The sequence below is a fragment of the Coregonus clupeaformis genome, chromosome 20 (genome assembly GCF_020615455.1).
Source record: "Coregonus clupeaformis isolate EN_2021a chromosome 20, ASM2061545v1, whole genome shotgun sequence".
Taxonomy (NCBI): domain Eukaryota; kingdom Metazoa; phylum Chordata; class Actinopteri; order Salmoniformes; family Salmonidae; genus Coregonus; species Coregonus clupeaformis.
This window is the reverse complement of record NC_059211.1, coordinates 26665156-26809334: the sequence shown is the minus strand read 5'-3', so window position 1 is coordinate 26809334 and position 144179 is coordinate 26665156. Positions and strand designations below refer to the sequence as shown.

The following is a 144179-nucleotide window of genomic DNA, read 5'->3' as shown; positions in this document are numbered from 1 at the left end:
TAGTGGGCAGAACAAGCAAGGAGGTGGGCAGAGCTAAGCACGAGATAGCGAGATCCTATTGGCGCGTTCTAAAATAATTTGCATATTTCCGTTAGGGGACGTCTACTCTGAAGTGCGCGTGTACAGTAACTCAATTCGCCTTTGCGCTCCTTCTAAACAACACCAGTTTGGCAAAGGGTAAAGTCAAATAAACATAGTCCACTCTGTTCATAACCGATTCTAATTTTGGGAACAGAAAACTGTATTGAGATCAAAAGTTTCATAGATGAGACAATTTGCAGAATATCGTTCAAAATCCATCTCGTTCTATTTTCTCCCACTGCCGGTCAATGGGCTTCCTCTCACCTTTTTTTTTTTACCCTTTTTTTCTTCCCTAATTCAAATCTGTCATTCAGTCATTGGTTAATTTGTGGGACGCGCGGCGTGAAGAACGTTTAGTTGTAGGTGTAGTAATCTTAATAATAATTTGGGAAGTACAATCACGTTCGGAGGGAGGACTAACCCATTTATCAGGGTAAGTATGATTAAAATCGTATTGTAAGACTATCCATATAGAACATATTATGGGAAGAAGAAGGCTGTGTTGGACGAAAATATCACCTCGTAAATTCCGTGATGTGGAACCTTCACACGCACACGGTTGTAGTCCACTTGACAGACGGATAATCAATGATTTGCTCAAGTGTTTTATGAGGAAGGGGACGGGATACTTGAGTAAAAAAGTAAAGATACCATAATAGAAAATGACTCAAGTAAAAGTGAAAGTCACCCAGTAATATACTACTTGAGTAAAAGTCGAAGTATTTGGTTGTAGATACACTTAAGTATCAAACGTGAATGTAATTGCTAAAATATACTTAAGTATCAATAGTAAAAGTATGAATCATTTCAAATACCTTACATATAGCAAACCAGGCTGCACCCTTTTTTTTTGCCAGGGGCACACTCCAACACTCAGACATCATTTAAAACGAAGCATGTGTGTTTAGTGAGTGCCAGATCAGAGGCAGTAGGGATTACCAGGGATGTTCTCTTGATAAATGCGTTAATTGGACCATTTTCCTGTCCTGTTAAACATTCAAAATGTAACTAGTACTTTTGGGTATCAGGGGAAATGTATGGCATAAAAAGTACATAATTTTATTTAGGAATGTAGTGAAGTAAAAGTTGGCAAAAATATAAAAAGTAAAGTACAGATACCCCAAAATACGACGTAAAATCACATTGTATTTGTCACCTGCACCAAATACCTTACAGTGAAACGCTTACTTACAAGCCCTTAACCAACAATAAAGCTTTAAGAAAATAGTTAAGAAAATATTTACTAAATAAACTAAAGTAAAACATACAATAAAATAACAATAATGAGACTATACAGTGAGGGAAAAAAGTATTTGATCCCCTGCTGATTTTGTACGTTTGCCCACTGACAAAGAAATGATCAGTCTATAATTTTAAAGGTAGGTTTATTTGAACAGTGAGAGACAGAATAACAACAACAAAAATCCATGTCAAAAATGTTATGAATTGATTTGCATTTTAATGAGTGTGGGGATCTATTTTCTTATAACTAGATGTGATGCCTAGCTTAGAAATAATACATTAATGATTAAACATAATAGGTTTGTGCTGTACTGATATAGATTGGTCAACATAACAAGCTGTGATTCATGTGAGGAGCTGTTAGGGAGTAGGGGGAGATAAGGCTTGTGATTCTCACATACACAAACACTGCCTCTTTGTTAGACCCCTCAAGGACATGTGTACTGCAAAAGTGCTGACTCTCTGGACAAGTTGCAAAGCAACTTACACCTGGCAACAGTGAAGCGCCAAGGGGCTGGGACCAGCCTGTGCGCCAACGATAGGCTGAGTAAGTCTAAACCACGCTCAGTCTCTACTCTCTACTCAGGGAGCGGGAACTATCTCTGTCAGAGTATTTAAAGAAGAACTTATAACAATGGACCAGTTCTCTGACGGCCCTGCGTGGTTTTTCAGTGAGCCCGTATACGAACTTTCATACATATCATATATACATTTGCATATAATAAATGTAGCTTGAATTGAATACCTCTTGATCATGTTTTCTCTTATTCCAATACCAGATTTGAACTAACGCTATTCTAACATGAGGGAAATAAGTATTTGACCCCTCTGCAAAACATGACTTAGTACTTGGTGGCATAACCCTTGTTGGCAATCACAGAGGTCAGACGTTTCTTGTAGTTGGCCACCAGGTTTGCACACATCTCAGGAGGGATTTTGTTCCACTCCTCTTTGCAGATCTTCTCCAAGTCATTAAGGTTTCGAGGCTGACGTTTGGAAACTCGAACCTTCAGCTCCCTCCACAGATTTTCTATGGGATTACGGTCTGGAGACTGGCTAGGCCACTCCAGGACCTTAATGTGCTTCTTCTTGAGCCACTCCTTTGTTGCCTTGGCCGTGTGTTTTGGGTCATTGTCATGCTGGAATACCCATCCACGACCCATTTTCAATGCCCTGGCTGAGGGAAGGAGGTTCTCACCCAAGATTTGACGGTACATGGCCCCGTCCATCGTCCCTTTGATGCAGTGAAGTTGTCATGTCCCCTTAGCAGAAAAACACCCCCAAAGCATAATGTTTCCACCTCCATGTTTGACGGTGGGGATGGTGTTCTTGGGGTCATAGGCAGCATTCCCCCTCCTCCAAACATGGCGAGTTGAGTTGATGCCAAAGAGCTCCATTTTGGTCTCATCCACAACACTTTCACCCAGTTCTCCTCTGAATCATTCAGATGTTCATTGGCAAACTTCAGACGGGCATGTATATGTGCTTTCTTGAGCAGGGGGACCTTGCGGGCGCTGCAGGATTTCAGTCCTTCACGGCGTAGTGTTTTACCAATTGTTTTCTATGGTCCCAGCTGCCTTGAGGTCATTGACAAGATCCTCCCGTGTAGTTCTAGAACATTTGTGGGCAGAACTGAAAAAGCGTGTGCGAGCAAGGAGGCCTACAAACCTGACTCAGTTACACCAGCTCTATAAGGAGGAATGGGCCAAAATTCACCCAACTTATTGTGGGAAGCTTGTGGAAGGCTACCCGAAATGTTTGACCCAAGTTAAACAATTTAAAGGCAATGCTACCAAATACTAATTGAGTGTATTACTTCTGACCCACTGGGAATGTGATGAAAGAAATAAAAGCTGAAAGAAATCATTCTCTCTACTATTATTCTGACATTTCACATTCTTAAAATAAAGTGGTGATCCTAACTGACCTAAAACAGGGCATTTTTACTAGGATTAAATGTCAGGAATTGTGAAAAGCTGAGTTTAAATGTATTTGGCTAAGGTGTTTGTAAACTTCTGACTTCAACTGTACATTTACAAATTACCTTGACTAACCTGTACTCCCGCACATTGACTCGGTACCGGTACCCCCTGTGAGGGAAAAAAGTATTTGATCCCCTGCTGATTTTGTATGTTTGCCCACTGACAAAGAAATGATCAGTCTATAATTTTATTGGTAGGTTTATTTGAACAGTTAGATACAGAAAAACAACAACAAAATTAAGAAAAATGCATGTCAAAAATGTTATAAATTGATTTGCATTTTAACGAGGGAAATAAGTATTTGACCCCCTCTCAATCAGAAAGATTTCTGGCTCCCAGGTGTATTTTATACAGGTAACGAGCTGAGATTAGGAGCACACTCTTAAAGGGAGTGCTCCTAATCTCAGTTTGTTACCTGTATAAAAGACACCTGTCCACAGAAGCAATCAATCAATCAGATTCCAAACTCTCCACCATGGCCAAGACCAAAGAGCTCTCCAAGGATGTCAGGGACAAGATTGTAGACATACACAAGGCTGGAATGGGCTACAAGACCATTGCCAAGCAGCTTGGTGAGAAGGTGACAACAGTTGGTGTGATTATTCGCAAATGGAAGAAACATAAAAGAACTGTCAATCTCCCTCGGCCCGGGGGCTCCATGCAAGATCTCACCTCGTGGAGTTGCAATGATCATGAGAACGGTGAGGAATCAGCCCAGAACTACACGGGAGGATCTTGTCAATGATCTCAAGGCAGCTGGGACCATAGTCACCAAGAAAACAATTGGTAACACACTACGCCTTGAAGGACTGAAATCCTGCAGCGCCCGCAAGGTCCCCCTGCTCAAGAAAGCACATATACATGCCCGTCTGAAGTTTGCCAATGAACATCTGAACGATTCAGAGGAGAACTGGGTGAAAGTGTTGTGGTGAGATGAGACCAAAATGGAGCTCTTTGGCATCAACTCAATTCGCCGTGTTTGGAGGAGGAGGAATGCTGCCTATGACCCCAAGAACACCATCCCCACCGTCAAACATGGAGGTGGAAACATTATGCTTTGGGGGTGTTTTTCTGCTAAGGGGACAGGACAACTTCACCGCATCAAAGGGGCGATGGACGGGGCCATGTACCGTCAAATCTTGGGTGAGAACCTCCTTGTCACGATCGTTCAAGGAAGTGACGGACCAAGGCGCAGCGTGATATGCGTACATTCTTTATTTTCAGTACACAACACGAACCAAAACAACAAAACAAACGATACGTGAAGTCCTGGGTTGAACACAAACCTTCCGGAACAAGATCCCACAATAAACAGTGCCAAACAGGCTGCCTAAGTATGGTCCCCAATCAGAGACAACAAGCTACAGCTGCCTCTGATTGGGAACCACCCTGGCCAACATAGAAATACACGAACTAGAACAAAACATAGAAAATAACACATAGAAAATCCACACCCTGGCTCAACATATGAGTCCCCAGAGCCAGGGCGTGACAGTACCCCCCAAAGGCGCGGACTGCGAGTGCGCCAACCAAACACAAGAGTGTAGGGGCCGGGTGGGCATTCCGCCTCGGAGGCGGATCCGGCTCCGGGCGTGACCACCACTCTCTCTCTACCCCCCCGTAGCGCCCCTGGTCTGGTCTGGCCCCGCTGGCCGGAGCTGGACTGGACATCGGTGGAGCGGATTGCTCTGGCTCCGGTGTGGAGCAGCTGACCGGTGCCGGACCAGGCTGGCGACGCGCACCACTGGCTTGGTGCGGGGAGCAGGAACGGGCCGGACCAGGCTGACGACGCGCACCACTGGCTTGGTGCGGGGAGCAGGAACGGGCCGGACCGGGCTGGCGACACGCACCACTGGCTTGGTGCGGGGAGCAGGAACAGGCCCGACCGGGCTGGCGACGCGCACCACTGTCTTGGTGCGGGGAGAAGGAACAGGCCGGACCGGGCTGGCGACGCGCACCACAGGCTTGGTGCGAGGGACAGGAACAGGCCGGACCGGGCTGGCGACGCGCACCACTGGCTTGGTGCGGGGAGCAGGAACGGGCCGGACCGGGCTGACGACGCGCACCACAGGCTTGGTGCGAGGGACAGGAACGGGCCGGACCGGGCTGACGACGCGCACCACTGGCTTGGGGAGCAGGAACGGGCCGGGACTGGCGGCGACGCGCACCACAGGCTTGGTGCGAGGGACAGGAACAGGCCGGGCTGGACTGTGGAGACGGACTGGAGGTCTGGAACGGAGAGCTGACACAACCCGTCCCGGCTGAATGCCTATTTCCACACACTCTGTGTGAGGCATCAGCACAGGACGTACAGGGCTGTGCACTCGTACTGACACTACAGCACGTGGCACTGGCGCAGGATATCCGGGACCGAGGAGGGGTACTGGAGGCCACGAGCGTTGAGCCGGCACACTCCGTCCTGGCTGCAAGCCCACCGGAACACTCGCGGCACAGTACGTAGCTCCGCATAACTCGGAACCTGCCCAGTCTCACGCTGCCTAGCCTGAGTACGGGGAGTTGGCTCTGCTCTACCTCTAGGCTCCGCCAACCACCCTTCCAGCCCCCCAAACCTGGTGGCCTCCTCTCCTAAATCGCCGATGCGCCCTGTAGCTGCCTCCAGCAGCCCCGTCGTCCATGCCGTGTGCCCCCCCAAAAACATTTCTTGGGGTTGCCTCTCGCGTGTCCGTCGTCGGCACGGTTGGTGCCGTTTCTCCTCTCTTGCCAGGGCCTGTACCTTTGCCCAGGGCCCTCTGCCCGCGAATATGTCCTCCCAAGACCACCATTCGCCCACCTGGGACATCGCCAACTCCTCCTGCTTGGCACGCTGCTTGGTCCTTTTATGGTGGGATCTTCTGTCACGATCGTTCAAGGAAGTGACGGACCAAGGCGCAGCGTGATATGCGTACATTCTTTATTTTCAGTACACAACACTAACCAAAACAACAAAACAAACGATACGTGAAGTCCTGGGTTGAACACAAACCTTCCGGAACAAGATCCCACAATAAACAGTGCCAAACAGGCTGCCTAAGTATGGTCCCCAATCAGAGACAACAAGCTACAGCTGCCTCTGATTGGGAACCACCCTGGCCAACATAGAAATAGACGAACTAGAACAAAACATAGAAAATAACACATAGAAAATCCACATCCTGGCTCAACATATAAGAGTCCCCAGAGCCAGGGCGTGACACTCCTTCCCTCAGCCAGGGCATTGAAAATGGGTCATGGATGGGTATTCCAGCATGACAATGACCCAAAACACACGGCCAAGGCAACAAAGGAGTGGCTCAAGAAGAAGCACATTAAGATCCTGGAGTGGCCTAGCCAGTCTCCATACCTTAATCCCATAGAAAATCTGTGGAGGGAGCTAAAGGTTCAAGTTGCAAAACGTCAGCCTCGAAACCTTAATGACTTGGAGAAGATCTGCAAAGAGGAGTGGGACAAAATCCCTCCTGAGATGTGTGCAAAACTGGTGGCCAACTACAAGAAACGTCTGACCTCTGTGATTGCCAACAAGCGTTTTGCCACCAAGTACTAAGTCATGTTTTGCAGAGGAGTCAAATACTTATTTCCCTCATTAAAATGCAAATCAATTTATAAAATTTTTGACATGCGTTTTTCTGTTTTTTTTTTTCTTTCCATTTTTGTTGTTAATCTGTCTCTCACTGTTCAAATAAACCTACCATTAAAATTATAGACTGATCATTTCTTTGTCAGTGGGCAAACGTACAAAATCAGCAGGGGATCAAATACTTTTTTCCCTCACTGTATGTATATGTATGTATTTGTATGTATGTATATATATATTTATATGTGTGTATATATATATATATATATATATATATATATATATATATATATATATATATATATATATATATATATATATATATATATATATATATATATATATATATGAGGATCTTCAGATCTTCTGCTCCAATGTGCTTTGAGAGGAAGACGATGAGGGTGGACGTGAGGAATCAGGTAAATACAATTGAGATGCACCTATAGGATCATGTGCCTAGTTCAGGGGAATGTAATGTATTTCCAGTTCATTTTGGGTTGTAGCAAAACAAATGCACATAATACTACGTGAGGGTCCTGCTCATCAGAAGCCACTAAATCATGACACAAAGATACAATAACTTACTAAAATGTCTGTGCTGTGGGTGGTTTGTTTGCACTTCAAGATCTAATATATAGACTTAAAGGTTATGTTATTGTTCATTTGGTTACTTTTCCTAACAGTCTCTGGACTCATAGCCACATGTTTTGTCTCTAAACCAGCATGATGACCTCTCCTGTGGGCCTCAGTGGACTGGGTTTTATTTCAGAGCACACAATAAAAGTTGTTCATTAATTTTTTTAAGGAATGATCATGTCATCACATACCACTACACATGACACCACAGCACTGGTATGACTTGTACATCGACTTAACATTAGTATGGTCTCTACAGTTAACATAAAGTACCCACAATAAGGGAGGATATTATATTTTAATCATAATATTGTTTTTGATCATAATGGTAGGTAGGTTTAATCATATTTTAACAATACGTCTGAAACCCCTTCATGAATCTACTCTGACTTCCTCCCTGTCTTTGTGATCAGTGTTTGTCATTACTGAGTGGTCTCTGGGGTTGAGAATAGTGTGTTACTCAGGGAGAGAGGGCATGGCTGTGGGGACCCTCGCTCCCTCTCAAGGGCTCTCTACTGTTCCAATCATCACACTGTTGCATGGCAACCAACCCCACTGATTGCCGTGGTGATTCCAGCGTGGAGCTTCTTATTAACGGGCGCCAAAACAGATGTCTCAGGGGGGCTTTGATAGCATACTGTATCATTCATACAGACACGCAGGCACACACATACAGACAAAGACACTAGAACACACACCAATGCCTGTACACAAACAAATCCATCCACATATATTAATTGTACATAGATATGTATAGTGATTTTAAGCTGTTAAGTCATTCTAAGCTTACTACAACCCTACACACACAGAAAACTCCACTTCCTGTCCATATAGACTATATACATATACAGCGCATTCGGAAACTATTCAGAGCCCTTCACTTTTTCCACATTTTGTTACGTTACAGCCTTATTCTAAAAATGGATAAAATTATTTTTCCCCCTCATCAATCTACACACAATACCCCATAATGACAAAGTGAATACAGATCATCCTTGATATGTTTCTACAACTTGATTGGAGTCCACCTGTGGTAAATTCAATTGATTGAAAATTATTTGGAAAGGCACACACCTGTCTATATAAGGTCCCACAGTTGACAGTGCATGTCAGAGCAAAATCCAAGCCAAGAGGTCGAAGGAATTTTCCGTAGAGCTCCGAGACAGGATTGTGTCGAGGCACAGATCTGGGGAAGGGTACCAAAACAATTCTGCAGCATTGAAGGTCCCCAAGAACACAGTGGCTTCCATCATTCTTAAATGGAAGAAGTTTGTAACCACCAAGACTCTTCCTAGAGCTGGCCGCACGGCCAAACTGAGCAATCGGGGGAGAAGGGCCTTGGTCAGGGAGGTGACCAAGAACCCGATGGTCACTCTGACAGAGCTCCAGCATTCCTCTGTGGAGATGGGAGAACCTTCCAGAAGGACAACCATCTCTGCAGCACTCCACCAATCAGGCCATTATGGTAGAGTGGCCAGACGGAAGCCACTCCTCAGTAAAAGGTACGACAGCCCGCTTGGAGTTTGCCAAAAGGCACCTAAAGGACTCAGACCATGAAAAACAAGATTGTCTGGTCTGATGAAACCAAAATTGAACTCTTTGGCCTTAATGCCAAGCATCACGTCTGGAGGAAACCTGGCACCAGTGGCATGGACTGGGAGTGGCAGGGTCTGGGAGACTAGTCATGATCGAGGGAAAGATGACCGGAGCGAAGTACAGAGAGCTCTTTGATGAAAACCTGCTCCAGAGCGCTCAGGACCTCAGACTGGGGTGAAGGTTCACCTTCCAACAGGACAATGATCCTAAGCACACAGCCAAGACAACGCAGGAGTGGCTTCGGTACAAGTCTCTGAATGTCCTTGAGTGGCCCAGCCAGATTCTGGACTTGAACCTGATCGAACAACTCTGGAGAGACCTGAAAATAGCTGTGCAGCGACGCTCCCCATCCAACCTGCCAGAGCTTGAGAGGATTTGTAGAGAAGAATGGGAGAAACTCCCCAAATACAGGTGTGCCAAGCTTGTAGCATCATACCCAAGAAGACTCGAGGCTGTAATCGCTGCCAAAGGTGCTTCAACAAAGTACTGAGTAAAGGGTCTGAATACTTATGTAAATGTGATATTTCAGTTTTTTATTTCTAATACATTTGCAAAAGATTCTATAAACCTATTTTTGCTTCGTCATTATGGGGTATTGTGTGTAGATTGATGAGTGGAAAAAAACAATTGAATCAATTTTAGAATAAGGCTTTAATGTAACAAAATGTGGAAAAAGTCAAGGGGTCTGAATACTTTCCGAATGCACTGTATATGTACGGCCACATCCTGTGTGCATCCTCAGGTGACCCAAGCCCAGATACAGTAGATGACTTACCGCAGTCAGCCTCGTCAGATTTGTCCTTGCAGTCGGCGTCGCCGTCACACTTCCAGTTGAGGTGGACACACTCTCCACTTCCACACTGGAACTCCCCCGCCATGCACCGGGGCTTCTGGGGCTCTGTCCAGTGACTACAGCGCTCCATAGACTCGTCAGACTTATCCCCGCAGTCTGGGTCCCCATCGCAGCTCCACAGGGCCGGGATGCACTCAGAGTCGTTACAGCGGAACTCGTGAGAGCCACAGGTGGAAATGGAACATGTCACCATCGCACACAAAGATGGGAGCCACACACTTCCTGTTATGGCACTGGAACTCCTTGGCGGGGCAGGCCTTGGCGTCTGTAGAGGGAAGAGCGAGACGTGGAGGGAGGGAGGGAGAGAGAGGTCTAAACATGGGAGAGTGATGAAGAGAAACCATGAGCTGTCATGTAAGAGATCATAGACAAAATACAACAGTAAGAAAGAGGAACTTCTTCTAACAGATTGCCTAACAGAATGACAGTGGGCGCTAAAAAGGGATGAGATTAGGGATGAGAAACGCAATTACACTCCAGGCCCTGCTCTGAACTACACATCCAGCCATGGAGCCTCCAGGGCCCAGAGCCACAGGTGCCTGGCCCTGCTCTGAACTACACATCCAGCCATGGAGCCTCCAGGGCCCAGAGCCACAGGCGCCTGGGCCTGCTCTGAACTACACATCCAGCCATGGAGCCTCCAGGGCCCAGAGCCACAGCCATGCTAAAAACACTTGGCTTCTGTACTGTATGTGTCTGAGACTGAGAGAGATGCTCTGAGACAGGCTCTGACAGGCTCCTCTATAACCTCTCTGTGTCTCCCTCTAACCTCATTGATTTCCTGGCTGCCCAAATAGCCCCAGGCCTGGCCCTGGCTCTGTGTAGTGGCAGCACAGGCTAAATGACTGTTAGTATGCAGTGATAAGCATCTGGCCCTGCCTTAATAGGGTCAGCTGAACCAAAGGGATAACTGTGGAGGTATTGAGTTTTATGGCCTTTTTATGTACAGGATTGCTATAACACTGTGCAGACACACTGCAGAGAGGGAATTCACAGGCTCATTTAAACACACAAAGACACGGACAAGCGGGCTGTCATGTGCCTTTTACTGAGGAGTGGCTTCCATCTGGCCACTCTACCATAAAGGCCTGATTGGTGGAGTGCTGCGGAGATGGTTGTCCTTCTGGAAGGTTCTCCCAACTCCACAGAGGGACTCTGGAGCTCTGTCAGAGTGACCATCGGGTTCTTGGTCACCTCCCTGACCAAGGCCCTTCTCCCCCGATTGCTCAGTTTGGCCGGGCGGCCAGCTCTAGGAAGAGTGTTGGTAGTCCCAAACTTCTTCCATTTAAGAATGATGGAGGCCACTGTGTTCTTGGGGACCTTCAATGCTGCAGAAATGTTTTGGTACCCTTCCCTAGATCTGTGCTTTGACACAATCATGTCTCGGCGCTCTACAGACAATTCCTTCGACCTCATGGCTTGGTTTTTGCTCTGACCTGCACTGTCAACTGTGGAACCTTATATAGACAGGCGTGTGCTTTACCAAATCATGTCCAATCAATTGAATTAGCCACAGGTGGACTCCAATCAAGTTGTAGAAACATCTCAAGGATGATCAATGGAAACAGGATGCACCTTAGCTCAATTTCGAGTCTCATAGCAAAGGGTGTGAATACTAATATATTTGTCCTTTTGCTCAGTTGTGCACCGGGGCCTCCCACTCCTCTTTCCATTCTGGTTAGAGCCAGTTTGCGCTGTTCTGTGAAGGGAGTAGTACACAGCGTTGTATGAGATCTTTAGTTTCTTGGCAATTTCTCGCATGGAATAGCCCTAATTTAGCCCTAAAATAGACTGACGGGGCTCAGGAGAAAGTTATTTGTTTCTAGCCATTTTGAGCCTGTAATCGAACCCACAATTGCTGATGCTCCAGATACTCAACAAGTCTCAAGAAGGCCAGTTTTATTGCTTCTTTAATCAGCACATCAGTTTTCAGCTGTGCTAACATAATTGCAAAAGGGTTTTCTAATGATCAATTAGCCTTTTAAAATGATAATGTGGTCCTCTGTAGCTCAATTGGTAAAGCATGGCGCTTGTAACGCCAGGGTAGTGGGTTTGATCCCCGGGACCACCCATACGTAAAAATGTATGCACACATGACTAAGTCGCTTTGGATAAAAGCGTCTGCTAAATGGCATATTATTATTATTATTATTATTATTATTATTATTATTATTATTATTATTATAAACTTGGATTAGCAAACACAACGTGCCATTGGAACACAGGACTGATGGTTGCTGATAATGGGCCTCTGTCTGGGCCTAATGGGCCTCTGTCTATGTAGATATTCCATTAAAAATCTGCCGTTTCCAGCTACAATAGCCATTTACAAGATTAACAATGTCTACACTGTATTTCTGATCAATTTGATGTTATTTTAATGAACAAAAAAATATATATATATACAGTATCTCACAAAAGTGAGTACACCCCTCACATTTTTGTAAATATTTGAGTATATCTTTTCATGTGACAACACTGAAGAAATGACACTTTGCTACAATGTATAGTAGTGAGTGTACATCTTGTATAACAGTGTACATTTGCTGTCCCCTCAAAATAACACAACACACAGCCATTAATGTCTAAACTCTCTGAGGATCTGAAAAAAAGAATTGTTGCTCTACATAAAGATGGCCTGGGCTATAAGAAGATTGCCAAGACCCTGAAACTGAGCTGCAGCACGGTGGCAAAGACCATACAGCGGTTTAACAGGACAGGTTCCACTCAGAACAGGCCTCGCCATGGTCGACCAAAGAAGTTGAGTGCACGTGCTCAGCGTCATATCCAGAGGTTGTCTTTGGGAAATAGACGTATGAGTGCTGCCAGCATTGCTGCGGAGGTTGAAGGGGTGGGGGGTCAGCCTGTCAGTGCTCAGACCATACGCCGCACACTGCATCAAATTGGTCTGCATGGCTGTCGTCCCAGAAGGAAGCCTCTTCTAAAGATGATGCACAAGAAAGCCCGCAAACAGTTTGCTGAAGACAAGCAAACTAAGGACATGGATTACTAGAACCATGTCCTGTGGTCTGATGAGACCAAGATAAACTTATTTGGTTCAGATGGTGTCAAGCGTGTGTGGCGGCAACCAGGTGAGGAGTACAAAGACAAGTGTGTCATGCCTACAGTCAAGCATGGTGGTGGGAGTGTCATGGTCTGGGGCTGCATGAGTGCTGCCAGCACTGGGGAGCTACAGTTCAATGAGGAAACCATGAATGCCAACATGTACTGTGACATACTGAAGCAGAGCATGATCCCCTCCCTTCGGAGACTGGGCCGCAGGGCAGTATTCCAACATGATAACGACCCCAAACACACCTCCAAGACGACCACTGCCTTGCTAAAGAAGCTGAGGGTAAAGGTGATGGACTGGCCAAGCATGTCTCCAGACCTAAACCCTATTGAGCATATGTGGGGCATCCTCAAGCGGAAGGTGGAGGAGTACAAGGTCTCTAACATCCACCAGCTCCGTGATGTCGTCATGGAGGAGTGGAAGAGGACTCCAGTGGCAACTTGTGAAGCTCTGGTGAACTCCATGCCCAAGAGGGTTAAGGCAGTGCTGGAAAATGATGGTGGCCACACAAAATATTGACACTTTGGGCCCAATTTGGACATTTTCACTTAGGGGTGTACTCACTTTTGTTGCCAGTGGTTTAGACATTAATGGCTGTGTGTTGTGTTATTTTGAGGGGACAGCAAATGTACACTGTTATACAAGCTGTACACTCACTACTTTACATTGTAGCAAAGTGTCATTTCTTCAGTGTTGTCACATGAAAAGATATATTCAAATATTTACAAAAATGTGAGGGGTGTACTCACTTTTGTGAGATACTGTGTGTGTGTGTGTGTGTGTGTGTGTGTATATATATATATATATATTCAGGACTTTTTTACAGTTTCATTGTAGCCTAGACGCAATATGAACTGATTGTATTTTGCAATTTAATCAACAATACAATTGATATAGGAATACATGTATTGTTTACGTATCAATACATTGACCCAGCATTCCTTGTCTTTTCAGTTTTGTTTCTGACCAGTTGTCGGGCACCTCAGTGGTCTGAAACATTTACCCTACACAGTCAACGAGGATCATCATTTGAGGTGTAAGGACGTTTCCCTGGCTGACCTTCAAGAAAACAAGGAGGTGATGAACGTTTCAATTTAGTTATTCAACATGATCATTTGACAATTGATAGTTCAGTACAATGAGATACTTAATGTACTTGAGGCTTTGGAATATGTGTATGATACCAACTGTGAATGAAAGTAAATGTTACTGGTTTATCGCTCATGTCTTTATTTTATCTCTCCTTTTGGGTAAGAGTATTTGTATTTTTCTTCCTTTGTAGGTGAATATTACCCTTTATGTGATTCGGAAGCTGAATGAGGGCAAGGGTAAAACACGTGCTGGGACAGACATGCAGAAGGTGGAGTATCGTGTTGCTGATTTGAACGCACTTGCTGAGCTAACCGTGTGGGGGCCGGAGAAGGTTGAAGAGGGGCGATAGTACAGAATCACCAAAGTCTCTGCGGGTCAGTTTGGGGGCAGGATCACGCTGGGTACAACACCATCCAGTGAAATTTACAGTGTGGCTAGTCGTAGGAGATGTGAGAAGTTTAAGGGAAAAATCTGTGGAGCCAGTTTGTCCCAAGTGGAAAGGAAAACCAGTGGATTGATCTTCATAGACAAGACAGACAAGCTTCTGAAGGTAGATGACGCTGTCATCAGGGATGCCCGAAATGGAGAGTGTATTGAGAGTATGTCTACAGCTGATCTGGAGGTGGCGCTAAATTAAGTACTGGTCGAAGTCACAGTGCTTAATGAACTTGTTGAATCAATTACCCCTCAACCAGTCTAATCAATTTTTGTTTTTCTCACCCATTCACACACAATACCCCATAATGTCAAAGTGAAAACAGGTTTTTAGAAATGTTTGCAAATGTATTGAAAATGAAATACATAAACATCTAATTTACATAGGTATTCGCACTCCTGAGTCAATACATGTAAGAATGACCTTTGGCAGTGATTACAGCTGTGAGTCTCTAAGAGCTTTGCACACCTGGGTTGTACAATATAACTCTAAGGGTTGTACAATATTTGCGTTTTTTTTTTTTTAAAGTTCTTCAAGCTCTGTCAAGTTTGTTGTTGATCATTGCTAGACAGCCATTTTCTAGTCTTGCCATAGATTTTCAAGCCGATTTAAGTCAAAACTGTAAATAGGCCATTGTCGCGCTGAAAGGTTAATTTGTCTCCCTGTGTCTGTTGGAAAGCACACTGAACCAGGTTTTCCTCTAGGATTTTGCCTGTGCTTAGCTCTATTTCGTTTATTTTTTATCCTAAAAAACTCCCCAGTCCTTGCCGATGTCAAGCATACCCATAACATGATGCAGCCACCACCGTGCTTGAAATATGAAGAGTTGTACTCCGTGATGTGTTGTTGGATTTGCCCCAAATAAGGCTTTGTGTTCAGAACATAAAGTTAATTTCTTTGCCATTTTTTTACAGTTTTACTTCAGTACCTTATTGCAAACAGGATGCATGTTTTGGAATATTTGTGTGTTTAAAATGCACTGCTCGACTGAGGGACCTTACAGATAATTGTATGTGTGGGGTACAGAGATGAGGTAGTCATTCAAAAATCATGTGAAACACCATTATTGAGTCCATGCAACTTATTATGCGACTTGAATATGAAGTTGAACATTTTTTACATTTCCATTTAAGTCCACTGGATGAGAAGGGCTGCACTTGACTTCCCTGCCCTTCTCCCTCCTAGGCCAGCCATTTCAGGGATTTATGGATACATTTATGTCTCTTGGGACGTTTTTCTGTTTTGGAATGTATTAATGTCTTATTTATAATATTTTTTGTATTTATGTATCTTACGAAGTGAAAAAACACATTCTTTCTTGAAAATACAACTGGCCCTCAGCAAATCTTTCTATTTAATTGTGTAATGTACTACTGTATTATTGAGCATAATTACCTGACCAAATCAGTTTATTTTTCATATGCACAGGATACAGCAGGCCAGGTATACGGTACAGTGAAATGCTTGCTTGGGAGCTCTCCTCTCAAACAGTGTAGTAACAATATACACTACCGTTCAAAAGTTTGGGGTCACTTAGAAATGTCCTTGTTTTCGAAAGAAAAGCAATTTTTTTGGCCGATTTTTAATGGATTATCTACATAGGCGTACAGAGGCCCATTATCAGCAACCATCAGTCCTGTGTTCCAATGGCACGTTGTGTTTGCTAATCCAAGTTTATCATTTTAAAAGGCTAATTGATCATTAGAAAACCCTTTTGCAATTATGTTAGCACAGCTGAAAACTGTTGTGCTGAATAAAGAAGCAATAAAACTGGCCTTGAGACTTGTTGAGTATCTGGAGCATCAGCAATTGTGGGTTTGATTACAGGCTCAAAATGGCTAGAAACAAATAACTTTCTTCTGAAACTCATCAGTCTATTCTTGTTCTGAGAAATGAAGGCTATTCCATGCGAGAAATTGCCAAGAAACTGAAGATCTCGTAAAACGCTGTGTACTACTCCCTTCACAGAACAACGCAAACTGGCTCTAACCAGAATAGAAAGAGGAGTGGGAGGCCCCAGTGCACAACATTTTACATTTTACATTTTAGTCATTTAGCAGACGCTCTTATCCAGAGCGACTTACAGGAGCAATTAGGGTTAAGTGCCTTGCTCAAGGGCACATTAACGTCATTTAGCAGACGCTCTTAGCCAGAGCGACTCACAAATTGGTGCGTTCACCCTATAGCCAGTGGGATAACCACTTTACAATTTGGGGGGGGTTAGAAGGAATACTTTATCCTATCCCAGGTATTCCTTAAAGAGGTGGGGTTTCAAATGTCTCCGGAAGGTGGTGAGTGACTCCGCTGTCCTGGCGTCGTGAGGGAGCTTGTTCCACCATTGGGGTGCCAGAGCAGCGAACAGTTTTGACTGGGCTGAGCGGGAGCTATGCTTCCGCAGAGGAAGGGAGCCAGCAGGCCAGAGGTGGATGAACGCAATGCCCTCGTTTGGGTGTAGGGACTGATCAGAGCCTGAAGGTACAGAGGTGCCGTTCCCCTCACTGCTCCATAGGCAAGCACCATGGTCTTGTAGCGGATGCGAGCTTCAACTGGAAGCCAGTGGAGTGTGCGGAGGAGGGGGTGACGGAGAGAACTTGGGAAGGTTGAACACCAGACGGGCTGCGGCATTCTGGATGAGTTGTAGGGGTTTAATGGCACAGGCAGGGAGGCCAGCCAACAGCGAGTTGCAGTAGTCCAGACGGGAGATGACAAGTGCCTGGACCAGGACCTGCGCCGCTTCCTGTGTAAGGCAGGGTCGCACTCTCCGAATGTTGTAGAGCATGAACCTGCAGGAGCGGGTCACCGCCTTGATGTTGGCGGAGAACGACAGGGTGTTGTCCAGGGTCACGCCTAGGCTCTTCGCACTCTGGGAGGAGGACACAGCGGAGTTGTCAACCGTGATGGCGAGATCATGGAACGGGCAGTCCTTCCCCGGGAGGAAGAGCAGCTCCGTCTTGCCAGGGTTCAGCTTGAGGTGGTGATCCGTCATCCATACTGATATGTCTGCCAGACATGCAGAGATGCGATTCGCCACCTGGTTATCAGAAGGGGGAAAGGAGAAGATTAGTTGTGTATCGTCAGCGTAGCAATGATAGGAAAGGCCATGTGAGGATATGACAGAGCCAAGTGACTTGGTGTATAGGGAGAAAAGGAGAGGGCCTAGAACCGAGCCCTGGGGACACCAGTGGTGAGAGCACGTGGTGCGGAGACAGCTTCCCGCCACGCCACTTGGTAGGAGCGACCGGTCAGGTAGGACGCAATCCAGGAGTGAGCCGCGCCGGAGATGCCCAGCTCGGAGAGGGTGGAGAGGAGGATCTGATGGTTCACAGTATCAAAGGCAGCAGACAGGTCTAGAAGGACAAGAGCAGAGGAGAGAGAGTTAGCTTTAGCAGTGCGGAGAGTCTCCGTGACACAGAGAAGAGCAGTCTCAGTTGAATGACCAGTCCTGAAACCTGATTGGTTTGGATCAAGAAGGTCATTCTGAGAGAGATAGCAAGAGAGTTGGCTAAAGACGGCACGCTCAATAGTTTTGGCACGCTCAATAGTTTTGGCAAGAGGACAAATACATTAGAGTGTCTAGTTTGAGAAACAGACGCCTCACAGATCCTCAACTGGCAGCTTCATTAAATAGTACCCGCAAAACACCAGTCTCAACGTCAACAGTGAAGAGGCGACTCCGGGATGCTGACCTTCTAGGCAGAGTTGCAAAGAAAAAGCCATATCTCAGACTGTCATATAAAAAGAAACGATTAAGATGGGCAGTCTGAGATATGTATTTTTCTTTGCAACTCTGCCTAGAAGGTCAGCATCCCGGCGTCGCCTCCCGGAGTTGTATTGCTTCTTTAATAAGCACAACAGTTTTCAGCTGTGCTAACATAATTGCAAAAGGGTTTTCTAATGATCAATTAGCCTTTTTAAATGATAAACTTGGTTTAGCAAACACAACGTGCCATTTGAACACAGGACTGATGGTTGCTGATAATGGCCCTATGTACGCCTATGTAGATATTCCATAAAAAATCAGCCATTTCCAGCTACAATAGCCATTTACAACATTAACAATGTCTACACTGTATTTCTGATCATTTTGATGTTATTTTAATGGACCAAAAAATTGCTTTTCTTTCGAAAACAAGGACATTTCCAAGTGACCCCAAACTTTTGAACGGTAGTGTACACTGAACAAAAATATAAATGCAACATGTAAAGTGTTGGTCCTATGTTTCATGAGCTGAAATAAAAGATCCCAGAGATGTTCCATATGCACAAAAAGCTTATCTCTCAAATGTTGTGCACAAATTTGTTTACATCCCTGTTAGTTAGCATTTCTCCTTTGCCAAATAATCCATCCAGCTGACAGGTGTGGCATATCAAGAAGTTGATTAAACAGCATTGTCATTACACAGGTGCACCTTGTGCTGGGGACAATAAAAGGCCACTCTGACATGTGCAGTTTTGTCACACAACACAATGCCACAGATGTCTCAAGTTTTGAGAGAGCGTGCAATTGGCATGCTGACTGCAGGAATGTCCACCAGAGATGTTGCCAGAGAATTTAATGTTAATTTCTCTACCATAAGCCGCCTCAGTACGTCCAACCGGCCTCACAACTGCAGACCATGTGTAATCACACCAGTCCAGGACCTCCACATTCGGCTTCTTCACCTGTGGGATCGTCTGACCAGCCACCTGGAGAGCTGATGAAACTGGGTTAGTACAACTGAAGAATTTCTGCACAAATTGTTAGAAACCGTCTCAGGGAAGCTCATCTGTGTGCTCGTTGTCCTCACCAGGGTCTTGACCTAAATGCAGTTTGTCGTTGTAACAGACTTAAGCAGGAAAATGCTAATCTTCGATGGCCACTGGCACGCCAGAGAAGTGTGCTCTTCACGGATGAATCCCGGTTACAACTGTACCGGGCAGATGGCAGACAGCGTGTATGGCGTCGTCCGGGTGCGCGGTTTGCTGATGTCAACGTTGTGAACAGAGTGTCCCATGGTGGCGGTGGGGTTATGGTATGGGCAGGCATAAGCTACGGACAATGAACGAAATTTGAATGTACATAGATACCGTGACGAGATCCTGACGCCAATTGTCGTGCCATTCATCCACCGCCATCACCTCATGTTTCAGCATGATAATGCACGGCCCCATGTCGCAAGGATCTGTACACAATTCCTGTAAGCTGAAAATGTCCCAGTTCTTCCGTGGCCTGCATACTCACCGAACATGTCACCCATTGAGCATGTTTGGGATGCTCTGGATCGACGTGTACGACAGCGTGTTCCAGTTCCCGGCAATATCCAGCATCTTCGCACAGCCATTGAAGAGGAGTTGGACAACATTCCACAGCCTGATCAACTCTATGCCAAGGATATGTCGCGCTGCATGAGGCAAATGGTCGTGACACCAGATCCTGGTTTTCTGATCCACGCCCCTACTTTATTTTTATTTTTTTATCTTTATTCTCAGTTATGTGAAATCCATAGATAAGGGCCTAATGAATTTATTAAAATGGACTGATTTCCTTATATGGACTGTAACTCAGTAAAATCTTTGAAATTGTTGCATGTTGCGTTTTATATTTTTGTTCAGTGTGTATGTGTATGTGTATATATGTATACAGTACCAGTCCAAAGTTTGGACACACCTACTCATTCCAGGGTTTTTCTTTATTTTTACTATTTTCTACATTGTAGAATAAAAGTGAAGATAAAAACTATGAAATAACACATATGGAATCATGTAGTAACCAAAAAAGTGTTAAACAAATCAAAATATATTTTATATTTGAGATTCTTCAAAGTAGCCACCCTTTGCCTTGATGACAGCTTTGCACACACACAGTGTATTCGTAAAGTATTCAGACCCCTTAACTTTTTCCACATTTTGTTACGTTACGGCCTTATTCTAAAATTGATTAAATTGTTTTTTCCCATCAATCTACACACAATACCCTATAATGACGCAGCAAAAAACAGTTTTAAGAATTTTTAGCAAATGTATTCAAAATAAAAAATATTTCATTTACATAAGTGTTCAGACCCTTTACTCAGTACTTTGTTGAAGCACCTTTGGCAGCGATTACAGCCTTGAGGCTTCTTGGGTATGACGCTACAAGCTTGGCACACATGTATTTGGGGAGTTTCTCCCATTCTCTGCAGATCCTCTCAAGCTCTGTCAGGTTGGATGGGGAGCGTCGCTGCACAGCTATTTTCAGGTCTCTCCAGAGATGTTTGATCAGGATCAAATCCGGTCTCTGGCTGCGCCACTCAAGGACATTCAGAGACTTGTCCCGAAGCCACTCCTGCATTGTCTTGGCTGTGTGCTTTGGGTCGTTGTCCTGTTGGAAGGTGAACCTTCGCCCCAGTCAGGTCCTGAGCGCTCTGGAGCAGGTTTTCATCAAGGATCTCTCTGTACTTTGCTCCGTTCATCTTTCCCTCGATCCTGACTAGTCTCCCAGTCCCTGCCGCTGAAAAACATCCCCACAGCATGATGCTGCCACCACCGTGCTTCACTGTAGGGATGGTGCCAGGTTTCCTCCAGACGTGACTCTTGGCATTCAGGCCAAAGAGTTCAATCTTGGTTTCTTCAGACCAGAGAATCTTGTTTCTCATGGTCTGAGTCCTTTAGGTGCCTTTTGGCAAACTCCAAGCGGGCTGTCATGTGCCTTTTACTGAGGAGTGGCTTCCGTCTGGCCACTCTACCATAAAGGCCTGATTTAGTGGAGTGCTGTAGAGATGGTTATCCTACTGGAAGGTTCTCCCATCTCCACAGAGGACTCTGGAGCTCTGTCAGAGTGACCATCGGTGACCAAGGCCCTTCTCCCCCGATTGCTCAGTTTGGCCGGGCGGCCAGCTCTAGGAAGAGTCTTGGTGGTTCCAAATATCTTCCATTTAAAAATGATGGAGGACACTGTGTTCTTCGGGACAAGTTGTAGAAACATCTCAACGGTGATCAATGGAAACAGGATGCGCCTGAGCTCAATTTCGAGTCTCATAGCAAAGCGTCAGAATACTTATGTAAATAAGGTAGTTCTGTTTTCTATTTTTAATACATTTGCAAACATTTCTCCCCTATGGACTCGGGAGAGGCGAAGGTCAAGAGCCATGCGTCCATCGAAACACGACCCTACCAAGCCGCAGTGCTTCTTGACAAGCTGCTCGCTTAACCCGGAAGCCAGCCACACTGTGTCGGAGGAACACCGTCCAGCTGGCGACCGGCCCGCCACAAGGAGTCGCTAGAGCGCGATGGGACAAGAAAATCCCAGCCGGCCAAACCCTCCCCTAAACCGGACGACGCTGGGCCAATTGTGCGCTGCCTTATGGGTCTCCCGGTCACGGCCGGCTATTACAGCCTGAGATGCAGTGCCTTAGACCGCTGCGCCACTCGGGAGGCCCAAACGAATCAAAGTTAACAAGACTGACCAAAAGTTTTGTATTTATGCTACACATTTTATACAATATAAAAATCTGGACATTTCTTGGTTTCATTGTAGCCTAGACTAACAATATCAACTGATTTTGCTATTTTTATCAACAATGCAATTGATATAGGAATACATGTATTGTTTACCTATCAATACATTGACCCAGCATTCCTTGTCTTTTCAGTTTTGTTTCTGACCAGTCAATTTAGGCCATTAGAAAACCCAACTACCGACCATCCAGTGATGGGATTTATAAATAAATGATCTGGGCTCCCAAAAGGACTGATCTCTATAATATATTAACTTTTGTAAAACTATTATTCTAAGCTAGCTTTTAAAAAAGTATGGTCCACAGATCTAAGTGAATCTGAACAACCCTTTAACGGGAACAGAATATGGAAAAATATGACCTTGGGATCCCATAATCCAAATGATCAATTTATACATTTTAAGTGTGTTCAGACTAACACCAGGGAAACGTTTCATGAAATTGGCCCCAACTCCCAATTGTTCAGTCCCCCTAAATCAGGTAGGCACATTCCTTCATATGACGTGGGAGTGCCCTGCAGTTAAATGCATTGATTACTGTTGGAAGGCAGCACTGTCACAAAAAAAAAGATGTTGGCTCTTACTTACAGTATATGGCAATCACCTCACTCTTTCCCAATTCACCAGTGGATACAGTTACTATTAGAAGTTATAACCAAATTATCAACAGCGATAATGAATGGTGCTAGTCAAGGAACAAGTGAGGCCTGGACAAATATATTTGACTCTAAATAATAATCCTCCTCTCTGAGTGACAAAATGAATACAAATTCCCCCCTCAAAAAGGTACTGGTGTGTTTACTTGGTAATCCATTAAATGTATAAATAAACCATTGTGGTCTGTTAAACTGGCCATGGTCACGCGTTTGACAATCACCTTGTAGATTTGCAAGTATTAGTTAAATAACATTTGGAAACTCACAAAGTGCTTTGCATATGCTGGTGTTTTATTACATGTACAAGAGAATCTACAAATTAAAGCAGGAGAGAGAAGTAGATCAATAGTGGGAATTATTCGCATGAAAAAGGTAATTTAGTCTACTTTCCTGGTTTCAAACCCAAACCATTTCTTTTAAATCTATAATACTTCACAGCAGGGAAAGGATTAATAGAAATTCAGTTTTACATGAAAGTTCAAACTTTATTGCTTGTATAGTACGTTATGATCTTCCACAGGGCCCGTGAGTCAAACAGTATGGCCACACAGCCCCTTTTCACTGGAACGAGGTACTGCCGTTGAACAGAGCTGTACAACTTCAGGAGAAAACAACCAAGGCTTAGAGGAAAAGACCTACACTAGGGGCACTATTCAATCTGTAAAACTGAAGCGTTAGATTCCGCAATGTAAATTTAAAGGTAATTTCCCCATTGAGCAGACATACGCAGCGTTTACCGTGAATGCAGTCTCCACTAAAGCGGGAACATTACATTTAAATCACACTGTAAAGCTGAACTTCTGCGTTACAGATTGAATAGAGCCCTAGGGTAGACAAACATTCTTCTTCCCCCTCCATACATATCAAATCTGAGACTAACAGCTATGCAATGTTGTACTAGCATTTTGTAAAGTGATTGTCTATCTTACTGGCTAGGTATTTCATCACTGGTTTCACTCACTTATAAAACATTGTACAAAATGATATCAACCAAGATAAGTTATTTATTTTTCTCCACGTGCAAAAGTTCTTCCACCAAGAACTAGACCAAGATGGCCGTCTTATCTGAATGTAACTGAATTTAAACATTATGGACAAAACTAGTCCTCTTACTTCTGACAGTCCAACAGTATTAACACTAATCAACAGACATCTCTCTCCTGGGTAGAAGGCATGGAGCCAGGGCAGGATAAAGATGTACAATAATAAAATGTGCTCTTTATTTAAAAAAATAATCTGAAACCAAAAAAAGTGGCAGGGAGAAACATTCTACTTTCCATTCAGACCACTTACAAGAGGGAAGGAAAATCAAAGGGCAGGTTGCTTGATGTCATAAGTGCCAAGGTGCATTTTTGTAGACTTTGCAAATGTTATATTCCCAGCATAAAAAAGGATGAACTGAATATTAAACATTTAAAAGGACCTATACAGGTTATAAACATCAGTGACAGGAGTATCAAAATCCAGCATACCAACCAGGCTGACTCTCAAGTCAACTCGTTCTCAAAACCTCAGGTGATCTTTTACAATGCTCTCCTCACTTCCCTATGATATTTGAGAAAGAGTTAAGGAGAGAGGACTTGAGGAATCAAGGAAAATACTTAATTCACCCACAAACATACAGAGGTTTCAGACCCTCCTATAGAACAGAAGATATGGGGTAGATGTGGAGCAGGTTTCTGGAGAACAGGCTCTCAGGAAGTCCTCCTCCTCAAACAGACGCACCTCAGAGTCGTCAAACAGCATCCACTTCCCTTCATACTGCAGCAGGCTGCTTAGGGCCTGCTCCGTAGCCACCCCAGCCCCCTCACACCCAGCCACAGAGGCCTCCTCGCCCCCCTCACCCTCCTTCTTAACCCCTCCACTACCGCTGTGTCCCGGGGCACTGGAGGTCCGTCTGGATGATCTGGTGGCAGTGCTCTCTGCCCCAGTAGAGGCAGCTTTGTCTGGGTTGGTTGTCTGCTTGTTGCCCCCTAGGTCATAGCTGGACAGGCTCCTTTGGCCCCCCAGGAGTCCCACCCCCTCTGAAGCCTTCTTGGAGCCCATCTTACTGGTGTTGGTGGTGCTAGCGGAGTTAGTATTCACAGCACCACTCTTTCCTGTTTTACCATGGAGACTGAAGGACACTTCCCCATCATCATAATCCAGCACCTCTTCTTTGGGTTGCGGACCGTGCACTTTCTCACCACACTCCTCTTCTACCTGCTTCTCATCCCCCTCGGGCAGGCAGACCTTGGTGTCCTTAAGGTCCATCATCCTGACGTAAGTGGTGTAGTGTCCGCTGGAGATGGTGACCCCGCTGTGCATGACCACAGCAAACAGCTGGTAGTGCTTCCCGCCGGTGGCAGTGGCTGAGGGGTGAGTGCACCACTCCTCCAGGGAGAGCTTCAGAGGGGTCTGTAGGGGGGTGTTCACCTTTGAGAGGCCACCGTACGGGTCCATCCTGAACAACAGAGGGAGTCAGTTTACACGTGCTGAGTAACATGATGGAGAGGTCCCTAATTTTCCTGAGATCTGCTTACCATGTGCCATTGTATTAATACGGTATTACATTCATGTGTTGTATCGGATTGTGTGGATTTTGATGTTGTGACAGACAGGCTCTGAGGAAACTATTACTAAAGACTCACTCTAACCCGTTGGCTGAGAAGCACTTGAGATGGATGGTGACGACCTCTGGGGTTTTATCAAACAGGAGACTCCTCTCAGCCTCTGTGTAGTGGTGGCAGGTCTCACAGAAGTACTTGTCCTCTCCTACAATCCTCTCCACTGAGGCAAACTGGGAGATGGCCCACTTCAGAGTCTTCAGCGCCGGTTTGGGATCAGGGGAGACTGGGGGGTGGAGAGAGGGGTTTGGGTGAGGTAGTTGGAACAGGAGAGGATAGACATTTGTGAGACAGCGTTGTGCTTCGGCTGATCTTTGACAGCTTGTTTGTGTGGTGACTGTTCATGTATGTGCCTTGTGTGTATAGTTCAGTCTAGCGCTACAGAACTTGCCCTTTTATACAAGAACACCGTGTGAGTGTGTACACAACTCTCCTTACCCTCTGAGCTGCTGTCTGGGCTGCAGGGTTCTTCCTCCTGCACTGGGACACTGATGTCCTGGAAGTCTTCTCTCCTCTCAGTGTAACACTCACACTCCAGACAGCGTGTCCTCAACACCAGTCGGCCCTGGAACAGACGCTCCATCAAGTCCACACCCAGGCACTCTGGACAGGAGAGAGGGAGAGGGGACAGTCAGCGTTCAACATAATAACAGACAAAACAATGGCTAAAGCAAGGGCACAAAACCTGTGACAGACAGGACATGATCGATGACCAAGTTTGTTTCCAACAGCATGATTCAACAACTATAAACTCACCTTCACTTTTAGCTTTCTCCTCCCCAGGCACTTTTGTTACCTTCTCCTGAGGGTTCATCCCGCGTTCCCCACAATCATTCTCCTGAGGTTGGCTAGGACCTGTCTCCTCCTGGCCAGGTTTGGCCGTCTCCGTCTTCCCCCCTGTGTGGCAGCTGATCCGTCCCATGGTCATGAACTTAGAGAAGATACTGGGCTGCTTCCCTGAGGGCCTCAGCCAGCTCAGCTTGGGCCTCTTCTTCCTCTTCACCTCCGCCTCTTTAGGGGCCACCTCTACCTCTCCTTTCCCCTCCACGTCGCTTTCCTCCTTCTCTCCCTTCTCTTCCTGCTTTTTCTCCCCCTCTTCTTCACCTTTGTCTTTTGGCGCTACAGTGATGCCACCGGAGAACTTCCTCTTGGAGCGGGTGAGGGGTTTGCCATCGTCGGCCACAACAGCATTCTTGGATTTGGGCTTCTTCTTGGCGTTGCCTGCCTCTGTATCGCTCTTCCTCTTACCACTGGTTTGGCCGTCATCGTCAAGGGATGTTTCTGAAGTTTTGGCCTGCTCCTCTGTTGAAGCGCCGTTGGTGCCCACAGGAGAGGCACTGTCTGGCTTGACCTCTATGACATCATTGTCCTGGTCACCCTCCTGTTCCTTCCTGATGGTCTCTGAGGCCTCCTGGATGTATCCCAGGATGCACTGCAGCACCTCCTGGGCATCATGCTGTAGGTAGCCCTCGTACATGGGGTTCAGCTGTCTGTAAACACACAACCATCAGTCAGTCAAATACAATACCAAACATCTTGTTCAAGGATGTTGAAACCCTGATTTGAGGAAGTTTTCTGTAAAGCTAAAACCCTGGTGTTCTGTATCATCGCTCCACCCATAAACCACCATAATATCAGAATATTCTGCCTAATGAATGTGACCCAGTATTGCAGGGCCTTGCTGTAGTGCTGGGGTCTGACCTGAGTGTGTTTAGTAGTTTGCGTGGAGGTGTGGCCAGCTCCCCATCACTGTACTTGTCAGGGTTGTGCAGGTAGCTGGACTGGAGCTGCTCCACTGAGGTGATCAGACTGTGGAAACTACCCAGCAGTTCCATGTGCACCGGCACCGCCTCCTCTGGACTCTCCGTCTGCTGAGGAAGAAAGAGTGATTACTGTTATTATAGTATTCATATGCTCTACGTTCAAAAGATTTAAACACGCTAGTACAGGCAGCAATGACGACAGTGTAACTGAAGCACATGGTGACTGTAGTCTTAAAAACGCATCTCTATATTGGAAACATCATAGGGAACCTACAGTCTTGCTGGATTATAATAACCAGACACTATTTACGAAAAGCTCATGTATTTATTTAATATTCTGAGGGGTTAGCACCTTTATTGAGATGTGTGCTGGTATAAATGTATGCATGATTATGACCTTTAATCTCTGGATTGTAATTTGTGCATTGTAAGGTTAATTGCGTTTACTGATGTGAAACTGACTCATTGGCTATTGCATGATGGGTAGTCCGATCTACTCCTAAGATTCAGTATTTTTGCAACGGAGGAAACTAGTTGCCGTAAGTTACTTCCGAGAACAAACTCTTGCATCTTTCACAGCTAACGAGAGAGAGGGCACAGCCAGGCAGGCATGTCAGCCACCAGGCAGACATTCAGAACCATGCATCGGTAATCAAAAGATGTATAGGCTATCGCAATGCTGTACCTAGGCAATTTCATGGCTTGCAATGTCTCGCGCAAGTTCACTAAAGTAGGGACTATAAATGAGTAGGATGAGCTATTCTACACGCAGCAGACTGAAGACCAGACACACACTAGTGTTTTTCATAGCAAAGAGAAAGAGCAGGCGAGCCAGCGAGGAACGGGGCAGACAGACTGTTGGAACCGTGCACATAGGCTATAGCTTGGTAATCTGTATCTCGCAATGCCTTGTAAATTCACCAAAAGTATGTATGTATATATACAGTACCAGTCAAAAGTCTGGACACACCTACTCATTCAAGGGTTTTTCTTTATTTTTACTATTTTCTACATTGTTAGAATAATAGTGAAGACATCAGCTGTGAAGGGGTAGGCCACACAAGCTCACAGAACGGGAAAGCCGAGTGCTGAAGAGCATAGCGCGTAAAAATTGTCTGTCCCCGGTTGCAACACTCACTACACAGTTCCAAACTGCCTCTGGAAGTAACGTCAGCACAATAACGGTTTGTCGGGAGCTTCATGAAATGGGTTTCCATGGCCGAGCAGCCGCACACAAGCCTAAGATCACCATGCGCAATGCCAAGTGTCAGCTGGAGTGGTATAAAGCTCAGCGCCATTGGACTCTGGAGCAGTGGAAATGTGTTCTCTGGAGTGATGAATCACGCTTCACCATCTGGCAGTCCGACGGACAAATCAGGGTTTGGCGGATGCCAGGAGAACGCTACCTGCCCCAATACATAGTGCCAACTGTAAAGTTTGGTGGAGGAGGAATAATAGTCTGGGGCTGTTTCAAGTCCCCGCAGCAATGTTCCAACATCTAGTGGAAAGCCTTCCCAGAAGAGTGGAGGCTGTTATAGCAGCAAAGGTAGGACCAACTCCATATTAATGCCCATGATTTTGGAATGAGATGTTCGACGAGCAGGTGTCCACATACACTACATGACCAAAAGTATCTTGATTTCCTTGCGTTTTTTTCTCCTCTCCATTATCGGCCTGTCTGCTCCTCCCCCCTCTTATCTGAGCAGAGCAGGCAGGCACGTTGCCCTAGCGACTCAACACAGACACAGCATGTACACATTCTGCTCCAGAGCCAGTACTATCCTTCCTTCAGACAAGCAAGCATCAAAACTTTGTTCATTTGCACAACGGCTCATTCACATTTGCTTGTAAATGTCCAAACTCACCAAAAATGACATTCGGTAGCTCCTACCTATATATGTATAACTTTATGAGCTGGATTGGCTATCTTTGCAATTTGTTTATTTTTGTTTGCGCTCCTTAGCATATTTAGCTAGCAGCCTCCATGGAAATTCGCTATTACTTGTGCTAATTTCGTTAGAATTCTGGTAACTGATGCCCAATGGGCCTTTTTGCGGGGGTTTTTTATGCCCCCTTGTGTACTAAACCAGTAAATCTTGGGATGAGAGAAGGACGGTATGACAATATGAAAATCTGGACCCTGCCCAATCCTAGTTCAGTGGTCTATTATTATCATCTAGACATGACGTTGAAATATCTTCACGCCTAGAATCAAAACCTCCTAGTTTTCGTCATGAGTCAATTTAATTTGAAAAAATTACGAATTACAGGGGGCAGTTTGGAAAAAACGAATCCTGTGTGAATCCTCTGGAATAACGCACATGCTTGGATAATAATTACATAACCAACGTCTTGTAATACCTGTCCGAATAGGGCTAAAACATGGCAAAGAATAGGCTTATCAAAGTAGAGTGCACCGCATCATCCCATTGGATCCGTCAAGGCTGCTGCGCACCGCAGAAATATCACTGAAATATTTGAGTTCCTACACATCACCTTCTTTATTCTAACAAAATAGGCCTTTTATTGGCTAAATTGATGAGCAAATGGGCAGCATCATGCTCATGTCGGTCTTCTTAAACGGAAATGTCGTCTTCCTAGTAGGACTGCAATAATTAGATGGTGTGCACATCCGTTTCAGAGTGTTTTGGGAGTCGAGCAAGAGTTAACTACTTCGACTCCAACCACAGGAGTAGACTCCAAAAATCCTGGAGTCGTCCACCATTAGTTTTAGGGAGACAGACAGGGAACAGGTCGACATGCTGCCGAATTTTTCAGGCATGATTGAATCTTGGGTTCTCTCTTGAACAAGCTAATATGATTCAGTTTGTTCTTTGTTGCTCTTTGACCAGTTTGTTATTTCTGTAAATATTGGGCGCCTGTTTATTCCTCACCTTTAATAAAAGCCTCACTGTGCAAGAAAAGTAAAGAACTGCTGTCTCCTCCTCACTGTTAAAATCCAACCGCATGGTCAACCTCACATTGTTGTACATAGGTAACATACCTCATCACTATTAGCAGCCTCTTCCTTTTGCTTGTCCCTTGTTTTGGACAAATTGTAGAGGTTCTTGATGCCATCTCTGAGCCCAGGACAGTAGTACAATACCTGGGTTGGTGATAAAGAAAAGTTTCATTTCTAAACTATTTAGTATGATAATAATGAGCCTACCTATACTGTTATCAAAATGTTGATGGCATGATGCAGCTGTTGAGAATGAAATACCACACCTGTAGAATACTGTTCAGGTAACAGGTGTTTCCCAGGTTATTGAGCCCAACAAAGGGCACCAGAGTCTCCTCTCCATTATCACTGGGGCGGATGGGAGAGGTTGGACACGGGGCATGTCCAGGCAGTGGGATTGGCACAACCTGGTCACAGCTAGAAAATAATGAATACAATGAAAGGTTCTCAAAACCATATTCCTAAGAACATCTGAGGAGATATTTAAAATAGTTGCCAATTCACACAGTACTTTAAATTGAGTGGGCGGTGCGAACAAGATGCTACCTCAGAAGGGATTTCCACAAAACATGATCATTAGAATAGCCACTCTAACTTCGCCCTCATGTGGGTGCTAGCAAGCAGGCTAGGTATCAACAGCCAATCCTGTATTGTCTGGAAGCTATAGTGAGCTTTGATTGCTCAATAGCGTAGCATTATTGGAACATTTGCTTAAAGTTCTGTTTCGGTCCCACACTGTTCAGCTCCCATCGCACACTTCACTTTCCTCCATTGAAATCGAACTGGGCTACGTTGTTTGATCACCCCCATCGTGTTGTGGAAATGCATTGTCAGCCTTTATTTTATCATTAGTTACCTGGTCAAAACTGTTACTCACCTTGCAGGATCCTCAGGTTCAACTGGGGCTGGTTTTGGTTCCTCTACTTGAGGTTCAGAGAAGTCCAATGCTCGCTTCGTCTCCTTCTTCTGGAAAAACTTCAGAGATAGTTTGCTCTTTTTGATGGGGCTCCCAAGAGCCGCGCCATCGCCCTGTAGGCCGGGCATCTTCGACCGTCTTTAGTAATTTATGATACACAGCCAACACAACAGCGCTCCACACTGGCAACAGAGCGAAAGTGAGACTGGGTGAATTTCGTTATCAAGTTTGTGCTCCCTCCCTCCCAGATAGTTAACTGGCAAAAAGAAAAGTGAACAACGCTGATACTAAATTGTTTGTTGACTAGATAGACTACAGGACTAACTTCGTGGCAAATGCATTCAGTTCATCTAGCTAACTAACTAGCTCGCTGCTAGCACCAGATGGGTTGCCTAGCAGGCTAACTTAAGATAACCAAAATACAAAAGCTGAGCTGGTTGTCAGTAACGTCGAGCTAACGAAGTAACGTTAGCTATTTACCAACACATGCCGTTTACAAAATTTGGTCATATGTAATTTCTAAGTTATAATTATCTAACTAACTACCATCATGTTAGCGTGCCAGCTAGCTAGCTAGCCATCTTGCTACGCAGTGAGTGAGGGGGGGGAAAAAGCGACAACACCGGGCGGTTTAGTTGTTAGCAAGGCCAGTTAACCAAAATATATCCAACCACTTTAGTTTACTCACCTTATTGAGTCATGTTATACTTTATTTTCGCTTTCTTCGATAGCTTATTCAATTTCATAGTCTATTTGGAAAACAATTTGATAAACCACGCAATGTGCGCAGAACTTGGCGCTTTTTCCGACCGCAAGACCCCAGCTGCACCCGCGCCTGCACGAGATCGTTACTATCAATAAAAAAAATACAATACTGTTAGTAAAACGTTGCCTATATATATTTTTAAACTTCCATCACTGATTTTAATTTTAGAAAGTGAAAACGAAGGACTGCAACAGGCATTTCTTGAGACAACATAGCACTAACCCATCAGTACCCGTGGGAGAAACACGGTCTTGGCTTCTTCTTCAGTGGGGTTTATCGGCGGTTGGCATCCAACGTTATGGTGCATTACCGCCACCTACTGTACTGGAGTGTGGGCCAGAGACAGGGAGAAATTAAATCCTACCTGTCAACCCCGTTTCTCTTAAAAAAAGATAACAAAATATTTGAGACTATATCTAATGACGTTCTACTCAATATACTCTTTAAACTAATTTCCCGTATCCCCTTCTCCCTCATACTAGATCTCATCCTCTCTCTTTCCCTCTGATACTGCCCACACTGTAGCAATACATGCTCCACGGTCTCTATTTCCTGACAATAATCACACTTTCCTGATGGATCCTTTCCTATCACATTTACTGTTTTATTCAACTGGCTGTGTCCCACCCTTAATCTTGTAAAAATAGCCTCCTCTCTTCTGTCCCTTCCTGCCGTCCTCCCCTCCCCGACTTTCCTCTGTACTTGAAATAAATGCCTTCCCTTATTATCTCTATTCCACTGCTCCTGCCATTTCTGCGCCATTACTGTATATATCAGTCTTTTTGCCTCTGCCTTGCTCATTGAAACTTCAACATCCCCACTACTAAGTGCTTGTTTAGCCTGTTCATCTACTGCCTCGTTCCCCTCCACCCCAACATGGGCTGGGACCCAAGTAAATCTTATCTGAATACCCATCTGTTTAATCCTGCCATGGGTTTGTAGCACCTCATAAAGCAGGTCTTGTCTGCTACGTGAGCTAAAGGACTGGAGACTCATTAACACTCAACATGAATCAGAGCAAATAACTACACTGTCTTGTTTGACTTCCTCCACCCACTGCAAGGCCAACAGTATGGCCATCAGCTCCGCCATATTTACAGCCAGATGATCCGTAATACGTTTCCTGACTTCCACCCCACATTCCTGCACTACAAATGCTGACCCAGTACGTCCTGTCCTTGGATCTTTTAAACCATCTGCGTAAATGGCCACAAAATCCTGACAAACAGTTTCCAGGCGTCTCTTAAAGAAATCAGCTGGATCAACACCCTCCCTATCTTTCTGTAGTCTCTCCAACACTTCTAGATCAACTACTGGAGGCGGGAGTAGCCATGGTGGATTTACAGGAATAACTACCGTTGGACTAAACTCCCTTTCATACAGTCCCATCTCCGTCACACTGTCTTGGCTAGAAGGGATCCAGCTTTTGTCAAAAGTTGTTTTTTTGTGTGCATTTTAGCTAACCCTAACCCCTTTTCTAATCTTAACCTAAGTATCTTAACCTGCTACGAAAAGTCAAATCTGACGTTAATTTGACAAAAGCTAGATCCCTTCTAGCCAAGACCGTGAAACACCGTGTGCACACGGTGGTCATCATGGAGCAGCCATCTTTGGAGGGTCATCTAATGTTTTTTTATCATGCATGAACATTTTCTGGCTTTGTTGGTCTAAAAACAGTTGCTACATCAAAAATGTATACAACATAATTACATTACTTCCCCCTAAATCTATCAATATAATTGAAAGACTGGAGAGTGATGATCAGTGATCTCTGATCTATGGTGATGATTCCAGATCGAGGTACACTCCAGTACAAGATTTTAGCCAGCAGAGGGAAACCTTGGACATGTAAATAATATATCGCTCGTTTACCCTGAGAAATAGCCGTGCATCTCTTGCATCTTTGGAGCATATTTACCTTGTATCTTCCTTATGCAAATGCAATAATTAACGGTAAGACATATATCATATTTGTACCCGTTTTGTTGCAGTGGTTTTTCATGTAATAGAAAGTGGCTGAAATGTTTCGCTATGTCAGATTGCTTTACGTAGGCTATAGGGAATATCCTCTATCATTTGATGTGATGGTGTAACCTATATCCCATCCATTGTAGGAAAGGGGATCCGTATGGTATTGCATCCATTCAATAATCCGTGACTATATGCTTTTCTATCTTGCACATTTATGTATCCCATGAAGATCCATGCGTTCAGTAGACTTTCAGACGATTATATGGTTATTATTGGCGAGCGCCAAAATAAATGACAGGTGTATATTCTGGTACCCTACTACAGATATCGAGCCCATTAGCACAAAACGGCTTGCGGATACTACCGAGCCAGTGTATTTGTCAATACAGAGCGGATAATGCATGCAGGGCATTGAGCTGCTGATGCGGTTCTTTGCCTGGTCAGCAGCCCGACGTCTTGATGGATGCTGAGCTGTGTGCGTCTTGGATAATCCATTCTGGTCGAGGCTGAGCGCGACAGAGTGATGTGATGCTCCAGCTCCAGAGCATACATGGGCTACTGCAGCCCCAGGCTCTGGTACGAAACCTGAGAGATGAGATTATTCATGCATTTATTTACCCAGTATAGCCTGGGCTACTGTAGCCTACATAACATTACTGGATATGTTCAATCAAATATAAAGGCATTAATGCTATCAAGCAGATGATTGTGCAATAAATGTACCTCGATATGAGAGTATTTAATCTAATGCATGATGTTGTATACTAAATATAATTATTCTATTTATTCTATTTCTATGGTTGTAGAACTAGTCTGATAGTGGGCTAGGTATGCTATTGAAGGAGGTATAGCCTGCCTGGCCTGCTGATTCCAAGTCAGGTCTGTGGGTGGTATAGCAGCTAGAGTGGGATCATTAGGGGAAATGCATGGAGAGGGAGACATGGATAGAGGGATAGGGTAGTGCACTCCAAGAATGACAAGTATGTCCTGGAGCTGCCGAAATGAAACCCCCAGTGCTGTTTTTTCTAATTACAGTGGGGCTTAGCATTACATCCCCCTCCCCAGTCAAACACACACACACACACACACACACACACACACTACAGTGAGTGCTCAGTCATACCCTCACAGACATTAGGAGCCGTGTAGGCTACATGCTCAGACTGTCCTGGTTTTTAAATCCCCCTTATTGTTTTGCTTTTTAAATCCCCCTCATTGTTTAGCATTTTCATCAGTGGGTTTATTTTCCTCTCAGTCTTTAAGCAGCCACGCTGGCTTTCCTCAGTCCAGCTGCCTGCCCACTGTGTGTGTGTGTGTGTGTGTGTGTGATCTGACCCCCAGCACTCTCATTGGACCAGTGCTGAGGAAAGTGGGTGTGTCCCCACCAGCTAGTCCGGCCCCCTCAGTGTTGTGAAGTACTTTGCCGTCCCGTATGTTAAGTCCTCTACATTCAACTCAATCGTTCCTGTTCCTCTGCTCCAGATGCTGAGTGTGAGGGAGAGATAGAACACACACACACACACACACACACACACACACACACACACACACACACACACACACACACACAGAGGACACTGACAGAGGACTGAGGCAGCACACTGGACTTCCATCAACACCTCTGAAGACAAAGAAAATAAGAGCCTTGATTAGAGGTGAGAAGATATGATAAAGATTACACTCTTCACTCATTTCTTTCTCTCAACCCTTTTCTTATCTCTGTGTGTTTTCTCAACTGGGATTCTTTCTCATTCTCCCTCATTCCTTCACTCTTCTTTTCTCCTCTGTTTTGTTACTATCTCCGGTCCCGCCACTCTCCTTTCTTCCTGTCCTCCGATATCTTGTTTTATTCTCTCCTCTGTTCCTTGGGGGTTTTCAGACTTTCAGAATGTGGTTATAGGATGCCACACACACACACACACACACACACACACACACACACACACACACACACACACACACACACACACACACACACACACACACACACACACACACACACAGCGAGAGAGAGAGAGTACACTCAGTGTAACCACTATGGTCTGTCTTCATGGGTCTATTAGAGCTCTTTACTGTCGCTGTATTCCATATTCTATCCCATTTGACGGTTGGCCGTGCCATGTTTTAGTTTAGAGTTCTGCTGGTCTGGCTAATATCTTACAGCTGGGGGTTCAGTCAGCCAACCAGGACAAGCATACAGGGGAATGGGGATGGATAGGAAGAGAGAGAGAGAGAAAGAGAGAGACAGAAGTGGATATCGATCGAGAGAGAGAGATCATTGCACTAGGCTGGGCTTTAACGTGAGTGTATATTCGCTTGGCTGCTCTTCTGTGGCCTGCATGTACACACACAGCATTGCTCCTGACTCCTGCCTGGTCAGTGAGTCTGTGAGTGAGTGAGTGCATCGTCCATTGTTGGCTTCTCAGAGAGGGAACATTAAAGGCAAGGCGTTTACTTTGATCTGATCTCTGCCTAGCTGCCTCTGCTCTGTGGAGCCTGCCTGGAGCAGGGGGGCTGGCAGAGTGGAGCAGGGAATGGCAGAGAGTCTGCCTCTGCTCTGTGGAGCCTGCCTGGAGCAGGGGGGCTGGCAGAGTGGAGCAGGGAATGGCAGAGAGTCTGCCTCTGCTCTGTGGAGCCTGCCTGGAGCAGGGGGGCTGGCAGAGTGGAGCAGGGAATGGCAGAGAGTCTGCCTCTGCTCTGTGGAGCCTGCCTGGAGCAGGGGGCTGGCAGAGTGGAGCAGGGAATGGCAGAGAGTCTGCCTCTGCTCTGTGGAGCCTGCCTGGAGCAGGGGGGCTGGCAGAGTGGAGCAGGGAATGGCAGAGAGTCTGCCTCTGCTCTGTGGAGCCTGCCTGGAGCAGGGGGGCTGGCAGAGTGGAGCAGGGAATGGCAGAGAGTCTGCCTCTGCTCTGTGGAGCCTGCCTGGAGCAGGGGGGCTGGCAGAGTGGAGCAGGGAATGGCAGAGAGTCTGCCTCTTTGGAGAGCCGGTGTGTGTACTGTTGTTGTTTCTGTGTGTGTGGCTATTTTGGTCCTCGTGTGCAGTGTTTGTTTTTCCTTTGAGTTCACCAGCAGGAGAGCTCTGTTAGTAGAGCTCACTGCTCTTAGTTAACTCCCCTCCCCAGGTCATGAAAAGGAGTGTGTTGTGTTGTTGGATTCTGCACAAACATCACACGGCTGCTACCCACCGTTGGCCAATGCCCTAGTCATTGTGTGTGTTTTAGGGTGATTCCCTTGGAGGTAGTGAGTCATCTGAACTGAAGCTGAGTCACAGTGCTTGAGACTGTAAATAGGTTAATTGGTTCACAGTACAAGCAGGTTCAACACTTAAACACTGTACCGTGTGTGTGGGGTGCAGAGGAACTAACTACCTGTTGGAAGTATGGACTTAGAAGTAGGGCTGGGCGGTATACCCTATTCTACTATATACCGTTATTGATGCACGGTCCTGTTTAGGTTTTTACTTTACCTTCTATAACGGTATTTTAATGTTTGGTTTGTTAATGTGATATGCTGTGTGTAACGTCCATTTTTATAGTTTACACGCTACTTCAGTCATCCCTCTCAGCTCTCTCTCTCCATGCCGCTTTCCACACAGACCTAGTCTCGCCCCCTGTCACTCAAGGAGAGCATTTGTTGTTGCTTGACCAGGAGACTCTTGTGTTCAGTCTGCATGGTCAATGCAGCACATGTAACAATGTTGATGACAATGATGTTGTTTCCACTTTCCTTCTTAATATAAATCCACATGCATTCTATAATTACACTATTAGGTTGTGTTTCTTACATCTGAAAACAGCTAGTTTGTCTTTTCTTAGCAATTTGTCTTTTCTTGTTAGCTCCTAATGCTAATCACTAGTTAACTGGCTACCTAGCTAGCTAATAAATGTACTGAGTCAGAGCAAACCATTTTAGCTAGCTAATACAGCCTGATAACAGCGCTGGTGTAGGCTTAAATCACCATGTTGTTTGTGCAACAGTATCTTCTAAATCAAAGAGGAATATGTGAAGCACAAATAGGTTGGCTACCTGAAGAAACATTTAATGTAGCCAAAGATTACAGGGTCCACTAGGAAACACTGACCATCACTTTGGTTCCTACCATGTCACAATAACTCTTCCCTGGCATTTTCATTCGTTGTCATGTCAAACAACACTGTGTTCAAAGTGACCACTGTTATTTATATTCTAACTATAGAATTAGATAAACATTCTATTTCCATGATTCCAACAGTTCACCCAAGTGTTTTGATCTAAATCGCAAGTCAAATAGCAATTGCAACATTTGGTTAAAAATAAGGAGTCTTTGTTTCTTTTTAGGTTGAAGTTGAATTGAACAGTATAAAACAATCAGAATGGGGAAAGACCAATTGCAATCACTTAGAATGTATGTGTTGCCAACGTAGGGTCACGCACTAGTCATGAACCAAATGAAGAACTTTTATTATTCAAAAACATAAAATACCATAAAATACTGTCCTACCATCACATTTTTTACAAATACCGTGAAATGATATTTTGGCCATATCGCTCAGCCCAAGCAGTAAAGAATGGGGGGTCCAGTGTGTTTGGTAGATGTGATATCCATTTGCTCTGTATGGTGTGTCCCTATCTTCATAACTTACATTTCATTTGTTTTTAAGATTGAACCACATTTGAAGTATTTTGGAGATTGTGATCAAGTCTGCAGTCCTTTCAGTTTAGTATCATTCAACCCTTCCTCGATCCACAGTTGTTATCAACTTTATTCTGGGGTTTAATCCCCTTTGCCCTTTATGCCCCAAATGGGTCACTTTGTCATGTCAGCAGGCTGACCTGGGTATAGGAAGGGCTTCGTAAAGTAATAATGAGGCGTTCATACCCGGGTCCACCCTGGAGCTGTGGACACTACTGAACACAGAGCTTCATAGAGCTCCCAGAGTGCATTTAGTCAACCAAACATATTCCAAGCATTCTAGCCATACACTTACTGCACGAAATAACAGGCCTAGCCTACACAGACATGAATCTGTGGAGATACTGATGCATGGGTCCTGTGTGAACCCTGTGAAAGGCTTTAGCTTACACAGGCCTGGTGGGGATATGCATAGGGCCTGTGTGAACCCTGTGAAAGGCTATAGCTTACACAGGCCTGGTGGGGAGATGCATAGGGCCTGTGTGAACCCTGTGAAAGGCTATAGCTTACACAGGCCTGATTGGGAGATGCATAGGGCCTGTGTGTGCCCTGGCTCACACACACCTAGACACAGCGATGCCGGAAAACATGTGGCGAGTGTCACAAGCCGGGCTAGAAACTCCGGTCTCAGATGTGGAGAGCTGGGGGTACTACCCCTTAGCCACAGAGGAGGTGTTGTAGGACCCAAATGAAACACCCAAGGCAATACTCCAGGCAAGTAGATTTAATGTTCCAAAACAGGAGGCAAAACAAAACAACTCCACGAGGGGAGAAAAACAAACTAAAGATAACTTTGAACAACTTACTAGGACAGACACGGTGGGACAAAGCAGGAGACACATAGTCAGGACGCAATGACCAAGTGAGAAACAAGGGGAAAACACACAGCTAAAATACACAAGGGGAAACAAGGCACAGGTGACCTGGATCAAGCTAATTAGGACACATGAGGAAGAACTAAGGCAGAGGGGAACACAGATGACCTCTAGAGGCCCGGAGACAAACAGGAGGCAGGAAGCTGACACACACGAGGAAGAACTAAGGCAGAGGGGGAACACAGATGACCTCTAGAGGCCCGGAGACAAACAGGAGGCAGGAAGCTGACAGGACCCCCTCCTCTAGGAACGACTCCTGACGTTCCTTCCAGAACACCCTGGCCCCAGGGTGCGAAAATCTCGGATCAAACCTGGGTCCAGGATGTCCCTGGCTGGAACCCAGGAGCGCTCCTCCGGCCCGTAGCCCTCCCAGTCCACCAGATACTGCAGAGAGTTCTGGACCCTCCGGGAGTCCAGTATCCGGCGGACTGTGTAGGCTGGCTGGCCGTCAATGATCCTGGGAGGTGGCGGGGTCTGCGTGGGGGGCAAAGGGAGAAGACAAGACAGGTTTAAGGAGTGAAACATGGAAAGTGGGGTTAACTCTAAGGGAGCGAGGGAGAACCAAACGATACGACACAGGGTTAACCTTTCTAGCAATGCGGAAAGGCCCGATGTATCTCTGGGAAAGCTTCCTGGATTCGACCCGGAGGGGCAGGTTCTTAGTGGCCAACCAAACTCTCTGACCAGCTCGGAAACTAGGGGGCCGTCCGGCGGTGGCGATTAGCCTGACTTTGGTATCTCTGGGAGGTCCGAAGGAGGGCACGCCTGGCCTTCTTCCAGGTCCGCCTACAGCGTTGGACAAAGCGCTGGGCCGAGGGAACACCAACTTGCGCCTCCTCCTCTGGAAACAATGGAGGGTTGTAACCGAACTGGCATTCGAAGGGGGACAATCCGGTGGCTGAGGACTGGAGGGTGTTGTGGGCATATTCAGCCCAAATGATATAGGTGGCCCAAGACGTGGGATTACTGGCCGCCATACACCGCAGGGTGGTCTCCAGATCCTGATTAATCCGTTCCGTTTGGCCATTAGACTCTGGATGGAACCCCGACGATAGGCTGGCTGTGGCCCCAACAAGCCTGCAGAAGGCCCCCCAAAACCGGGACGAGAATTGGGGACCTCGGTCAGAGACCACGTCCAGGGGAATACCAAATATCCGGAAGACATGGTTCATGAGGAGCTCAGCAGTCTCCTTAGCCGAGGGCAGCTTGGGCAGGGGAATAAACCGGGCAGCCTTAGAGAACCGGTCTACCACCACTAGGATGACGGTGTTGCCCTGGGATAGAGGAAGTCCCGTAACAAAGTCCAGAGAAAGGTGTGACCATGGCCTTCGAGGAACAGGTAAGGGATGGAGCAGTCCCTGGGGTCGCTGGCGTGTCGACTTTCCCTGGTTGCACACAGGGCAGGCCTCAACATAGACCTGCACGTCCTTCTTGATGGACGGCCACCAAAACCGCCGTCGGAGGAACTCCAGTGTGCGAGCACTGCCTGGATGGCATGTCAAGGGCGACTCATGACCCCACTGCAAGACGCGGCCCCGAACAGAGAGAGGCATGACAGGCGACCGGCAGGACCACCGCCTGGATCGGGCTCCTGGACAAGAGCTTCTCGTACCCCTCTTTCTAGTTCCCACTGAAGAGGTGCGACGATCCTAGACCTCGGAATAATCGATGCCAAGGGCTTCTCTTGTAACTCGGGAGAATAGACTCGAGACAGAGCATCCGGCTTGACGTTCTTGGTGCCAGGTCGGTAAGTCAGGAGGAACTGGAATCGATTAAAGAAAAGGGACCATCGTGCTTGCCGAGGGTTCATCCGCTTAGCCTGTTGGAGATATTCCAGGTTCTTGTGGTCTGTGAGAACCTGGAAAGGGTGCTGAGCCCCCTCAAGCCAATGGCGCCACTCTTCCAATGCCAGTTTTACCGCAAGCAACTCTAGATCCCCCACGTGGTAGTTGCGCTCGGCCTCAGACAGGCGGCGAGACATGAAGGCACAAGGGTGTAATCTCCCATCCGCACCCCTCTGTGACAGGACGGCTCCCACCCCCACCTCTGAGGCGTCCACCTCCACCACGAAAGGTCTCTCTGGGTCAGGGGTCACCAGAATCGGAGCAGACGTGAAGCGGCGCTTGAGATCCTCGAAGGCCCCTGCTGCTTCCGGACCCCAGTGAATCTTGGTCCCTCCTCCCTTGGTAAGCGTCGTCAAGGGGGCTACCACCGAGCTGAAATTCTTAATGAACTTCCGATAGAAGTTAGAAAAGCCAATGAACCGTTGAACCTCCTTGACCGTGGCAGGTGTGGGCCAATCGTGGACCGCCTTGACCTTCTTGGGATCCATCTCTAGGTGCCCGGGAGTGACAATAAACCCGAGAAACTGAGTCTGAGAAACATGAAATTCACACTTCTCAGGCTTAACGTAGAGGTGATTGTCAAGGAGCCTCTGGAGAACCCTGCTAACATGCCCCTCATGCTCCTTCAGTGACCTCGAGAAGATGAGGATATCGTCCAGGTACACGAAGACGAACAGATTAAGCATATCCCGGAGAACATCATTAATCAGGGCTTGGAATACTGCGGGGTCATTGGTGAGCCCGAACGGCATCACCCGATATTCATAGTGCCCCGTGGGCGTGTTGAACGCCGTCTTCCATTCGTCTCCTTGCCGGATCCGCACGAGATGGTAAGCATTGCGGAGATCCAGCTTAGTAAAAATGGAAGCCCCTTGAAGCAGCTCAAAAGCAGTGGCCATGAGAGGAAGGGGGTATCGATTCCGAACCGTGATTTTGTTGAGTCCCCGGTAATCAATACAAGGCCTAAGACCCCCGTCTTTCTTTTCAACAAAAAGAAGCCCGCCCCAGCCGGGAAGTAGAGGCATAGATGAGGCCGGCTGCCAAGGACTCCTTAATGTAGGTGTCCATAGCTGCGTGCTCGGGGGAGGACAAGGAAAAGATCCGACCTCTAGGAGGGCAGCACCCAGGGAGTAGATCAATGGCACAGTCATACGTGCGATGAGGCGGTAAGGAAGTAGCCCGGGCCTTGCTGAACACTGCCTTGAACCGATGGTAAACACTGGGGACTCGGGAGACGTCAACAGACTCTTGAAACTGGGTACTAGGGGCTGAGGGACTCTGAAGCATGCAGGTGAGTTGGCAGGCGGGACCCCAGCTTAGAATGGTGCCCGTAGGCCAGTCGATCTGGGGATTATGTCTGCATAGCCAAGGGTGACCCAGGATAATAGGATACTCGGGAGAGTCAATGAGATAGAAGGTCTCCTCCTGCTGGTGTTGAGAGATGGTAAGTCGCAGGGACTGAGTCGCCTCGGTAACCTTTCCTGGTTCCAGAGGTCTGCCATCTAAGGCTGTAACTGCCTGGGGTTGAGGGAAGTAGTTGGGTAGGGATCTTAAGTTCCTTAGCCAAGGTTACATCCAGGAAATCACCTGCGGCACCGGAATCGATCATAGCCTGGACCCGATGCTGGTGGCCCCCCAGGACAGAGTGGCTGGAATAGCCAGGACAGCGTTAGTAGGAGGCGCTCTAACTCTCCCCATCACAGCCCTCCTGTAGCTGGGCGGGGACAGGCGTTTCCAAGCTCGGGGCAAGTGGAGCGGAAGTGGCCGGCAACCCCGCAGTAGAGGCACCGACGTTCCCTCATGCGACGTTCCCTTTCGTTGGGAGAAAGCCTGGAACGGCCTAACTGCATGCTCTCCGGGGAATCCTGGAGCAGTTCAGGAGCCGGGGAAGCTCTGAATGACGGAGTCCAAACAGGAGAAACAGAGCCGCTCAGAGGAACTTGGGAATGAGACACCTGACGGCGAGCCGTTCTCCGCTCTCTTAGACGATTGTCCAGGCGGATGGCCAAGGCTATGAGGGACTCGAGATCACCAGCTGGTTCTCGGGTGGCTAACTCATCTTGAAGGGGCTCAGATAACCCTCCCCTGAAAGCAGACCCTCAGCGCTTCATCATTCCATCCGCTCCTTGCTGCTATGGTCCGGAAATCAATGGCAAAATCTGCCGTGCTTCGGGGCCCCTGACGGAGAGACAGTAGGCGCTTGGAAGCCTCCCGCCCACTGACAGGATGATCGAACACCCGCTTGAACTCTTCTACAAATGCAGCGTGGGAGTCACAACAGGCCTCCTGGGACTGCCACACCGCAGAAGCCCAGGCGAGCGCCTTGTCTGAAAGAAGGGTAATGATGTAGGCAATCTTGGAACGGTCTGTGGGAAAACTTGAGGGTTGGAGCTCGAAGGTGAGGGAGCATTGGGTGAGGAAACCCTGGCAAGAGCTTGGATCCCCAGAAAAGGGCTTGGGAGGTGGTAGTCGGGGCTCCGCCAACCGAGACGACCTGTCGTCACTGGGGGTGACCTGGGGGAAGGGAGAGGACCAGGGAGGCGTTCAAAGAGCTGGCGGAGGGAACTCATCATTTCGGCCAGGAGTTGAGAATGACTAGCCATCAGCTCCTCTTGTCGGCTGAGAACGGCTTCATGGCGCTGGAAAGAAGCCTCATGTCGAGTGATCACCGCCAACAGGTCCGGGGAACTGAGTGTTTCTGGGTCCATGATTGTCTTGGTCATTCTGTCACAAGCCGGGCTAGAAACTCCGGTCTCAGATGTGGAGAGCTGGGGGTACTACCCCTTAGCCACAGAGGAGGTGTTGTAGGACCCAAATGAAACACCCAAGGCAATACTCCAGGCAAGTAGATTTAATGTTCCAAAACAGGAGGCAAAACAAAACAACTCCACGAGGGGAGAAAAACAAACTAAAGATAACTTTGAACAACTTACTAGGACAGACACGGTGGGACAAAGCAGGAGACACATAGTCAGGACGCAATGACCAAGTGAGAAACAAGGGGAAAACACACAGCTAAAATACACAAGGGGAAACAAGGCACAGGTGACCTGGATCAAGCTAATTAGGACACATGAGGAAGAACTAAGGCAGAGGGGAACACAGATGACCTCTAGAGGCCCGGAGACAAACAGGAGGCAGGAAGCTGACACACACGAGGAAGAACTAAGGCAGAGGGGAACACAGATGACCTCTAGAGGCCCGGAGACAAACAGGAGGCAGGAAGCTGACAGCGAGGCGGCATTTGCCATAGCACTTTTCAATCCTTTTAATTTAGTTTAATGAAATATATCGACGCAAAACGTTAAAAAGAGGGGCAAAGTGCTGTTTTGTAGATCGATTTGCCTCAATTCGCGCACAGATTCTCTGTCCTTCACATCGCAGTGCTGCTGCAGGCTCTTTGCGTGTCTTGACCAATCAGATTCACGGAAATCGCAGGTCGTGCGGGCCAGGCACAACGCACAAAGCTCAAGGCGCGCTTTCCACTTTCCTCCGGTATTTACTTAGCAAGCGGGATAACACATCACTCCCGACAGACACAAACAAAAACTCTTACATAAATGTCTAGCAGCCTGTACACACTCTAAATATAAAAGATTCCTGGAGTATCCTTAGGGGTTCTTCAAATTGAAACTGTGGGGGAACCCCTATAAGTTCTTTGAAGAACCCTTTAGAATGGTTATTCAAAGAACCCCTTTTAATGGATCCTCAAATAACCATTTGAAGAACCTTTTGGGGTACATTTTTGCACTAATAATAATATAATAATATGCCATTTAGCAGACGCTTTTATCCAAAGTGACTTACAGTCATGTGTGCATACATTTTTACGTATGGGTGGTCCCAGGGATGGAACCCACTACCCTGGCGTTACAAGCGCCATGCTCTACCAGCTGAGCTACAGAGGACCACAAACTACCCCCCCTCCCCTATTATTATGAATATTATGAATAATACGCCTAACAATAACACCATATTTTAGTTGTCAGTGGTTATTATGATTTTAGTGGCATAGCAGAATCAAATATCCAAATATGAGGTAAACCCTATGACACAGCCTTTGATCGAACGCGGGTCTGTAGTGACGCTTCAAGCAGTACGATGCAGTGCCTTAGACCGCTGCGCCACTCAGGAGGCCCCATACCTTGGTTTTTGTGGTTAATGTGAATTTAAAAAACTGTTTTGATAATGGTTTTCATACACATACAGTGAGGGAAAAAAGTATTTGATCCCCTGCATATTTTGTACGTTTTCCCACTGACAAAGAAATGATCAGTCCATAATTTTACTGGTAGGTTTATTTGAACAGTGAGAGACAGAATAACAACAAAAAAATCCAGAAAAACGCATGTCAAAAATGTTATAAATTGATTTGCATTTTAATGAGGGAAATAAGTATTTGACCCCTCTGCAAAACATGACTTGGCAATCACAGAGGTCAGACGTTTCTTGTAGTTGGCCACCAGGTTTGCACACATCTCAGGAGGGATTTTGTCCCACTCCTCTTTGCAGATCTTCTCCAAGTCATTAAGGTTTTGAGGCTGACGTTTGGCAACTCAAACCTTCAGCTCCCTCCACAGATTTTCTATGGGATTAAGGTCTGGAGATTGGCTAGGCCACTCCAGGACCTTAATGTGCTTCTTCATGAGCCACTACTTTGTTGCCTTGGCCGTGTGTTTTGGGTCATTGTCATGCTGGAATACCCATCCACGAACCATTTTCAATGCCCTGGCTGAGGGAAGGAGGTTCTCACCCAAGATTTGACGGTACATGGCCCGTCCTTCGTCCCTTTGATGCGGTGAAGTTGTCCTGTCCCCTTAGCCGAAAAACATCCCCAAAGCATAATGTTTCCACCTCCATGTTTGACGGTGGGGATGGTGTTCTTGGGGTCATAGGCAGCATTCCTCCTCCTCCAAACACGGCGAGTTGAGTTGATGCCAAAGACCTCGATTTTGGTCTCATCTGACCACAACACTTTCACCCAGTTCTCCTTCAGATGTTCATTGGCAAACCTTCAGACGGGCCTGTTGTCACGGGTGCTGTAGGTGGGTGTGGTGCAGGAATCAAGCGCAGGACGCAGAAACTAAGTCCAAAAGACTTTAGTGAAAAATTCACGTAGTACACGAGCTCAACAAGCCCGGAGGCAAAAATAAAGCCTCACACAGGCGTCAAACAAAAGGCGCACTAACATGTGCGAAAAACCCTCTCCAAAACAACGGAGGGAAACACGTAGCACAGAACACCAAACAGAAGCGCAATCACACACAACACCTGACACACACAACGAGAACTAAATAGGACACTAATGAACACTAACTGGAAACAGGTGTACAACATCAAGACAAAACCAAACGAACATGAAACATACAACGGTGGCAGCTAGTACTCCGGGGACGACGACCGCCGAAGCCTGCCCGAGCAAGGAGGAGGAGCAGCCTCGGCCGAAACCGTGACACCTGTATATGTGCTTTCTTGAGCAGGGGGACCTTGCGGGCGCTGCAGGATTTCAGTCCTTCACGGTGTAGTGTGTTACCAATTGTTTTCTTGGTGACTATGGTCCCAGCTGCCTTGAGATCATTGACAAGATCCTCCCTTGTAGTTCTGGGCTGATTCCTCACCGTTCTCATGATCATTGCAATTCCACAAGGTGACCAACTGTTGTCACCTTCTCACCAAGCTGCTTGGCGATGGTCTTGTAGCCCATTCCAGCCTTGTGTAGGTCTACAATCTTGTCCCTGACATCCTTGGAGAGCTCTTTGGTCTTGGCCATGGTGGAGAGTTTGGAATTTGATTGATTGATTGCTTCTGTGGACAGGTGTCTTTTAAACAGGTAACAAACCGAGATTAGGAGCACTCCCTTTAAGAGTGTGCTCCTAATCTCAGCTCGTTACCTGTATAAAAGACACCTGGGAGCCAGAAATCTTTCTGATTGAGAGGGGGTCAAATACTTATTTCCCTCATTAAAATGCAAATCAATTTATAACATTTATGACATGCGTTTTTCTGGATTTTTTTGTTGTTATTCTGTCTCTCACTGTTCAAATAAAGCTACCATTAAAATTATAGACTGATAATTTCTTTGTCAGTGGGCAAACGTACAAAATCAGCAGGGGATCAAATACTTTTATCCCTCACTGTACCTTGTCTATCGGATTTTAATTGAAGAGGTAAGGGAGGAGGATGGTACATATGATCTGCATAACATACCAATACCAATTGACATACCTATGTATGCCTCCTCATCTGTATACCTGACACAGACACAAAAGTGAGCAGTTCAGTCATCTGCACCCAATACAGCTAGCCTTCAACATATTCTTATAGCATACATATTCTTACCTCTTTGTTGATTGATATCCATTGAATTGTGTCCATTTTCTGTTTTAGAAAGATTTGCACAAATATGAAAAGATAGATGGTATCATCATTAAACAATATTAATGTTTCAGTTGGGCAGTTAGGTTCCTGCAAGAACCCCCACCAACTAAGGAGGTTCCTCGATTAACCCCACCTCCTATGGGGTTCTTGGAATAACCTTTTGGGGGCAATTTTCAGTGCCAAGAACCCTAAGGTTCTTCAAATAACTTTGAGGATCTTCGAAGAACCCTTGTTGAACCCCTAATTTTTTGAGTGCACCTAAACATTAGCGATCTGACATGCTGTAATGCGTGGAAACAAGACTATTTTTCAGTCTGATCAACTGTAGGCTACTAACAGCAGCAGCTGCATAGTCTAGCCTACTATGCGCCCTGTCCCTCTGGCCAGGGTAAATGAAGTGGGAATGTTATGTATTTATATCCCATTTGTTTGTGCGAAAAAGTGAATGGGATCAAATTTGGTTTATATTAAAACTTGGGCAGACTAGGCTACCTAGACTTTTTCAATACAAAATTATTATCTGGAATTAATCAATAAAACAATAGCTGACATAGACTGTGGGTACATGTCATGTGAATTTCTATCTCTAATTCAACCTAATCTTGAATCATTACCAGAGGTTGTAAGGCTCTGGTTTTAATCATCAATGATTCAAGGTCCACAACCACGAAGAAGGATTTTTTGTATGTTTATTCATGGAGAGCTCTCCCGCCAAAGACACAAACAGACGATTTTATACCTCCTGGACTTGACTCCTCCCACCTTTAGGTGACTTTTCTAAACAGTTTCCGCCTTCCCCCTTGAATGTTTAGTACCGCCCCCTCTGTTAGTGGGTTGACACTACATGATAATTCTAACATTTATACTGTGTTTGGGGTGAAATCCTTTAGTCATTATTCTTAAAATCCAAATTAATCTAACAGTACATTTTTAATTAGGCCTAAAGTAGCAAAGGGCAGAACTACATGATGCTCTGCCTAGACCTGGCATAGCTCACACACACCTAGACCTATGGAGATGCATGGTGCCTGTATGTGCCCTATCACCGTTGGACAGGCACCTTCAGATGGTTCAAATTCCCCAGACTCTGGTTCCCACTAAATATAACTCTGGTTCCCACTAAATATAACTCTGGTTCCCACTAAATATAACTGTTGTTCCCACTAAATATCACTGTTGTTCCCACTAAATATAACTGCAGCTCCCACTGAATATAACTGTTGTTCCCACTAAATATCACTGTTGTTCCCACTAAATATAACTGTTGTTCCCACTAAATATCACTGTTGTTCCCACTAAATATAACTGTAGCTCCCACTGAATATAACTGTAACTCCCACTGAATATAACTGTTGTTCCCACTAAATATAACTGTTGTTCCCACCAAATATAACTGCAACTCCCACTGAATATAACTGTTGTTCCCACTAAATATCACTGTTGTTCCCACTAAATATAACTGTAGCTCCCACTGAATATAACTGTAACTCCCACTGAATATAACTGTTGTTCCCACTAAATATAACTGTTGTTCCCACCAAATATAACTGTAGCTCCCACTGAATATAACTGTAGCTCCCACTGAATATAACTGTAGCTCCCAGTAAATATAACTGTAGCTTTCACTGAGACTTACACTGAGTGTACCCCACCCCCCCCGGTGGCACACATACACATTCCATGTCTCAATTGTCTGAAGGCTTGAAAATCCTTCTTTAATCTCCTCCCCTTCATCTGCACTGATTGAAGTGGATTTAACAAGTGACATCAATAAGGGATCATAGCTTTGACCTGGTTTCACCTGGTCAGTCTATGTCATGGAAAGAGCAGGTGTTCTTAATGTTTTGTGCAATGTGTATATAAACAGGTAGCATGGTGTGTGTGTGTGTGTGTGTGTCTGTGTGCGCATGTGTGTATGTGTGTGCGTGTGTGTGTGTGCGTGTGTGTGTGTGAGTGTGTGTGAGTATGACTGTGAGGCATGCAGAGCGCTGTACTACTCTAGGGATTTCACATGGTTTTATCTTCATAGGATGACTAGAGAAAAGCACATCTTCTCTCCTTTCACTTAATAGGGCTAAGGAGATTTAGTGCCTCTTAATGCCAGCTTGCCTCGCCTAGTCTCGGGGGGGAGGGAGAGGTGTAAGACAGGCAGGGAAGCAGTGAGGAAGGGAGGCAGGGAGGGAGGCAGGGAGGGAGGGAGGGAGGGAGGGAGGGAGGGAGGAAGGAAGGAAGGCAGGGAGGGAGGGAGGGAGGGAGGGAGGGAGGGAGGAAGGAAGGAAGGAAGGAAGGCAGGGAGGGAGGGAGGGAGGGAGGGAGGGAGGGAGGGAGGGAGGGAGGGAGGGATGGAGGGAGGGAGGGAGGGAGGGAGGGAGGGAGGAAGGAAGGAAGGAAGGAAGGAAGGAAGGAAGGAAGGAAGGAAGGAAGGAAGGAAGGAAGGAAGGAAGGAAGGAAGGAAGGAAGGAAGGAAGGAAGGAAGGAAGGCAGGGAGGGAGGGAGGGAGGGAGGGAGGGAGGGAGGGAGGGAGGGAGGGAGGGAGGAAGGCAGTGAGGAAGGCAGGCAGTGAGGAAGGCAGGCAGTGAGGAAGGAGGGAAGGAAGGCAGGGAGGAAGGCTGGCTGGGAGTGAGGAAGGGAGATAGAGAAAAAAAACTCCCTGTGTGTGAGAACCAGGAATTTCAGAGAGAGCACCGATCACAACTAAGACTAAACAAATGCCTTGGAATAGTACTGGGTTAGTAATGGGATAGTAATAATGTTTTGCAGAGTTTATACTGAAGTCCTTAGCTATGTTACAGCTTTTGTCTCTCTCACACCATGTTATTGTGCTTCCGTGTTTCTCCTAGGGCCCAGAATTGTATTTTGCAATCCCAATGTGGCCCTCAAGCCAAAATTATAGCCCACCCCTGTGCTAGATGCCCTGCTTTGCCTCGCAATGAACTACTGTACTCTACCAATGGAGAATAGCTGGGCTGCATTGTCACTGGCTTGCCTTGCAGTGTGGACTGTCCTCTACCAATAGAGAATAGCAGCCTAGCATTGTCGCTGCAGCAACAATAGCAACACGGAGCTCGAGTTCCAATACAGAGCTGTACAGTCTTTGTGGAGAAAGGCAGGCTCCATAGTGGGCGTGTGAGTGGAGAATGTCAGCCGGGCAGGGGTCACCGTAGTGGGGTAAGGGTTGTAGCATTGCCAGAGGGGTATGGAGGACGGAGGAACACACAAGGGCAGGAGGGTGATTCTTTGTCCTTTGTTTCCCTCCTAGGGGAACATTTCTCAGGGAACGGACTGAGGAACAACGGATGAGCTGACTTTACAGTTGGCCCCAATAGTCTTAAAGGGGTACGATATGAGTCAGAAACATTAATTATAGTGTCAAAATTGACTACAAAGTGTAAATAGGATAATTTTGGTTATAAAATCAGTCTCGCCAAACCGAGATTTGGAAGTGAGTGCGTCATGACAGGTAGCGATGGGTTGGGTATGGATTACTTACTTGTCCACTTTTGCCAATGGTGCCCAATTGCCCAGAGACAACAAGGTGTGGTCCCCAGCTGCCATGTGTTGTGAACATATTGTCAAGTATGCAACGCACACACACTTGAACGGCATAGGAGTGAAGATGGGCTTCCATAAAGTTGGTGCAAACTTGTAATAATAATAATAATAATAAGCCATTTAGCAGACGCTTTTATCCAAAGCGACTTACAGTCATGCGTGCATACATTTTTGTGTATGGGTGGTCCCGGGGATCGAACCCACTACCTTGGCGTTACAAGCGCCGTGCTCTACCAGCTGAGCTACAGAGGACCATAATGCATTCAACATTATTGTGCAAGATGGCAAAGAATGGATTACATACAACAAACGTACGACATGATGGCTGTAACTGGTGTGTGGTGAGTAGCTAGCTAACTAGCTAGCTATAACACTGTCATACTGTGATGTAACTAGCTAAATACATAGCCTTTCGCTAATGTGTAATGTGATGTAATGTCATAGAGAGGAATATTTGCATAGCTAACGTTGCACCTGACGACAGGATGTATCGTTCAATAATGTTTCAACTCGAATTGGCTAGCTAAGAAGTTCCCTGCTCGCTAACGTTAACTAGCTAGCTAATTAATTTAAACTCTGAAAAAAATATTGATTACTAACCCAGATTTGCGAGTTAGGTAGCTAGCTATATTTATGAGAACAGGCATGTTGTTTGGATTAGCACTTGCTCTTGATAACGCAGGGCGGCATTCTGCCTTTACTGTAATGGAACTGGGAGTCATGATCAAGGGCTAGGTTAGCACTAACGTTAGCTTGCTAGCATTCTGGGGCTTTTTCTACTAGTGCTAAAACCATTAGCCTGTTCTCATAAAAGTCTATTGTGTATTTTCTAGGGCAAAAATAAATGAAAGATGGTACTTGTCTAGCCTGAGTACCTATCGTTTTAGCTAACATGCTACAAATACGTGTCAGCAAGCATTCAGCAACGTAACATTACACAACTGGTTGCATAGTAACGGCATCACTGGCCTGAATCTATTCCGTACTTACGGTCACTCTATTAGTATAATTATTTACAAACTAGAAATTTTTTATTTTTCTCGCTATATGTTTATTGAGTGATGATATTTTCTTTCATTCACAGGCTACTTACAAAACCTGGTGGATATGTTGTTCAGCAGTGTGTTGTGGGAACCCCCCGACCATATCAGGAGTAGAAGGCTGAGGCATTCTACTCTGTGTATTCTTCAACCATGTCAGGGAACTGTCTTATATGGGACACCATACGAAGGGATGAAGACTAACATGTACCACCAGACAAAATGTTGATAGGTCCAGTATCTGTATCGACTGTGAATGACAACAAAAGATGAAAGACAAGTGTAATTTTTGCAAATGTTTATATTAGCAGAACACTGCTTCTACAGTATTATGTGAAGGATGGTTTATTCTACATGGAATCTGTTACACTTGAAAGTTATCAAAACACTGTTTAGAATATCTATATAAGTTCAGCAATTGCACTCGTCTCATATTACTCTGTAGGCTACTGACCGATTCAAAGCTTCGTCCTGGACTGAAGACCGGACATTCAACTTGCAGTTGTTGACATCGTTTCCACGGTAACACGTCTTTACATGATGTGATAAAACTTCAAGTTGCAAGCTACTTTCATAGCAAGGTGTTGTAGAACGAATGTCACATGAAACACATTCCAGACACTGTTACTTCTTGGCATCTGTGATTTGACAGAGAAATATCAAGTAGACAGGCTAGCCAGCTGTAGCTATCCCCAAGCTATGCTAGCTAGATGCTGTTAGGTTGGCTAAATACAAGGTCAGCGCAGGCTTTAGCCTACACATAGAACTGAATTAGCAGATCATCTTGAGATGGCGAGTCAGTCAGGAGGAGAGAAGTCCTCAACTTCAAAACTTCTCTCCATAGCAAAGCTATCTTAGCTTACCTCGCTGTTACTTAGTTACTCACTACTGCCCTTGTTTATTTGTTGTGATTGAATGGCAAAGACACACCGAAGAAACACCCACATTAAACCACGCCCCAAAGACAACTCTCATTTGGGCTTCAGTAATGGCCGCTGCATTACTTAATGAGCACCGGAAGAACACGTGCAGAATCGGTGAGGTTTGCAGTCAGAGATACTTTTGGGGAGATGGGAAACTCCATTGGAATCATTGTGGACAATGCCCAAGTGTTGTCAATGGGCTGCACAGTGCATTCTGGGTGATTCTGGGACAAGGAGAGCACTCCTTCAAGGAGTGAATGGGAGACAATTGGGCGCAAGCTCAAAAACCCAACATTAGCATGAATTTTGTGAACAACAAGAACAACATTACAAATATTTTCTGAGATGTGAGATTATTAACTTGTTATCTGTAATATTGGATAGCTTTTGAATCATGACCTTACATACTTTCGAGTAAAATAGGCAGGTTTCTCGACTCATCCTGACTTTGAGAAGAGATTGTGTAACGATTAGCTTAGCAACCGTGTGACGCAGCATGACAATTTGAACGCGATTGGTCGACAGTCTGCTGGGTGGGGCGTTATACGTTCCTCCATTCATTGCCCAATGGGATTCCTATCGCCTCCTTTTTCGAATACCGTATATCTGGTGCAGTTCACCTTTAATGCTGACAGGAAAAAACAAGCAGTTGTCATGAGAGGCCTGCGGAACGGGGATGGAAAGGGGTTTCCTTACTTGGACCCTCCAAGAGACACCGACCACTCTGATTGGACAGCTGGAGAGGAAACTTCCTGTTGGAATCCCCTGTTGGAGCTGGAGGAGACCGCTCCCTGCAGCTGTAGCCAGTAGGACGGTAGCATGTGTGAAGTGTGTGTATGTATTTGAAGGGCCCAGTGTGTGTCTGTGCACCTGTGTGACTGTGGTGCCTTGGGACCTGGGGTGTGTCCTGACAGTTGGCTGGGGGCTTCACAGCAGAGGTGCTCCTCTCCCCATAGAGACGTGCTGCCAAAAGCCTGGAGCCATGCTGACTGTGGACTATTGTTTTTAGTGGGTGTCACTGTCACACTACTGGCAGGCCACTGCAGTGGCTACTCACTGGCTGACAAATACAGACTGAGAAACTGTCCTTAGACCACAGCTATGTGAGAGTGTAAAAGAGGCTATGTTTGCCACTCTGGCTCTTTGTTTTCAACTTTCTTAGATTGAGTCATTTTGCTATTCATTCAGTCATTCTTCTGGGAATCTCTTATTCTCTCCCCGTCTCTCCTCTCTCTCTCTCTCTCTCTCTCTCTCTCTCTCTCTCTCTCTCTCCCTGTCTCTCCACTCTCTCTCTCTCTCTCTCTCTCTCTCTCTCTCTCTCTCTCTCTCTCTCTCTCTCTCTCCTCCACCTCTCCTCTATTGTGGCAGGTCAGAGGGGAATGTGGGGGCCCCTGTAGTGTCCTTGTAGTGAATGATAGTGTTGATGTAATTAAAACGGTAAAACATAAAGTGCTCCACCTCACTACCTCTCCTGTTCTCTCAGGACAACAACACTGTGCACATGCATTTCCAAACTGATGACTTGTTATCTAATAAAAGTTTTATGAGTCCCGTCCACAACCTTGAGGAAACTTGAGTTTATTGCTCTTTCTTTCACACCTCACTCTGCAGTGGTTTTTGGGTGATAATTGCATTCTGAGGGCCCAAACACATGCCGTCCAAACCCACTGAGAATCCGATAAGAGATGTGCAAGAATGAGAGGAGGGAAGGGGGAGGAGAAGGGATAGAGTAGGCCTGAAGAAGAGAAGGGAGAGTGGGGGTGAAAGATGGAGAGAAACTGGTGGTGTTTAACTATCTGAAGTCGCTCCATCTCTCAAATTCTCCCATTCTATGAAGACGCTGCAAATGGTTCGTAGCGAGCGGAGCGCTGGAATGTAGATAAGCTGAAGCTGTGCAGTAGATCAACAGATGGGGCTGTGTGTGCGACTGTATATCAGTTTATCAGCTCTTTCTGTGAAGGCACGCCAGCCCAGGCGAGGCGTGGGGAGTGGGGAGGATAGCCAGCCAGTCAGTCAGTCAGTGGGTATACTATGTTCTATATGTTGTGGAGTCACACACAGGCCCATCTGTTTTAGCAGACTGCCAGAGATGGAAAAAGGAGAGTGAGTCCAGCTCACATGGTGTACTGTGTGTACTGTATACTCTGAGAGAGCTGTGGGAGTAGACAAGACCAGACCAGACACACACACCCGTCAGTCCCACAGAGTTGAGCTGCAGCCGCAATACAGGTGTTTTATAGCTAGTAGTAGGAATTTTCCCACTCATATCTGTCATACCCTTGAGGAATCACACTGCTGCTGCACGGCTAAATCAACTCAGGCACAGTGTGGTGTGGACGGGAGAGACATTATCAACTGTGTGTGTGTGTGTGTGTGTGTGTGTGTGTGTGTGTGTGTGTGTGTGTGTGCGTGCGTACGTGCGTGTGTATGAGTCAGTGTGTTTGCCCTCTCCAGAGCTCAGTAGAGGTGCACTGACAGCTATTTAATGAGGCCTGCAGTATCCCTGTCTTTCACAGTTCTCTCTCCAGCAAGCCGTTAAGTGTGTGTGTGTGAATCATTTTCACAGCTCTGTCTCTACCTCATGAAGCTGTTAAAATGGCCATTTCTTCTCAGGGACTGTGAGTGAACATTAAATTGTGCTTTCCTAGTTTTATTTACGTTGTGGAAGGAGAACACTTACACGCATGCATGAATAGTGTGTCTTTATAGACTCACCACAATAAGCTCCATGGAGAGGTGTTTTCATGTGGCAATTTATTCATCCAAATATTGTTGTGTGTTATGACCCAGAGTCAGATAAGGATTTGCTTACACAGCGTTCATTATTATCTCTTAGCTCGCTACCGGCTCTGTCTCTGTTCTCCCCAGATACTTGGCAGCTCACAATATCATCCAATAAGATAATAAGCCCCTGATTCTGATGCAGGAACACATACTTTCATCCTGCCACGATGAAGGAGGGGTGTAGGGAGGCAGGAGGGGATAGATACTGGTACTGTAGATAGGATCATACTCACACAGTGGTAGGGGGGAGAGATAGAGAAAGAGGGGAGAGAGAAGGAGTTAGAGAATGAGAGGAGAGACTGAGAGAGAGAGAGAGAGAGAGATGGCAGCACAAGCCCCCGCCCATCTGGTGCATTCCAGCCTCCTGCATACACAGCTATCTGCCTGCTGTCTGCCTCCCAATCAGTCATTTCCATTAGTCAGCAGTCTACTGGAGGCTGTTGGTCCTACCACGCAGTGTACTGTGATGCAGAAAGAAAGAAGGGAATGAGAGAGGAAGGGAAGGAAAGAGAGACTGGATGGATAATTGCATCTGGGAAAATGGTGGGAGTCACAGAGGTCAGTTTGGGGTATAGGGAGAGAAAGATGGAGAGGGAAATGGAAATGGAGAACGGAGAATATGAAAAATGTTCCTCACACTGATGCCCCATGGTAACCCAGTCCTGCTATTGGCTATTTGGAGGGGTCAGAGGTCAGCTATGGGTCATATGGATATTCAATCACATCAAAACCACTTATTTAGACCTCTGTTTATTTCATCATCGTTATTCCCTACTTGAGCTGCCCTGTACCATTTGTCCCTAATCCTGTCTCTCCTGAGGATTGGATAACCTGATCCACGCAGGATAGCATTGTGTTGTGGCAAAGATATGAAAGTGGTCACTAATGCTCTGTTGTTGTTGTTGTTGTTGCAGATGATGTAGCAATCATCTGCATTGTCTACTGTGGCTGACTGGCTAGAAGCCTCTTCAGTGTCTCTCTCTCTACGGATGAACCATCTGGCTTTCGGACAGAAATGCAGATTATGTCCGAATCATGTTGCTCCGGACTGTCAGTGAGGGTTTATGAATATAAAACGCGTAACAACCCAATAAGTTATCTGGACAGTGGATCATATGGCTACTGATTATTTTCTCAATGTGCCTGTTTGGGTTCCTTTGACTTCTACCTCTGGAATTTTTATTTGATTTATTAGGATTCCCATCAGCCGACGCCAATGGCGACAGCTAGTCTTACTGGGATCTGACACATAACGAAAAATATATTACAGACAAAAGACAATTTACAGTACATACACACAACAAGTAGGTCACATGGGGGAGAGGCATTGTGCCGTGAGGTGTTGCTTTATGAATTTTTTTGAAACCAGGTTTGCTATTCACTTGCGTATGAGATGGAAGGGAGTTCCATGCACTCATGGTTATGTATAATACTGTACATTTCCTTGAATTTGTTCTGGACCTGGGGACTGTGAAAAGACCCCTGGTGGCATTTCTGGTGGGGTAAGTGTGTCAGTGCTGTGTGTAAGTTGACTATGCAAACAATTTGGAATTTCCAACACAATGTTTCTTATAAAAACAAGAAGTGATGCAGTAAGTCATTTCTTAACTCTTAGCCAAGACAGACTGGCATGCATAGTATTTATATTAGCCCTCTGATTACAATGAAGAGCAAGATGTGCCGCTCTGTTCTGGGCCAGCTGCAGCTTAACTAGGTCTTTATTTTATTTTTGTAAAAATGTGTTTATGGGGTAGATCAGCTTTAATATTGCAGATAGATTGTAACTTCCATCAATTGTCTGCACCACTTCCAATCCCCCATATGTTTTTTTTATCTCGCAAAATATATATATATATATATATATATATATATATATATATATATATATATATATATATATATACAGTGCTATGAAAAAGTATTTGCCCCCTTTCTGATTTTCTCTACTTTTGCATAACTGTGATACTGAATGTCAGATCTTCAACCAAAACCTAATATTAGATAAAGGGAACATAAGTGAACAAATAACACAACAATTACATATTTATTTCATAAACAAAGTTATGCAACACCCAATTCCCCTGTGTGAAAAAGTAATTGCCTCCTTACACTCAATAACTGGTTGTGCCACCTTTAGCTGCAATGACTCCAACCAAATGCTTCCTGTAGTTGTTGATCAGTCTCTCACGTCGCTGTGGAGGAATTTTGTCCCACTCTTCCATGCAGAACTGCTTTAACTCAGTGACGTGTGGGTTTTCAAGCATGAACTGCTCGTTTCAAGTCCTGCCACAACATCTCAATTGGGATTAGGTCTGGACTTTGACTAGGCCATTCCAAAACTTCCAATTTGTTGCTTTTTAGCAATTTTCATGTAGACTTGATTGTGTGTTTTGGATCATTGTCTTGATGCATGACCCAGCTGCGCTTCAGCTTCAGCTCACAGACGGATGGTCTGACATTCTCCTGTAGAATTCTCTGATACAGAGCAGAATTCATGGTTCCTTCTATTAAGGCAAGTCGTCCAGGTCCTGAGGCAGCAAAGCATCCCCAAACCATCACACCACCACCACCATGCTTGACCTTTGGTATGATGTTCTTACTGTGGAATGCAGAGTTTGGTTTTCGCCAGGCATTACTGGAACCATGTCATATTTATCACAATTTTCTTTAACTAATTATGGTCTTTAATGCAGGGCCGACAGACAAGTTCCTTTCTTTTTTCCCCTTCCACTTTCCTCTTCCATTTTTGCGGTAATGCTGCAATTATTTGGTTGTAATTTGGGGTAGAGTAGACATTTCCATATGTTTTTGATAGCTGCATGTGCGACATAACTCCACCAGTCCTACTTATGATATAATTTACGAAGATTAGACCTTTTTACAACATTTTAATTTAATTTATCAATTAGTATATTTGAGTTTAACCACAATATTTGTTGCATTATTTGTTCTGTCGTTTTGGAGGATTAAATTGAAATTGCAACCAACTTTCTATGGCTTGTTTTAGAAATAGTGATATTTGGGAGATGATTTCTTTTTCAAATAACTGAAAGTGAGAGGTTGTAATCTGAATAAAGGGAAAAAGGCCATTCTTGAACATGAGGTGAGACAATCTTACTAATTTACTAGAGAACCAGTTCGGAATGAAGTATAACTTTTGTATCACTGAAGCTTTTAGTGATAGGTCTAATGTTTTAATATTTAATCATTTCTGTCCTCCGAATTATATAAATAGGCCAGTTTAATTTTGCCTGGCTTGCTGTTCCAAGTAAAATGGAATCTTTTTTTCTCATATAATTTAAAAAACTGTTCGCTAGGCATAGGCAAGACCATAAGCAAATAGGTAAACTAGGATATTACTAAAGAGTTAATCAGGGTGATTTTTCCACAAATAGACAGGTATTTTCCTTTCCATGGTAGCAAGATCTTATCTATTTTTGCTAACTTTCTATTAAAATGTATTGGAGTGAGATCATTTATTTCATTTGGGAAATGTATTCCGAGTATATCCACATCACCATCAGACCATTTTATTGGTAAACTACACGGTAATGTAAACATATTTTTTAGTGATCCAATACGTAATATAGTACATTTATCATAATTTGGTTGTGATCCAGAGAGGTTAGAAAATGTATCTAGATCCTCTATGAGGCTGTGGAGGGATTCAAGTTGTGGATTTAAAAGAAAACATGAATCATCAGCGTACAATGACACCTTTGTTTTTAAGCCCTGGATTTCTAATCCCGTGATATTGTTGTTGGATCTGATTTTAATAGCTAACATTTCAATGGCCATAATAAATAGATATGCCGATAGTGGACAACCTTGTTTTACTCCTCTTGACAGTTTAAAACTTTCTGAGAAGTAGCTATTATTTACTATTTTACACCTAGGGTTACAATACATGATTTTAACCCATTTTATAAGAGATTCTCCAAAATTGAAATGCTCCAGGCATTTATAAATAAACTCCAGTCGTACTTTATCAAATGCCTTTTCAAAGTCAGCTATGAATAGCAGGCCTGGTTTCCCAGATTTTTCATAGTGTTCTATTGTTTCCAGTGCTTGCCTTATATTATCTCCAATGTATCGTCCATGTAAAAAACCTGTCTGATTAGAATGAATAATGTCCGACAATACCTTTAATTCTATGCACTATACATTTTGCTAGAATTTTTACATCACAACACTGAAGTGTAAGGGGCCTCCAATTTTTTTAACGGACTGTATCCTGTTTCAATAATAATGAAATCAGACCTTCTTCTTGAGTGTCTGATAATCTACCATTTACATAGGAGTGGTTAAAACATGCTAATAACGGTCCTCTGAGTATATCAAAAAAGGTTTGGTATACCTCAACTGGTATGCCATCCAACCCTGGAGTTTTCCCGGACTTAAAGTCTTTATTGCATCCAGAAGTTCCTCCTCTGTAATTTCACCTTCACATGAGTCTTTCAGTACGGCTGTTAATTTTACATTATCAATAGAAAAAAATCCCTACAATTAGCTTCAGTTAGAGGAGATGGAGGCGACTGAAACAAAAACATATGCTTAAAGTACTTTGCTTCCTCCTTCAAAATATCATTTGGTGAATCATGGGTGACTCCGTCATTTGTAACCAGTTTCAGTAAACAAAAAAACAGAAAACTTGAGCGTGCAAACTATTCACCCCCCCAAAGTTAATACTTTGTAGAGCCTACTTTCGCAGCAATTACAGCTGCAAGTCTCTTGGAGTATGTCTCTATAAGCTTGGCACATCTAGCCACTAGGATTTTTGCCCATTCTTCAAGGCAAAACTGCTCCAGCTCCTTCAAATTGGATGGGTTCCGCTGGTGTACAGCAATCTTTAAGTCATACTACAGATTCTAAATTGGATTGAGGTCTGTTTTTTGACTAGGCCATTCCAAGACATTTAAATGTTTCCCCTTAAACCACTTGAGTGTTGCTTTAGCAGTATGCCTAGGGTCATTGTCCTGCTGGAAGGTGAACCTCCGTCCCAAATCTCTGGAAGACTGAAACAGGTTTCCCTCAAGAATTTCCCTGTATTTAGCGCCATCCATCATTCCGTCAATTCTGACCAGTTTCCCAGTCCCTGCCGATGAAAAACCACCATGCGTCACTGTGGGTATGGTGTTCTCGGGGTGATGAGAGGTGTTGGATTTGCGCCAGACAGCATTTTCCTTGATGGCCAAAAAGCTAAATTTTAGTCTCATCTGACCAGAGTACCTTCTTCCATATGTTTGGGGAATCTGCCACATGCCTTTTGGCTAACACCAAACGTGTTTGCTTATTTTTGTCTTTAAGCAATTGCTTTTTTCTGGCCACTCTTACATAAAGCCCAGCTCTGTGGAGTGTACGGCTTAAAGTGGTCCTATGGACAGATACTCCAATCTCCGCTGTGGAGCTTTGCAGCTCCTTTGTTGCCTCACTGATTAATGCCCTCCTTGCCTGGTCCGTGAGTTTTGGTGGACGGCCCTCTCTTGGCAGGTTTGTTGTTGTGGTGCCATATTCTTGCAATTTTTTAATAATGGATTTAATGATGCTCTGTGGGATGTTCAATGTTTTGGATTTTTTTTATAACCCAATCCTGATCTGTACTTCTCCACAACCTGTTTGGAGAGCTCCTTGGTCTTCATGGTGCCGCTTGCTTGGTGGTGCCCCTTGCTTAGTGGTGTTGCAGACTCTGGGGCCTTTCAGAACAGGTGTATATATACTGAGATCATGTGACAGATCATGTGACACTTAGATTGCACACAGGTGGACTTTATTTAACTAATTATGTGACGTCTGAAGGTAATTGGTTGCACCAGATCTTATTTAGGGGCTTCATAGCAAAGGGGGTGAATACATATGCACGCACCACTTTTCCGTTTTTAAATTTTTTAGAATTTTTTGAAACAAGTAATTTTTTTCATTTCACTTCACCAATTTCGACTATTTTGTGTATGTCCGTTACATGAAATCCAAATAAAAATCCATTTAAATTACAGGTTGTAATGCAACAAAATAGGAATAACTCCAAGGGGGATGAATACTTTTGCAAGGCACTGTATTGTGGTTAAACTCAAATATACTAATTGATAATCTTTGTAAATGATATCATAACTAGGACTGGTGGAGTTAGGTCACACATGCAGCTAACAAAAATATATGGAAATGTCTGCTCTACCCAAAATTACAACCAACTAATTGCAGAATTACCGCAATAATGGAAGAGCCAAGTGGAAGGGGGGAAAAGTAAGGAACTTGTCTGTCGGCCCTGCATTAAAGACCAAATTGGTTAAGAAAATTGTGACAAATAAAAAAATATACCAGTTTCATTTAAGGACCAAAAAATTGACAGCTGTGCCATATAGATACTCCCCAAGATGGCGTAGTAGTGCGGTTGTGTATTCTATTGTGTCCTGTGTAAATAGAGTTTTTTCATTTTTTGTCTTTTTTCGTATATATTTCTCTATCTCACTTTCCATCCTTTAACTAAATATACTTTCCTGCAGCCCGCCTCACCCAATGTGGAACGGATTCTATTATTTCTTTATTTTTATCAAGATCCTACGGCTGAAACTAGCCAGCTAATTAGCTACTTGCTATTAGCCACCATTAGCGGTCTTCACCACTGTCCGTGGCCTGCACTACCTACCAGCCAGCTCTAGCCTGGACAATTATCGGCCAGTGCACAGCGTGCTATCGACCCAGAGCATATCGGATTTTCTGCCGGAATCACTGAATAACTGGACCTTAACACCGGACCATCGCAACTAGCTAGCTGCAACCGAATGGCTGTTGTTGGCTAATCACCACTGTCCCGACGTACCAGTTAGCCTTGAGCTAGCCTCGAGCCAGGCCCATCTCCCGGCTATCTACCTCTCTGTCAACCGGACGGGACCTCCTAGTGTCGACACGGAACCCCACCGATCCATCACGACTGGTCTGCCGACGTAATCGTCTGATGTGGTTTCAACAGGCTTCCCGTTACGACGACCACGAAGATCCATCTGCTAGCCCCGGCCCGCTAGCACGCGCAATCAACAGCCATGCCTCCTGCTCGCCTGTGCTGTAGCAGCCTACGAACTGCTCCCAGACTTACTTATTGCTGTTCACTGGACCTTATGATCACTCAGCTACACAGCTAATGCCTGCAGGACTGTTCCTTTACACGGTACCCCATCCTGTTTAATTGTTTAGCCTCAGCCCAAACTTTCGTCGCCATTACCAGTTGTTGTCTTAGCCCTCTCGAACAACACCTGTGATTGCGTTATGCCTCTCTCCCATGTCAATATGCCTAGCCTATTGCTGTTTGGGTTAGTTTTTATTATACAATTTCACTGTAGAGCCCCAAGTTCCGCTCAACCAGCCTCAGAGAGCTCCTTTGTCCCACCCCCCATACACGCGGAGACTGGCTCAATCGGTACCTCCAGTGATGCTATCTCTTTCATAGTTACCCAATGCTTAGGTGTACCTCCACTGTACTCATATCCTTCCATATCCTTGTCTGTACATAATGCCCTGAATCTATTCTACAACGCCCGGAAATCTGCCCCTTTTATTCTCTGTACCCAACGCACTAGACCAGTTCTTAAAGCCTTTAGCCGTATCCTTATTCTATTCCTCCTCTGTTCCTCTGGTAGAGGTTAACCCAGGCCCTGTAGCCCCCAGTATCACTCCTACCCCCCAGGCGCTATCATTTGTTGACTTCTGTAACCGTAAAAGCCTTGGTTTCTTGCATGTTAACATCAGAAGCCTCCTCCCCAAGTTTGAGTTATTCACTGCGTTAGCACACTCTGCCAACCCTGATGTTCTAGCAGTGTCTGAATCTTGGCTTAGGAAGGCCACCAAAAATTCAGAAATTTCCATCCCGAACTACAACATGTTCCGTCTAGATAGAACTGCCAAAGGGGGCGTAGTTGCAATCTACTGTAGAGATAGCCTGCAGAGCTCTATCATACTATCCAGGTCTGTGCCCAAACAGTTTGAGCTTCTGCTTCTAAAAATCCACCTTTCCAGAAATAAGTCTCTCACTGTTGCCGCTTGCTACAGACCCCCCTCAGCCCCCAGTTGTGCCCTGGACACCCTATGTGAATTGCTTGCCCCCCATCTATCCTCAGAGTTCGTACTGCTTGGTGACCTAAACTGGGATATGCTTAACACCCCGGCCGTCCTACAATCTAAACTAGATGCCCTCAATCTCACACAAATTATCAAGGAACCTACCAGGTACAACCCTAAATCCGTAAACATGGGCACCCTCATAGATATCATTCTGACTAATTTACCTCTAAATAAACCTCCGCTGTCTTCAACCAGGATCTCAGCGATCACTGCCTCATTGCCTGCGTCCGTAATGGGTCCGCGGTCAAACGACCACCCCTCATCACTGTCAAACGCTCCCTAAAACACTTCAGCGAGCAGGCCTTTCTAATTGACCTGGCCCGGGTATCCTGGATGGATATTGACCTCATTCCATCAGTAGAGGATGCCTGGGTGTTCTTCAAAAGTGCTTTCCTCTCAATCTTAAATAAGCATGCCCCATTCAAAAAATTCAGAACTAAGAACAGATATAGCCCCTGGTTCACCCCAGACTTGACTGCCCTTGACCAGCACAAAAACATACTGTGGCATACTGCATTAGCATCAAACAGCCACCGCGATATGCAACTTTTCAGGGAAGTCAGGAACTAATATACACAATCAGTTAGGAAAGCAAAGGCTAGCTTTTTCAAACAGAAATTTGCATCCTGTAGCACTAACTCCAAAAAGTTTTGGGACACTGTAAAGTCCATGGAGAATAAGAGCACCTCCTCCCAGCTACCCACTGCACTGAGGCTAGGAAACACTGTCACCACCGATAAATCTACGATAATTGAGAATTTCAATAAGCATTTTGCTACGGCTTGCCATACTTTCCACCTGGCTACCCCTACCTCTACCCCGGCCACCAGCTCTGCACCCTCCGCTGCAACTTGCCCATGCCCTCCCCGCTTCTCCTTCACCCAAATTCAGATAGCTGATGTCCTGAAAGAGCTGCTAAATCTGGACCCTTACAAATCAGCTGGGCTAGACAATCTGGACCCTTTCTTTCTAAAATTAGCCGCCGAAATTGTTGCAACCCCTATTACTAGCCTGTTCAACCTCTCTTTCATAACGTCTGAGATCCCCAGAGATTGGAAAGCTGCAGCCAAACTGTTACAGACCTATATCCATCCTGCCCTGCCTTTCGAAAGTATTTGAAAGCCAAGTTAACAAACAGATCACCGACCATTTCGAATCCCACCGTACCTTCTCCGCTATGCAATCTGGTTTCCGAGCTGGTCATGGGTGCACCTCAGCCACGCTCAAGGTCCTAAACGATATAATAACCGTGATCGATAAAAGACAGTACTGTGCAGCTGTCTTCATCGACCTGGCCAAGGCTTTTGACACTGTCAATCACTACATTTTTATTGGCAGACTAAATAGCCTTTGTTTCTCAAATGACTGCTTCGCCTGGTTCACCAACTACTTCTCAGATAGAGTTCAATGTGTCAAATCGGTGGGCCTGTTGTCTGGACCTCTGTCAGTCTCTATGGGGGTGCCACAGGGTTCAATTCTCGGGCCGACTCTATTCTCTGTTTATATCAATGATGTCGCTCTTGCTGCTGGTGACTCTCAGATCCACCTCTATGCAGACGACACCATTTTGTATACATCTGGCCCTTCATTGGACACTGTGTTAACAAACCTCCAAACGAGCTTCAATGCCATACAACACTCCTTCCGTGGCCTCCAACTGCTCTTAAATGCTAGTAAAACTAAATGCATGCTCTTCAATCGAACGCTACTTGCACCTGCCCGCCCGACTAGAATCACTACTCTCGGCGGGTCTGACTTAGAAAATAAGTGGACAACTACAAATACCTAGGTGTCTGGTTAGACCGGAAACTCTACTTCCAGACTCACATTAAGCATCTCCAATCCAAAGTTAAATCTAGAATCGGCTTTCTATTTCGCAACAAAGCCTCCTTCACTCATGCTGCTAAACATGTCCTCGTAAAACTGACTATCCTACCGATCCTTGACTTCGGCGATGTCATTTACAAAATAGCTTCCAACACTCTACTCAGCAAATTGGATGTAGTCTATCACAGTGCCATCCGTTTTGTTACCAAAGGCCCATATACTACCCACCATTGTGACCTGTACGCTGTCGTTGGCTGGCCCTCACTACATATTCGTTGCCAAACCCACTGGCTCCAGGTCATCTATAAATCACTTCTAGGCAAATCCCTGCCTTATCTTAGCTCATTGGTCACCATAGCAACACCCACCCGTAGTATGCGTTCCAGCAGGTATATCTCACTGGTCATCCCCAAAGCCAACACCTCCTTTGGCCGCCATTCCTTACAGTTCTCTGCTGCAAATGACTGGAACAAACTGCAAAAATCTCTGAAGCTGGAGACACTTATCTCCCTCACTAACTTTAAGCATCAGTTGTCAGAGCAGCTTACCGATCACTGCACCTGTACACAGCCCATCTGTAATTAGCCCTCCCAACTACCTCATCCCCATATTGTTATTTACATTGTTATTTATTTTGCTCATTTGCACCCCAGTATCTCTATTCGCACATCATCTTCTGCACATCTATCACTCCAGTGTTAATACTGTATATATATTTTCTATAGTGTTATTGACTGTACGTTTTGTTTATTCCATATGTAACTCTGTTGTTGTTGTTGTTTTTATCGCACTGCTTTGCTTTATCTTGGCCAGGTCGCAGTTGTAAATGAGAACTTGTTCTCAACTGGCTTACCTGGTTAAATAAAGGTGAAATAAAATAAAAAAAATAGATTGCAAATAGTTGGGAAGAGTTTTTCGATGTACCGATTCCATGGCACGTGGTTTATGAACTGATACGCAAAACGACGCTGGATTCAAAACTTTGAATTTTTCTATGTAAATTATACAATATTCTTGCAACCAATAGAATGTTATATATATGGGGGATACAACCTTCCCAGCTCTGCAGATTTTGCTGCGAAGAGACAAAATCATTAGATCATTTATTTTGGTACTGTCCATATGTAGCTTGTTTTTGGTCACAGGTCCAGGAATGGCTGAAGAATTGCAACATTTACCTGGAGCTAACGCTGCAGATAGCACTACTGGGTGATTTGAAAAGTCATAGTCAATCGATCAATAATATACTAATACTTTTAGATTTTCTTTAATGTAATTTACAATCTGTAGAAACTATGAGAATAGAAAGGTTCAGAATTTTTGTGAAGCATCACAGCACAGTTGAAAAATATGGCAAATAGAAATCCAATATGGATGGTGTTACGAGATAGATGGGAGGAGTTGAATGGAGGTGAAGGGTGGGACTAATAACAACAAGATAACAAATGTCAAATATACTGTGTTTGTAAAATGTATACAGGTTCAGAACTTTAGTGAAACAGCACAGTTAAAAATATATGGCAAATAGAAATCAAACTGGTTGGACATCAGAAATAGATGGGAGAGGTTGAGGGTAGAGGAAGGACTAAAACAAAATATAAGTATTGTAAAATAGATTGTTTCCGTAAAATGTATATAGTGTGTATAAGCTGGAAGTAGAAGCCTTGTGACGAGTATTGAGTATACGAAGAGGCAGGACGCAGATGCAGGAATTAACAAAGTCAAGGTTTACTTAAACAATGACAAAGAGAAATAACAACGAGAGCGTACATGACACGAAGCTTAACAAGCACACACAACATCATACAGAACAGTCCAGGGCTAAATAGGAGTGGTGATGAGATGATGAGGTGCAGGTGTGCTGGAGGTGATTAGGGTGCATTGGGTTTCCATTCCGGTGTTGCCGAGGTGGTGCGCTCAGACCGGTGGCTCAGTAGACCGGCGTATCAGAGTGCCGGAGGGGAGCAACGGGAGGAGACGTGACAAGCCTAAGGGTTGTTGTTCATTAGTTTACTCCAATTAGGTGAGGGGTGGTAGGGTTAGCGGAAAATAATAAAGGAGGCTCTGGGAAATAAATGATCTTTGTTTCTTTCTCTTTTTCCTTCTCCTTCAGTACCTCTATCTTCCCTTTCTAGATCTCTCTCTCTCCCTTCTTCAGATCTGTTCATCTGGGCAGAGCCTTCAAAGGCAGGGTGCAGGCCAGAACTTTGTAATGTAGAACAGAACAGAGCAGAGGTGGAGGCCTGTGTGTACGTCCAAAACCAACACGCTGATCAGCAGCATTCATAAATAATAAGGGCGTCAGTCAGCCTTGGGTACAGAGGAGCGAGCCAGGAGAGAGTGTGTGTGTGAGTTTTCATTGGCTGAGAGATGGTGTGTGTGTGTGTGTGTGTGTGTGTGTGTGTGTGTGTGTGGGTGCCTGCGTTGCCTGTGTACATGCATTGCAGCACTTCTAAGTGCCAAATGTAATAACCTAATTATGATTAATGAGCTTAGAATCTCTCCATTAAACAGGAAGTAAACTCTATCCCTACATCAGATCTCCTTACCGAGGTTGAAGAATCAGTGAAATCACAGATTTATACACACCTTAGGTTTCACACACCTCATCATTGTGAAATGTCTCATACTGTATCGTATGCTTGTGTCTGCAATCACACCATCTTCAGTATCTGGATGCACACAAACCCTCCATCCTCCACCCTTCTCCCCTTCTCCCCCGTTGCTTTAGCTGATGCTGTGACTTTAGTTGTGCAGTTTGCACCAGGCAGCGTATTTGTCCTAATCGTACTGCTGAGTGTGATTGAATGTGAAGCCCTGAGGAGGGGCACAAGTCCTCACGCTAAAGCCCTCTGACTTTTAAATTACAGCGTGATGCAGCCAGCCCAATGGTGTTTTAGCATGGGGAGAATACGCTGTCAGACAGGGAGGGAGCAACAGAGAGAGAGAGAGGGGGAGAGAGAGCTAGAGAGAGGGGACAAGAGAGATGGCGAGAGAGATAACGAGAGACGGAAAGAGAGAGACCCTTCTTTCCATAGGATTACCATGGAATGCCAGACAGGATGGACCACTGCTTAGATTGATTAGAATCTTATCCAGATGGATAAGCCTGCGTGATTACAAATGTATGGCCAGCTATCGCCGACACTATCCACAGTCACTCTTTCTCGCTCTTTCGATTTCTCGATCCTTCTCTTGCTCTTCCTCAAAAGACTGCAGAATATTGAAATGGGGTAGTGGTGGTGGTTGGAGGTAGGGATCGAAATGAAGGGATGTGGAACAGATCGAAGGGAAGGAGGGAGTTGGCACTCCAGTGACTTCTGACGGCCATTTTGGATCCTTTAGAATGGGTATCAGACTGTCTCCTTTTACCCATTCGATATATGGGATGCGATTCATGGGAACCTCGTCCTCTCCTTTTTCCTCTAAAGAGTCTGAGAGTGACTAAGTGGTCAAAGGATATCTAAGGTGAGGGTTCCAGCCCCAGGACTGTTGCGAGGGTCCCAGCCCCAGGACTGTTGCGAGGGTCCCAGCCCCAGGACTGTTGCGAGGGTCCCAGCCCCAGGACTGTTGCGAGGGTCTGTGGTACAATGAGGGAAAAAAGTATTTGATCCCCTGCTGATTTTGTACGTTTGCCCACTGACAAAGAAATGATCAGTCTATAATTTTAATGGTAGGTTTATTTGAACAGTGAGAGACAGAATAACAACAAAAAAATCCAGAAAAACGCATGTCAGAAATGTTATAAATTGATTTGCATTTTAATGAGGGAAATAAGTATTTGACCCCCTCTCAATCAGAAAGATTTCTGGCTCCCAGGTGTCTTTTATACAGGTAACGAGCTGAGATTAGGAGCACACTCTTAAAGGGAGTGCTCCTAATCTCAGCTTGTTACCTGTATAAAAGACACCTGTCCACAGAAGCAATCAATCAATCAGATTCCAAACTCTCCACCATGGCCAAGACCAAAGAGCTCTCCAGGGATGTAAGGGACAAGATTGTAGACCTACACAAGGCTGGAATGGGCTACAAGACCATCGCCAAGCAGCTTGGTGAGAAGGTGACTAACTGTAAGTCGCTCTGGATAAGAGCGTCTGCTAAATTACTCAAATGTAAATGTAAATGTGATAACAGTTGGTGCGATTATTCGCAAATGGAAGAAACACAAAAGAGGTGTCAATCTCCCTCGGCCTGGGGCTCCATGCAAGATCTCACCTTGTGGAGTTGCAATGATCATGAGAACGGTGAGGTATCAGCCCAGAACTACACGGGAGGATCTTGTCAATGATCTCAAGGCAGCTGGGACCATAGTCACCAAGGTAACAATTGGTAACACACTACGCCGTGAAGGACTGAAATCCTGCAGTGCCCGCAAGGTCCCCCTGCTCAAGAAAGCGCATATACATGCCCGTCTGAAGTTTGCCAATGAACATCTGAATGATTCAGAAGAGAACTGGGTGAAAGTGTTGTAGTCAGATGAGACCAAAATGGAGCTATTTGGTATCAACTCAACTCGCCGTGTTTGGAGGAGGAGGAATGCTGCCTATGACCCCAAGAACACCATCCCACCGTCAAACATGGAGGTGGAAACATTATGCTTTGGGGGTGTTTTTCTGCTAAGGGGACAGGACAACTTCACCGCATCAAAGGGACGATGGACGGGGCCATGTACCGTCAAATCTTGGGTGAGAACCTCCTTCCCTCAGCCAGGGCATTGAAAATGGGTCGTGGATGGGTATTCCAGCATGACAATGACCCAAAACACACGGCCAAGGCAACAAAGGAGTGGCTCAAGAAGAAGCACATTAAGGTCCTGGAGTGGCCTAGCCAGTCTCCAGACCTTAATCCCATAGAAAATCTGTGGAGGGAGCTGAAGGTTCGAGTTGCCAAACATCAGCCTTGAAACCTTAATGACTTGGAGAAGATCTGCAAAGAGGAGTGGGACAAAATCCCTCCTGAGATGTGTGAAAACCTGGTGGCCAACTACAAGAAACGTCTGACCTCTGTGATTGCCAACAAGGGTTTTGCCACCAAGTACTAAGTCATGTTTTGCAGAGGGGTCAAATACTTATTTCCCTCATTAAAATGCTAATCAATTTATAACATTTTTTACATGCGTTTTTCTGGATTTTTTTGTTGTTATTCTGTCTCTCACTGTTCAAATAAACCTACCATTAAAATTATAGACTGATCATTTCTTTGTCAGTGGGCAAACGTACAAAATCAGCAGGGGATCAAATACTTTTTTCCCTCACTGTATGTGTGTAAGGGTTCCGGGACTGTTCGCAGGAAAGCAGAGGTTTCTGTGGTCGCTGTGTGTTTGACTGGGGGTCTGGTAACAGGTCTGGGAAAAGAACAGACAGGGTGAAACAGAGAACTAAGGGTATTCTTATTCCAACAGAGATAGGCCTGATGTGTAGGATGGATTGAAAGGGGGGGAGAAATACAAAAAATGAGTGTGAAATTCACTTTTAGTTTTCCCTTATTTATTGTAGTTTACCCAAGTTCTGCTACTTGATGTTTTAAGCCTTAACCGTTATAACACTCTCAACATCTCAACAAATGTAATATAATCATACACATGTTCCCTCTGCTTTCTACCAGCCATGCTGTGAGAGCATTATCCAAATGATTAAAGAGGTAAAAAAAGAACTAACTGTCCAAACTGGTACAGTGTATGACCTGAATCTCTCTCTCTCCTACAAAACAGTTCATCTTCAGTCAACTGTACTGTAAGACCATCTGTTCTTCCAATGTATACATTCTGCTAGTTCTGCTAGTGTCCCAAACTCCTCACTCTACGTTTGTGTCTTTGTGTTTGTGTGCGTGCGTGTTTGTGTGTGTGTATGTGTGTGAGTGCGTGTGTGTGTGCTTGTGCGTCTGTGTCAACACAGTTCCTTGGTAGATCTACTGTTCTTATGGGAGTGAAGCAGCAGCTCGAGTCTGTCAAGGTTTCAGACGTTATTTGTGGCTGTTGCGAGGAATTTTAGGAGAGTGTTTTTAATGCTCAGAAAACAGATAGGTTGGAGAGAACAAGGCCAAGTTTGTACTTAGCCAAGCAGCGATGATAAGAGAGGTACAGGAAACGGTCCCGACTTTATTCCAGTCCTTTGAAGAACAGGAAGCCATTGAGTCTGGGAGGGAGTTCACCCCACTTGGTCCCCTTGACTCCCCCCAGTGAACCACTCCCTTCCAGACTCACAGGCTTCCTGTTGGACGTCCTCTCACTGAACCCCTTCCCTGACCATCAACACAGAGACTCCTTTATCATACGACTAACACACTACCTCTCCTCTCCTCTCCTTGTGCCATTGAAATAAATCTATGATATAGCAAGTGCAGTAATCAAATACATTTCACCAGTGGCGCACTGTGGCTATTGGACCCACACTCTTAGAAAAAAGGGTTCCAAAAGGGTTCTTCAGCTGTCCCCATAGGGGAACCCTTTTTGGTTCTAGGTAGAACCCTTCTTGGTTCAAGGTGGAAGTATTTTGGGTTCCATGTAGAACCCTCTCGGGAAAGGGTTCTACATGGAACCCAATAGGGTTCTACCTGCAATCAAAATGATTATTTATTGAACCACAAAGGGTTCTTCTAAGGGTTCTCCTATGGGGACCCTTTGGGGGGGGTTAATCTTCCAAAAGATTGTACCAAAAATAACTGAAAATATAGCATCACTTAATGCGCTGACGGAATCAAACAGACCTGAGCCGCACTTTGGGGTGCCACTCACAGAGACAGCAACCACAACCACACTGCTTACATAACCTGTGGTAGCCTAACGCCATCACTATAACACGATCACCAAAAGTGACAACAGTGTCACATCAAAGGATGTGAGTTTGACAGGCTCATGATGCTGAAAGGACAGTGACTGTAATACCTGCACACTCCATGTAGGAGAGCACACTTTGAGTCAAATGCATAGCCAGGCCGGTAGAAAGCCAGCAGGATGAATGAAAGGAGAAGCAGCCCATTCACTCTGACAAAATAAGCCAGTAGGTCCCAATCATAAGAATACAAAAACAACCATTAGGCTAAGCATTTCCAAATCAAAATGTACAACTATTACTTCCCAAAGATCTTTATCACATTTATCATACAAAGTAACCAGTGATCTAAAAGAGATAGCCAACGCGAGTGGAAATAAAACAAACAGTTCCACTCACCAGATGATGATCATTTGAAACGTAACATCTTGTTGAAAGTTCATCTTGAAAAGGGTAAAGCTAACAAATTAGCAACAACATCCTCTTCGATAGCACTTGCCGCTGCTGCAGCCGGCGCACACTAGCCTACAAGAAAAACGAGTTAGCTTAGACCGTGGGAAGAGTGCTGCTCGCTGTCACGCCTTCTATCTAGCTTCAGAGGGCCTAGCCAATGGTGAGCTAGCTAGATATATCTCCCTAGAGACAACCAAAGAATTGGTTTGGATCTTTTTTTCTCCTCAGTTTTAACCATTTTAATTTCAACACAAACTGAAGACATTATATCAGAATGTCATTGAAAATAAGAAAATAATCAGAACATTATTGAAATATTATTGAAAATAATAAATCCTTGGGCCTTCTCTGAAGGTCTAGAAGGCCTTGACGGTTCCCCACTGCATTTCACGAGGTGCAGAGGAAATCTTTGTTCTGGCCATTCCTTCTCTGAACACTCTCATTTGGCTTCGGTCAAATGAAAATCCCCCTAAATATTTTCCCTTCAGGCCAAGGCTCTTTGGTTTTCGAGATGGAACTGTGTGGAATGTGTTGTTTTCTTCTTGACCTCTCACTGTGGCTTTGTTTGTTTGTTGTTGTTGTTGTTGTTGCTTTGACTGTTGAATTCCACTCTCCTTTCAAATATTTTTTATTTTATTTTATTGACAGACCGAGGGTGGTAGACAAGGAAATACAGCAGGGAGAGTGCCATACCCGAGAGTGGGCCTCCTGTCAATAGGGGCAATGCATAGTTCTGGAGTCTATAGCGCTAACACTAGACAAGGCAAAACGTTGACCCTGGACTGTGCCATTCACCATGTCTGTCTCCACTCATCCTCTGCACTGACCCTAAACACACATTTCTGGGCACGTTGGAGAATAGGTCCTATTTAAAGAAACTGTGTATGAGAGAGAGAGAGGCTGTCAATCACATGACCACCATGCAGTAGGTAATTAACAGACCCACTCACCAGAGGACCTGGTGTCTAACCACACACTCCTCAGGGATGGAGCGTGTGTGTGTGTGTGTGCAGTTGACCTTGGGAACCCTTGGGTTCTGTGTAATTTCCTCCAGGAGAGTGGAAGAGAGAGAGAGAGAGAGAGAGAGAGAGAGAGAGAGAGAGAGAGAGAGAGAGAGAGAGAGAGAGAGAGAGAGACAGAGAGAGAGAGAGAGAGAGAGAGAGAGAGAGAGAGAGAGAGAGAGAGAGAGAGAGAGAGAGAGAGAGAGAGAGAGAGAGAGAGAGAGAGAGAGAGAGAGAGAGAGAGCACAGGGAATACTCTTACCTGCCCTACTGCTTGTCTTTCCTCCTCTTGTAGTTTAAGAGAGACAGAGAATAGAAGCTGTCCTTGGAAATAATGGCCTCACGCTTCCATCTGTCCACCCATACCATGACAGTACAGTCACCAACACGTCTACCAAACCTATACCCTAGAATAGGGGAACAGGATCAAGCTATCAAATGGTGTGCGGAGCATAACCCTCTTTTTGTTGTAATTGGTTTTTATTTAATTAAACTTCATAGTCAAAGTCAGAATCACAATGTAGGCACATAGTTTGAACATGTGCCCCCACCCTCCCACACGACCCTCCCATACAACCCTCCCACACAACCCTCTCACACAACCCTCTCAGACAACCCTCCCACGCAACCCTCCCATGCAAGGGGGAGTGGGGTGGAGTGAGAGAATACAATACTGTCCCTTTGCCAGGGAGAGAGGGGCAGATGCCAGAAAGACTGAGCATGCTAGCAGTGGGCCAGAGGGAATGCATGTGAAGTAGTGTGTGTGCATGCGAGTGCTTGTGTTTGTGCATGTGTGTGACTGTGAGAGAACAAGGAAAAGCGAGAGCTTGTGACTCTTCTGTGTGTGACAGTTCCAGACTTCATCACTCATGTATTCCCTAAGCAGCTTCAGATCGTGAAACATATTTAGTTATTCAAACATACATACTTATACACTCCCATGATGCAGAAATTAAATGACATACTGGAAACATACTGCAGATGTACTGTATGTTTTTGCCTAAAGGTTTAGCATGAGATGTCTCTGCAGAGTGTTACAATTTAGCAGAGACCAGCAACAGCACTGATAAAATGAGATGTCCTATATAGTCTTTGCTAGCTATAATGGTTAAATATATAATAATATGTGTATATGCCATTTAGCAGACACTTTTATTCAAAGTGACTTACAGTCATGTGTGCATACATTTTACGTATGGATGGACCCAGGAATCAAACCCACAACCCTGGCAGTGCAAGCGCCATGCTCTACCAACTGAGCCACACAGGACCACCAACTGAGCCTTACAGGTTAAAGAAGTCCTACAGTACATGTTGCTCTTGAAGTCTGTCGATGTCTGTCTCTTGAAATCTGTTTAAACATAGCCTTTGAACATAGAAAACAACATCTATAACCATATTCAACTTTTCAAATCGTATTTACAGCTTGACAACCTCATCAGTCACTTTGTAAATTTGATCCCGTCTGCCTGGAAAGGCTCTTTAATATATTGAGCAATGCATGCTATAACTAAACAATGTTTTTGTGCTGTCAGAAAGCAGCAGCTCATTCGTCAGGCTAGCTGGCACACTATAGATGAATGTATTTTTACATTGGCCTCCGTTCTAGCCAGGCCGTTCAGGCGTTCATTCCATCAGTGCTTATTGCAGTATTACCAAACAGACACCCCAGTGCTATTACTACGTGATGGATTACTGCAACTAGCAAAAGAGTGGAAACTTTATTTTTTCCTCAGATAAACTTTTTTTTTCTTCTTCCTACCATGCATTACATTTTTCACTTCGGCAGCACGATGCAATGTGATGTGATACAGACCAAACCGGCTGTAATTTTCATATTAATTTGGCTGAGAGCGAGTCAGAAATGGATGATAGTTAAAAAAGAGAACATCAAAGCCATGGCAGAGATAGTGCTTCATCAAAGCCATGGCAGAGATAGTGCTTCGTCAAAGCCATGGCAGAGCTAGTGCTTCATCAAAGCCATGGCAGAGATAGTGCTTCATCAAAGCCATGGCAGAGCTAGTGCTTCGTCAAAGCCATGGCAGAGCTAGTGCTTCGTCAAAGCCATGGCAGAGCTAGTGCTTCGTCAAAGCCATGGCAGAGCTAGTGCTTCATCAAAGCCATGGCAGAGATAGTGCTTCATCAAAGCCATGGCAGAGCTAGTGCTTCATCAAAGCCATGGCAGAGATAGTGCTTCTCAGTGGGAAAGACTGTTGTGAATAAGATGGCGTCGATAGACATGGCCACCTTGTGTCAGGCTCCTAAGCAACTGTGCTGTATTTTGTTTTTTAAATGTTATTTCTCACGTTATTAGCCCAGAGTGTTCTTTGCATTATTACATACAGCCGGAAAGATATTTCGGATATCAGAGAGGCATTTCAACCAGGAATACAACTTTCCTGAATTGGATCCTTTGTTCATACCTTCCAAGGCGATTTAACTTATCCCAGAGGCTGCTCCAAGATGCCGCCGGCGGAGAAGAGGTATTCGGAGTGGATTTTTTGTCTGACTCAGGAGGCGTGCACACCATCCACCACTTCCGAGTATATGTTCAGTCCCTGGACAGTAAAGATGACGAGAGACATCAGGGACTGTAACATACTCTGTTTCACGGAATCATGGCTCACTCCAGATATACTGTCCCCGTCCATATAGCCAGCGGCTAGGAATAAAGAACTCTCTGTGAAGAAGAAATATATACTTTGGACTCCGACATTGCTCGTCCTAATATTTATATATTTCTTAAATCCATAATTGTACTTTTAGATTTGTGTATATTGTTGTGTATTGTTAGATATTACTGCACTGTTGGAGCTAGGACCACAAGTATTTCGCTACACCAGCAATAACATCTGATAAATATGTATATATGCGACCAATAACATTTAATTTCATTTGATTTGTTGCCAAACGTTATATTCTACTCATTAATGAGGAAGAGAGGAGAGGAAGAGAGGAGAAGGGAGGAAGAGAGGAGAGGAGAGGAATAGAGGAGAGGGAAGAGAGGAGCGTGGAGGAAGAGAGGAGAGGAGAGGGGAGGGGAGGGGAGGAAGAGAGGAGAGAAGAGGGGGAGGGGAGGGGAGGAAGAGAGGAGAGGAGAGGAATAGAGGAGAGGGAAGAGAGGAGAGGAGAGGGGAGGAAGAGAGGAGAGGGGAGGGGAGGAAGAGAGGAGAGGAGAGGAGAGGGGAGGGGAGGAAGAGAGGAGAGAGAGGAGAGAGGAGAGGGGGGGGAGGAAGAGAGGAGAGGAGAGGAAAGGGGGAGGGGAGGAAGAGAGGAGAGGAGGAGAGGAGAGGGGGAAGGGAGGAAGAGAGGAGAGGAGAGGAGAGGAGAGGGAGAGGAGAGGAGAGGAGAGGAGAGGAAGAGAGGTGAAGGGAGGAAGAGAGGAGCGTGGAGGAAGAGAGGAGCGTGGAGGAAGAGAGGAGAGGAGGGGAGGGGAGGGGAGGAAGAGAGGAGAGGGGAGGAAGAGAGGAGAGGAGAGGGGAGGAAGAGAGGAGAGGGGAGGAAGAGAGGAGAGGAGAGGGGAGGAAGAGAGGAGAGGTGGTAAGGGTGAGAGGTTTATCTTATAGCCAAAATAATATCATACTGATACACAGTGTATAATGTAGTGAGGCATAATGCTATGAACCATTAAACTCCCCATAGACTTGTTAGTCCCAGTGTTGTCATCTCAATTTTATAACATCACAGCTCAATCTTTATATTCATTCATTAATGAGGAAGAGGGGAGAGGGGAGAGGGGAGGAAGAGGAGAGAGGGGAGAAGAGAGGAGAGGGGAGGAGATGGGGAGAAGAGTGGAGAGGAGAGGAAGAGGGGAGAGGAGAGGAGAGAGGGGGAGAGGAGAGAGGGGAAGAGGGGAGGGGAGAGTGGAGGAAGAGGGGGAGAGAGGAGAGGGAAGAGAGGAGAGGGGGGAAGAGGGGAGAGGTGGTAAGGGTGAGAGGTATGGGGAAATGGGGTATAAGTCATTAGTTTCAGAAATGAGCTCTGTTTCATGCTGATACACTAGTGAATAGTATGAGGCAGAATGTTTTGAACCGATAAACTCACCAGCCTAATTTGTTCTGTAGGTAACTGTCCTGGCTGCATTGTGAGTTGGTTGTAATGGGCTTTGCTTGTCTGTCCACACTTTTTAATTTCGGCATTCCTGCTGGTTTTCTAGTGTGTGTGTGCACATGCATCTGCACGTAAGGGTGTGTGTGTGTGTGTGTGAGACAGAGAGTCACCCATGGGGACATGTTCCATGCTTGCCTGATCACAGATTTATGATGTGTTCAGTGGAGTGTACTTCACCATATAGAGTTTATGGTATTCTATATAGATACCCACCTGGGATCTTAAGCTCAACAAATTCATATGAAAAGGATGAAATGGTACACAATTGGATGACGTAGTACACAAAAAACAGGGACCACCTTTGGCTCGTTAGCACCACTTTCAAAACTACTGGCTGAAGACTGCATCTATTAACATATGAATAGACCACTTGTGTTTCTGACTGTGCCTCTTGATAGTTTCACTTCCTTTGTCTTCCCTGCGTTAGTGCGTCTTTCCCTGTACTTTTTCAATAAATGAATTTACAGCGGTGATATGCTTTTCTCTTAGTACACGCTCCTTTGAGTATGAATGTGTGTGTATGTTAATATGAGTTCGTGTGTGTATCTCACACACTCTCCTAAGATCTATTTCTAATGTACAGTTGAAGTCTGAAGTTTACATACACCTTAGCCAAATAGATTTAACCTCTGTTTTTCACAATTCCTGATATTTAATCCTAGTAAAAATTCCCTGTCTTAGGTCAGTTAGGATCACCACTTTATTTTAAGAATGTGAAATGTCAGAATAATAGTAGAGAGAATGATTTATTTCAGCTTTTATTTCTTTCATCACATTCCCAGTGGGTCAGAAGTTTACATACACTCAATTAGTATTTGGTACCATTGCCTTTAAATTGTTTAACTTGGGTCAAACATTTCGGGTAGCCTTCAACAAGCTTCCCACAATAAGTTGGGTGAATTTTGGCCCATTCCTCCTGACAGAGCTGGTGTAACTGAGTCAGGTTTGTAGGCCTCCTTGCTCGTACACGCTTTTTCAGTTCTTCCTCACAAATGTTCTATAGGATTGAGGTCAGGGCTTTGTGATGGCCACTCCAATACCTTGACTTTGCATGATGCTGCCACCCCCGTGCTTCACGGTTGGGATGGTGTTCTTCGGCTTGCAAGCAACCCCCTTTTTCCTCCAAACATAACGATGGTCATTATGGCCAAACAGTTCTATTTTTGTTTCATCAGACCAGAGGACATTTCTCCAAAAAGTACGATCTTCTGTCCCCATGTGCAGTTGCAAACCATAGTCTGGCTTTTCTATGGCGATTTTGGAGCAGTGGCTTCTTCCTTGCTGAGCGGCCTTTCAGGCTATGTCGATATAGGACTTGTTTTACTGTGGATATAGATACTTTTGTACCTGTTTCCTCCAGCATCTTCACAAGGTCCTTTGCTGTTGTTCTGGGATTGATTTGCACTTTTCGCACCAAAGTACGTTCATCTCTAGGAGACAGAACGTGTCTCCTTCCTGAGCGGTATGACGGCTGCGTGGTCCCATGGTGTTTATACTTGCGTACTATTGTTTGTACAGATGAACGTGGTACCTTCAGGCGTTTGGAAATTGCTGGATGAACCAGACTTGTGGAGGTCTACAATTTTTTTTCTGAGGTCTTGGCTGATTTCTTTTGATTTTCCCATGATGTCAAGCAAAGAGGAACTACGTTTAAAGGTAGGCCTTGAAATACATCCACAGGTACACCTCCAATTGACTCAAATGATGTCAATTAGCCTATCAGAAGCTTCTAAAGCCATGACATCATTTTCTGGAATTTTCCAAGCTGTTTAAAGGCCCAGTCAACTTAGTGTATGTAAACTTCTGATCCACTGGAATTGTGATACAGTGAATTATAAGGGAAATAATCTGTCTGTAAACAATTGTTGGAAAAATTACTTGTCATGCACAAAGTAGATGTCCTAACCGACTTGCCAAAACTATAGTTTGTTAACAAGAAATTTGTGGAGTGGTTGAAAAACGAGTTTGAATGACTCCAACCTAAATGTATATAAACTTCCGACATCAACTGTACATACCTCCAGTGTTATGATACAAATGTAGGATCTTAATTTGATAAATTCTTTGTTGCTGAGAATTTTCCTGCACCGCAGAAATGCAGATGAACTTTGTGATTTACATAAAATTCACTGAAAACCCGCACTAATACACGATTACGTATATATTAACAGTATTGCACTTTGATGTAGCCTCATTTTGACCAGCTAATAGCCTAACCACTGATCAAGCAACATTATGGACTAAACGTTAAAATCCTGTTGCTGCAGGACTATTTTGTTGCAACAATACAGGTCAAATTAAGACCCTACATCTGTAACAGCCTCTTGAAGTTGCATTCCATATGTTATAGTGCTGGAGGTCTGGGAGGCTCACTGCATAAATTACCCGCCATTGTCTCAGGCATTAGCTCTGGCCTTAAGTTAAATATTTGTCTTGGCGCCAAAAGTACCGGAGCCTGTGAGGAGTTTTCTTTAAGAGGGAAACCATTTCCCTCATACTGAAGTCTGACTGAAGGTAATGGGTGTGTCCCAAATGGCACCCTATTCCCTATGTAGCGCACTACTTTTGACCAGGACCCATAGGGTTCTGGTTAAAGGTAGTTCACTATGATATAACGTTTACGATGCCGTTTGGAACACAGACACAATCCTTTGGCCTTTTGTCCAGATAGGATGGTTGTAATGTCATAACACTGTTTACCCCCACTGCAGCCCATGTTATTGTAGAAATTGTTGTTTGTCTGTGGAGCTGAGAGACAAAGAGAGACAGGGTAGTTTTAGTGGGGTTAGCTGAAGATAAGAACCATCCATGATTTCCCTCAGGAATAGATACTATCTGAATAAATATTTGGTCATCATCATCATCATGATTTCAGGCTCCAGTTATAATAATAATGTAACATAATATGCTGCAGCTTCCATTGAGCTCTGTCTGTCCCAGATCAGTGTGTATTGGTGGGGAACAACACAATCCTCCCACTCAGACATATGGTAGCTGACAAACTGACGGACCATCATCTCTAGGGGAGCCTCAGTCAAACCAAACCAAACCACAGTCCTCCCTGTGAATGTGACTGTGACTGACAAGCCCATAGGGGATGGCTGTTGGCCAACTTCTCTCCTCTCTCTGATTCTGTTCTATGTGTTATGCTATGTGTGTTCCTCATTTGTTTTCCCCTCTCCTCTTTTTGATTCTTTGCTCCTTCTCTCTCTCTCCTTCCCTCTATTCCTTCCCTCTCTCTCCTTCCCTCTCTCTCTCTCCTCCCTCTCTCTACTTCCCTCTCTCTCTCCTTCCCTCCCACTCTCTCCCTCCTTCCCTCTCTCTCCCTCCTTCCCTCTCTCTCCCTCCTTCCCTCGCTCTCTCTCCTTCCCTCTCTCTCTCCTGCCCCCTCTCTCTCCTTCCCTCTTCTTCCCTCCCTCTCTCTCACCTTCCCTCTCTCTCCTTCCCTCTCTCTCTCCTTCCCCCTCTCTCTCTCCTTTCCACTCTCTCCTTCCCTCTCTCTCTCTCCTTCCCTCTCTCTCCTTCCCTCTCTCTCTCTCCTTTCCTCTCTCTCCTTCCCTCTCTCTCTCTCCTTCCCTCTCTCTCTCCTTTCCTCTCTCTCCTTCCCTCTCACTCGCTCCTTCCCTCTCTCTCCCCTTCCCTCTCTCTCTCTCCTTCCCTCTCTCTCCTCTCTCTCTCTCTCCTTCCCTCTCTCTCTTTCCTTCCTTCCCTCCTTCTCTCTCCCTCCCTCTCTCTCTCTCTTCCTCTCTTTCCTTCCCTCTCTCTCTCCTCCCCTCTCTCTCCTTCCCCCTCTCTCTCTCCTTCCCTCTCTCTCTCTCTCTCTCTCTCTCTCTCTCTCTCTCTCTCTCTCTCTCTCTCTCTCTCTCTCTCTCTCTCTCTCTCTCTCCTCTCTCTCTCCTCCCCTCTCTCTCTCTTTCCCTCTCTCTCTTCTTCCCTCTTTCTCTCTCCTTCCCTCTTGTACCTCCTTTCTATCCTCCTTTAATTTCCTTAGATTGAGTCATCTTTCTCTCCTCTTTTTGTCTCTCCTCCTCTCCCCTCCTTTCCTCCTCCTCTCTCCTCCTTTCCTCCTCTTCGTGTCAAGAGGCAGGTTCAGCCTGATACTTCTCTCTGTGTGACCCTGTGGAATACATCACACCTAAACAACCGACCGTGGTCGACTTTATCCTCCCAGCTTGCCCGCCGCCAGGCCCCATTCCTCACGCATGTCCAATATCATGTGCTGTTCTTTGTGTTTATATTTAGCGTGCTCTCTGAGCATGGAGAGGGTGTGGATCAAGGGGCCGGACTATAAATCAATGGAGGAGGAGAGGTTCAGAGAGGCAGGAGGAGAGCCTGGTGAGGCAGGGTAGATAGGCTGAAGTGGCTAGACGGGTAGGAGAGTCCAGCGCTGGGGAATATGGCTACCAGACGTCCACTGAAGTGACTGCAATCCAGACCTTATCCACCGACATAGCCTCAGGCTTTGAGAAACAAAAAGGGATACTCTCCTCTCCTCTCCTCTCTTTTCCCCTCCTCCCTTCTCCTCTCCTATCTCCTCCCCACTCCTCTCCTCTCCCCTCCTCCCCTCTCCTCTCCTGTCTCCTCCCCGCTCCTCTCCTCTCCTATCTCTTCTCCCCTCCTCCCCTCTCCTCTCCTCTCCTATCTCCTCCCCTCTCCTCTCCTATCTCCCCTCCCCTATCCTCTCCTCTCCTCTACTCCCCCCCTCCTCTCCTATCTCTCCTCTCCTCCCTATCCCTCCCCTCTCCTCTCCTATCTCATCTCCCCCCCTCTCTCCTCTCCTATCTCCTCCCCTCCCTCCCTCCCTCTCCCTCTCCATCCTCTCCTCTCCTCTACTCTCCCCTCCTCCTCCTCTCCTCTCCTATCTCCCCTCCCTCCCCCTCCTCTCCTCTCCTCCCTCTCCTCTCCCTCTCCTCTCCTTCCCCCTCTCCTCTCCTCTCCTCTCCCCTCTCCTATCTCCCTCCTCCCCTCTCCTCCTCCTATCTCCTCTCCCTCTCCCCTCCTCCCCTCCTCTCCCTTCCTCTCCTCTCCTCTCCCTCTCCTCTCCCTCTCCTCTCCTCTCCTCTCCTCTCCTCTCCTCTCCTCTCCTCTCCTCAGTATGGCTGTAGGACTAACAGTTCATAGGCTACATTCTTCTGGTTAGAAAGAGCTGAATTTGTACCAAGACTAAACTCTCAAAACCTTCCTAAAATGAACAGTTTATTTACTTACCGGGCTATTTTCATTGTTATCAGCAATTAGGCAAATCCCCCGAGTCCTTCTCAATGTGGTAGAGTTTAAAAGCGGGGCTTTTCTTCTGTTTGTGTGCATAACAAAGATTTACGTCCTTGAGATTTTGTATTTTTTTTGTGAAAAAACCCCATTATGCAAACATAAAGCTAGGGCTCCCTTTGGGCAGATAAAGGTAGTTATATTTTCTGTAAACAAACCCTATAATCCACAACAGAAGAGACAGTGAGAGCTGACCTGACCGTAACCCATATGGTTCTGTCACGCAACACTAATCCTACTACGACAGATACAGATTTCTGTCAAATTGTAAAATGTAGGCATTTTAAAATAAGATTACATCATTAATAAAATAAACCAAATTAACCCTCTCGACATCACTTTTTCCCCTGGTCACTGTACATCTTCCTGAACTAGAGATTCCTGGGAAATGTTTTCAGAGTCTTGACCCTCAGTTACTTCCTGTCAGACTCAACAAATTGCCCACGCATGACGGAGAGAGACAAGCTTCCCCTCCCTACCCCATGCCAGGAGACATAGGTCCAGGATATCAGGTTAGCAATGTACCGTTAACAATATTGTGTAGAGTACTGTATGGTGAAAAGATGATCCGTTGTTGAGCTCATAATTTACTGAGGCTAAATGCTTTAGTCAGGGTCACAGGTTACAGTGTGATCTTGATATGATAATGGCCTGCATGATACAGCCCCACTCATCTCCAAGTACAGGCTAGGCTTCTGCTCTCTTCCACTGATCTGTGTGTTTGCTGGCCATTGGTTTGACTTCTGGCTTTAGTGATTAGTGATAGCAGAGGCTGTTTAGTCTCCCGTCTACACAGGGTGAACGAAACAGAGAAGGAGAGAGAGAGAGAGAGAGAGAGAGAGAGGGAGGCAGAGCGAGAGAGAGAGAGAGAGAGGGAGAGAGAGAGAGAGAGAGAGAGAGAGAGAGAGAGAGAGAGAGAGAGAGAGAGAGAGAGAGAGAGAGAGAGAGAGAGAGAGAGAGAGAGAGAGCGGCAGGTAGAGAGCGGCAGGTAGAGAGAGGCAGGGAGAGAGAGAGAGAGAGAGAGAGAGAGAGAGAGAGAGAGAGAGAGAGAGAGAGAGAGAGAGAGAGAGAGAGAGGCAGGTAGAGAGAGGCAGGTAGAGAGAGAGAGAGAGAGAGAGAGATGCCAGAACTGGACAAGAACCTGACACCCTCAGCACACAGGGGGACAAACACCTACCTGGAGGTGACAGCATTCCCTCCCCCATATGCCCCCCTTGGCACAACTACGACAACATAATCAACAAAAACGGGTCACGACTCCTGCAGCTCTGTCGCACAGTGGGTATGTACATAGTCAATGGTAGGCTTCGAGGGGACTCCTATGGTAGGTACACCTATAGCTCATCTCTTGGCAGTAGCACTGTAGACTACTTTATCACTGACCTCAACCCAGAGTCTCTCAGAGCGTTCACAGTCAGCCCACTGACACCCCTATCAGACCACAGCAAAATCACAGTCTACTTGAACAGAGCAATACTCAATCATGAGGCATCAAAGCCAAAGGAACTGAATAATATTAAGAAATGCTATAGATGGAAGGAAAGTAGAGTTGAAACCTACCAAAAAACAATTAGGCAACAATAAATTCAATCCATTCAAGACAACTTCCTGGACAAAACGTTCCACTGTAATAGTGAAGGTGTAAACTTGGCAGTAGAAAACCTAAACAGTATATTTGACCTCTCAGCTTCCCTATCAAATCTAAAAACCTCTAACAGAAAACCAAAGAAAAGTAACAACAGTGATAAATGGTTTGATGAAGAATGCAAAAACCTAAGAAAGAAATTGAGAAACCTATCCAACCAAAAACATAGAGACCCAGAAAACCTGAGCCTACGCCTTAACTATGGTGAATCACTAAAACAATACAGAAATACACTACGGAAAAAGAAGGAACAGCATGTCAGAAATCAGCTCAATGTAATTGAAGAATCCATAGACTCTAACCACTTCTGGGAAAATTGGAAAACACTAAACAAACAACAACACAAAGAGCTATCTATCCAAAACGGAGATGTATGGGTAAACCACTTCTCCAATCTTTTTGGCCCTATAACAGAGAACAAACAGCAAAAAAAAAAATATATATATATACATGATCAAATGCAAATCTTAGAATCAACTATTAAAGGCTACCAGAACCCACTGGATTCTCCAATTACATTGAATGAACTACAGGACAAAATACAAACCCTCCAACCCAAAAAGGCCTGTGGTGTTGATGGTATCCTCAATGAAATGATAAAATATACAGACCACAAATTTCAATTAGCTATACTTAAACTCTTTAACATCATCCTTAGCTCTGGCATCTTCCCCAATAGTTGGAACCAAGGACTGATCACCCCAATCCACAAAAGTGGAGACAAATTTGACCCCAATAACTACCGTGGGATATGCATCAACAGCAACCTTGGGAAAATCCTCTGCATTATCATTAACAGCAGAGTAGTTCATTTCCTCAGTGAAAACAATGTACTGAGCAAATGTCAAATTGGCTTTTTACCAAATTACCGTACGACAGACCACGTATTCACCCTGCACACCCTAATTGACAAACAAACCAAAACAAAGGCAAAGTCTTCTCATTGTTTGTTGGTTTCAAAAAAGCTTTTGACTCAATTTGGCATGAGGGTCTGCTATACAAATTGATGGAAAGTGGGGTTGGGGGAAAAACATACGACATTATAAAATCCATGTACACAAACAACAAGTGTGTGGTTAAAATTGGCAAAAAACACACACATTTCTTTCCACAGGGCCGTGGGGTGAGAAAGGGATGCAGTTTAAGCCCCACCCTCTTCAACATATATATCAATGAATTGGCGAGGGCACTAGAACAGTCTGCAGCACCCGGCCTCACCCTACTAGAATCTGAAGTCAAATGTCTACTGTTTGCTGATGATCTGGTGCTTCTGTCACCAACCAAGGAGGCCCTACAGCAGCACCTAGATCTTCTGCACAGATTCTGTCAGACCTGGGCCCTGACAGTAAATCTCAGTAAGACAAAAATAATGGTGTTCCAAAAAAGGTTCAGTTGCCAGGACCACAAATACAAATTCCATCTAGACACCGTTGCCCTAGAGCACACAAAAAACTATACATACCTCGGCCTAAACATCAGTGCCACAGGTAACTTCCACAAAGCTGTGAACGATCTGAGAGACAAGGCAAGAAGGGCCTTCTATGCCATCAAAAGGAACATAAAATTTGACATACCAATTAGGATCAGGCTAAAAATACTTGAATCAGTTATAGAACCCATTGCCCTTTATGGTTGTGAGGTCTGGGGTCCGCTCACCAACCAAGAATTCACAAAATGGGACAAACACCAAATTGAGACTGCATGCAGAATTCTGCAAAAACATCCTCTGTGTACAACGTAAAACACCAAATAATGCATGCAGAGCAGAATTAGGCCAATACCCGCTAATTATCAAAATCCAGAAAAGAGCCGTTAAATTCTATAACCACTTAAAAGGAAGCGATTCCCAAACCTTCCATAACAAAGCCATCACCTACAGAGAGATTAACTTGGAGAAGAGTCCCCTAAGTAAGCTGGTCCTGGGGCTCTGTTCACAAACACAAACAGACCCCACAGAGCCCCAGGACAACAACAACAACAACAACAACAACAGAATTAGACCCAACTGAATCATGAGAAAACAAAAAGAGAATTACTTGACACATTGGAAAGAACAAACAAAAAAACAGAGCAAACTGGAATGCTATTTGGCCCTAAACAGAGAGTACACAGTGGTAGAATACCTGACCACTGTGACTGACCCAAACTTAAGGAAAGCTTTGACTATGTACAGACTCAGTGAGCATAGCCTTGCTATTGAGAAAGGCTGCCGTAGGCAGACCTGGCTCTCAAGAGAAGACAGGCTATGTGCACACTGCCCACAAAATGAGGTGGAAACTGAGCTGCACTTCCTAACCTCCTGCCAAATGTATGACCATATTAGAGACACATATTTCTCTCAGATTACAGCGATCCACAAAGAATTCGAAAACAAACCCAATTTTGATAAACTCCCTTATCTTAGATTGTCCCAAAATAACATTTTACAGTTGACATTTTCTTTTCTGTTGTGCTCTCCATGCTAGCTTTACCTTGTCATCAATGTCCAATTTTACCCTCCATGGAGTGTCTTTTCTATTTTTCAATGTATCTTTATTCAACACCTTGACACACCCACTATATAAGTTTTTCCCATTCAACTCATCCAAACCCACCTCTTCCAACCCTCTCAAATCCAGTAATAACGCCTTTCTTTCTGACTCTGGGATATTGGGTGTAATCCATTGGAAATGAGACGTTTTCATCTTGTACCTTCTTCTTGTGACTATTCAGCATACCCCACTCTTCTGCTGACAGAACCTTCCTGCAGCTTCCCAGCAGTTGTCCGACAAATGTTGTCCGACAAACCTCACCCCCAAATGTTCAGCCACCCGTCTTCCATCCATTAAGGCGGGCCCAGCCATGGCCATTAACTGTTTTAAGGTGATGATTTTGCCCTTCACCAGAATCTTGGAGAAATGTGGAACAGCTGCAGTTGTACAATCCAGTCTTGCCCCATACACCAGAGGTTCCTCCAACAGCCAATGCACTGACTCCGCTGAAGTGCGTCTGGACACCTTTATTATGCTCCACACCATTAGAAGGCCTCTGTAAAACGGAGGTACTCCCTCCCTAGAAATCTGGCTACTATCAACCAAAAATAAAGCCTTCTTTAAACCTAATCCCTCTACCTGCTGTAATACAAGACCTGCCACCCCTCTCCAAACCACATTTTCCGGTCCATAAAGCAACCTTTGAATAAACTGAAACCGGAAAGCAGCAGCCCTACTAGCAAGACGTACAAGACCTTGTCCCCCCTCCTCTTTTGACAAATGCAAAACACTTTGTGGAACCCAATTGTATTTATCCCAAAATAAATCTTCAATAATTGCCTGTATCTTAGCCAGAAGGCCAGATGGTGGCTCTAAAACGGACAACCGATGCCACAGTGCAGAGGCAATCACATTGTTAACTATAATAGTGCGCCCCCTATATGACATACGAGATAACAACCAACGCCATCTCCTCATCCTCCCTTCCACCATTTCAACCACCCCAATCCAAATAGAAGCGTAGAAGACGTAGAAGCGTATATACACCAAAACCCAATAGAGTGAAAATAATTCCAGTCCCTCTCACAATCATTCCTGCTTCACGACTCACTCCCAGCATGCACTCCAACGAGAGAGAGAGAGAGAGAGAGGCAGATGGAGAGAGAGAAAGAGAGCAAGAGAGAGAGAGGCAGAGAGAGAGAGAGAGAGAGAGAGAGGGGCAGAGAGAGAGAGAGAGAGGGAGAGGGGCAGAGAGAGAGAGGGGGGCAGAGCGAGAGAGAGAGAGGCAGAGAGATAGAGAGAGAGAGGGGCAGAGAGAGAGAGAAAGAGGCAGAGAGAGAGAAAGAGAGAGAGAGAGAGAGAGGGGCAGAGAGAGAGAGAGAGAGAGGGAGAGGGGCAGAGAGAGAGAGGGAGAGGCAGAGCGATAGAGAGAGAGGGGCAGAGAGAGAGCGAGAGAGAGAGTGGCAGAGAGAGAGAGAAAGAGAGAGAGAGAGGCCTACATTCTGTATATAAGGTAATGAGAGAACGAATGATGTGTAAAAGACAAAAAGGATTGAAAAGAACAGAGAAAAAGGCATCCCTGCTCTCTCTGTTTCCTGTCATAACTGTTTTGTTCCATTCTTGATCTTTCTCCATTCATTTTCTCTGGCTGCTCCTCTCTGACCCTACTCCCTGCCTCACTGCTTCCCTCCCTGCCTGTACTGTATTTTGAAGACAGGCACAGGAAGAGAGAGAACAGATTGAATTCCCTATGGGAAAAAATCATTGTTGTTATCCCTGAACCTCTGTAGAGAAACAGGGGACAGAAACAGTGAACAACACAGACAACAGGAGCAACACGAGGGGGGAGACAGACAACAGGAGGGGGGAGACAGACAACAGGAGGGGGGAGACAGACAACAGGAGGGGGGGAGACAGACAAGAGGAGGGGGAGACAGACAACAGGAGGGTGGAGACAGACAACAGGAGGGGGGAGACAGACAACAGGAGGGGGGAGACAGACAACAAGAGGGGGGAGACAGACAACAGGAGGGGGGAGTCAGACAAGAGGAGGGGGGAGACAGACAACAGGAGGGGGAGACAGACAAGAGGAGGGGGGAGCCAGACAACAGGAGGGGGGAGCCAGACAACAGGAGGGGGGAGACAGACAAGAGGAGGGGGAGACAGACAACAGGAGGGGGGAGACAGAAAACAGGAGGGGGGAGACAGACAAGAGGAGGGGGGAGACAGACAACAGGAGGGTGGAGACAGACAACAGGAGGGGGGAGACAGACAACAGGAGGGGGGAGACAGACAACAGGAGGGGAGACAGAGAGAACAGGAGGGGGGAGACAGACAAGAGGAGGGGGAGACAGACAACAGGAGGGGGGAGACAGACAAGAAGAGGGGGGAGCCAGACAACAGGAGGGGGGAGACAGACAACAGGAGGGGAGACAGACAAGAGGAGGGGGGAGACAGACAAGAGGAGGGGGGATACAGACAACAGGAGGGGGAGACAGACAACAGGAGGGGGGGAGACAGACAACAGGAGGGGTGGAGACAGACAACAGGAGGGTGGAGACAGACAACAGGAGGGGGAGACAGACAACAGGAGGGGGAGACAGACAACAGGAGGGGGAGACAGACAACAGGAGGGGGGACAGACAACAGGAGGGGGAGACAGACAAGAGGAGGGGGGAGACAGACAACAGGAGGGTGGAGACAGACAACAGGAGGGTGGAGACAGACAACAGGAGGGGGGGAGACAGACAACAGGAGGGGGGAGACAGACAAGAGGAGGGGGAGACAGACAACAGGAGGGGGAGACAGACAACAGGAGGGGAGACAGACAACAGGAGGGGGGAGACAGACAACAGGAGGGGGAGACAGACAAGAGGAGGGGGAGACAGACAACAGGAGGGGGAGACAGAAAACAGGAGGGGGAGACAGACAAGAGGAGGGGGGAGACAGACAAGAGGAGGGGGAGACAGACAACAGGAGGGTGGAGGCAGACAACAGGAGGGGGGAGACAGACAACAGGAGGGGGGAGACAGACAACAGGAGGGGGGGAGACAGACAACAGGAGGGGGGAGACAGACAACAGGAGGGTGGAGACAGACAACAGGAGGGGGAGACAGACAACAGGAGGGGGAGACAGACAAGAGGAGGGGGGAGACAGACAACAGGAGGGGGGAGACAGAAAACAGGAGGGGGGAGACAGACAACAGGAGGGGGAGACAGACAAGAGGAGGGGGATACAGACAACAGGAGGGGAGACAGACAACAGGAGGGGGAGACAGACAACAGGAGGGTGGAGACAGACAACAGGAGGGGGAGACAGACAACAGGAGGGGGGAGACAGACAAGAGGAGGGGGAGACAGACAACAGGAGGGTGGAGACAGACAACAGGAGGGTAGAGACAGACAACAGGAGGGGGGAGACAGACAACAGGAGGGGGGAGACAGACAACAGGAGGGTGGAGACAGACAACAGGAGGGGGGAGACAGACAACAGGAGGGGGAGACAGACAACAGGAGGGGGGAGACAGACAAGAGGAGGGGGAGACAGACAACAAGAGGGGGGAGACAGACAACAGGAGGGGGAGACAGACAACAGGAGGGGGAGACAGACAACAGGAGGGGGAGACAGACAACAGGAGGGGGAGACAGACAACAGGAGGGGGGGGACAGACAACAGGATGGGGGAGACAGACAAGAGGAGGGGGGAGACAGACAACAGGAGGGTGGTGACAGACAACAGGAGGGTGGAGACAGACAACAGGAGGGGGAGACAGACAACAGGAGGGGGGAGACAGACAAGAGGAGGGGGGAGACAGACAACAGGAGGGGGGAGACAGACAACAGGAGGGGGGAGACAGACAAGAGGAGGGGGAGACAGACAACAGGAGGGGGGAGACAGAAAACAGGAGGGGGGAGACAGACAAGAGGAGGGGGGAGACAGACAAGAGGAGGGGGGAGACAGACAACAGGAGGGTGGAGACAGACAACAGGAGGGGGGAGACAGACAACAGGAGGGGGGAGACAGACAACAGGAGGGGGAGACAGACAACAGGAGGGGGGAGACAGACAAGAGGAGGGGGAGACAGACAACAGGAGGGGGAGACAGACAAACAGGAGGGGGAGACAGACAAGAGGAGGGGGGAGACAGACAACAGGAGGGTGGAGACAGACAACAGGAGGGGGAGACAGACAACAGGAGGGGGGAGACAGACAACAGGAGGGGGGAGACAGACAACAGGAGGGGGAGACAGACAACAGGAGGGGGGAGACAGACAAGAGGAGGGGGGAGACAGACAACAGGAGGGGGGAGACAGACAAGAGGAGGGGGAGACAGACAACAGGAGGGGGGAGACAGACAACAGGAGGGGAGACAGACAAGAGGAGGGGGGAGACAGACAACAGGAGGGGGAGACAGACAACAGGAGGGGGGAGACAGACAACAGGAGGGGGGAGACAGACAAGAGGAGGGGGGAGACAGACAACAGGAGGGGGGAGACAGACAACAGGAGGGGGGAGACAGACAAGAGGAGGGGGGAGACAGACAACAGGAGGGTGGAGACAGACAAGAGGAGGGGGGATACAGACAACAGGAGGGGGAGACAGACAACAGGAGGGGGGAGACAGACAAGAGGAGGGGGGAGACAGACAACAGGAGGGTGGAGACAGACAACAGGAGGGGGAGACAGACAACAGGAGGGGGGAGACAGACAAGAGGAGGGGGGAGACAGACAACAGGAGGGTGGAGACAGACAACAGGAGGGGGGAGACAGACAACAGGAGGGTGGAGACAGACAACAGGAGGGGGGAGACAGACAACAGGAGGGGGGAGACAGACAACAGGAGGGGGGAGACAGACAAGAGGAGGGGGGAGACAGACAACAGGAGGGGGGAGACAGACAAGAGGAGGGGGGTGACAGGGAGTACCTCCCTCTCTATAGTTCAGTGTTTCCATTAGCCTGTGTGTCTCAGGAGCAGTGTAGCTCAAAGGAGTCCGTCACAACGTAAACAGTCCTTTCCCTCCGCCGGCCTTATCAGCTCTTCACACTCTGCCCTTCCTCAGGATGTCTGTCCCGACAGGGCCCATCACACCCACCACACCACTCCAGACAAGGCCGGCTCGGCCCAATCACAGTCACACCACTCCAGACAGGGCCTGGCTTGGCCCAATCACAGTTACACCCACCAAACCACCCACCAAACCACACCCCCTGAGAGCTGGTCTGACACACCCCTGAGAGCTGGTCTGACACACCCCCTTAGAGCTGTCTGATATATGGATATGGATATATGGCATCTCACTTCTGTGATTAAACCACGGCCAGATCACTAAATCAAAAAGGGACCAGGGAATTGAATCTGTGCAAATGGAGTTGCTTATAGGCTTAAAGGTTTACTGCAGTTAAGAAATAGAATGATAGAATGAAAAACAACCCAACCTCAACCTCAACCCCAACCTCAACCCAACCCCAACCTCAATCCAACCTCAACCCAACCCAACCTCAACCCAACCCCACCCCAATCCCAACCTCAACCCAACCCCAACTCCAACCGCACCCCACCCCACCCCAACCCCAACCTCCACCTCAACCTCAACCCAACCCCAACCCAGTCCAGACCCAAACATTCTCCCCAGGAGCATCTGCAAGCAATATCGTGTGTGTGTGTGTGTGTGTGTGTGTGTGTGTGTGTGTGTGTGTGTGTGTGTGTGTGTGTGTGTGTGTGTGTGTGTGTAATAGGGTAAAGTAAGAAAGAAAGAAAGAAAACACTAAGTTAACAGAAACAGGAACAAATGGTTTACAATATGTTGGGCGTGCTTGACTAGTGAAGGAGTGGACTAGTGAAGCAGTGGACCAGTGAAGCAGTGGACTAGTGAAGCAGTGTACCAGTGAAGCAGTGGACTAGTGAAGCAGTGGACCAGTGAAGCAGTGGACTAGTGAAGCAGTGGACCAGTGAAGCAGTGGACTAGTGAAGCAGTGGTCCAGTGAAGCAGTGGACTAGTGAAGCAGTGGTCCAGTGAAGCAGTGGACTAGTGAAGCAGTGGACCAGTGAAGCAGTGGACTAGTGAAGCAGTGTACCAGTGAAGCAGTGGACTAGTGAAGCAGTGTACCAGTGAAGCAGTGGACTAGTGAAGCAGTGTACCAGTGAAGCAGTGGACTAGTGAAGCAGTGGACCAGTGAAGCAGTGGACTAGTGAAGCAGTGGACCAGTGAAGCAGTGGACTAGTGAAGCAGTGGTCCAGTGAAGCAGTGGACTAGTGAAGCAGTGGACCAGTGAAGCAGTGGACTAGTGAAGCAGTGGACCAGTGAAGCAGTGGACTAGTGAAGCAGTGGTCCAGTGAAGCAGTGGACTAGTGAAGCAGTGGTCCAGTGAAGCAGTGGACCAGTGAAGCAGTGGACCACTGAAGCAGACACACTGTTACAGTAAGTGCAGTGCAGACTTGGATTTCAAATACTTGGAGCGTTTGCTTTAGCCTGTCTGGAGTGCCGGGCGGGTGGGTTTGCACGTTTGGGACTTTTCTATTGCTTATATTGCAACAGGCAATAAAGGCCATCTAAAGTATTTGACATGATTTCAAATATTATTTGAACCCAGGTTTTGGTGCAGCCCAATTCTGATATTTTTTCCACTTATTGGTCTTTTGACCAATCACATCAGATCTTTTCACATCAGATCTTTTTCGGAACTGATCTGATTGGTCAAATTAGTGAAAAAAATATCAGAATTCGGCCCAGGGTCAGCATGGGGTGAAACGGGAAAACAGCAGGTTCTTTAGTGAAGCTGAGCTGGGACTATTGGCAGACAGGCAGCTGCTGGCCAGTCACTAGTAAACAGGGTAGCTTGTGTGTGTGTGTGTGTGTGAGGAGCTGGGGGTGTTTGACTGGGTGTTGATTAGAAGAGGAAAATGAACCCTCAGAGAAAACGGTGGGAAGGGGGATGGAAAGGAAGGGTTGGGCTGTTTCCAAGTAATCCTGAAGTATGTTTGGTGCCATACTAACTCTCTGCTCCATACTTCTGCTCAGTCAAGACGTGAAATACAGCCTTGGCACATAGGTCTGACACCCCTCCCTGAGAGCTGGTCTGACACACCCCTGAGAGCTGGTCTGACACACCCCTGAGAGCTGGTCTGACACACCCCTGAGAGCTGGTCTGACACACCCCCTGAGAGCTGGTCTGACACACCCCCTGAGAGCTGGTCTGACACACCCCCTGAGAGCTGGTCTGACACACCCCCTGAGAGCTGGTCTGACACACCCCCTGAGAGCTGGTCTGACGCACCCCCTGAGAACTGGTGTGACACACCCCCTGAGAGCTGGTCTGACACACCCCCTGAGAACTGGTGTGACACACCCCCTGAGAGCTGGTCTGACACACCTCTGAGAGCTGCTTATAGGCTTAAGGGTTTCCTGCAGTTAAGAAATAGAATAATAGAATGAAAAACAACCCAACCCAACCCCAACCCAACCTCAACCCATCCTCAACCCAACCCACTTCACATGAGTGTGTGTCCCTCTCTGTGAATGTGTGTGTCCCTCTCTGTGAGTGTGAATGTCTCACTCTGTGAGTGTGCATGTCCCTCTCTGTGAGTGTGCTTGTCCCTCTCTGTGAGTGTGCTTGTCCCTCTCTGTGAGTGTGCATGTCTCTCTCTGTGAGTGTGCATGTCTCTCTCTGTGAGTGTGTTTGTCCCTCTCTGTGAGTGTTTGTGTCCCTTTCTGTAAGTGTGTGTGTCCCTCTCTGTGAGAATGTGTCCCTCTCTGTGAGTGTGTTTGTCCCTCTCTGTGAGTGTGTGTGTGTCCCTCTCTGTGTGTTTGTCCCTCTCTGTGTGTGTGTCCCTCTCAGTGAGTGTGTGTTTCCCTCTCTGTGAGTGTATTTTTCCCTCTCTGTGAGTGTGTGTCCCTCTCTGTGAGTGTGTCCCTCTCTGTGATAGTGCATGTCCCTCTCTGTGAGTGTGCATGTCCCTCTCTGTGAGTGTGCTTGTCCCTCTCTGAGAGTGTGTGTGTCCCTCTCTGTGAGTGTGCTTGTCCCTCTCTGTGAGTGTGCATGTCTCTCTCTGTGAGTGTGCATGTCCCTCTCTGTGAGTGTGCTTGTCCCTCTCTGTGAGTGTGCTTGTCCCTCTCTGTGAGTGTGCATGTCTCTCTCTGTGAGTGTGTATGTCCCTCTCTGTGAGTGTGCATGTCTCTCTCTGTGAGTGTGCATGTCCCTCTCTGTGAGTGTGCTTGTCCCTCTCTGTGAGTGTGCTTGTCCCTCTCTGTGAGTGTGCATGTCTCTCTCTGTGAGTGTGCATGTCCCTCTCTGTGAGTGTGCATGTCTCTCTCTGTGAGTGTGCATGTCTCTCTCTGTGAGTGTGCATGTCCCTCTCTGTGAGTGTGCTTGTCCCTCTCTGTGAGTGTGCTTGTCCCTCTCTGTGAGTGTGCATGTCTCTCTCTGTGAGTGTGCATGTCCCTCTCTGTGAGTGTGCATGTCTCTCTCTGTGAGTGTGCATGTCCCTCTCTGTGAGTGTGCTTGTCCCTCTCTGTGAGTGTGCTTGTCCCTCTCTGTGAGTGTGCATGTCTCTCTCTGTGAGTGTGCATGTCCCTCTCTGTGAGTGTGCATGTCTCTCTCTGTGAGTGTGCATGTCCCTCTCTGTGCACAACGCACTTTGTAATAAAGTGGCTTGGTAATAGTGTCATAGTCTCTGGGGTCTGCTCCAGTCCCGCCTGAAGAAATAATGCTGGGGGGAGATAAGAGATAGGGCTGTTTAAACTGTGTGTGTGTGTGTGTGTGTGTGCGTGCGTGCGTGCGTGCGTGCGTGCGTGTGTGTGCGTGCGTGTGTGTGTGTTAGAGCTGTGTTTAATGGATGGTGGTTAAACATTGACTCTTTGCCCTACACTAATGATTGGACTGGTGAGTGGTGGGAGTTCAACACGGGGGCGGCTATATTTCTCAGGACTGGATAGAGAGAGGACGGGGAGACGGTGAGTGTGTGTGGGCCATTCCTTTAAAGACAGCAGACAGCCTTGTGTAGAGGTCACATTACAGGGAGAGAGATGGGTAGAAGGAGAGAAATACATTCCTTCATAGCAGAGCAGCTCTTAGCTCACACACACACACACACGCGCGCACACACACACACACACACACATGCGTGTGCACACACACACACATACACAGACACAGACACAGACACAGACACAGACACAGACACAGACACAGACACAGACACAGACACAGACACAGACACACACACTGTAGCAGTGTTGTTTGGCTTGTGTGTTTCTAGGTATTATTCTTTGTTGTTCTTCTTTTTCTGGGCTCAGAAGGTGACCAATCATAGAGCTCATTGATGTAGAGGGTGACCAATCATAGACCTCATTGATGTAGAGGGTGATTAATCATAGAGATAAAAAATTGCAGTGGGTGATCAATCATAGAGCTCATTGATGTAGAGGGTGACCAATCATAGAGCTAAAGAATTGCAGAGGGTGATCAATCATAGAGCTCATTGATGTAGAGGGTGACCAATCATAGACCTCATTGATGTAGAGGGTGATTAATCATAGAGCTAAAAAATTGCAGTGGGTGATCAATCATAGAGCTCATTGATGTAGAGGGTGACCAATCATAGAGCTAAAGAATTGCAGAGGGTGATCAATCATAGAGCTCATTGCTATAGGCAGGCAGAGGGTGACCAATCATAGAGCTCATTGCTATAGGCAGGCAGAGGGTGATCAATCATAGAGCTCATTGTTGTAGGATCGATCATAGAGAAGATACAAAGAGCAGCTGCCTGACTATCCTCCCTTCTCCTCTCCTCTCAGCCCCAACTACACCTCCTCTCTTCTCCTCTCCTCTCAGCCCCAACTACACCTCCTCCCTTCTCCTCTCCTCTCAGCCCCAACTACACCTCCTCCCTTCTCCTCTCCTCTCAGCCCCAACCACACCTCCTCCCTTCTCCTCTCCTCTCAGCCCCAACTACACCTCCTCCCTTCTCCTCTCCTCTCAGCCCCAACTACACCTCCTCTCTTCTCCTCTCCTCTCAGCCCCAACTACACCTCCTCCCTTCTCCTCTCCTCTCAGCCCCAACTACACCTCCTCTCTTCTCCTCTCCTCTCAGCCCCAACTACACCTCCTCTCTTCTCCTCTCCTCTCAGCCCCAACTACACCTCCTCCCTTCTCCTCTCTTCTCAGCCCCAACTACACCTCCTCTCTTCTCCTATCCTCTCAGCCCCAACTACACCTCCTCTCTTCTCCTCTCCTCTCAGCCCCAACCACACCTCCTCCCTTCTCCTCTCCTCTCAGCCCCAACCACACCTCCTCCCTTCTCCTCTCCTCTCAGCCCCAACTACACCTCCTCCCTTCTCCTCTCCTCTCAGCCCCAACCACACCTCCTCTCTTCTCCTCTCCTCTCAGCCCCAACAACACCTCCTCTCTTCTCCTCTCCTCTCAGCCCCAACCACACCTCCTCTCTTCTCCTCTCCTCTCAGCCCCAACCACACCTCCTCTCTTCACAGCCCCAACTACACCTCCTTTAGTCTCCTCCCTTCTCTTTTTTTGGTGTTGGGTTGAAGTTGAGAGGGAGGGAAGGCGGCAGTAGCGCGTGCAGACGGCAGAGAGGAAAGGAAGAGGGGAATAGAGGAAAAGAGCTGGCTGCACAGCAGGTGAGAGGAATCCCCTTTCTCTCAGTGATTCTTCCTCTCTCTCAGTGATTCTTCCTCTCTCTCAGTGATTCTTCCTCTCTCTCAGTGATTCTTCCTCTCTCTCTCTTTCTGACTCATCCTCCTCTTTTATCCATCTCTCCTTCTCTCTGTGACTCTGCTCTGTTTATCTGTTTTCTCTCTCTCTCTCTCCTTTTGACGTCCTGTCGGTTTTTCTCTCTCTACTCTCCTCTCTTTACGCTGTCAGTCTCCCTCTTTCCTTCCCTCCAGTCTTTCTTTACCCTCTTTTTTCCACCCCCTCTCCTCTCCTCTCCTCTCCCCGTCTCCTCTCCCTCTCTCTGCGGGGTACATGGGGATGCGTTGCTCATAGCAGCACAGGTGAGAGATGTAAGTGCCAAGCTGTGGAGTATGTGACTCCACATCCCTGTGTTTTACGAGGGAGCGTCTGCATGTGTGTCTGGTTTGCTGTGTATCGAGCCAGGCTGCTGTGTTAGCGGAGGGGTAACTCGTTTCAGTGTGTTTCTGCTTGCCTTGTTAGCCGTTGCTGCTGCTGCATTGCAGGAGAAATAAGCAGGCTCTGAGCTCATGTTACACTAATACACATGGAGTGTGTTGATGTGTGTGTGTGGGTGGGTGCGTGCAGTGTGTGCACTTCTGTTGGAGCATATGTGCTCGTGTGTGTGTTTGAAAGTGTGTGTGTATAATGTTCTTTTTTTCCCTCACCTTTATTTAACTAGGCAAGTCAGTTAAGAACAAATTCTTATTTACAATGACGGCCTACACTGGCCAAACCCGGACGACGCTGGGCCAATTGTGCGCCGCCCTATGGGACTCCCAATCACAGCCGGATTGTGATACAGCCTGGAATCGAAACAGGGTCTGTAGTGACGCCTCTAGCACTGAGATGCAGTACCTTAGACCGCTGCGTTACTCGCATTCATGTGTATGTTGTTTTTATGTGCAGAAGGGGGTGCAGGGGGATCTGAAAGGAGATGACAGTGTTGTAATGGATTGATTGACTGATTGATAGTCCGATGTGACGTGTGCCCACCCCTTCCTCCTCTCCCTCCATTCATCCCTCTCTCTCTTGCTCTCTCCCTCCCTCCATCCATCCATCTCTCTCTCTCCTCATCAGATCTTCCTTCTCTCTACACACAACTCAACTTCCCTTCCCCCTCTTTTCCTTCCCTCTCTTCCTCCCTGTTCCCTCCGTCCCTTCCCTCTCCTCCCTTTGCCTTTGAAGGAAGCTAGATCTAACACGGTGACGATTTCACACGTTGGGCTAGCCTCGCGGCGTGCTAATTAGCCACTGATGGTTAGGGAGGCTGAGTGTAAGCCATCAGGCTAACGCTGCTAGGATAGGCTAGCCATGGTGCTGGGTAAAATAAATAATTGATGTTCGTGTCGTTCCTTATCTCTAATGAAAGCGGGCAGCTAGTCTCGTGCAGCACACACACACACACACACACACACACACACACACACACACACACACACACACACACACACACACACACACACACACACACACACACACACACACACACACACACACACACACACACACACACACACACACACACACACACACACACACACACACACACACACACACACACACACACACACACACACACACACACACACAGCCACTGGGACCTGGGGAGGGAGGGCTCCCTGAAGAGGGGGATAAGCTGAATGGATAGAGAGATAAGAAAACAGATGCACTGAGCAGGGCTGGACTGGGTTATCATGGTAGAGGAGAACTGAATGGACAGAGAGAGGAGGGTGGTGGGTGGGAGAGGGGTGGAGGAGTGTGGAGGAGGGGTGGGAGAGGGTGGAGGAGGAGTGAAGGAGGGTGGAGGAGGGTGGAGGAGGGTGGAGGAGGGTGGAGGAGGGTGGGGATATCCCTGTCTTGGTGGTCTTCAGGCATCCCCCTTCTTCATACCGTTTGTTTCTAAGTCTATATTTAACTTCCTCCACACACACACACACACACACACACACACACACACACACACACACACACACACACACACACACACACACACACACACACACCCTGCACTGTATTGCATTTTGTAGTGTAATCCTTTCAGACATAGAGAGATGGAGAGTGTGTCTGGGCTCTCTCTGGAGTTCTGTCATCTGGAGGGAGGCCTCTGGCAGCTTATTAGAGGAAACTAATGGGGCTCTCCACCTGCTCATCCCTCTATTTCCTGCTTTAGTTGCAGATGATTCAGAACAACAGGCAATGAGTAATAGACATTCAATACATTTCCAGGGTAACATTATTGACTAAATGTTGCAGGGTAACATCATTTACTAAATTTTGCAGGGTAACATTATTGACTAAATGTTGCAGGGTAACATTATTGACTAAATGTTGCAGGGTAACATTACTGACTAAATGTTGCAGAGTAACATTATTGACTAAATGTTGCAGGATAACATTGACTAAATGTTCCCCTGGTTGTGTTTATGTGTGAGTTTCTGTGCATGTGTGTATGTACGTGTGTGTGTGTGTGTGTGTGTGTGTGTGTGTGTGTGTGTGTGCGTGTGCGGGCATGTGTTTTAGGGTGACTAGCTATTTCCGCTTTCTCAGAGTTATGTGGAGGTAAACACAGATGCTGAGGGTGCTGATAAAATACGTTCTAGAGCTGTGCACCTGGTACCAACCAGTGAGAAACTCCCAGATGTTGTTTTGTTGTCTAGTTCAGCCATTCATTCTGCTGCCGTTTGCAATTTCCTGCTGTTTGTTTAGTGGAGACTAGAGTTAGGCTGGGCGAGCTGGTCACAGATCTAGAGGTACAGCTGCAGACCTTTCAGTGTGTGTTTGTGTGTTTGTGTGTGCGTGTGTGCGTGTGTGTGTGTGTGTCTATGAGATATGATGGTGCAGCTGCCATCCCTTCATCTCCCTCTTCCTCTCCCTCCCTCTTTCTCTCTCGCCCACCTGTAGTCTCCAATCTCATTTCCCTCTCTCCTCTCTTCCGCTCTAGCGTGTACTGTATTAATATCATTCAATCTACAGCACTGCACAGGGACTCGTAATGACCCATGACTTTCAATTAAGACTCAGCCCCCTGTGGTTCACTCGGTCAGCTGGCATAATATGAGACGTCTGTCAGTAGGAGGTTATTTACTGTAGCTGTTACTGTGACGTGATGCCCACGGCTTCCGGCCAGGAGTTATTATAATGCTTGTCAGTCTCCACCTCATCATCAACCTCCGTGATGCTTTACAGGTTTTAAAACATGGTGTTTGTAGATTGTGTATCACGCATGTCCTTGAGTGTTATGGAAATAGTGTGTGTGTGTGTGTTATATTATCGTTATTGGAAAGAGGCTCACGTGTGTTTGACTTTGAACCCACAGAAACAGACATAAACCTGTCAGGTTCTTGTGACCTTGTTAGTCTTCTTGGATAATGTATTTTCCATATGAACTTGTGAGGTGATGGATGGGTCTCCCACTCTGGCCCAGTTTCTTCTGTGCCTGCCTGTAACCATGCTGAAGTGATGTTCTGGCCCAGTTTCCTCTGTGCCTGCCTGTAACCATGCTGAAGTGATGCTCGTGATGCTCTCTCTCTCTCTCTCTCTCTCTCTCTCTCTCTCTCTCTCTCTCTCTCTCTCTCTCTCTCTCTCTCTCTCTCTCTCTCTCTCTCTCTCATATCTGTCCCTGTGTTTTCAGTAAGGATCTAATTAACTAGCTGTGCTGTTCTCTCTGCTCTGCTCTGCTAGCTGTGTATAATTGCCTGTCGATTCTGCAGCCTTGCGCTTTACTCAGCAATTATCAATAGCATTCTTCCGCTCACAAATCTGCTAATTAGGCCTCAAGGACAGGCAGCCGAATGCAGATTGCCCAGCGTCACATTAAGGATTTGCAGTGTCAGGGACATGGATGCCCCTGCTTCCATGGCAACACCTCAACGACTAGCTACAGTAGCCATGTGTGTGGTTTCCACAGTAGCAGAGACACTGTGTCAGTCAGATCCTGTGTTTCAGATGATGTGTCACTACTCACTCCCGGTGAGTCACTGGTTAACGGCTGAAATGTAGATAAGTAGGGCCGGTGTGGATAAAGGGCTGGGGATAGAGATATGACTGGTAAAGGGCTGGGGGATAGAGATATGACTGGTAAAGGGCTGGGGGATAGAGATATGACTGGTAAAGGGCTGGGGATAGAGATATGACTGGTAAAGGGCTGGGGGATAGAGATATGACTGGTAAAGGGCTGGGGATAGAGATATGACTGGTAAAGGCCTGGGGATAGAGATATGACTGGTAAAGGGCTGGGGATAGAGATATGACTGGTAAAGGGCTGGGGGATAGAGATATGACTGGTAAAGGGCTGGGGATATAGATATGACTGGTAAAGGGCTGGGGGATAGAGATATGACTGGTAAAGGGCTGGGGATAGAGATATGACTGGTAAAGGGCTGGGGATAGAGATATGACTGGTAAAGGCCTGGGGATAGAGATATGACTGGTAAAGGGCTGGGGGATAGAGATATGACTGGTAAAGGGCTGGGGATAGAGATATGACTGGTAAAGGGCTGGGGATAGAGATATGACTGGTAAAGGGCTGGGGATAGAGATATGACTGGTAAAGGGCTGGGGATAGAGATATGACTGGTAAAGGGCTGGGGATAGTGATATGACTGGTAAAGGGCTGGGGATAGAGATATGACTGGTAAAGGGCTGGGGATAGAGATATGACTGGTAAAGGGCAGGGGATAGAGATATGACTGGTAAAGGGCTGGGGATAGAGATATGACTGGTAAAGGGTTGGGGATAGAGATATGACTGGTAAAGGGCTGGGGATAGAGATATGACTGGTAAAGGGCTGGGGGATAGAGATATGACTGGTAAAGGGCTGGGGGATAGAGATATGACTGGTAAAGGGCTGGGGATAGAGATATGACTGGTAAAGGGCTGGGGATAGAGATATGACTGGTAAAGGGCTGGGGATAGAGATATGACTGGTAACGGGCTGGGGATAGAGATATGACTGGTAAAGGGCTGGGGGATAGAGATATGACTGGTAAAGGGCTGGGGGATAGAGATATGACTGGTAAAGGGCTGGGGGATAGAGATATGACTGGTAAAGGGCTGGGGATAGAGATATGACTGGTAAAGGGCTGGGGGATAGAGATATGACTGGTAAAGGGCTGGGGGGATAGAGATATGACTGGTAAAGGGCTGGGGATAGAGATATGACTGGTAAAGGCCTGGGGATAGAGATATGACTGGTAAAGGGCTGGGGATAGAGATATGACTGGTAAAGGGCTGGGGATAGAGATATGACTGGTTAAGGGCTGGGGGATAGAGATATGACTGGTAAAGGGCTGGGGATATAGATATGACTGGTAAAGGGCTGGGGGATAGAGATATGACTGGTAAAGGGCTGGGGGATAGAGATATGACTGGTAAAGGGCTGGGGATAGAGATATGACTGGTAAAGGGCTGGGGGATATAGATATGACTGGTAAAGGGCTGGGGGGTAGAGATATGACTGGTAAAGGGCTGGGGATAGAGATATGACTGGTAAAGGGCTGGGGGATAGAGATATGACTGGTAAAGGGCTGGGGATAGAGATATGACTGGTAAAGGGCTGGGGATAGACATATGACTGGTAAAGGGCTGGGGGATAGAGATATGACTGGTAAAGGGCTGGGGATAGAGATATGACTGGTAAAGGGCTGGGGATAGAGATATGACTGGTAAAGGGCTGGGGATAGAGATATGACTGGTAAAGGGCTGGGGATAGTGATATGACTGGTAAAGGGCTGGGGATAGAGATATGACTGGTAAAGGGCTGGGGATAGAGATATGACTGGTAAAGGGCAGGGGATAGAGATATGACTGGTAAAGGGCTGGGGATAGAGATATGACTGGTAAAGGGTTGGGGATAGAGATATGACTGGTAAAGGGCTGGGGATAGAGATATGACTGGTAAAGGGCTGGGGGATAGAGATATGACTGGTAAAGGGCTGGGGGATAGAGATATGACTGGTAAAGGGCTGGGGATAGAGATATGACTGGTAAAGGGCTGGGGATAGAGATATGACTGGTAAAGGGCTGGGGATAGAGATATGACTGGTAACGGGCTGGGGATAGAGATATGACTGGTAAAGGGCTGGGGGATAGAGATATGACTGGTAAAGGGCTGGGGGATAGAGATATGACTGGTAAAGGGCTGGGGGATAGAGATATGACTGGTAAAGGGCTGGGGATAGAGATATGACTGGTAAAGGGCTGGGGATAGAGATATGACTGGTAAAGGGCTGGGGGATAGAGATATGACTGGTAAAGGGCTGGGGGATAGAGATATGACTGGTAAAGGGCTGGGGATAGAGATATGACTGGTAAAGGCCTGGGGATAGAGATATGACTGGTAAAGGGCTGGGGATAGAGATATGACTGGTAAAGGGCTGGGGATAGAGATATGACTGGTTAAGGGCTGGGGGATAGAGATATGACTGGTAAAGGGCTGGGGATATAGATATGACTGGTAAAGGGCTGGGGGGATAGAGATATGACTGGTAAAGGGCTGGGGGATAGAGATATGACTGGTAAAGGGCTGGGGATAGAGATATGACTGGTAAAGGGCTGGGGGATATAGATATGACTGGTAAAGGGCTGGGGGGTAGAGATATGACTGGTAAAGGGCTGGGGATAGAGATATGACTGGTAAAGGGCTGGGGGATAGAGATATGACTGGTAAAGGGCTGGGGATAGAGATATGACTGGTAAAGGGCTGGGGATAGAGATATGACTGGTAAAGGGCTGGGGGATAGAGATATGACTGGTAAAGGGCTGGGGATAGAGATATGACTGGTAAAGGGCTGGGGGATAGAGATATGACTGGTAAAGGGCTGGGGATAGAGATATGACTGGTAAAGGGCTGGGGATAGAGATATGACTGGGAAAGGGCTGGGGGATAGAGATATGACTGGTAAAGGGCTGGGGATAGAGATATGACTGGTAAAGGGCTGGGGATAGAGATATGACTGGTAAAGGGCTGGGGATAGAGATATGACTGGTAAAGGGCTGGGGATAGAGATATGACTGGTAAAGGGCTGGGGATAGAGATATGACTGGGAAAGGGCTGGTGATAGAGATATGACTGGTAAAGGGCTGGGGATAGAGATATGACTGGTAAAGGGCTGGGGGATAGAGATATGACTGGTAAAGGGCAGGGGGATATAGATATGACTGGTAAAGGGCTGGGGGATAGAGATATGACTGGTAAAGGGCTGGGGATAGAGATATGACTGGTAAAGGGCTGGGGGATAGAGATATGACTGGTAAAGGGCTGGGGATAGAGATATGACTGGTAAAGGGCTGGGGGATAGAGATATGACTGGTAAAGGGCTGGGGATAGAGATATGACTGGTAAAGGCCTGGGGATAGAGATATGACTGGTAAAGGGCTGGGGATAGAGATATGACTGGTAAAGGGCTGGGGGATAGAGATATGACTGGTAAAGGGCTGGGGATATAGATATGACTGGTAAAGGGCTGGGGGATAGAGATATGACTGGTAAAGGGCTGGGGATAGAGATATGACTGGTAAAGGGCTGGGGATAGAGATATGACTGGTAAAGGCCTGGGGATAGAGATATGACTGGTAAAGGGCTGGGGGATAGAGATATGACTGGTAAAGGGCTGGGGATAGAGATATGACTGGTAAAGGGCTGGGGATAGAGATATGACTGGTAAAGGGCTGGGGATAGAGATATGACTGGTAAAGGGCTGGGGATAGAGATATGACTGGTAAAGGGCTGGGGATAGAGATATGACTGGTAAAGGGCTGGGGGATAGAGATATGACTGGTAAAGGGCTGGGGGATAGAGATATGACTGGTAAAGGGCTGGGGATAGAGATATGACTGGTAAAGGGCTGGGGATAGAGATATGACTGGTAAAGGGCTGGGGATAGAGATATGACTGGTTAAGGGCTGGGGGATAGAGATATGACTGGTAAAGGGCTGGGGATAGAGATATGACTGGTAAAGGGCTGGGGGATAGTGATATGACTGGTAAAGGGCTGGGGGATAGAGATATGACTGGTAAAGGGCTGGGGATAGAGATATGACTGGTAAAGGGCTGGGGGATATAGATATGACTGGTAAAGGGCTGGGGGGTAGAGATATGACTGGTAAAGGGCTGGGGATAGAGATATGACTGGTAAAGGGCTGGGGGATAGAGATATGACTGGTAAAGGGCTGGGGATAGAGATATGACTGGTAAAGGGCTGGGGGATAGAGATATGACTGGTAAAGGGCTGGGGGATATAGATATGACTGGTAAAGGGCTGGGGATAGAGATATGACTGGTAAAGGGCTGGGGGATAGAGATATGACTGGTAAAGGGCTGGGGGATAGAGATATGACTGGTAAAGGGCTGGGGATAGAGATATGACTGGTAAATGGCTAGGGGATAGAGATATGACTGGTAAAGGGCTGGGGGATAGAGATATGACTGGTAAAGGGCTGGGGATAGAGATATGACTGGTAAAGGGCTGGGGGATAGAGATATGACTGGTAAAGGGCTGGGGATAGAGATATGACTGGTAAAGGGCTGGGGGATAGAGATATGACTGGTAAAGGGCTAGGGGATAGAGATATGACTGGTAAAGGGCTAGGGGATAGAGATATGACTGGTAAAGGGCTGGGGGATAGAGATATGACTGGTAAAGGGCTGGGGGATAGAGATATGACTGGTAAAGGGCTGGGGGATAGAGATATGACTGGTAAAGGGCTGGGGATAGAGATATGACTGGTAAAGGGCTGGGGGATAGAGATATGACTGGTAAAGGGCTGGGGATAGAGATATGACTGGTAAAGGGCTGGGGGATAGAGATATAACTGGTAAAGGGCTGGGGATAGAGATATGACTGGTAAAGGGCTGGGGGATAGTGATATGACTGGTAAAGGGCTGGGGAATAGAGATATGACTGGTAAAGGGCTGGGGATAGAGATATGACTGGTAAAGGGCTGGGGATAGAGATATGACTGGTAAAGGGCTGGGGGATAGAGATATGACTGGTAAAGGGCTGGGGGATAGAGATATGACTGGTAAAGGGCTGGGGGATAGAGATATGACTGGTAAAGGGTTGGGGGATAGAGATATGACTGGTAAAGGGCTGGGGGATAGAGATATGACTGGTAAAGGGCTGGGGGATAGAGATATGACTGGTAAAGGGCTGGGGGATAGAGATATGACTGGTAAAGGGCTGGGGGATATAGATATGACTGGTAAAGGGCTGGGGGATAGAGATATGACTGGTAAAGGGCTGGGGGATAGAGATTTGACTGGTAAAGGGCTGGGGGATAGAGATATGACTGGTAAAGGGCTGGGGGATAGAGATATGACTGGTAAAGGCCTGGGGATAGAGATATGACTGGTAAAGGGCTGGGGGATAGAGATATGACTGGTAAAGGGCTGGGGGATAGAGATATGACTGGTAAAGGGCTGTGGGATAGAGATATGACTGGTAAAGGGCTGGGGGATAGAGATATGACTGGTAAAGGGCTGGGTATAGAGATATGACTGGTAAAGGGCTGGGGGATAGAGATATGACTGGTAAAGGGCTGGGGGATAGAGATATGACTGGTAAAGGATAGAAACAGTAGTGAACAGAGACACGTATTTATTGCTTTGCTGTCACTGTTTGGGGTTTATTTATGGAGGTGGTCCAGCTAGAGGTCGTTATGGATACAAGATCAGGTTCCTGTGTGGATTGGCTGTCATTTTGATTGATGGCCTTCCGTCCAATGCGGTGCCTGTGTATTGTAGTGTATTCCTGTGCTGTACTCTGATGGTAAACAGCCCACCTCTACTCTAAGCACAGAGTCCCAGCACCACCGTCCCAGTGTGTATTTCTCACAGAGACAGGACATTTGTTGCCGGGCAGAAAGATGCTTCCTCTGTTCTCCCCACAGTCATCAAAGCAGAATGAGTAGAGATTGCCACATGCAATTTGTTCTTTGCCTTAGGCTTTAAAAGTGTTTTGTTCTTTGTGAATTATTAAGGGATTTGTGATGGTAGGGAATAAGGAAAAGGTGCTCAAGGTTTCCATTTTGATGATAAACCACATTTAAAATGAGAAAGCAATCATAAGGATTGATACAAGTAGCATAGCATAGCATCGTTTTATAATACTCATAAAGTAGTTTTATTGCACTGGAATTAACTCCCACCTGCCGGGTTCAAGTTTACCACTTTAACTCTCATTAAAACAATGCTCCAGGCTTTGAGAGGGACCGTGTCCTCCTGAGTAGCAGGTATTTTTTCACCGGCACAAATTTGCATGGAAATTGTGTGCTTATTTGCTCAATTGTTTTGGCATTTATATTTTGCTGTAGGCCTAAGGGTATGCTATTTTAAATGGGTTCAATCTGAAAAGCATGGGAAGGCTGTGGGAACATCCTTGCCTTTACTGTGTATTATTAGTAGTATTGGATATTACATTTAAAAGCATAAACCTCTGAAAGTTTTGACTCAAATCTCAAAGTTGTTTTTATTATTTTAGTTGTGTTATTATTTTCTATAATTTTTCTATTTTGCTCTCTGCATTGTTGGGAAGGGTCTGTAAGTAAGCATTTCACCATTAGTCTACACTTGTTGTTTACGAAGAATGTGACTTTTGTTATTTGATTGATTCGTTTTTTTCCATACAATTACCTCATGCAAGACCCCTCGTAAAAAGCCACGGGCTCCGGTTTCTTGGCAGCTCCAACTGGAACAAACAACACAAAATGGCACCCAGATGGAACATTTTCCTACTTAGTTGGATGAAACTGTAGCCCTTGTCAGTGTTGTGGTGATTTTTAATGGCCACCGAGGGTCTCTCTCTCTCTTTTAGACAATGACACAGGGGAGAGGTTGTGGACAGGATGTTTCTCTCATTAGCAACAAACAGACTATCACGGGTCGCTGCTACAACACAAGTCATTTCACATACACTCTTCTTATCTCAAAAACAAATATGAGATCTTATTTAAAACAAAACAGAGGTTGTATTACAAACAGTTGGCCAATTTTGATATTCCGTGTTATTTCAGTTGCTCACAGACTTCCATTCTCTTTTCCAGGTTGCCAACTCTGACAGCAGAGAAGTTAGTCCATGACCCTGAACTAATACAGCGATGGACAGGAAAAGTGGTAAGTAAAAAGTCACACAGTCGTTCCCAAATCCCTCCCCTTCTACCCTAACCCCTGTGTGTTAGCATGTCTGAAGGGTCTGGATAAGAAAGCAGTGTAGTGGTAAAGCTTCCAGCACAGGAGGATGGGCTCGTGGTAATGGCTGGAGCGGAATTAGTGGAATGGTATCAAATACAACATGCCATTCCATTTGCTCCGTTCCAGACATTATTGTGAGCCGTCCTCCCCTCAGCAGCCTCCATTGGCTTCCACCTTACAGAGCTGCAAACATTGAAGGGTCAGGGCCAAGAGGAAGGGTAGCGAGCAAGAGTTTCCTCTCCCTAATATTATTACTGTCTGTCTGTCTCATTATGCATACGTTGACACAGCATAGCTAAGCTGAGTTGAGTTTTGCATACTAATGAGTGTAAATGTGTTTCATCCCAATCACGGGAAAGATAATTACATCCCAGACTCTGATAGGGTTTACATGTACATAAATAAACACCATATGCACAGTACTGTAGCGTACATCCTGTCCCTGGCTTCATCTGTATGGGGGGGATTGATGAAGGCAACGAGCTGATGAAGGCAACGAGCTGATGAAGGCAACGAGCTGATGAAGGCAACGAGCTGAAACGCATTAGTTACTGGTTTTAATAATAAATTAGCATTTCCTAAAGCAACTTCTATTGTCCTCCAAGTGTGGCTGAATATCCTTATCCTCCTCTCTTCAGTTGGTCCTTGGTTGAAGAGCGAAGTAGCAACAGTGTAATGCTAAAACTGAAAGAAATGCAATAACTGACAGCTCTGGCAGAACCACGGTGGTAGAGAAACAATAGGCACTTTTACTGAAATGTTGATTAACGTGCACTGTCCCAATCAACCCTATCAAATACTGGTCATAAATAGATACATAGGTTGTAGTGTATTATAAACTAATGGGATACTGGGATGTGCTTCATGTTTTGCTTTCTCTTCTAAGGTCAGAGAGTACTGTATAGCATATCCCTGAATGCATTGGGATCAGTGTGAATACTAAAAACCTCTCTTCATGTTTTAGCCAATGGCTACCCTAAGGCCGGAGGAGAGAGTGGAGGTGGGGGTCAGAGGAAGCAGCTGCCCTACTCCGTAGAGACCCCCTACGGCTTCCACCTGGACCTCGACTTCCTCAAATATGTGGACGACATCGAGAAAGGCAACACCATCAAGCGGGTGCACATCCAGCGCAAGGCCAGGGGTCCTCCTAAGTTCAGCACCCTGCCCAGGAACTTCAGCCTGCCTGGGCATGGGGCACGACCGGCCCCCAAGGACACCTGGTCTTCCACCTCTACACTGGGACCCAAGCCCCGGGGCAGAGTCACAGAGGTCCAGCAGTTCTTGGATTTTAGAGCCAGTGATGGAGGCAGTGGTTCGGCGGGGGGTCAGAGCCAGAGCAGCAGGGCGCAGGGGGGTAGCTTATCCCCGGCCAGGCCCAGGGAGGAGGCAGGGGTGTTAGCCGAGAAGCCCCTGGGGAGGCCCAACCTCCTCCGGACGTCCAGCATGCCCGTTACCATCCCACACAGGAAGGGCTCCGAGTCCGGGGACGAGAGAACGGAGAGCGGCTCATCTGAGAACGTGTTCCGCGCTGTGCCCCAGGACCGGTCGGGGCTGCACCAGCAGATCACCGCAGCCCTGAAGAGGGTCAGAGAGCTGGAGGATATGGTGAGGACCATCCCAGAGCTCAAGTCCCAGATCTGCTCACTGAGGGAGGAGAGGGAGCAACTGATCCTCAGGCTGCAGGCCCAAACCAAGCCCCAGCCTCCACCCCCCCCACAACGCGCCTCGCCCTCCCCAGCCCAGAGCACTGATCCTGGGCCCGCCTCTCAGCCGCCGGGGGCTGGAGCAGTAGTGGATCCCGGGAGAGCAGAGAGCACTGCGTCAGAGACAGAAACACAACAGGAATCCTTAAAAAGTATTGTACAAGAAGGAGAAGCAGATAGGCTTTTAGCAGCACAGGCATCAGAGGGACCAGACAGACAAAGAGAAGCATTAGTGAATCCATTAGAGCAAACAGCGGAGCTATCAGAGGACGTTACAGTACAGAAAGCACCAGAACCTTCAGAGAGAGGAGTGTTTGTGCAAGTCATAGAGGGAGTCAGTGTCAGTGGTGAGGGGGACCTCCTCAGCATCGAACAACTCCAGGCTAAGCTAGTAGCGCTAGAGGCTAAGTTAAGTCAGGCTAGTGAACACCTGGAGAAAACCAACAATCTCCTCAGACAACAGGTAGAGGAAAACAGGATGAAGGAGGAGAGGATACTTCAGCTAAGCGAGGGAGGGAGAGAAGGAAAGGAGGTGTGTGGGGAGAGACAGACAAGTAGGAGGACCAGTGTGGACCAGGGGACAGAGACAGAGAGAGTGGATATTATAAACCAGGGGACAGAGACAGAGAGAGTGGTCATTATAAACCAGGAGACAGAGACAGAGAGGGCTGATATGGTGGAGCAGGGGACTGATACAGAGAGGATAGTAATATGTTTAATCAGAGAGAGAGCTAACAGTGTGGACCAGGGGACAGAGACGGAGAGAGTAGAAGTGGTGGACCAGGTGGCCGAGACAGAGATGGTTATTGTATGTCCAGTCAGACCAAGGGCTAACAGTGTGGACCAGGGGACAGAGACAGAGAGAGTGGACACTGTAAACCAGGTGACAGAGACACCGCCTGGAGACAGATTAGACCAGGTGACAGAGACAGAGACACAGACAGTAGTCAGTGTGGACCAGATGACAGAGACAACACATGTACGTCCAGTGAGACAAGCAAGACACAGGGCTAACAGTGTGGACCAGGGGACAGAGCCACAAATACAGGCAGGAGTCAGTGTAGACCAGGGGACGGAGACAGTGGATACTGTGAACCAGGTGACAGAGACAGAGACACAGACAGCACCTGTACGTCCAGTGAGACCAGCGAGACACAGGGCTCACAGTGTGGACCAGGGGACAGAGACAGAGAGAGTGGGTACAGTGGACCAGGTGACAGAGACAGAGGCAGCGCAGAGTGCAGACCAGCAAACAGAGACAGAGAGAGACAGAGGTGAGACTAGCAATACCTCACATAGCGCTATAGAGATTGAGAGTGCGGCTATAGTAAGTGCAGCCATAAAAAGTGCGGTCACAGAAATTTCTGGAGCAGAAATTGAGTCCACAGAAAGTGCTGTCAAAAATGGGGATATCACTGAGAGTGCAGTAACTGAAGAAGGTTTTGTGATTATAGAATGTGTGGACATAGAAAGTATGGTCACAGAAAGTATGGTCACAGAAAGGATGGTCACAGAAAGGATGGTCACAGAGAATGTGGACACAGAAGGTATGGTAACAAAGAGACAAGAAGTGGTAGTAGAGACTGTAGTTGAACAAATGACAGTGACTGGAAGTGTGCTTAAACAGAGTACAACCACAAAAAGTACAGTCATAGAGAGTGTGGTCACAGAAGAGAGTGCTGTCACAGAAGAGAGTGTGGTCACAGAAACTCCAGTAGCCCCAGAGAGCCCAGTTGCAGCACCCACCCCCTCTTCCAGCCAGACCCAGCCTCAACCGGGTCAGAAGGAGTCTGTGCAGCCCCAGGCCCAGCCCCAGGCCCAGCCCCAGCCCCAGGCCCAGCCCCAGGCCCAGCCCCAGGCCCAGGCCCAGCCCCAGGCCCAGCCCCAGGCCCAGCCCCAGGCCCAGCCCCAGGCCCAGCCTCAGGCCCAGGCCCAGGCCCAGGACCCTCGTCGGGGCTCCAACCCAGCCTTAGGGCAGGTAGTAACACGCCTCACAGGGCTGATTAATGAGCAGTGGGCCCAGCTGGGTAGCAGCCAAGAGAAGCCGGACAAGCAGGAGACCCCCAGCCCCAGCACCCAGAAGCCTGCACCCGGGCAGGGGAAGCCCGCCGCGGGGAAGCCTTCAACGGGCAAATCAGCAGGGAAGTCAGGGCCGTCTAAGATGAGCTCCATCCAGAGCCAGCTGGTCAGCTCCCTCAGTGCCCTGTCTGCATTCTACTCCCCTGGACAGAAGGCTGCTGCCAGCAAACAACAAGGTAGGATATGTGTCAGAAGTACTGTATGTCTTAGTAGTATAAGACGTGCCAGGGGGTTTCTAAGTAGTATAAAGTCTTATATCTAAGACGTATAAACTTCAAAGTCATAATATTCTTGGGATATCCTGATATTCTAATAATATGGTTTGGTTAGCTTGATTAATTTGCTTGATTAGATATGTTCCACTTTCAATTTGATATTCCCAGTGACACATAATTGCACGCTACAGTACTGTATTTATATCATTCATGTCAAGCTGATTCTATTCTATTCCTAATATTCTCATCCCATGTTGATAGTCACTAAAACATGTTCAGGCGTTGTTTACCATGAGATCACTCCTCTGGCCCAGGTCCAATAGCTTTATCTCCATGATACTGAGCTGTCTCCTGTCTTGGCACAGAGAGCTCATAGTCTGTCTCTGTTCATTGACTCTGATAGGCCAGGGGCCTCCACGTGTCTGTGATGGCTATTGATTGCGATGGCTAGAGGTGGAACACATGTAGTGGAGCACGGCCAAATTACATTGTTGGCCGACGTCCAAGAACAGATTAAATATGCAGTTAGTTTCTTCCCCCTCTCCTTCTCTTCTTCTTCCTGTGTTTTGTTTTTTAAAAGATAGAGTTAGAAGATAGAAGATAGAGTTGTCCCCTACCACACATAGCTCATATGAATTTCAGTAGGGAGAATACACAACAGGGTGCCCTTTGATTGTGAACCTCTGCTCTGTGTATTCCGCTATTGTTCTGGGGAGCGTCACTGACATTTGAGAAAAGGTCTGGCTTGAATTACAGTACATTGCTTACAAAACGCCCCGCTCTGGCCCAAAGAATATTGGAAACGGAATCCCATTACTACCACATGCAGAGGCAGAGCCACAACTATCTAACCAACACAACATCCCCTCCCTCAGCCCATCTGTACTGAGTATATCAAACATTAGGAACGCCTTTCTAATATTGAGTTGCACAGTTGTGTCAAGTTGGCTGGATGTCCTTTGGGTGGTGGACCATTCTTGATACAGACAGGAAACTGATGAGGGTGGAAAACCCAGCAGCATTGCAGTTCTTGACACTACCATACCCCGTTCAAAGGCAATTAAATATTTTGTCCCTCTGAATGGCACACATAGCTACACAATCCATGTCTCAATTGTCTCAAGGTTAAAAAATCCTGAAGGAGTCTCCTCTCCTTCATCTACACTGATTGAAGTGGATTTAACAAGTGACATCAATAAGGGATCATAGCTTTCACCTGGATTTACCTGGTCAGTCTATGTCATGGAAAGAGCAAGTGTCCTTAATGTTTTGTACACTCAGTGTATCTCAATGTCCCTTCAATACAGTATAGAGAACACACTTAATGGACTGGGAATCCCATGGAAATAACATGGCCTTTAACAGGCTGACTAGGCTGTAAACTGGCTTTATTAATAACATGGCCTTTAACAGGCTGACTAGGCTGTAAACTGGCTTTATTAATAACATGGCCTTTAACAGGCTGACTAGGCTGTAAACTGGCTTTATTAATAACATGGCCTTTAACAGGCTGACTAGGCTGTAAACTGGCTTTATTAATAACATGGCCTTTAACAGGCTGACTAGGCTGTAAACTGGCTTTATTAATAACATGGCCTTTAACAGGCTGACTAGGCTGTAAACTGGCTTTATTAATAACATGGCCTTTAACAGGCTGACTAGGCTGTAAACTGGCTTTATTAATAACATGGCTTTTAACAGGCTGACGAGGCTGTAAACTGGCTTTATTAACAACATGGCCTTTAACAGGCTGACTAGGCTGTAAACTGGCTTTATTAATAACATGGCCTTTAACAGGCTGACTAGGCTGTAAACTGGCTTTATTAATAACATGGCCTTTAACAGGCTGACTAGGCTGTAAACTGGCTTTATTAACAACACTGTCCTCTCTGTCCTTGCTGTGTAGTTTTCTCACATTGATCTCATTAAGTCTTGTGGAAGTACAGACCCTGGAGAGCCTTAACTAGCGCTGTGCTATATGACAGGGTGTGTGAGTGTGTGCGCGTGCTTGGGTTTGTGATTTTGTGTGCGTGTGCGTGTTTGTGAGTGTGCATGTGTGTGTGTGTGTGTGAGTGCATGTGTGTGTGTGCGTGTGTGTGAGTGTGAGTGTGAGTGTGTGTGTGTGTTTGTATGTGCCAGCTAGCTAGCAGAGAGAGAGGGTTGAGGGTTTCCACATGATTTAATGAGCTCAGTTGTGTTGTAATTGTCTCCAGAGGCTCCACAATATCTTCCAGGCCCCCATGTTCTACTTCAAACACACATAATCATCAACCTGAACACATACCGCGCACACACATACACACACACACACACACACACACACACACACACACACAGAGTTTGCTGGCCCACATTGCTTTCAGCCAGAGTGACTGTGTGGAAATTAGAGAGGTCAAAAACCAACGTGTGGTTTTATTGCTGCTGCCGTTTTAAAGAACCTGTGAACAGCTAGTGTGTCACAGTAGGAAGAAGTACAGGTAACTGCCAAAATAATGGAAACATTTGAATAAATGAGGGACTCAAAGTACATTGAAAGCACGTGCTTCCACACAGGTGTGGTTCCTGAGTTAATTAAGCAATTAACATCCCATCTTGCTTAGGGTCATGTATAAAAATGCTGGGCAGGCCATTATTTTGGCTAACATGGCTATGCCCCCATAGGATGACAATGGCACGAGTGGTCGCTGTATAATATGAATAACATTCCACCCATGAGGCCAGAGGGGGTGCTTTTGGTCATTGACTGCAGGAAAGGGCTACGTTATTTATTTTAGTGGTTACATAGCCTACATTGTCGGGTGAGTTAGTCGCTTGGGTGACTTGTTTGGTGGGACTGGGGATGGCGTCTCACGTTGAGAAGCCGTCCTTGTCTGTCCGCCACGGTTTCAGGTGTATGCCTGAGCTGAATGTGAAGGTGGAGGATGTTCTCCTCGCTGTGGGAGAACAGGTTGGCCATGAAAGTCTTTCAAATGCTTTACGAATGACTAAAGCAGTGGCTGTGTTTCTGAAAGAGGAGCGCTGGTTGAGACAGGTGTTACTCAAAATGATGTTTTTTTGCAAATCATGCTTTTCTCCTCGGCTACGAGGGTTACTATATCCCATGTCTGTTCATTCCCGATGGCGACCTGATGCGAGAGCTCGCACGTTACATTTGCCAGCCCAATGAGAGTCATTACTTGGATGTAAAAAAAAACTGTTGAAACATGTTACTGCTTGTAGAAGGCAGGTTTTCCTGTTTTTAGTCAGACAAAAACTTTAGACATTTGGTATCTGGTGAGGTATGAGGGAAAGCCTACATGGTTTATGTGACAACAGTCTGAGGTGTTTTGATTGTGGGGAGATTGGACATAAGTGGCAGGCATGCACGCACAGGGAGCGGGGCGAGCAGGGCGCTGATGGATCCTCATCTAGCTCCAGATCTGAGAGCGGGCCGGAGGGTTCGGTGCAGCACCGGCCTCCATCCCTGGTCCAGACTCAACCCCATACATTGGAATTGCAAGATTCCATTTCCCAAACTGTTGATATTGATGAGGTTAATGTTGATGTAGCCCATGTTGCCATGACGAGAATCTCAGGGGCGGGTCTGCTTGTGGTTACTGAGGGCAGTGACAACGTTGACTCCGAGGCTGATATACCTGTCTCACAGACAATGGAGAATGATGTGCCCAGTGTAATTACAGACACGCAGGGGATGGTGGGGAGAAGGTTGGAGGCAGTGGGGGGGGGGCTCCGGATTCCGTGGAGCTGCCCGATGAAGATGGAGGAAGAGATCGATATCCCCATCAATGTAGGTGTAGCATCCCAGTCAGGTTCACTGGAACTGTACAACAGATTACACACTAGATAGGAACTGGGAGGAAGCTCATCCACAGTCGGGGGTGGTCTTAACCAACATGTTGAAACAGCATGGACTAGTAGATGTGGGGAGGGACAGAAATCAGGGAGGGAAGAGCCGTACATGGGTAAAGGTAGTGGAGGGGAGGGTTAGTGCAGCAAGGCTAGATAGGATCTATGTCAGTAAGGGGAGCTTACTGGGCTCCCAGATCTGGCTTCTCAGACCATCACAATGTAACAGTTGAGTATAGCTTGTCAGCTGTGCCTCGTCCGAGGTCTTACTGGCACTTTAGTGCTAATCCAGCTAAATTATAGCCTTTTTGTGAAGGGTTCTGGGTTTTTTGGGAGAGTTGGAAAGGGAGGAAAGCTGAGTTTGAGAATGTAAGACAATGGTGGGAGGTGGGAAAACACAAATAAGGCTGTTTTGTCAGCAGGACTCTGCCCATGGGACAGCTAGGATAAGGTCTACTATTCAGAGGTTGGAGCAAGATGTTAGAGACATTGAGAATAGCCTTATTGAGCAGCAGGACTCAGGGTCAGAGAGGGAGTTGAGGGCTAAGTGGACACAGCTGGGGTATTTTTTACAGGATCATTGAACGGTGCGCTCACTAGAGAATGGATGGCTACCTTGACCGACATGGATGCTCCGAGTGCGTTCTTCTTCAACCTGGAGAGGAAGTCGGCGCAGCAGAAGCAGATGTTCCATCTGCGGCATCCTTCAGGGTCTCACACGCTGGATCCAGCAGAGATGACTATGGACTTCTACTCAAACCTCTATGGTGACAGCAACACTGATCCACAGTGTGCTCAGGAGATTCTACAGGGGCTGCCTAAGCTTGGGCCTGAGCAGAGTGCTGGGCTGGAGGGTGATCTTTCGTTTCAGGAACTAACAGCGGCTGTGCAGCAGCTCTCCCCAGGCCGTGCGCCGGGAATCGATGGACTGACAGCCGACTTTTATAAACGTTTCTGGAGTGTATTGGGGAGAGACCTCTTGGAGGTCTTTCGGGAGTCCTTTGAGAACTCTGTACTACCAGTCAGCTGCCAGCGAGCAGTGCTGTCACTACTGCCGAAAACGGGGGACTTAGCTCTATCGAAGAACTGGAGGCCGGTGTCGTTGCAACAGCGCCTCTTCCCCCTCAGGAAGTTGTTTGCCAAACACTTGGACGGTGGTTTGTAAAACAAGCAGAGCAACGGTACCGCTTGCCGTGCGGAAGCAGAGAAAACGATGGCTGGTGTCACGCTCGTCGGGAACAGAGGAGGACCAAGGCGCAGCGTGGAATGCGAACATTTTATTTAATTTGAATGAACACACGAACAAAACAACAAAACGAAAACGTGACGTCCCTGGTTACATACACGAACCAACACGGAACAAGAAACCACACCAAATGAATGCCTAACGGTTACTTAAGTATGGCTCCCAATCAGAGACAACGAGCTACAGCCATCTCTGATTGGGAGCCACCCTGGCCAACAAAGAAATACAACAACTAGAACAAACACAAATGAAAACTCACACCCTGGCTCAACATACTAGAGTCCCCAGAGCCAGGGCGTGACAGTACCCCCCCCTAAAGGCGCGGACTCCGACCGCGCCAACCAAATACCACAGGGGAGGGACCGGGTGGGCACTCCGCCTTGGCGGCGGATCCGGCCCGGGCATGATCCCCACTCGCTCTCTAACCCCCAAAGTACCCCTGGTCCGGTCTGGCCCTGCTGACCGGAGCTGGACTGCACACTGGTGGAGCGGATTGCTCTAGCTCCGGCGTGAAGCAGCTGACCCGTGCTGAACCAGGCACCAGTGGAACAGGCACGGGCTGTGCCGGACTGACGACGCACACCACTGGCTTGGTGTGGGGAGCATGAACGGCCCGAGCCGGGCTGACGAAACGCACCCCTGACTTGGTGCGGGGAGCAGGAGCGGGCCGAACCGGGCTGACGAAACGCACCACTGACTTGGTGCGGGGAGCAGGAACGGGCCGAGCCGGGCTGACGAAGCGCACCACTGACTTGGTGCGGGGATCAGGAACGGGCCGAGCCGGGCTGACGAGCGCACCACTGACTTGGTGCGGGGAGCAGGAACGGGCCGAGCCGGGCTGACGAAGCGCACCACTGACTTGGTGCGGGGAGCAGGAACGGGCCGAGCCGGGCTGACGAAGCGCACCACTGACTTGGTGCGGGGAGCAGGAACGGGCCGAGCCGGGCTGACGGAGCGCACCACTGACTTGGTGCGGGGAGCAGGAACGGGCCGAGCCGGCTGACGAGGCGCACCACTGACTTGGTGCGGGGAGCAGGAACGGGCCGAGCCGGGCTGACGAAGCGCACCACTGACTTGGTGCGGGGAGCAGGAACGGGCCGAGCCGGGCTGACGAAGCGCACCACTGACTTGGTGCGGGGAGCAGGAACGGGCCGAGCCGGGCTGACGACGCGCACCACTGACTTGGTGCGGGGAGCAGGAACGGGCCGAGCCGGGCTGACGACGCGCACCATTGGCCTGGTGCGGGGAGCAGGAACAGGCCGGACCGTACTGGGGACATACACCACTGGTCCTACACAGGGATCTGGAATGGGCCGGACCGGACTGGTAACACACCCCAGTACCTCTCGCCGTGCCTCTACACCTTCCATCCCCACTTCGACCAGTGGCCCCCGTAACCTGGCGGCCTCCTCTGCCAACCCGCTGGGCCGCTCTGCCGCGGTCTCCTGCTGGCCCGTCGTCCACGGCGTTAGCCCCCCCCTAAAAAATTTCTGGGCGTCTCTCCTACCCGTGGACCAGGTCTCCATGTCCCTCGCCAGCCTTTTGCCCTTCTGCTTCCATGTCAAGCCCTTCTCTTCCTCACCCGGCTTGACCCAGTCGAGGAGGCGAAGGAGATCTGCTAGAGATCTCCCTGGCGATGGCTCCTGGACACGCTGCTTGGTCCAATCTTGGTGGTTTCTTCTGTCACGCTCGTCGGGAACAGAGGAGGACCAAGGCGCAGCGTGGAATGCGAACATTTTATTTAATTTGAATGAACACACGAACAAAACAACAAAACGAAAACGTGACGTCCCTGGTTACATACACGAACCAACACGGAACAAGAAACCACACCAAATGAATGCCTAACGGTTACTTAAGTATGGCTCCCAATCAGAGACAACGAGCTACAGCCATCTCTGATTGGGAGCCACCCTGGCCAACAAAGAAATACAACAACTAGAACAAACACAAATGAAAACTCACACCCTGGCTCAACATACTAGAGTCCCCAGAGCCAGGGCGTGACAGCTGGAGTCTTTAACAATTATTTTACGGGCCTTCCTTTCACACTGCCTGATATAGTGGTTCTGGATGGCAGGGAGCTCAGCCCCAGAGATGTACTGGGCTGTCCGCACCACCCTCTGTAGCGCCATGCGATAGAGGTCGGTGCTGTTGCCATACAAAGCAGTGATGCAGCCAGTCAAGATGCTCTCAATGGTGCAGCTGTAAAACTTTTTGAGGATTTGAGGGCCCATGCCGAACCTTTTCAACTTCCTGAGTACCGGTGCATCAAGTCTGACACTAACAGGTCCTGAACAGCTTCTATCCACAAGCCATAAGACTGCTAAATAGCTAACAGAATGGCTACATGGACTATCTGAGTTGACTTGTATTTTATTTTTGCACTCTCTATGCACACTCACAGGACTCTACACACTCACACACACTGACACTCCAACGCACACATAACATGCACACACATTTATACTGACTCTACACACACGCACACACACTCACAAACAATCATCATTTACGCTGCTGCTACTCTGTTTATCATATATCCTGATGCCTAGTCACCTTACCCCTATACATATCTACCTCTATCACTCCAGTCTCCCTGCATATTGTAAATATGGTACTGGAACAGACCCTGTATATAGCTTCTGACCCTGGAACTGACCCTGGAACTGACCCTTTATATAGCTTCTTACTTTCTCGTGTTCTTCTTATTTCTTATTTTTATTTCTCATGTTTTTATTCTACCTTACAAATTTTTTTGTGCTACATTGATAATGATTACTACATTGTTTGGTTCGGAGCTTGCAAGAAGGGCATTTCACTGTACTTGAAATGTGAAACTTGAAGTGTTTGGCCTGGGTAACGGGTTTAGATCATGGGTCAAGTTATTGTACTGTGGGGCTTTTTTTATGGTGAAAGTGGGGGGTGGGGCTGAGCTGACGAGTCCCAGTTAGGAGAGGGATTTGGCAGGGGTGTCCACTCTGGGGTCAGCTCTACTGTTTAGCCATAGAACCACTGCTGTGTAGGCTGAGGGAGAGGCTGCAGGGGTTGTCAGTTCTAGGGGCAGTAGGTGGGGAGTCGGTTTCATTGTCGGCTAATGCTGATGATGTAACAGTGTTTGCTAAAGGGGGGGAGATGTAGAAGAGGTTAGCAGGGCTTTAGTGTTGTTTGAGGGGGTGGCATAAGCTAAGGTGAACTGGGAGAAGAGTTAGGGTCTGATTATGGGGAGATGGGCCAGAGCAGGATCTGCTAGTCTTCCTGGGGGGCTACAGTGGGACAGAGAAGGGATGAAGTTCTTAGGTGTGTTCTTAGGGATCTCAGCGTTTCAGGACAGAAACTGATAGGGGCTGGTGGACAAGGTTGCGGTTAAGTTGTCTAAATGGCGGTGGTTGTTGCCACTGATGTCTTTCATGGGAAGGGTCCTGGTCGCTAACAACATGCCCGCTTCAATGCTCTGGCACAGGCTGATGGTGTTGGAGGAAGGCCCTCAAAATTGTCAAAGACTCCAGCCACCCTAGTCATAGACTGTTCTCTCTGCTACCGCACGGCAAGCGGTACCGGAGTGCCAAGTCTAGGTCCAAAAGACTTCTCAACAGCTTCTACCCCCAAGCTATAAGACTCCTGAACAGCTAATCATGGCTACCCGGACTATTTGCACTGCCCCCCCACCCCATCCTTTTTACGCTGCTGCTACTCTGTTAATTATTTATGCATAGTCACTTTAACTCTACCCACATGTACATATTACTTCAACTACCTCAACTAGCCGGTGCCCCCGCACATTGACTCTGCACCGGTACCCCCCTGTATATATAGCCTCCCTACTGTTATTTTATTTTACTTCTGCTCTTTTTTTTTCTCAACACTTTTTTTATTGTTGTTTTATTTTTACTTTTTTGTTAAAAATAAATGCACTGTTGGTTAAGGGCTGTAAGTAAGCATTTCACTGTAATGTCTGCACCTGTTGTATTCGGCGCATGTGACCAATACAATTTGATTTGATTTGATTTGATTTGGACCCCCCACAGAGTCTCGTCAAGCAACTGTAGAGGTTACTGGTGGATTTATTTTGTTCTGGCCAACACTGGACACGCGTGGAGGAATATTCACGGAGATATCGCTACGAACAGATACATGTCGCACCTTGATCCATCAGTTGTGAGGGGGTGTCTGTTCTGTGGGGAGGAGGAGAGAGTGCAGCATCTGTTTTCTTCTTGTTACAGGCTGGTAGGGTTGTTTTCTGTCCTGGGTGGGTGATGTACAGGCCTAGAGTTGGGGCTGACTCTGGACCTATACGTTGGAGGGCCTAGGTATAACGTAGCCAACAGGCAAAAATGGCAATGTGGAAGACCAGAAAACACGCGATGCAGGGAGCGGAGTGTACGGGCCCCAGAGCTGTGCTGCTGGGGCTGGTGAGTGCTCGGCTCACACTGGAGGGAGCGGGTGTACAGACCCCAGAGCTGTGCTGCTGGGGCTGGTGAGGGCTCGGCTCACACTGGAGGGAGTGGGGTGTACGGGCCCCAGAGCTGTGCTGCTGGGCTGGTGAGAGCTCGGCTCACACTGGAGGGAGTGGGGTGTACGAACCCCAGAGCTGTTTTTTTTTATTTCACCTTTATTTAACCAGGGAAGCCAGTTGAGAACAAGTTCTCATTTACAACTGCGACCTGGCCAAGATAAAGCAAAGCAGTGCGATAAAAACAACAACAACAACAGAGTTACATATGGAATAAACAAAACGTACAGTCAATAACACTATAGAAAATCTATATACAGTATTAACACTGGAGTGATAGATGTGCAGAAGATGATGTGCGAATAGAGATACTGTGGTGCAAATGAGCAAAATAAATAACAATGTAAATAACAATATGGGGATGAGGTAGTTGGGTGGGCTAATTATAGATGGGCTGTGTACAGGTGCAGTGATCGGTAAGCTGCTCTGACAACTGATGCTTAAAGTTAGTGAGGGAGATAAGTGTCTCCAGCTTCAGAGGTTTTTGCAGTTTGTTCCAGTCATTTGCAGCAGAGAACTGTAAGGAATGGCGGCCAAAGGAGGTGTTGGCTTTTGGGATGACCAGTGAGATATACCTGCTGGAACGCATACTACGGTTGGGTGTTGCTATGGTGACCAATGAGCTAAGATAAGGCGGGGATTTGCCCAGAAGTGATTTATAGATGACCTGGAGCCAGTGGGTTTGGCAACGAATATGTAGTGAGGGCCAGCCAACGAGAGCGTATAGGTCACAATGGTGGGTAGTATATGGTGGGTAGCTGTGCTGCTGGGGCTGGTGCTGGCTCGGCTGACACTGGAGGGAGCGGGGTGTACGGACCCCAGAGCTGTGCTACTGGGGCTGGTGCGGGCTCGGCTGACACTGGAGCATGTACTGTATATGGGGTGCTGGTGAACCGTCTGGGTGTAGGGCGTCAGGGGGGACTTGGATCAGGAGGGGGACTTGTTTCTAGATTTCTAGGTCTGTTGAAGTGAAGTTGGGTTTGTGCTTTTGGTGATGTAACTGTTGGGCCAATAAAGGTATTCTAAAAATCTAAAACATCTCTCTCTGTTTTGCTCTCCCTCTCTGTCTCTCTCTCTCTGTCTCTCTCCCCCTCTCCCTCTCCCCCTCCTTCCCTCCCTCCCTCAGGTCTGAAATCCATCATGAAGAAGAACGATGCTGCTGACAAGCAGGGGAACAGAGGAGGAGCCAAGAAGAATCTCAAGTTTGTGGGAGTCAACGGAGGGTAACAATGTTTCTCTTAACTCCTCTATATCTGTCTCTTCTTATCCTGTCTAGACAGGATCTCTCTGTGTGTCCTCATACAGTGCTGTGTGTTGGTATGTATACAGTATGTTAGCAGCAAAGTACTACATTTTACATTTACATTTTTAGTCATTTAGCAGACACTCTTATCCAGAGCAACTTACAGTTAGTGAGTGCATACATTTTTATACTGGCCCCCCGTGGGAATCGAACCCACAACCCTGGCGTTGCAAACGCCATGCTCTACCAACTGAGCTACATACTACACCGTGTATGTTTACTATTGATTTGATTTAATCAGACCTATATTTAGCATGTTTAACATAATTAATTATGCATATTTTATGTTTAGCATAATGCATATGGCTTGTACAATACAGTGCTATACTATAGTATCTAATTAGATACTTACATACAGTTCTCTCTCTCTCTCTCTCTCTCTCTCTCTCTCTCTCTCTCTCTCTCTCTCTCTCTCTCTCTCTCTCTCTCTCTCTCTCTCTCTCTCTCTCTCTCTCTCTCTCTCTCTCTCTCTCAATTCAATTCGAAGGGCTTTATTAGCATGGGAAACATGTTTACATTGCCAAGCAAGTGAAATAGATAATAAACAAAAGTGAAATAAACAATCAACAATCAGAATGTACAGTAAACATTACACTCACAAAGGTTTCATAGAGACATTTCAAATGTCATATTATGGTTATATACAGTGTTGTAACAATGTTAAAATAGTTAAAGTACAAAAGGGAAAATTCATAAACATAAATATGGGTTGTATTAACAATGGTGTTTGTTCTTCACCGGTTGCGCTTTTCTTGTGGCAACAGGTCACAAATCTAGCTGCTGTTATGACACACTGTGGTATTTCACCCAATAGATATGGGAGTTTATCAAAATTGGATTTGTTTTCAAATTCTTTGTGGGTCTGTGTAATCTGAGGGAAATATGTGTCTCTAATATGGTCATACATTTGGCAGGAGGTTAGGAAGTGCAGCTCAGTTTCCACCTCATTTTGTGGGCAGTGTGCACATAGCCTGTCTTCTCTTGAGAGCCAGGTCTGCCTACAGCGGCCTTTCTCAATAGCAAGGCTATGCTCACTGAGTCTGTACGTAGTCAAAGCTTTCCTTAATTTTGGGTCAGTCACAGTTTTCAGGTATTCTGCCACTGTGTACTCTCTGTTTAGGGCCAAATAGCATTCCAGTTTGCTCTATTTTTTGGTAAATTCTTTCCAATGTGTCAAGTAATTATCTTTTTGTTTTCTCATGATTTGGTTGTGTCAAATTGTGTTGCTGTCCTGGGGCTCTGTGGGGTCTGTTTGTGTTTGTGTTTGTGAACAGAGCCCCAGGACCAGCTTGCTTAAGGGACTCTTCTCCAGGTTCATGTCTCTGTAGGTGATGGCTTTGTTATGGAAGGTTTGGGAATCGCTTCCTTTTAGATGGTTATAGAATTTAATGGCTCTTTTCTGGATTTTGATCATTAGCGGGTATCATCCTAATTCTGCTCTGTATGTATTATTTGGGGTTTTACGCTGTATACGGAGGATTGTTTTTGCAGAATCCTGCATGCGGAGTCTCAATTTGGTATTGTCCCATTTTGTGAATTCTTGGTTGGTGAACGGACTCCAGACCTCACAACCAATAAAGGGCAATGGGTTCTATAACCAGTTCAAGTATTTTTAGCCAGATCCTAATTGGGATGTCTAATTTTATGTTCCTTTTGATGGCGTAGAAGGCCCTTCTCTCAGATTGTTCACAGCTTTGTGGAAGTTACCTGTGGTGCTGATGTTTAGGCCAAGGTTTTTTGTGTGCTCTAGGGGAACGGTGTCTAGATGGAATTTGTATTTGTGGATCTGGCAACTGGACCTTATTTGGAACACCATTATCTTTGTCTTACTGAGATTTACTGTCAGGGCCCAGGTTTGACAGAATCTGTGCAGAAGATCTAGGCACTGCTGTAGGCCCTCCTGTTCTAGTGCCCTCGCCAATTCGTTGATATATATGTTGAAGAGGTTGGGGCTCAAGCTGCATCCCAGTTTCACCCCACGGCCCTGTGGAAAGAAATGTGTGTGTTTTTTGCCCATTTTAACTGCACACTTGTTTGTGTACATGGATTTTATAATGTTGTATGTTTTTACCCCAACAACGCTTTCCATCAATTTGTATAGCAGACCCTCATGCCAAATTGAGTCAAAAGTATTTTTGAAATCAACAAAGCATGAGACGACTTTGCCTTTGTTTTGGTTTGTTTGTCAATTAGGGTGTGCAGGGTAAATACGTGGTCTGTCGCATGGTAATTTGGTAAAAAGCCAATTTGATATTTGCTCAGTACAGGAAATGTACGAATCTGGTGTTAATGATAAAGCAGAGGATTTTCCCAAGGTTGCTGTTGACACATATCCCATGGTAGTTATTGGGGTCAAATTTGTCTCTGCTTTTGTGGATTGGGGTGATCAGTCGTTGGTTCCAAATATGATGCCAGAGCTGAGGATGATGTTAAAGAGTTTAAGTATTGTCACGCCCTGACTCAAGGGACTCGTATTTGTTGAGTCAGGGTGTGTATTTTCTGTGTTGTGTTTGGCTATGTTGATTGTCTATGTTAGATTCTAGTATGTCTAGATCTATGTTGGCCTGTGTGGTTCCCAATCAGAGGCAGCTGTCGCTCGTTGTCTCTGATTGGGGACCATACTTAGGCAGCCTTTTGGCACCTGTTAGTTGTGGGATCTTGTTCCGTGTTATGGTATGTTTGTGTGCTACCTTGGACTTCACGTTTCATTTGTTGTTTTTGTCGTGTGTTTATTCGCTTAATAAACATGTATGCTTATCACGCTGCGCCTTGGTCCGTCCCGTTCGTCAACGATCGTGACAGAAGATCCCACCAAAATAGGACCAAGCAGCGTGTTCAGGAGCAAACGCCGGGAATTAATCAGGAGGTTACTTTAGTAGATGTCCTCCTCGGTTGGGGGAGAATTACGGAGGAGGAGGCCGTCCGCTACCGGAAGGCGATGAAGGAGGATGCCCAGGTAGGAGAGGTGAAACGGCGCCAACAGTGCCGATGACGGAGACCCGAGAGGCAACCCCAAGAAAAATTTTTGGGGGGGCACACGGTGTGGACGTCGAGGCAGCAGGAGGCAGCGACAGGGCGATTCTGCAGGTTAGGAGAGGAGGCCACAAGGTTACGGGGGCTATTGGTTCAGAGGGAGCAGGAGTTATTTGGTCAGAGGGAAGAGCTACAGGAGGCTATAAGGGAGAAGGAGAGTGTAGAGGCACGGCGAGAGGAGCTGGTTAGGCAGCGGAAGGAGCAAGTGGTGCGTGTCGCCAGTCCGGTCCGGCCCGTTCCTGATCCCCGCACTAAGCCTGTGGTGCGCGTCGCCAGCCCGGCCCGGCCTCTTCCTGCCCCTCGCACCAAGCCAGTGGTGCGCGTCGCCAGTCCGGTACGGCCCGTTCCTGCTCCCCGCACCAAGCCAGTGGTGCGCGTCGTCAGCCCGGTCCGGCCCGTTCCTGCTCCCTGCACCAAGCCAGTGGTGCGTGTGTCCAGTCCGGCACGGCCCTTGCCTGTTCCACCGGTGCCTGGTCCGGCACCGGTCAGCTGCTCCACTCCGGAGCCAGAGCAATCCGCTCCACCGGGGTCCGGTCCAACTCCGGTCAGCGGATCCACTCCGGAGCCAGAACAATCCGCTCCACCGGGGTCAAGTCCAGCTCCGGTCAACCGCTCCACTCCAGAGCCAGAGCAGTCCGCTCCATCGGTGCCTGATCCAGCTCCGGTCAGCGGCTCCACTCCGGAGCCAGAGCAGTTCGATCCACCGTCGTCGGGTCCAGCTCCAGTCAGCGGTTCCAGTCCAGACCCAGATGTCAGCCCCTCTCCAGGTTCGGGGTCTCCCACACCAGGGTCCAGACAGGGCTTGGTACGTCGAGGGAGGAAGGAGAGGGGAAGCACCGCGCCGAGGTCCAGACCAGACCAGGGGCGCAACAGGGAGGTGGAGAGTAAGTGGTGGTCACGCCCGGAGCCGGATCCGCCTCCGAGGCGGAATGCCCACCCGGCCCCTACCCTGTTAGGTTTATGTGGCGCGGTCGGAGTCCGCACCTTTGGGGGGGGGGGGGGGGGGTACTGTCACGCCCTGACTCAAGGGACTCGTATTTGTTGAGTCAGGGTGTGTATTTTCTGTGTTGTGTTTGGCTATGTTGATTGTCTATGTTAGATTCTAGTATGTCTAGATCTATGTTGGCCTGTGTGGTTCCCAATCAGAGGCAGCTGTCGCTCGTTGTCTCTGATTGGGGACCATACTTAGGCAGCCTTTTGGCACCTGTTAGTTGTGGGATCTTGTTCCGTGTTATGGTATGTTTGTGTGCTACCTTGGACTACACGTTTCGTTTGTTGTTTTTGTCGTGTGTTTATTCGCTTAATAAACATGTATGCTTATCACGCTGCGCCTTGGTCCGTCCCGTTCATCAACGATCGTGACAAGTATAGCCAATTGGAATTTGTGGTCTATATATTTTATCATTTCAATTAGGATACCATCAACACCACAGGCCTTTTTGGGTTGGAGGGTTTGTATTTTGTCTTGTAGTTCATTCAATGTAATTGGAGAGTCCAGTGGGTTCTGGTGGTCTTTAATAGCTGATTCTAAGATTTGTAATTGATCATGTATATGTTTTTGCTGTTTGTTCTTTGTTATAGAGCCAAACATATTGGATAAGTGGTTTATCCCTACATCTCCATTTTGGATAGGTATTTCTTCGTCTTATTGTTTGTTTACTGTGTTACAATTTTCCCAGAAGTGGGAAAATGTATTTGCCATTTGAGTCAGTGAGTAGCACAATCTCTGGCTTTTGTGTGTCCTCAGTGGATGTGTGGCGGTTGTCAGGAGGGCTATCGGGGGAGCTGACAGGGGGGCTGTTAGGTGGGGGTGGGGTCTGTTGGGTTGGTTGGTCCTGTGTTGTCTGTCCCATTGTGATGTTGAGGTTGTGGTCAGGGTCTGAGGTGGGCTGTTCTGCTGGCTTCTCTGGGGGAGTGACCTGCTCTATGTCACACCTCATCTTTCTCACCTCCTCATTCACTGCTGTTAGCTGTGCCATGTGTTCGTCTCCCTCCTCCTTCACTGCTGTTAGCTGTGCAATGTGTTCCTCTCTCTCCTCCTTAAGTTCTCTCACCTCAGTCTGGAGTGCAGCCAGCTCTCTCAGACAGCCGTCCATCTCCACCTTCAGCCCTCCTGGTCTTGTTGGGAGGGTGTTGTTGTGCTGCTCTGTTTTGCGGGTCTGTTCGGTCTGGATTGTGTGGACTAGCTCTCTGAGCTCCACCATCTCTCTCTCCAGCTCTGTGAATGTATCTCTCTCAACAATGGAGGAACAGTGCAGTTGTGAGACCCTTGGCCAATACCCTCTCTCTTGACATAGGGGTAGTGTGCTCTTATAGCACTGTGGCATGTCAGTGGATGGTCTGTGTGGAAAATTAAGTTGCTTACGTTCCCCTCTTTGTAGCAGTCAGCAAATAGTGTCTCTGGATTGTCCTTGAGGAGCGTATTTTATTACTTATTCAGTGCAGAGTTATTTTCAATATCCAAAGGGTACTGTACTGTGATGACATCTGCACAGGGGGAAGCCATGGAGCAGGGGGCTTCAAAGGCCTCTGCATCTGGGTGGGGGCTGTGAAACTCTCCTGCCATTGTTGGGCTCAAGAATTTTCACACATCTCACTTCACACTTCAGTGCTAATTGAAGTTGCAGCCAGGTCTGTTCTGTCCTAGCAGCTTGGTAGCTTAGTAGCCTTATTTACTTAGCTTTATATAACAAAATTACCTAGATATTGTCTTTAACTTTTTGGTTTCAGAAGTAGCTTCAGACTGAACATTACTCACTCAGTTTTGGGTTGGATGGTATTTCCAGGTTTTCACTGTGTTTCTTCTGCAGGTTTTTTTGGTTTGCTATAAGTTTTTTCTTGATAGTCCTTCGTAGTAATAATCCATTCAGGTAATTGTGTCCAAAATCAAGATTTTAGGTTTGGATTGAAGATCTTGATGCAAAGGGTAGTATCCTGTAAGTCCTAGTATTTTAAATTGTTTTGTTTTTTACCCCCTTTTTCATGATATCCAATTGCGGCAGATAGCTTAGTGGTTAAGAGCGTTGTGCCAGTAACCGAAAGGTTGCTGGTTCTAATCCCCGAGCCGACTAGGTGAAAAACCTGCCGATGTGCCCTTGAGCAAGGCACTTAACCCTAATTGCTCCTGTAAGTCGCTCTGGATAAGAGCGTCTGCTAAATGACGTAAATGTAATGTAAATGTTGTCTCATCGCTGCAACTCCCCAATGGGCACGGGAGAGGCGATGGTCAAGTCATGCATCCTCCTAAACATGACCCGCCAAACCGTACTTCTTAACATCCCCCCGTTTCCTCCACCACCAATGCGGAGGAAACACCTTTCAACTGACGACCGAAGTCCGCCTGCAGGCGCCCGGCCCGCCACAAGGAGTCGCTAGAGCGCAATGAACCAAGTAAAGATGATGTTGATGAGATGTGAGTTAGATGGCAGAGGTGGTACTGCAGACCCATGGCCTCTAATCTGGCTGTGATTATAACAGGCTGGTCTAGCATTCATGCTACAGCACTGTTATAGCTAGCGTACCCTACCTGCTGTCTGGCCCTCCTACCGGCACACAACATAATTACTATAGATTAGCTACTACTATAGATTAGCTACTATAGACACACTGCTGGCCCGACAGCAGCCTGTACCGCTAATCAAAACTACAACAGACTCAGTCGGACTGACTCTTACCTCAGAGGAGAACTCAGCTCAATTTAGTTTATTTGATTTCTTACCTGATGAGGTTCATTCACACCACAGCTACACGGGAGACACATCAAGACACAACAAACAAGCATAATTGTGGAACAGTGGTGGGAAAAGTATCCAATTATCATACTTCAGTAAAAGTAAAGATACCTTAATGGAAAATGACTCAAGTAAAAGTGAAAGTCACCAAGGAAAATACTACTTGAGTAAAAGTCTAAAAGTATTTGGTTTGAAATATACTTAAGTATCAAAAGAAAATGTAATTGCAAAAATATACTTAACCTCTTAGAGTCGATTTCCGCGCCCCCGCTGAAATCTAAAAAGCATAATAAAGAAATCCCAATAACCATCCGTCAGTCTAAGCTAGAGATAAAGTCGGAAGTTTACATACACCTTAGCCAAATACATTTAAACTCAGTTTTTCCCAATTCCTGACATTTAATCCTAGTAAAAATTCCCTGTCTTTGGTCAGTTAGGATCAACACTTTATTTTAAGAATGTGAAATGTCAGAATAATTTATTTCATCACATTCCCAGTGGGTCAGAAGTTTACATACACTCAATTAGTGTTTGGTAGCATTGCCTTTAAATTGTTTAACTTGGGTCAAACGTTTCGGGTAGCCTTCCACAAGCTTCCCACAATAAGTTGGGTGAATTTTGGCCCATTCCTCCTGACAGAGCTGGTGTAACTGAGTCAGGTTTGTAGGCCTCATTGCTCGCACACGCTTTTTCAGTTCTGCCCACACATTTTCTATAGGATTGAGGTCAGGGCTTTGTGATGGCCACTCCAATACCTTGACTTTGTTGTCCTTAAGCCATTTTGCCACAACTTTGGAATTATGCTTGGAGTCATTGTCCATTTGGAAGAGCCATTTGTGACCAAGCTTTAACTTCCTGACTGATGTCTTGAGATGTTGCTTCAATATATCCACATAATTTTCCGTCCTCATAATGGCATTTATTGTGTGAAGTGCACCAGTCCCTCCTGCAGCAAAGCACCCCCACAGCATGATACTGCCACCACCGTCCTTCACGGTTGGGATGGTGTTCTTCGGCTTGCAAGCAACCCCCTTTTTCCTCCAAACATAACAATTGGTAATTATCGCCAAACAGTTCTATTTTTGTTTCATCAGACCAGAGGACATTTCTCCAAAAAGTATGATCTTTGTCCCAATGTGCAGTTGCAAACCGTAGTCTGGCTTTTTTATGGCGGTTTTGGAGCAATGGCTTCTTCCTTGCTGAGCGGCCTTTCAGGTTATGTCGATATAGGACTCGTTTTACTGTGGATATAGATACTTTTCTACCTGTTTCCTCCAGCATCTTCACAAGGTCCTTTGCTGTTGTTCTGGGATTGATTTGCACTTTTCGCACCAAATTACGTTCATCTCTAGGAGACAGAACGCATCTCCTTCCTGAGCGGTATGACGGCTGCATGGTCCCATGGTGTTTATACTTGCGTACTATTGTTTGTACAGATGAACGTGGTACCTTCAGGCGTTTGGAAATTGCTCCCAAGGATGAACTTTTGGAGGTCTAAAAACAATTTTCTGAGGTCTTGGCTGATTTCTTTTGATTTTCCCATGATTTCAAGCAAAGAGGCACTGAGTTTGAAGGTAGGCCTTGAAATAACTCCACAGGTACACCTCCAATTGACTTAAATGATGTCAATTAGCCTATCAGAAGCTTCTAAAGCCATGACATCATTTTCTGGAATTTTCCAAGCTGTTTAAAGGCACAGTCAACTTAGTGTATGTAAACTTCTGACCCACTGGAATTGTGATACAGTAATAATAATAATAATATGCCACTTAGCAGACGCTTTTATCCAAAGCGACTTAGAGTCATGCGTGTATGGGTGGTCCCGGGGATCGAACCCACTACCCTGGCGTTAGAAGCGCCGTGCTCTACCAGCTGAGCTACAGTGAATTATAAGTGAAATAATCTGTCTGTAAACAATTGTTGGAAAAATGACTTGTGTCATGCACAAAGTAGGTGTCCTAACCGACTTGCCAAAACTATAGTTTGTTAACAAGAAATGTGTGGAGTGGTTGAAAAACGAGTTTTAATGACTCCAACCTAAGTGTATGTAAACTTCCGACTTCAACTGTATCTGTTTTTTTTGCATTGTATGCGTCTCAATCCGCCACATCTGCTGATGTTGCACTTCTGCATCTGTGGTGAAAGGTGACAGAGCTAGAGCAGTGTTTGTCAGACCATGAAACATCCCGAAAGTCGGTCTTCTCACAAAATCATCTCAATCCTCCGAACGGTTTGGCCTACAAACTCTCACGAACACGATGTTGTTCTCCGTTTTGCTACGACCCCCACAAGTGTCAGGAGACTTGACTGAAGTCGGTACAGCCGATCTGCCAATTCTGTCTGTAGCGTCCGAACCATTTGGGCAAAGGTGAGACTCTCACGAACATGTACGTGTCGGATGTTTTGCTCTAGGACGTCCACAGGCCTCACAAGACTCGTCTGAATGTCCCCCGGCACCAGTTGAAAAAACGAATGGAAGTACTGTATATATGGAGACTGTTTAATGCCAAACATTTGGGGTTAAAGACATGTAAAAAAAAATCCTGATAACATTTGGGGTTAATTACATGTGTCCTGATCTTTCGTATATCTCTCAGATATAGGAGAGACACTTCAGAACAAACTTCCTTTTGATAATTGGGGACTATCTGTTGTTCCATGTAGTGAATCTGTTATTCAATGTGTTTGTGTGGGCTAATAGCAGTAAGACCAACATTTTTTTTTATACTTCAAGGGCTCTTAAAATTCTAAATCAAATAGCTAAATGATCCTTGGTATGACCTTCTTAAAGGTTGAGACTATGATGGGTTAAGTATCAAAAGTAAAAGCATAAATACATTTACATTCCTTATGTTAAGCAAACCAGACGGCATGATTTTTTTTTTTTTTTTTTTAATTGATGGCTAGCCAGGGCACACTCCAACACTCAGACATAATTTACAAATGAAGCATTTGTGTTTAGTGTTTATGCCAGATCAGAGGCAGTAGGGGTGACCAGGAAAGTTCTAAGTGCATGAATTGGATGATTTTCCTGTACTGCTAAGCATTCTAAATGTAACAAGTACTTTTGGGTGTCAGGGTAAATGTATGGAGTAAAAGGTACTTTATTTTCTTAAGGAATGTAGTGGAGTAAAAGTAAAAGTTGTCAAAAATATAAATAGTAAAGTAAAGTACAGATACCCCCCCCCCCCCAAAATGTCTTAAGTAGTACTTTAAAGTATTTTTACTGATGTACTTTACACCACTGTTGTGGAAGCAATATACATGATTAAAATGAACATTTCCAGGTAATCTATGTATTTCATCAACTGTTTGTGAATGGAATATTCTCACCTTTTAGATTTCTAAAGGGTTTACTGTGTCAGGCTATGGTTGCCCCTGACCCCTGAGCTAAACCAGGAAGTGGGTGCTGTTTATCCTGCCTCTGCTCAGATGTTTCCTCCATGCCCTCCTTGTTCCTAATCGCAACATAGAAAACACACACACACACACACATAGCCTTGAGAACACAGCACAGACTTCCCTCCTTCAGACTCTGATCACATGACCTCTCCTTACACTTCCTCTATTCACCCCTCTCCGTTAGGAATTCTGGGAATTCTGTGGCTCCTGAAAGAACGGTCCACAAACATCCATGAAGGAACAGTATTCTCTGCCTGACATTAGCCTTTCTGATCAAGGGCCCTATAGAAGTACCTTGACAGGGACAAATAAACACACATACCTTTTCATCAAGTACTACCTAAACATGCACCTTTCCATGAACCATCTATTCATAACATCCTAAAGACGAATGTCCCTCAATACACCTCACAAGGCCATGTTCTCACTGCTCACAGATTCCAAGATGTTACACATCAACGCTATGTTAGGTAAATGGCCAGCGCTGTGAGTAAATAGCCAGCACACATGGGGCTGAATGACCTTCTCTTGTCATATCTTGGAACTTGATAAGTCTCTTGGTACTTCAGTCGTCTCATTGATGCTGTTTGTTTGTGTCGTTAATGGCCAGGTATGAGACCACCTCCAGTGAGGAGGAGTCCAGTGGGGAGGAGAAGGAGGAGGCTGAGGAGGAGGTGGACAGCTCTGAGCCCGAGGAGCAGGAGGAGGAGCAGTGGGAGAAGGAAGAGCAGGAGGAGGGAGCTGGAGAAGCCCAGGGCCAGGGAGAGGCCACTGCCACAGGAGAGGAGGCCCAGGGAGCAGGAGCCCAGGCAAGGGAGACAGAGGGCCAGGGAGACCCTCAGGACCCAGACACCAGCCAGGCGCTCCTGGAGCAGCAGCCAGAAGCAGGGTGAGACAGACAGGGGATAAGAGGACTTCTTGATTAAGTTTCTTAACTTTTGCAGAAAATGTCCATCTCAGTGGAGGTCTTTTGAAATTAAATGAACTGTGAACAAACCACCTGCAAAGAAAATATACAGTTAGCCAAACAATAGCCAAGCCAAGTATAAATGGCACCTCTATCCAGACCCCTCTCATCCCACTGAGGTCTCCTTATGGCAGCCTGCTGTACCTTACCTGTCCATCCCTCATCCCCAATGTGTCTACTCTAGTCTCTGATGTCAGACACACAATCCAGGTCTTTGTTCAGGTGAGGCCAGCTGCATCCAGCCCCGGCCTCCAGTCTACATACAGCCTTCAGGCCCCAATGGGAGCAGAATGACAGGTGCTGAGTGAAGCATTAATACAGCAGCCGTCTGCTGCTGGGGCCCGGCCCTATAATGGTCTGGCCCCAAGAGCTGACCCCTTCTGCTGCGTGCACACACACACACACACACACGCACATAGTGAGGTATGAATCAGTGACAGGGAGGATTTGTGGGATATGTTGACTTCTTGACTCTGTCTCAGAAATAGGTTTATTTCTTATGCTGATCTACTGTATGATTATCACTAGGCCTGACATCTTTTGAAATACCTGATTTCCCGACTACCATTTATGATAATTGACTCAACCATTGCAGCACTACTAAAATATGTCTGTCTGTCATTATGAATTATTATGAAAGGTGGCTAAATGTTATGTTATGTTCACACAGGGAGACGATAGATAAGGACTTCATGGAGGCGTGTCACTACATTAAGGATCGCATGGCAGAGGTGGCAACCCCTGATAAAGAAATGGTAAGAACATTTCCCCTCTAAAGTCCAAACGGTAGCGCCTAAAGTGATCCCCGGCCTGCGCGGGATCGACACCAGTCTTCACACTGTGTACCCTCTTTCTATCTCCCAGCTCCACTATGTACCCTCCATCTGTCTCCCAGCTCACTATGTCCCTCCACCTGTCTCCCAGCTCACTATGTACCCTCCATCTGTCTCCCAGCTCCACTATGTACCCTCCATCTGTCTCCCAGCTCACTATGTACCCTCCATCTGTCTCCCAGCTCCACTATGTACCCTCCATCTGTCTCCCAGCTCCACTATGTACCCTCCATCTGTCTCCCAGCTCACTATGTACCCTCCATCTGTCTCCCAGCTCCACTATGTACCCTCCATCTGTCTCCCAGCTCACTATGTACCCTCCATCTGTCTCCCAGCTCCACTATGTACCCTCCATCTGTCTCCCAGCTCACAATGTACCTTCCAGCTCATTTCTGTCCCTTTCAATAAAACTAATTGAAAAAGTACAATCACTAACAAATCCTCAAACCTCAACCTAGCTTTATGTCCACATCCTGGTTCAACCCTAACCCTCAACCTAACCCTAGCTTTATGTCCACATCCTGGTTCAACCCTAACCCTAACCCTAGCTTTATGTCCACATCCTGGTTCAACCCTAACCCTAACCCTAGCTTTATGTCCACATCCTGGTTCAACCCTAACCCTCAACCTAGCTTTATGTCCACATCCTGGTTCAACCCTAACCCTCAACCTAGCTTTATGTCCACATCCTGGTTCAACCCTAACCTTCAAACCTCAACCAAGCTTTATGTCCACATCCTGGTTCAATCCTAACCCTAGCCTCAACCCTCAACCTAAACCTAGCTTTTTGTCCACATCCTGGTTCAACTCTAACCCTCAACCTAACCCTAGCTTCATGTCCACATCCTGGTTCAATCATAACCCTCAATACTCAACCTAACCCTAGCTTTATGTTCACATCCTGGTTCAACCCTAACCCTAGCCTCAACCCTCAACCTAACCCTAGCTTTATGTCCACATCCTGGTTCAACCCTAACCCTAGCCTCAACCCTCAACCTAACCCTAGCTGAATGTCCACATCCTGGTTCAACCCTAACCCTAGCCTCAACCTAACCCTAGATTCATGTCCACATCTTGGTTCAACCCTAACCCTAGCCTTAACCCTCAACCTATCCCTAGATTAATGTCCACATCGTGGTTTAACACTAGCCTCAATACTCAACCTAACCCTAGCTTTATGTTCACATCCTGGTTCAATCCTAACCCTAGCCTCAACCCTCAACCTAACCCTAGCTTTATGTCCACATCCTGGTTCAACCCTAACCCTCAACCTAACCCTAGCTGAATGTCCACATCCTGGTTCAACCCTAACCCTAGCCTCAACCTAACCCTAGATTCATGTCCACATCTTGGTTCAACCCTAACCCTAGCCTTAACCCTCAACCTATCCCTAGATTAATGTCCACATCGTGGTTTAACACTAGCCTCAACCCTCTACCTAACCCTAGATTCATGTCCACATCCTGGTTCAACCCTAACCCTAGCCTCAACCCATCCCTAGATTAATGTCCACATCTTGGTTCAACCCTAACTCTAGCCTCAACCCTCAACCTATCCCTAACCTACTACTGTAACCCTAACCCTTGTTTCCCCCTTTTTATAGACTGTTGTGATGGTGTTGTACCAGAAGTGGTTCCATGTGTCACAGTGTTTGTTTCTACTAGTGTGTGTCTGTGTGTGTGTTCTCCCCCTCTCTTCAGAGGCACGTCCTGACGGTGTTGTACCAGGAGTGGTTCCGTGTGTCCAGTCAGAAGGACTCTCTGGCAGACACCGTCACCCTCTATCTGAGAGAGGTGGGCATCGCCACGCCAACCCTCCTGCGTTACATCGTAAACCTGGCCGATGGTAACGGCAACACAGCGCTCCACTACAGCGTGTCCCACTCCAACTTCCCTGTGGTCAAACTGCTGCTGGACACTGGTATGGGATGTTCATACACCTCTCTACAACACACTGGTATGGGATGTTCATACACCTCTCTACAACACACTGGTATGGGATGTTCATACACCTCTCTACAACACACTGGTATGGGATGTTCATACACCTCTCTACAACCCACTGGTATGGGATGTTCATACACCTCTCTACAACACACTGGTATGGGATGTTCATACACCTCTCTACAACCCACTGGTATGGGATGTTCATACACCTCTCTACAACACACTGGTATGGGATATTCATACACCACTCTACAACACACTGGTATGGGATATGCATACACCTCTCTACAACACACTGGTATGGGATATTCATACACCTCTCTACAACCCACTCACTCTCCTTTATGTCACACCCTCTTTTCTCAGTCCCTACCTCAACCTTTTTTACTGAAAGGATATTTATGTCTTTATTCTCACGTTCGTTCTGAAACCAATATAGTGAACAAGACGGAGTGTTTCAATGCGAGATTTGTCTCTACCTCTACACGCGGTGGTGGAAAAAGTTCTCAATTGTCAAACTTGAGTAAAAGTAAAGATGCCTTAATAGAAATGACTCAAGTAAAAGTGAAAGTCACCCAGCAAAATACTACTTAAGTAAAAGTCTAAATATATTTGGTTTTAAATATACTTAAGTATCAAAAGTAAACGTAATTGCTAAAATATACTTAAGTATCAAAAGTAAAAGTACAAGTATGAATCATATCACATTCTTTATATTGTGTGTGTGTGTATGTGTGTGTATGTGTAGGTCTGTGTGAGGTGGATACCCAGAACAAGGCAGGCTACACAGCGGTGATGCTGGCCTCTCTGACAGCTGCTGATGGACCAGACGACATGGAGGTGGCTCTGCAGCTGCTGAGACAGGGAGATGTCAACGCCCGAGCCAGCCAGGTACACACAACATGTACACACACACACACACAGACACACCTGTACACACCTTTACTCTATCCCATTGTACAGTCACAGACACACACTAACAATGATCCACTACTCACTGTATAGTCACTCTATCATGCAGTCACAGACTGTATATTCACTCTATCATGCAGTCAAAGACTGTATAGTCACTCTAGCATGCAGTCACAGACTGTATAGTTACTCTAGCATGCAGTCACAGACTGTATAGTCACTCTAGCATGCAGTCACAGACTGTATAGTTACTCTAGCATGCAGTCACAGACTGTATATTCACTATCACTAGGGTTTATTAGTTTCTCAGAAATCTACCAATTTTCCTTCCTGAGAAAATTGGAACCATCCCAGTAATATCCCAGTATTCCCATTCAAACCGGAAATGCTATATAAAAGCATATAATACCAGCGCAAAAAATTAGACATGATTCTACCACTGGAGAAATGTGGACAGGAATCGAATGGTTTCGTATAGTATTTGTCAAAATTGAATCAACTCAATGTTCTGTCAATGTCACCACACAATTTGTTGATGTAACCTAGTTTAAATGTTGGTCTAAAATATTATGAATTTATTAGCCTACAGCCTAGTGAAAATGACATTTGTTTTAGCTTACCTTTAACTGAAAGATGTCAGCCAGCTTGTTTGCCCGTTTCTCTCCCCTTGCACCTGGCTATCAGAGGGATTTCGGAAGGTTGTGGCTGTTTTTACTTTATGATAACATGATTATTGTGATGACTTTGTCACAGGGAACATATCCGATTCTCCGCTAAACAGACAAGCAAATAGGCCTAGTGTTGGAGCTTCAGCACCATGGATAGCTTCAGCGCCATGGATAGCTTCAGGGCCATGGATAGCTTCAGGGCCATGGATAGCTTCAGGGCCATGGATAGCTTCAGCACCATGGATAGCTTCAGGACCATGGATAGCTTCAGCACCATGGATAGCTTCAGCGCCATGGATAGCTTCAGCGCCATGGATAGATTTAGCACCATGGATAGCTTCAGTGCCATTGAGAGATCCCTGAGAATCTAAGTCAGGCCCCTGCACTTGCTTTTGTTATTGTAACATCATGGAACAATGTTGCAAATGTCTATTTCCTTGAGCGCGTTTGTGGACACAATGTAGTAGCCTACCAAACATTTTGTTAAGATTGAGTATTTATATTTTGAGCTTCTGCCAGTGCCACAAAGATAGTTTGGAGATTTGTGAACGTGAGATGGAGATTGCCTTCAGTAACTGCATCGAGAGGTCGCGTGTAGCCTACATATGATAGTCAGCAATGCAATTTATAGAAGTCATGCAAGTAAGTGATGTTTTCTATTGGGGACTTTACGTTGAGTAGGCTAAATATGGTAGGCTGCTAGCGTTGTGATTACTGGTCTAATGTAGGCTATGAATTAAGCCAGAGAGTTGATATGTCCGGTTCATGCACGCAACTGTTCGCACGTGCATATTTTGTGTTTTTGCATTAGTGCTGCATACATTTTATTTTGTTAATTATTTATTAATATTTTTCTCGGAAAACGGGAAGGAGCTTGGTCAGGAAGTCCCGGGATACCGGTCACCGGTATTAAACCCTACTGTACACACACCCATTGTATAGACATACACCCAGTCATTTTTAGACACTCACACACCTGTACACACAGTCACCTATACACAATACTCACCTACTCACTCAGGACCACTGTACTTGCCTGTACTTGACCCACTACAAATATATACTGTAGTTTCCCCATCTCACATTTCATTCCTCTCCTCTTTGGTCTTTCATTCCTCTCCTCTTTGGTCTTCCTCTCTCTCTCCTGTTTTCTAGGCAGGGCAGACGGCCCTCATGCTGGCCGTCAGCCACGGTCGCACAGCCATGGTGCGGTTGCTGCTGAGCTGTCAGGCTGACCTCAACGTTCAGGACAAAGACGGTTCGACCGCACTCATGTGTGCATGTGAGCACGGTCACACAGAGATCGCTCGAATACTACTCGAGTCTGACCACTGTGACACCAGCCTCACAGACAAGGTAGGCACACACACATGCATATCACACACACACGCGCGCGCACACATAACACACACTAATGTGAACACACACAAGCACGCACACACACACTTGGACGCTCACACACACACACATGCACATACTTACACTTAAACATCAGCACATGCAGGTACTTTGGGCTTCCCAAAACATTGAATGTCAAAATAACCCAACGGTGCCACCATCTGGCTAAACGGTGAAGTGCATAATTTTCTCATGTTCATTGACATGATGAATGAGCACACAGGCTCTCAGAGGATGTCACATCGCCTAGCCACTGAGTGGCAGGGAGTTGACCAGAAACACACTGTCTTATTTTTCCTCCATAAAGTGATAGCAGAATGGCAGCCAGATAAGGCACAAATTAGCTTCTAGGTTAATGACTGTTTTGTGGAGATGTCTCTCTGGGTTTGACACACTAATTCATCCCTTTAGAAGGTATTATACTGCACTGGATATGTAGAGGTGTCTGTGTGTGAATGGCGTGGAGTGGGGCTATGGCTAGAATCAGACCTTCTTTAAGGCCTCCAGGGCATAGTCAGACAGGGGGCTAAAGTAGACCATGGAACCCCAGACAGAGCTGTGTGGGCTGGACTGTGGCTGAAACAGACAGGCTAAATAATTCACCTCTTCCTCTCCCATGGCCAGAGATGGTATTGTTCTGCTCTCACTCCTTGGTCCCACATTGTCTCACTATGGATCTCATGAAGAGACAAAAATATCACACGAGCCAGCCAGGAGTCTAACCTAGAATCTTCTGATCCGTAGTCAGACGCGTTATCCATTGTGCCACTTGCCAGTTGTTGGCGATGTCCTGTGTGGGTTTAGATTTTAGCTGTGTACGCTCATTACCCAGGTCTCATGTTTCTGAGGGGAAGGGGGGGTCTAAAGAACACACCCTCTGGTTAGTGGAGAGGACGGTATTCACTCTTCAAACATGATTGAACCACAACGTTTTTGTTTACTCCATGAGTGAAGAAACATTCTCTCTCTCTCTCTGTCTGTAGGATGGTCAGAGTGCTCTGTCGGTGGCGGTAGCAGCCTCCCACAGTGAGATAGTTGAACTTCTGAAGACCCACTCTGACTCCACCACCCAGGCCTCTAACCCCTCCTCCACCACCACCTCAGCCACCATCATCACCACCACCACCGCCTCTCTCCTCTGAGCCCCCTCCAGCAGCCCTTCTCTAACCCCTACTCCACCCTATCACTGGACTCTCCCACCCTGGACCCACCATAGCCCGGACCCCACTCCCCATTCACCACCACTCTATCTCCCCACCAACCAGAGCTCAGCTCACAGACAGGCCTACTGGACCTGAGCTGCAAGGAACCAGAATAACACACATTCTTCACATTTCTGCCAACATTCCGTGGGCGGGACTCTGGAGATATGTATCAACCGTTTGGCAGCCAGCCAATCAGAGAGGGACCTGTGTGAGGCAATCAAAGACCCCTGTAGCCATGGCAACAGTGGTGATTGACAGGTGATCCAGGAAGAGGGTAGAAAGACAACAGAAGGATGATGGATTCCAGGCAAAAATCATATTAAGCACATGAGCTACCTTCAAAATCTGTCATATTATTATCGATTATATGGTGTTCCTTCCTTTTTATACCATTGATAACATTACTATTATTTTATATTTGGACATAAGCCATTTATTGAAATCATAAAGTCTATGTTATTCTCGCGTTTTATCGGATACACACACTATATTTATTTTGCATTGCACTTTGTTTTAGTCTGTTTGATTGATATTCACACTGTAAATATCCTATCCATGCTTGGTTTGTTTTCATCAGTATGACTTAACGATTGACTCACTGGGACGTCTTCCAATATGAAGGGTGTATAGTAGGATGCAGCATGCAGCAATATAATAACAAAAAACGCAGAATCTTCCGAAGCTACTAAACTGCAGTATGTTGTAGTAACTGTCCACTTACTACTCTACTCAACTATCTACAACTCTTTTTCTCTTTCTCCCTCTCATGAACTAGCCTGGTCTCAGAGCATTTCGTATTATTCTGTACATAAATCCGAGACACTCCATTTCGTATGATTATTACGAATTATATTTCCTATTATATGTTACGAATTTGCATAACATACAATATGTTACGAATTTGCCAAACGTATGATATGTTACGAATTCTAGCTAGGTGGCTAATGTTAGCTAGCTTGCTAACGTTAGCTAGGCTAGGGGTCAGGGGTTAGGGGAAAGGTTAGCTAAAAGGGTTAAAGTTAAGGTTAGGGTTAGGTGAAGAGTTAGTTAAAAGGGTTAAGGTTAGGGGAAGGGTTAGCTAACATGCTTAGTAGTTGCAAAGTAGCAAAAATGTGTAAGTAGTAGAAGTTGCTAATTAGCTAAAATGCTTAAGTTTTCTGCGATGAAATTCAAACTCACAACCTTTGGGTTGCTAGACGTTTGTGTTATACGCTCACCCATCCACCCCGACCAACCACCCTCCTTTCGTTTTTGCCTTAAGAAACCATCTGTCTTATGTAACCATACCAAACTTAACATATCATACTAAATTGGGTGTTTCGGATTTACAGTTGAAGTCGGAAGTTTACATACACCTTAGCCAAATACATTTAAACTCAGTTTTTCACAATTCCTGACATTTAATCCTAGTAAAAATGCCCTGTCTTAGGTCAGTTAGGATCACCACTTTATTTTAAGAATGTGAAATGTCAGAATAATAGTAGAGAGAATGATTTATTTCAGCTTGTATTACTTTCATCACATTCCCAGTGGGTCAGAAGTTTACATACACTCAATTAAGATTTGGTAGCATTGCCATTGTTTAACTTGGGTCAAATGTTTCGGTTAGCCTTCCACAAGCTTCCCACAATAAGTTGGGTGAATTTTGGCCCATTCCTCCTGACAGAGCTGGTGTAACTGAGTCAGGTTTGTAGGCCTCCTTGCTCGCACACGCTTTTTCAGTTCTGCCCACACATTTTCTATAGGATTGAGGTCAGGGTTTTGCAATGGCCACTCCAATACCTTGACTTTGTTGTCCTTAAGCCATTTTGCCACAACTTTGGAAGTATGCTTGGGGTCATTGTTCATTTGGAAGACCCATTTGCGACCAAGCTTTAACTTCCTGACTGATGTCTTCTTGAGATG

At 46.5% G+C, this 144179-nt stretch overlaps 2 protein-coding genes across 3 annotated transcripts; one reads left to right on the top strand and one right to left on the bottom strand.

Annotated features, from left to right (window-relative positions):
- Positions 1 to 22965: 22965 nt before the first annotated feature.
- On the bottom strand, positions 22966 to 31961 carry usp1 (ubiquitin specific peptidase 1). 2 transcript variants are annotated; one of them, XM_041840049.1, is made up of 9 exons: positions 31628 to 31961; positions 30901 to 31121; positions 30290 to 30440; positions 30066 to 30167; positions 27000 to 27169; positions 26055 to 26788; positions 25737 to 25901; positions 25323 to 25524; positions 22966 to 25135 (listed from the first exon to the last, which is right to left on the bottom strand). In XM_041840049.1, the coding sequence occupies exons 2-9, from the start codon at positions 31065 to 31067 to the stop codon at positions 24322 to 24324; spliced, it is 2505 nt and encodes an 834-aa protein (XP_041695983.1). In that variant the 5' UTR covers positions 31068 to 31121; positions 31628 to 31961; the 3' UTR covers positions 22966 to 24321. The 2 variants fall into 2 exon arrangements, with proteins under 2 accessions (XP_041695983.1, XP_041695984.1); XM_041840050.1 differs by having other exon boundaries at positions 27000 to 27166.
- Positions 31962 to 35146: 3185 nt separating this feature from the next.
- On the top strand, positions 35147 to 143206 carry kank4 (KN motif and ankyrin repeat domains 4). The gene is made up of 10 exons (XM_041840048.2): positions 35147 to 35331; positions 109127 to 109196; positions 110239 to 113232; positions 124003 to 124099; positions 134956 to 135234; positions 135983 to 136067; positions 137846 to 138065; positions 138840 to 138982; positions 140827 to 141027; positions 142053 to 143206. Exons 2-10 carry the CDS (start codon positions 109181 to 109183, stop codon positions 142209 to 142211), a joined length of 4194 nt encoding a protein of 1397 aa, XP_041695982.2. The 5' UTR covers positions 35147 to 35331; positions 109127 to 109180; the 3' UTR covers positions 142212 to 143206.
- The last annotated feature ends 973 nt before the right edge of the window (positions 143207 to 144179 follow it).

What these genes read in the sequence shown, in the direction of transcription:
- usp1 (XM_041840049.1), bottom strand. Translation starts at nt 31,067, where the DNA reads ATGCCCGGCCTACAGGGCGATGGCGCGGCTCTTGGGAGCCCCATCAAA. An exon ending in AGGCTGCTAATAGTGATGAG is followed by an intron (nt 27,170 to 30,065) that starts GTATGTTACCTA and finishes TTTCTTCCTCAG; the next exon opens with CAGACGGAGAGTCCAGAGGA. An exon ending in AAACTACTAAACACACTCAG is followed by an intron (nt 26,789 to 26,999) that starts GTCAGACCCCAG and finishes GTGTGTTTACAG; the next exon opens with ACAGCTGAACCCCATGTACG.
- kank4 (XM_041840048.2), top strand. An exon ending in TTTGTGGGAGTCAACGGAGG is followed by an intron (nt 124,100 to 134,955) that starts GTAACAATGTTT and finishes GTTAATGGCCAG; the next exon opens with GTATGAGACCACCTCCAGTG. An exon ending in GAGCAGCAGCCAGAAGCAGG is followed by an intron (nt 135,235 to 135,982) that starts GTGAGACAGACA and finishes ATGTTCACACAG; the next exon opens with GGAGACGATAGATAAGGACT.